Source organism: Haliotis rufescens, unplaced genomic scaffold, assembly GCF_023055435.1.
Source record: "Haliotis rufescens isolate VD_foot unplaced genomic scaffold, xgHalRufe1.0.p SCAF_11, whole genome shotgun sequence".
NCBI lineage: Eukaryota > Metazoa > Mollusca > Gastropoda > Lepetellida > Haliotidae > Haliotis > Haliotis rufescens.
This window is the reverse complement of record NW_025963791.1, coordinates 6,332,442-6,460,855: the sequence shown is the minus strand read 5'-3', so window position 1 is coordinate 6,460,855 and position 128,414 is coordinate 6,332,442. Positions and strand designations below refer to the sequence as shown.

General features: G+C 40.6%; 5 protein-coding genes across 12 annotated transcripts; 3 read left to right on the top strand and 2 right to left on the bottom strand.

Moving 5' to 3' along the window:
• Positions 1 to 14,199: 14,199 nt before the first annotated feature.
• Positions 14,200 to 18,991, top strand: LOC124134285 (temperature-induced lipocalin-1-like). The gene is made up of 4 exons (XM_046499019.2): positions 14,200 to 14,376; positions 14,702 to 14,765; positions 16,340 to 16,495; positions 17,781 to 18,991. Exons 1-4 carry the CDS (start codon positions 14,245 to 14,247, stop codon positions 18,023 to 18,025), a joined length of 597 nt encoding a protein of 198 aa, XP_046354975.1. The 5' UTR covers positions 14,200 to 14,244; the 3' UTR covers positions 18,026 to 18,991.
• Positions 18,992 to 27,514: 8,523 nt separating this feature from the next.
• Positions 27,515 to 38,179, bottom strand: LOC124134286 (dynactin subunit 5-like). The gene is made up of 6 exons (XM_046499020.2): positions 38,026 to 38,179; positions 36,605 to 36,673; positions 33,142 to 33,260; positions 32,170 to 32,281; positions 30,259 to 30,361; positions 27,515 to 28,993 (listed from the first exon to the last, which is right to left on the bottom strand). The coding sequence occupies exons 1-6, from the start codon at positions 38,071 to 38,073 to the stop codon at positions 28,890 to 28,892; spliced, it is 555 nt and encodes a 184-aa protein (XP_046354976.1). The 5' UTR covers positions 38,074 to 38,179; the 3' UTR covers positions 27,515 to 28,889.
• A 2,973-nt stretch (positions 38,180 to 41,152) lies between these two features.
• Positions 41,153 to 84,048, top strand: LOC124134346 (protein transport protein Sec24A-like). Of its 6 annotated transcripts, none has more exons than XM_048392148.1 (24): positions 41,153 to 41,474; positions 44,571 to 45,506; positions 48,937 to 49,053; positions 50,304 to 50,396; positions 51,776 to 51,876; positions 56,162 to 56,219; positions 56,268 to 56,689; positions 57,151 to 57,266; positions 58,001 to 58,103; positions 60,382 to 60,399; positions 71,427 to 71,553; positions 71,932 to 72,041; positions 72,557 to 72,623; positions 73,246 to 73,410; positions 73,637 to 73,794; positions 74,217 to 74,318; positions 74,946 to 75,069; positions 75,414 to 75,746; positions 76,380 to 76,490; positions 77,163 to 77,341; positions 78,104 to 78,241; positions 78,799 to 78,996; positions 80,837 to 80,940; positions 81,490 to 84,048. In XM_048392148.1, the coding sequence occupies exons 1-24, from the start codon at positions 41,369 to 41,371 to the stop codon at positions 81,602 to 81,604; spliced, it is 4,101 nt and encodes a 1,366-aa protein (XP_048248105.1). In that variant the 5' UTR covers positions 41,153 to 41,368; the 3' UTR covers positions 81,605 to 84,048. The 6 variants fall into 6 exon arrangements, with proteins under 6 accessions (XP_048248105.1, XP_048248106.1, XP_048248103.1 ...); XM_048392149.1 differs by having other exon boundaries at positions 56,162 to 56,234; positions 56,283 to 56,689; XM_048392146.1 differs by having other exon boundaries at positions 48,937 to 49,038; positions 56,162 to 56,689.
• Positions 84,049 to 86,044: 1,996 nt separating this feature from the next.
• On the bottom strand, positions 86,045 to 89,840 carry LOC124134289 (28S ribosomal protein S24, mitochondrial-like). 2 transcript variants are annotated; one of them, XM_048392144.1, is made up of 4 exons: positions 89,765 to 89,840; positions 88,124 to 88,322; positions 86,229 to 86,526; positions 86,045 to 86,145 (listed from the first exon to the last, which is right to left on the bottom strand). In XM_048392144.1, the coding sequence occupies exons 1-3, from the start codon at positions 89,783 to 89,785 to the stop codon at positions 86,237 to 86,239; spliced, it is 510 nt and encodes a 169-aa protein (XP_048248101.1). In that variant the 5' UTR covers positions 89,786 to 89,840; the 3' UTR covers positions 86,045 to 86,145; positions 86,229 to 86,236. The 2 variants fall into 2 exon arrangements, with proteins under 2 accessions (XP_048248101.1, XP_046354980.2); XM_046499024.2 differs by having other exon boundaries at positions 86,045 to 86,526.
• Positions 89,841 to 89,882: 42 nt separating this feature from the next.
• LOC124134288 (GTP-binding protein SAR1-like) lies at positions 89,883 to 104,096 on the top strand. Of its 2 annotated transcripts, none has more exons than XM_046499022.2 (7): positions 89,883 to 90,038; positions 92,113 to 92,172; positions 97,069 to 97,188; positions 100,199 to 100,264; positions 101,514 to 101,617; positions 102,183 to 102,314; positions 103,169 to 104,096. In XM_046499022.2, the coding sequence occupies exons 2-7, from the start codon at positions 92,124 to 92,126 to the stop codon at positions 103,283 to 103,285; spliced, it is 588 nt and encodes a 195-aa protein (XP_046354978.1). In that variant the 5' UTR covers positions 89,883 to 90,038; positions 92,113 to 92,123; the 3' UTR covers positions 103,286 to 104,096. The 2 variants fall into 2 exon arrangements, with proteins under 2 accessions (XP_046354978.1, XP_046354979.1); XM_046499023.2 differs by lacking the exon at positions 97,069 to 97,188 and adding an exon at positions 93,889 to 94,008.
• Positions 104,097 to 128,414: the final 24,318 nt, after the last annotated feature.

The following is a 128,414-nucleotide window of genomic DNA, read 5'->3' as shown; positions in this document are numbered from 1 at the left end:
TTGGGTCCAAACGCCGAGTTGTGTTACAAAATGGAGGGAAATCAATCACCCAAACACATCCAAACACTTTGCTGAGTAATGAACGTGCTACCCACATCAATGGAACTTGAGTTTGAAGTGAATCTTTGGCTGCACTTACAGCATGCCAACCTACAAATATATAGGTATAAAATGAACGTTTAATTTTTATTCACACCCAAACCGTTGGACAGTATCATGCTAAGATTTAGGCTACAACAGGAAGAAATTGTTGTTGGAAGGATACATCAAGGAGCAACGCATGCTGACGGTGCAAGGAGTTTGGGCTGTGGACGAATGAGAGTCACCAGGCGCACGACCTGATTCTGGCAGACTGGGGGGAAGAAAGACAGGCCTAGGTGAGGTGAGGTGAGATGAAATGGGGTTTAACGTGTGTCTAAGATTATTGCACTTATATAGCGACGTGCATGTACGTGTATGTGTGTGTGTGTGGCTGCTTGTACTAGTCCGGACTGACTCCGAGCCGACCAGTCCTTGTTTTAGCCCCTTAATGCCGAGCGCCAGACAGGGTAACAACAAGTACCATCTTTTAACGTCTTTTGGTATGACGCGGCTGGGGATCGAACCCCGGACCTTGCGCTCTCCGAGGCGGATGCTCCACCATTAGACCACGGAGGCGGTGACAGGCCTAGGAATGGCAGACCTCCTGTCACTGACACACAGAAAACTTGACATGCGTATCCTCCAGCTGAGACAGTAATTGTCCAGAAGAATGTGTCGTGCAATATAAGAGCTTGCCGACCACTACGAGACACAACGCTGACACTGTAACGCTACTAGAACAGAAATTGGCAAAGAGTCATCTTCACAGGGGAGAGCAGATTCAAGCTTTTCCAAACTGATGGAAGAATTTGTGTCAACCTGCGACAGGGAGAACACTATTGCATTCAGGATATGTCGAACCGTTTGGAGGCGGCAGCATATGTAGCCCTGTCAAGGCAGCATATGTAACCAAGTTTGCACAGCATCATTAGCCCTGCAATACGGCATCATTAGTCCTGCAATGCGTGATCATTAGCCCTGCAATGCGGCATCATTAGTCCAGCAATAAGGCCTCGTTAGTTCTATCAATGCCGCATCTGGAGTCAAGTCAAGGAAACATCACTGGACAGCACAACATTGAACAATTTCTTACCCTGTTGTACTACAGTCCTTGCAACAGAACAGGCCCTGTTTCAACAAGATGACACAAGACCCCATACAACATGTTGCCTTAGCCAGTACAATCATAAGACTTATCGGAAGTCTTGTGGGATCACCTTGACCATCAAATTAGAGCACAATCAGGTCGCCCTTATAACAAGGATCAGTTAGCACAGGCCCTCGAGCAGAATGGTGTTGAATACCATTTCTTGTGATCAGACATACGTATCACATCATTTTCTCATTGTTGAGTTCGGGTGTTCATTGGTTCCCTTGTTTGGCATACACAATACTATTGTGACATTCTGAAGGATTAAAGGGCATTTCATGTGGTTATTTCAGTCTTGATAACAACTGACTCCATGCTCCAAACTGTGGACACAATACCTTCTTTTAATAAAGTGTTTGGGAGTAATATAATAATACCTCACAGTTTAATTAGTGAGAATAAATGTACACGTTAGTCACTACAAGATCAAACATATGTCACTCATTTTGGTCAGTTAAAACCCATTATATTTATTACATCAACTTTCTATTAACCGTTTTTTGTTTGCTGTATTCCGAACGTGTGCTGTCAGCATCTTTTTATACCAGTTTTGCATGTGCATTTCGTTCAACGACTGCAGACGTCGTTTTCGCAAAGTGCATGCATTTAATTAAACTGTACAGTTTATCATGCTTTGGTTCATCAAATACATTTGGTTGTATTTGTGCGACATATTTCACCACCATTTCATTTCTATGTTTCGCTGTATAAATACTTTATTAGACGTCTTCTTCTTGGTGTATGTTCTTTTGGATATCAGTTAAAAAATACCAAATATAGTTTTGTATTTGTAAAGTATGTCTCACTTGGCAAATAAACAAGAAGACGCCAAAAAGACCTCTGTGGAAATGGCAGCTTTGGAAAAAAGAAAGATTATTTCTGAATTTCAAGGAATCAGATCAGCACAGCTCATTACAGAGAGAACAGACATTCCACAATAAGCTTCGTACCATGTTTTGAAAAATCTTGAGAATAGAGATGGAATTTAGCACAAAAAGGAAGCAGGTAGGCCAAAGAAATTGACCGTTGATGACAGAAGGCGACTTTGTATATTAGGCATGGAATTATTAATAGAGGAATAGTTCATGTTTCTAATGAGACATTAAGAACGCATTTGTATGCAATCGATTTTTGTCAGAAATCATAAAGACTTCCATCACCCACTCCAAAATCCTGAACAGCGAGAACGACGTTTGGAGCACAGAAATTTCAACTGGGACAATGCTGTGTTCTCAGATGAAAGTTCAGTGTGGCTTTATCCAAACTCCATAAAAATGTGTGACCAAAGGTACAGACAAACCAATTTACCAGAGTCCAAAGTACAGTCTTAAATTCAATGTGTGTGATGGGGCGTATGTGTTGGGTGCCACACTATTATGTGCATTTGAAGGTCAAATGTAGTGCAGTGTACACTGATATTCTAAAGGGATATTTCCTCCCAACAGTACAAGTTTTGCATGGTGACGGGTGGATATTCCAGCAAGAAAATGGTCCAAAGCATTCTCAGGAATGGTTAAATGAGCAAGATGTTACACCCCTACAGTCCCGACCTGAACCCCAATTTAAAATATTTGGGGAATCATGAAGGTCAATATCCACAACAAAAATCTAAAAAATCTATGTAATGTGAAAGCAGAGGTGGTGAGATGTTGGGGTGGTATGACTCACGATTTTCTAACCTCATTCCGCTTTGAAGAATATTGAACAGCTTTCTGTTTTGCAGCTTTAGGTAAGCAGCGTTTGTTAAACAAACTTATCTCTTGGTAAATCTAATAATTTACAATGTTCTCAATGTCAGTAAATGTCTTCTGGTAAAACTATACTGAACTGCAAAAGAAATGTCACCATGGATAGATATATGAGAAACCTTATTTGTCTAAACACTGTAAACATACTTTAAGACATATTAAAAAGATGAAACGTGGCAAAACTGATCATCAAGGTTGAAATTAAAGTGTAAAATGTTCTTAAAGTGAAACACAACACTTGTTTCTGAGAAAATGGCATCACAAGTCAGTATCTCGTGTGTCCACCATGTGCATTGATGACTGCCGTGCAACGTTGATACATGGAATGGATGAAGCGGTTGATGAAGGCCATAGGCACTTGAGCCCACACTCTGAGGAACGCCTGTTCAGCCAGTTCAGCTGCAGTTGTCAGCCTTGGCTGGACGTCATTCAGCCATCTTTGAATCTCGTCCCACAGGTGCTCAGTGGGATTTAAATCAGGACTGAGGGCAGGCCACTGCATGGTTCTGATGCCATTCTGCTGGAGGAAGTCTCTTGTTGCTCTCGCAGTGTGGGCATGGGCGTTATCATACTGAAACTTGGGGTTGCAGTGACGTGCCAAATGAGGTATGGTGTGTGGTCTCAAGACTTGATCAATATACCGAGCTGCTGTGACACCATTGCCTCTGGAAGACCACAGGGCCGACCCTCTGTGCAAGATCAATTCCACCCCACACCATGATGCTCGGACCAGCCCAACAACACAACCATCCGAATAACGTTCCCCACGACATCGCCAGACTCTCTGTCTGCTATCTTCTGTTGAGATACAGTAACGGCTCTCGTCTGAGGGGACGCTTCTCCACTGCTGGTGGCGCCAATGCTGCTGCTGTGTTGCCCACTTAAGACGGTCCTGACGATGACGTGGTGTCAAAATGGGTCCTCAAGTGGCCGGTGACAGTGGAGGTGTCTACTCGTCAATTGTCGACGCACGGTGTCCGCACTAATGTGTTGCTGGTGTTTCCCCATGGTCTGTCTGACTTCCACTACGTGGTCGGTCAGCTGTAGTGTTGGTGGTCTGGTACCGTTGCTTGAGCCTGTATATGGTCCTTATGTGGACTTAAAACACATTGGCTACTTGCCGGGCAGTTTGTCCAGGTTGCAATCGTCCAAGGGCTTGGTGTCGCTGATTTCTTGTCAATCTTGGCATGTGGTAGCAATTCAATAATGAATGAATGTTATCCGATCTGGGTGGTTTTTTATAGGGCAAGAAATTTGGAGAACATATGTGCATTTCAAATCGCACAGAATTCATGTGCATCGGGTTACCATGGCCGTTGCCGTGATGCGTTTGGGCGATCAGTTTATTGTCATCTGCTTTGTTTTTTTATCATCAAATTCCATTTTTCTGGACAAGGTAATGTTAAATTTTAGTAACTTTGACAAAAATTACCCAATTATTTAAATGACAACTTTTCATGTAATGTTACTTGGGGTGACGTTTCTTTTGCGGTTCAGTATATAAATCTGTTATAGATATATACCAGGGTCGGGATGACAAAGAGTAACAACACCCACCAAAGATTGCTACATCCGACTGCGCCACCTACGTGAAAGGACGATCACAGCCACCTCAACCGCATCCCAAATACTGCATTGGTGTTGTCAACACAGGGTAAGGCCTCAACTGCGATGGAGAGATGTCTGGTTCAGCGACGAATCAAAATTTCTCCTCCATCGAGGGGGTGGAAGAGCACGTGTCTACAGATGTCGGGGAGAACGTTACGCCGGAAACTGCGTACAGGAAGTGGACAGGTTTGGTGGGGGTAGTGTCATGATGTGGGCGGCTATCTCTCATCATGGCAGGACAGGTTTGGTCAATGATACATCAACGAAATTCTCCTATCACACCTCCTTCCAACTGCAACTAACGACAAGGGGGTATACCAGCAGGACAACGCTCGACTCCATACAGCACGGATCACAAGAGCCTGTCAACACAACAACAACGTTGATGTTCTCCCCTGGCCCTCCAGATCCACGGATTTGAACCCGATAGAGCACATGTGGGATGAATTGGATAGACGGCTACGCCGACGTCAACCACAACCCCAGACGTTGCACCTGTTGGCTTTTGCGTTGCAGGCCAAGTGGGTTACCATTCCCCAGGATGACTGTGATTCGCATACTCGTCTCTTCCATAGGCAGGAGATGCCAGGCCGCTATCGATTCCAATGGGGGACATATGCATTATTGATGGTAGCTGACCTTCACCTTGGACTTTTCTATGTACCAATAACTGAGATGACTACAATCACCGAGTGTTCTCTCCACAATATTGTGGCTAAATACCTTGTACGGTTCCTCGTATAAATGTATTTTCCTACTTCACTCAAATCTGGCTTTGCGTTTCTTTTTTTGAAGAGTATACATTTTACCATTTTTCCTTAAACAAATGCATATAGCCATAATTGATTTAAATAATCGGCGCGCATTCTGATTGTCTTGCGTCTTCCTCCTGTAGGTTACCGACTGAAGCGAGTTGTGACGAATGCCCTCATATCACGTTACCGGAAAAAGGACTAGCTTAGTTAACAGGGTTGTCATGTGTTAATTACTCGTAGAATTCCGTATGACGTCATAAGCAGGTGGCAACATCATCAGGACGTGGTACGTGAAAGTTTGTTGTTTAACACCGCATTCACCAATATTCCAGCTATATCACGGGGTCTGTGAATAATCAAGTCTGAACAAGACAATCCAGTGAGCATCGATCCACGCAAATGGGATACGATGACATACATCAGCGAGCCTGAACACACGATCCCGTTAGTTGACTTTCAGGGCAAGTGTGGGTTACTGAAGACCTATTCTACCCCGGAGCTTCGCGGTTTGCAGGTGAAAGACACACACGTTTTTAGTCACCAGGAAACAATGGAAAATGAGTCAACAGGGTTGTAATGTGTTCCTTTTGGAAATGTTTGATTTGTCCAAACCACAAAACAATCTAGAATAAATCAGGCTAATGTCATATGATCTTACCCGACGTACACCACATCGAGGTGCCTCAAGTTCTGTAAGGCCACCTATGGCTTACATGTTATCAATCCATCACATTATGCAGAATGAACCGAAATTGTAGGAATAGCCATTTTGCTACAACCATGGTAACAATTTTCAGTTTTAGAATTTGACTTTTGTTTGAATTCGTTTGGATATGAACCTACTTTTATCCCGATACAATAGTGAACCGGGTAGTGTCGGCGTCCACATCTGACAAGGTACAACATTGTTTTCATTCACATATTGTCTAGGTGCTCGATTCCTGTCTTTCCGAAAACAAGTCATCAAAGTCAATATCGCTCAATAAATCAATTTCGTTAACCTCAGTAATTTTACAGAATTACTTTTCATCACTTGAATTATTGATAGATAGCCATTCCATATTCAAATCACCGTAAGGACAGTCCATTTTGTTTCATCTAGCAGCTAGACGACATTAAACACCAAAACCAACCATTTATTTATTAATTAGTCAGATGAAATGTTACAAGACCATTTATATTGCTGATAAATGCAGGGATTAAAAAGAAAAAAAGAAGAACGAGTTGATTGTAAACACCGATCGAGAATTCGATCTCCAAATATCAGATCACGTGACTACCCATTCAGCCAATCAGCATGAGAGAAACAGTGTAAACTTGAAGGTATTTGGGTATGAACCTGCTTAGAAAGGATCAAACGTAAAGGACGACTTGAATCGCGGAAATGAGTAAACTCCATGCAAAACAGGCTGGAACATGATGCGCCTGCAGAAACGGCATATACATTGGACGTTACAGTTCTTTCACACAGCAGTTTCTAAACACACACAAGATAAAGAAGACACAATACAAACACTGTAAATAATCGAGTCTGGACCAGAAGAATCCAGTGATTGATATAGTGAGCATGAACCCACGCAATTCGGATGGATGGGCGATGCAGGTGTATTTCTCAAGAACCTTTGGCTGCTCCGGAGGAAAGATATCCGCACTTGTTCAACGTTATAGACAATCATGGCGAACACAGGTCATGCACTGACATCGACGCCCCAGCGTGCAATGGACAAGAATTGTACAACTTTGGCAGAACTGGCAGAGGGTACTCTTCATGGACGAGTCCCTGTAGACGTAGTGGCGAACGCCTGGCGCCTTGATACATCCAAGGGATCCACCCACATGGAGTAGTTGGTGTAATGGTATAAGGAGGCATTTGCGATGACCAGTAACGGAGCCTTATGATCATAAATGGTAACCTGAACGCTCAAAGATACAGAGATCAAGTTACAATGCCATGATCACGTGCAAGGCCCCAGGGAACAATTCTGCAACACTCCACACAATTCTGCAACACTCCACACAATTCTGCAACACTCCACACAATTCTGCAACACTCCACACAATTCTGCAACACTCCACACAATTCTGCAACACTCCACACAATTCTGCAACACAACCATGCAAGGCTCCACACAGCACGAGTCATCCAGGACGACCCAAAGAACAACAATGTGCAGGTCCAGCCACGGCCTGCATGTTCAGCGGATATGAACCCAATTGAACATGCACCCAGTTGACATACACTCTTGAACAAAGTTTGGGATACTCAGAAAAACTTAAAATTTCCAAAATTGTAAGAAACATTAGTTTCTAGTAATAGTTAGAACACATTACAACCGGCAGGAAAGTATGACAGAAGATGTTATGACCGCCAACGATCTTGAAGGACAATAGTAGTAAGGTAGAAAATTTTAAAGTTGACGTTTTTGGAGTGATTCCGCCACGATTTGTCAAACATGCATTCACTCTACGAGGCATATTGCGCCTGAGTCTCCCAATGGCGATTTGAGGGAGTCTGACCCGCTACTCTTACATTGCCTGGCCAAGTTCAGCCAACGTGGTCAGCGGCCTATGACGTTGACGCAGCGTCTCCCTCTTATGTCCCACACGTGTTCAATGGGGGAAAGGTCTGGGCTCTTTGCTGGCCAATCTATGGATGTTGTGCTGATAAAAGTGAGCATTGACAATTCGTGCACAGTGAGCACGGGCGTTGTCGTCCTGAAGGACAACACGTCGACCCACAAGCCTTGCAAACGGGAGTACAAAGGGTGTCAGAATGTTGTCCCGATAGTACTGTCCAGTGACCCTTCCTTACACAATATGGAGTGGGGTTCGCTCAGTCATACTGATCTCTCAGCATAAAAAAAACACCGCCAAATCTGCCATCAGGTCTCAGGTTGACATTGGCTTGATTTTGATTTCGACGTCGCCACACACGACCCCGTCTATAAGGGAAGTGCAAAGTGAATCGGGACTCATAATGACACGGACCAGCGACGATTATCCCGGTGGCCACGTCTGTTGGCGATATGGCGATTTGTAAGGGGCGGCACAACATGAAGCCGTCGAACATGGATATGACCTGCATAAAGACGGTTTCTTATCGTTTGATATGTAACTCGTACTTTAGTAGCCTGATGAAGGTTTGCAGAAATTTGATTCGCCGTCTGAGCGTGCGTTAATGCCAGTTTTGTTTTGTTTCTTTGAGGAAACAAAGACGAGAGCCATTTGAATGTTTCGGTGAGAGCCATTTGAATGTTTCATGTTTTATCAACCCAGCCAGCGAGCCTGACCACCCGATCCCGTTAGTCGCCTCTTATGACAAGCATAGTCGCCTTTTAATACGTCTTGTTATTAACAATCCTATACTTTTTCACATGTTGTTTTCACTTTACTGTGGTCCTGCAGACGTTGAAAGATTAAGTCATAAGGCGAGGAGACCAGTCCGCAGGCTCGGCGACTTCATTTGTTTGTTTGTTGTTTAACGCCGCACTCAGCAATATTCGAGCTATATTACGGCGGTCTGTAAATAATCTAGCCAGGACCAGACAATCCAATGACTGGCATCATGAGCATCGATCTACGCCCGGGGATCAGTACTCGTAGAATCCCGAATGACGTCATCAGACAGCTGGCAACATCATCAGGGCGACGACGACCTGTTGTAGCGTGCAATAATGCAGCTGTCGGACACATAATTTATTTTATTAGTCACCTAGCAACGACATTAACAGGAACAATTTAAGTTTTGCAATTAGAGTCTATTTCCAAGTTAGAAAGTGAATGGTCTTTTGGGACCTCAGGTGTGCTCAGCACACATTTCGACCGTATGTTTCTTAATCTGATTCTATCAGATGATGACCAAATTGATTGCATTCATGTCGACAAGGATAATTGTCTTTGTTTTGCTTTTACTCCCATTCAAACTTAGTGAATGTTTGCTGTGTCATCAGTGTGTATTTAAAGTATGTAATTCGTACAAATCTACACAATTTATGACACAGAACAAATTTCTTTCCAAATTTCAAAATTAAAACCCCAGTGCCCCGGGTACGTATATCTGTTACATTTTGTTGTTTACAAAACCCTTTTGGTTTCTTGTTTGATGTTGACCAAAGCTGTTAAATTGCTTTTGGCCTAAGGAGTGAAAATTGAGCTTATGTCTGAGATTCTGAAACTGTTTTGGAACCAAAGACAGTGGTCACTTGCAACTTTGCAAATATCTTTGGACCGGTCAGTAAAAACATATTTGTGAGAATAGTACTTTGCTCCTAATTGGTAAAATCTATGTTGGCATTCCAAAGGATAAACATTTGTTTAAGTGAGGGAGAGTCTACTCTGGCTTCAGCAACTGCCAAGGAGAAGACAGATGTTGGTAAGGGTTATATGATAATGAGATCAATTTAGCTGCAAGTATTTATGGTTTCACTTTGATACCAAATTGCGGAAGCAGCTTTGGTTTATTACATACCCATGTCGTGAGTTTACTATGACTTCATGATATACCCATGTTGTAAGTTTACTATGAGTTCGTTATATACACATGTCGTGAGTTTACTATGACTTCATGATATACCCATGTCGTGAGTTTACTATGAGTTCATGATATACCCATGTCGTGAGTTTACTATGAGTTCATGATATACCCATGTCGTGAGTTTACTATGAGTTCATGATATACCCATGTCGTGAGTTTACTATGAGTTCATGATATACCCATATTGTGAGTTTACTATGAGTTCATGATATACCCATGTTGTAAGTTTACTATGAGTTCGTTATATACACATGTCGTGAGTTTACTATGAGTTCATGATATACCCATGTCGTGAGTTTACTATGAGTTCATGATATACCCATGTTTTGAGTTTACTATGAGTTCATGATATACCCGTGTTGTGAGTTTACTATGAGTTCATGATATACCCATGTTGTGAGTTTACTATGAGTTCATGATATACCCATGTCGTGAGTTTACTATGAGTTCATTATATACCCATGTTGTGGGTTTAACGGAGTAAACGTCTACAAGCTATGTTACGTTGGGGTTTTCTTTCACATTAATCCGTCACGCGGTGACATAAATGAAGTAGTGATACAAAATAACGTCAGAAAAGTTTATTAAATCTATGTTAGATTTGATTATGAAACGTTGTCGTCACATTAGTATGGTTGTTTGTTTGTTGTTTTACGTCGCACTCGGCAATATTCCAGATATATGACGGCGGTCTGTAAATAATCAAGTCTGGACCAGACAATCCAGTGATTGGCACCATTTATAGTTACCATGCCGCAGTTTAACATGAATACCCCACCCAGACACAGTAACCCAACCAGTCCTTGTTTTAACCCCTTAATGGATGATAGAGTCGGTAACTTACTGTGTACATATGGAACGACCCATGAAGATCCGGGGTAGAATAGGTCTTCAGCAACCCATTCTTGCCGTAAATGGCGACTATGCTTGTCGTAAGAGGCGACTAACGGGATCGGATGGTCAGGCTCGCTGACTTGATTGATGCATGTCATCGTATTCGAATTGCGTGGATCGATGCTCACGATGTCAATCACTGGACTGTCTGGTTAAGATTCGATTATTTACTGGAATATTGCAGAGTGCGGCGTTAAACAACAAACAAAACATATGGAAGGTTTGATCAACTAAACACCCCCATCCCTTTACTCGAAGCCCTAGATGCTTTTAAACATATAAAGCAGACGAAATCACCAGGATAAGACGGTATTACATAAGAACCACTTCAACACCCTAGAGGTATAATCTCATATATATTTTTTCGACTTTTCAATACAATTCTCTCCAGTGCAGAATTGTGGAAATTACTCGGATTAATAGTGTAAAGCGATTATAGGTCCGCTTCATAAGATAGGACCGGCGATAACATGCACAACCACAAAGGAATATCATTACTGACAGTTATATAAAAAAAAATCACTAAAATACTTAATGAGAAATTACAGAAAAGGTCAAATGACAATGATATAAATGAAAATCAAGCATGATTTAGAAAAAGGATATGCCTCGTTCGACAATATCTTCACATTATTTGATTAGCAAACACCTATGCAAAATCAGATAGAACATTTTATTGACTGTTTGTTGACTTCGCAAAGGCAGTTAACTGTGTAAATCACTCTTATCTATGGTATCGACTTTTTTTCAAAAACTAAAATGAATATTCAGAAAACTATTTACTCCGCGGTCGAAATAGTTTTCTGTATTTTCATTTTAGTTTTTGACATTTTCGCTTTTGTTTTTGACATTTTAATGTTAGTTTTTGACACTTTCGCTTCACATTTCAGCGATTCAGTAGCTACTTGAAAGTACATTATCCATGTTTTCGGTTGTTTTTATACATGATTTATCACATATTGGTATGACAAATTGTGTTAATTTGCAAAAGGTTACGACAAAAGTAAGCGAAATATCAAAATATTGAAAAACAGACTCCATGTCCATGGCCACCGTAGAAATGTGCTGCTCCTTCAGTTGAAACCTTTGTAAACTTGACGAATGTTCAGGTTTACATACTGTTCCGAATCTATACGAGATATGGTGTGAGGAGTTGCGTCCCTTTGCCTTGTCATCGTCATGTTTGTATAACCGATATGCCCTTGTTATAGTCCTCAGTTTGTCAGCACGATACCGGTGCCTGTGGGTTTTACCAAAATGGTAATGGTCTAAGACCTGTGTCACCTACGGCTCTTCTAATCAAGCTGACGCCCCTCATGGTTTATTCCCCCTGCAGTGTTTTATTGCACGATAAACGACGACCTAGACAACGAACAACTCATTAGACACTCCCCTCTCAAAAATAACGTCGTCATCATCTGTGACGACATCAAGTTACGAGCGCACGTTCAATTTATTATATACTTTTTGTGTAGTTGTATACTAGAAAATTAATTATTTCATTACAAACGTAATACATTGAAACGCAAATTCTCCCCACCTAACACACAGGGACGGGTCACCACCCCTTGTATTTGCGATTAAAAAAGTAGTTTAGTGTTTGTAAAATCATTAAAAAAAAATATAAACAAAAGTAACAACAACAAAAATTATGGTCGCGAAAATTCTGTATCACACAATAGTTATGATTATATATAAAGTCAACTTTAACAAAAATTATTCTTGAAAACTTCGAGACTGCTGTTTGAAGCGAAAGAAGACACGCTGGTCAAGTAACAAAAATGGCGCTTTGCGAAACGAACGGTCTCGATTGGCGAGTTAAGTGAAAAAAATACAGTTTATAACGGAACATTTTCAAGAGAAAAACAAACGCCATGATGTGACATTAACTCCCTAAATGGCCATCTGTTCATATTTTGCCCTGTCAGTGTGGAGAACTAACGTAAAAAGGAAGTCAACATTTTAAGAACGGGTCAGACACTTACGATAAAGGGAGACAATTTAAGATGAGGTCATTCTTATATGACAATAGTTCCGTTAAAGTGTTATGTTCACAGCAGTAAAATATCAATTGTTATGTTCACTGGAATGAAAATATCCCTTTTCTCAACTTCAGAAAACTCCGTCTTCCACACTGAAGTATATAATAAACCACACTTCGTTCTTCATTGTCTGGGGCGGTCGGGTAGCCGAGTGGTTAAAGCGTTCGCTCGTCACGCCGAAGACCCGGGTTCGATTACCCACGTGGGAACAATGTGTGAAGCCCATTTCTGGTGTCCTCCGTCGTGATATTGTTGGAATATTATAAAAAAAGCGGTGTAAAACCATACTCACTCACTCTTCATTGTTCTTTGCGATTTATCGCGTAGCTATCTTATGTAACTGGATATAAAACGTCAATATATAGAGTCTCAGGTTTCTGCCGAAACAGATTCCATTTGGTGTAAAAGGCAAAATAGCGGTGAAAATTATATGAACGAATCACTGAAAATCAGTGATGACACCAGGTGTTCGCGAAAAGGACAAGCCTGTCCTTCCCTTCTGGCACTCACACAATTTGCATACAATTGAAAGTGTTTGATACACCATGCTAAAAATAACATTTGTTATGTTATGTTTGTAAGGAAATACTGTTCAAAGAGGCGTGGAACCAAACGCACTCACTCATTTTATCGTAAACTGTTATGGTTGGTTCTCAGTTTTAACGATGTTGTACTTTCAATTGGGGTGGGGTCCATTTGACAATCACACAACGATGTATACATGTATTGCAGTGATGTGTATCCTGTCACTGGGTCACGTTACGTCCACCCCGACCCTGGATCTCAAACCTTACATCTAACTGTACACTCACTAAAACATCAAATCTGAATCTTGACTTAGTAAGCCTTAAAGTAAGATTGACCAAACAAACTTACTACTAACCCCACATGAGCTCGAATACCGTCAGTAAGCCAAGATGGTTGTTACTGATCTAATATGAGACCGTATACCGTCAGTAACAGCCATTATGGATTTTGCTACACCAACTTCATATATTTCACATGAAAATTCTGGAACAGAAATTCGTTATTCGACACTGTATTGTGTTTTAGTATAATTAATTGTGACTGTGCTAAGACATTTGTTAAAGAAACCACGTTCCTGACTTTATTAATAAATATTTTTGAGAAATAAGCTCACAGTGGACGCCTCGCCCAGTATCATTCTGCTAACCTAATATGACACCGTATACGGCAACCAAAGACACTATAACTAATGATAATTATGCCAGTTGCCCCAATTACGTTGTATAACCTATTGACGGATTTCTACACGCGATATATAACGTTAAGATAAGCGACTTAGGGATAGTCCCCTATCACGAGAATAGAAAACGTGTCTGTTTTATAACCATCAACTCAGCTAAGGTATAAAGAGAATACAGGCCAACTGTTCCATCACAGAAGTCACAGGATCTCAACACACACCGACATGACAGCCTTATTCGTAGTCTCCGCTTTACTCGCCACAGCGTCAGGATTTGTCCTTGATACATTCATACACAAAACTCCTCACACCGTCACACAGCTCGACGATGCCAAGTATCTCGGTCGGTGGTATCAGGTGAGACAATAATATTGTTCTAATAAAATTAATCAAGCCTCGTGATACTGAAAAAAAATATTACAGGATTGCATTGTAGGAAAGAATCCCGTTTCTTGCAGACTATAATAAGTGACATTATGTTTGTTATTTTAAAAAAATGAGCACCTGTTTCTGATGAAATAATTTGTAAGTTCCTGTACATTAAAAAAATAATGGCGATCTCAAACAAAAATGACGATTTGTTGGAGTCAACCGTGATATACCTGGGACATTGCCGACTTCGGCGTTAAACTTGCACTCACTCACTCCTCACTCACTCATGGTGTGCATGTTTTTGTCACAGATGTGGTCAAGCGAGTCAGTGGGGAAATGGTTTGAACAAGGAGCGAAATGTGTGACGGCGGATTGTAAGTACAACTTTTTTGGTTTGTTTGTTGTTTAACAGCACACTCAGCAATATTCCAGCTATATAACGGCGGTCTGTAAATAATCTCGTCTTGACCATACAATCCAGTGATTGACATCATGGATATCGATCCACGCAATTGGGATACGATGACATGCATCAACCAAGTCAGCGAGCCTGACCACCCGATCCCGTTCGACCAGCATAGTCGCCTCTTACGGCAAGCATGGGTTTGCTGATGACCTATCTAAACCAGATCTTCGCGGGTCGTAAGTTCAACTAGAAATGTTACTTTAAAGATATGCTGATGTTGTGCATGTGTGTCTGTGTGTGTATACGAAACATAACACTATAACTATTTACCCCAATTGTAAAGAAATACATTGAAAGTGTTCCCATTTTTGTCAGAGATTTCTGTTGGAAAACAATGTCCAAGGGAAAACTGGGAAAATACAAACAATTGCCTCAGGTTTGGAAAACAAATAAGAATGTGATAATTTCGCTGAACATGCGTGATGTCCTGAAATAAAAGTGTTTTGCAAATTGTTGGGTTCCTCTTACCAGACAAGAATTGTATGTCGTGAAGAAGTGTCCGAAAAGAATTGTATGTCGTGAAGAAGTGTCCGAAAAGAATTGTATGTCGTGAAGAAGTGTTCGAAAAGAATTGTATATCGTGAAGAAGTGTCCGAAAAGAATTGTATATCGTGAAGAAGTGTCCGAAAAGAATTGTATGTCGTGAAGAAGTGTCCGAAAAGAATTGTATGTCGTGAAGAAGTGTTCGAAAAGAATTGTATGTCGTGAAGAAGTGTCCGAAAAGAATTGTATGTCGTGAAGAAGTGTCCGAAAAGAATATTGGCCGGTTCTAAATGTGCCTTTTAGTTTAACTGTCAGCGTTGTAAGCAGAGTATCAATGACAACATTGTTTTAAGCGAATCATATTTCTTTATAACAAATTCCGCAAGGAGTCGGGGAATAAGCCCACTATACCACTCAGAGTCCCCACGTCACACGTTTTCGAGCCTCACCTCTTAACAATACGCGCTAAATGACGTAATCAAGATAGAAACGTCAACGCTCACTAAAGACATCAACGTGTTCGCCACTTGCCGCTGAGGTTATGTTGCGAATAAAGCTACACGAGGAATGCTATTCAATGCGCTATGAAAACATTCCTCAAAAGACTTAATTTCAGTGTATTGGGATTGTTATAATACTTCTTCGGCTCTCGGTAACCTATAACACGAGGAAATATCACAGGAACTCGTTATTGGTCAGTGAATAAAATATGTACACCCTATATGCACTTCTCTGCTTACATATAGGGGGTATATATTTATTTACTGACCAATAACGAGTTCCTGTTGGATATATAGACTACTGAGGGTCGGGATGTCACAATGAATGACCTGGCCAGTTGCGTGTCATTGTGCCCAGACGACGTGGGTCGTTACACACTGTCAACCACTAGTTTGCCTGGCCCAAGATACGTCTAGTTACCGTTGCTGGAATATTGCTGAATAAAACAACATTCGCTCACTCATTATGGTCAGCTCCATGTCACGTTCTGTATTTAAGATGGCCTCAGCCCTGACGGTCGCATCACTGTCCTCAACTCTGAACGTGTTAGCAGCCCTACTGGTCACCTCAAGGTCATCCACGGCTTCGTCAACAAGACCGCCGTCGTCGGACAGCTGAAAGTTTCCCTTGAAACTGTCCCTTTCGCAGCCCCATGTAAGTATACTTCGCTTCCTAAGAACGGCAAAAAAACAGTTCGGTGGTCTGGTCGATAGAGCGTCCGCCCCGAGAACAGAAGGTCAATGGTTCGATCCCCTCGCCGCGTCATACCAAAAGACGTTAAGATAGTACTTGCTGTTGCCCACCATGTCGCTTTGCACTTAGGGGCTACAAGAAGGTCCGGTCGGATTCATTATACTGTGTGTCAGTCGGGTTTCCATTTTAAACTGCAGCATTGTATTTTAGTGGGCTAGTACATTAAAACTTGCGTAAGTCCGAACTAGTACAATCAGCCACACAACCATACATGCAAGTCACAACAATCTTGACCTCATTTCACCCTACCTTCAAAAGTCTCACGTGATAGATACATGACATTGATTACATTATTGGGAGATAAAGGTTATCCTGGAAACAATAAAAGGCGAAGTCGAGCATCTGTTTGTTTGATAGTGCGTCTATATGTAGCGTTAGGCACGACTCTCTGGCTCTCTTCTAGTGTTTACACTCAAACAGATTTAGAAAATATGCTGTCAAATCACAAGGTTGAGTAGCTCGCATCCTTATCTCAGTGAGGTAGCACTATGAAACCGGCATTAGTTCGGGCAAGTACTTTTATATCATAGTTTGTTGAGTGATATTTTGCCTCAAAACCATTTGTTGTTGGTCGGAATTTATTAAATTAAAGTCTTCCGTTATATATTCTTTGAAGAATGTGAGGGCCGGTATGATAAGGAAAAAATAAATTCTCTATGTTTCCATTACCATTGTTTCGAAATTCGACTGGACTTTTATAGCGTTGAATGGGAACAAAGTCACACATTGTTTGGAGTAGGGGGCCGACCATTTGATAGTCTTTAAGGGTTGGAGGGGCCTGGGAGCTTGTATCGAGATTAGATATTTATATATTTATAAATTTATATTTATATTTTCAGTTATATCTATTTTTTAGATTTGAAACTATGATCCTGGATATTTTAGAAAGAAAAACACATTGCAACAATGTAATTTTGGGGCAAACATTTCTTTTCAACATTCTGAAGCACAATTATTTTTTTCAAGAATTTTCGGGGACAATAATTTATATATTTTTTTATTTTTTCATAAAAACCCAGCCACCAAGTTCCGTCAGCAAACTGTAGAACGTAGTCCCTCTTTCCGTCAATGTATCACATACTGATCCCATTCAATTTTCTTATTATGTAATCATCAACCAATTACCTTGTCAATTTATCATAACATGGACAGATGACAATGACTTGCATGAATGTATTTCCTTCAGACTGGGTGCTGAAACTGGGCCCGGCTACATTCGGCGCAAACAAGCAATACCAGTACAGCATTGTCAGTGACAACATCGAGGGGACGCTGTTCGTTCTGGCACGTGACCGACAGGTGTTCAAAGCCCAATACGAGGCTGAAGTACTGAAGTTCCTCAGTGAACAGGGATTCACAACATTCTACAACAAACCAATCCGCACGTACCAGGAATCGGATTGTGTTTACAACCCAGACAAGGGACACTAAAATATATGGTGGCTAGGACACGTGCTACCATCACTATTTGATAGTGATAAATAAACACAGCTTATGATGATAACGCAGAACGGAGATTTTTTTATGATTATAGAAAGTGTTTTGTCGCTATTGTCTTCATATTCCTGTCTGGAGGAAGTCTAACTTGAAATTTAATTAGTCTTATGTAGGTCAGATATCTGTTATTTCAATTTGGATCCGAACGCTTAACGATAAATTGATGTTTACATACTAAAGGCATCTTAGGTTTGAAGTAGGGAATGGAATTGGATACCTGATTTTGACCAATCAGAATCAAGCATTCTTCAGTGTCATGGTAGAGTCCAAGTATGCCGAAATGAATACTTGTATTCTACCAGTGTGTTGGATGGCCAGGAATCAATCGCTATCATGGGTTCAATAGATTCTTGATTATGATTGTTGCTAAATAGGGAAGGTCTCCAAAAAGACAGAAATATGAAAAATATGAAATTAGGCACGTCTTCTTCAGAATGCTTTTACGTATCAGAACGGACGCTCAAAGCAATTCTGTATGCGACCTCTATGTCTATTTCACATGGGTGGTCTTTTAGGTTGAAAATTCGACAAATAACATGCACATTTCTATGTGTTTTTCATTTTAAATTTTTCAAACATTTTTCCCTTCTTGTTCTGGTCTGCCATTTGGGTGTAGGCGTTCATCATACATTTAGACGAGAGATTTATTATATATGTAAGTTATAAGGAAGTAGAACATGTGTTTAACTCTCAAGTCTTATCAAATTGAGTTTTTAATTGAATGCGATGAATTGTGCTGAATCAACGTTGCAGCAGCATTGTTTGGGCTATTCGCGGCTGAATGACTTATACTGTGCTTTACACACAATAATTGCGGTCAGCGTATGATGGTGTTGTATATATATTGTTGAAATGGTGATGTGTGGTAATCGTTCATTAAACAGAACATTTTTGTTAAAACTTGTGTTTGTGTTTGTGTTAAAAGGGTGTATCGAATACATTATGTCCAAAATGCTGTTTTGCGCTCATTGGTTTTGAAGTACCATTTTGGACTAAAAGCAAAACAGAGCCACAAGTTTCTGTAGCTCACCTAAACGTTTTATTGTTATATTAGATTAGTGTGGTCATAGCAAAGTGTTAGGAGTAATAAGTCTAAGAAATAACAGATGTTTCTACACAGCAGACAACTGCTCTGTATGTTCAGTAACCCACACATTTATACATGCATAACTGGCTTTATAGAGAGACATAATTAAACTCCATGGTGATTGTTGTGGCACTAAATGCAGTAATGGAAAACCTAAGGCAAGAAGCTGGAATTCACCAGATTGTGTGTATTACATACAAGTATGAAAGATTTCATATGACGAAAACACTATAATGATGTTTAAAATATATTATTTGTTCGTTTCTGTGTTGTTAAACGCCTTAATATTCCAGGTATATGAATGTGGTGTGTAAATGAACGAGTCTCAAAGAGACAATCAAGAGGTTAACATTCTGAGCATCGATCTACGCATTGGGATACGATGATATGAATCAACCAAGTCAGCGAGCTTTCTTGTGATGTTCTGTACAACTTCTAACTTGGTTGATTGTGTTTCGTTAATACATAAACATGTTATATTAATTAAACAAGGTATGGAATAATTGTTGTTAGTGCATGGTGGAGGCATGTCCATTGTGCTCACTGTACAGTCAATGTTCAAAGTGGTTAGTTTACATTTCATGTCTTGATTGTACGAATGTAAGAAATTAGACACCTGATACGCAACCATCTTGAAAAACAACCACATCTGCACTGTCGTATTACAATTACATCTTTACATGAATATTGAAAATGTACGTTTATATATATACAGCATGTGCAACGCCAACTCGTTTGCAACAGATATTTTCAAGTTTTTAATCAATGTGCTCACGTGATTTGATTCACTTCGCGATCTAAGACCCGTTTTCTCACAATATAGATCTTGATTATCGATCAGACCGTCTTGACTGGGCGCCGCAATTTTGTCTTAAGCAAATGCAAGTGATATGAGAGGTGGAATCTGATTGGTCCATAGGAGAGGCATAGAAGGGACTTAATTTGTAACAGCCACTGGTTGCGCTGCGATCGAGCCCAGGAATTCCAGCCTTATTCGGCAACATTCGTCACCACTTTCCCCTTTCCGTCACCTGCAAGAAATAACTCGAGTTGGTCACGAATGATTCGGCAAGGATGGAAACTGGACTTTTAAAGTAATTCAACTCCCTTGCCTCGGGAAGATAAACGATGAAATACATATTAAATATAAAGTCACCAAGTCATCGACATAATCGCAGAATCTCTTGATCTTTGAATTAACGTTGAAATATTTGTGATATATTTTGATCGATCTTCTGAAGTTTTGAGCTCTTATATGGCATAAATACCAAGATCAGTTCCTTCACAAGATTGCTTTCCTTCAGACTGTTTAATATTATCTATCATTGAAGACTCTGAAGCAGATTGTATTGGGTTATCTCAAAAGGCTCGCCACAGCATTTATGATTTAATGTTGATGCATCCGTGTGTGAAAAAAATTAAGTGAACAGGTCTCTGTAAAATAACTCGGTGGATGGATCCTTATATAATAACTTTGTCCTTTGACTTCAGTGAATCAGATTTTAAAACCCCTTCACGTCACTGTCCATTGCACGCATTGTGCAAACGGCCTGCCCAATGCACGCAATGGGCACTTGCACAGATTGAGTGTAACAGATATACCCGAATGTGTGAAAATACTTGTGGCCTCTTTTCACGTCCTTGACATATAAACGGGCCTATTTCAATAGTTTACTGAAAATAGACCCGCGTCACGACTACACTGTGTAGTCATTGGAGATAGTAGTGTACACAAACCAGTGAGTTATTGACGACGACATTCAGGATGGATCTTACCAAATGCTTTACAGTGACAACCTTGTGTGCCCTGATGTTGATGTTTGACGGTTTACTCCATGATGTTGATTGTGACGTCATTTATCTGGTCGACTTGAGGCTGATGGTGCTACTGTTCGTCATCAACTTTAGAAATTGTGTATGTTCCCTTGGTATCAACATGCATGCTTACATATACATTAAATTTACTATCAGTTGTGTGAAACATCTCTTCCTTCAGAAAACAATGATACTTTGGGGAGCGTTATTATGTGTGTTGATTTCATGGCTGATTTATGTGACACGGGGAGTGATATTGTTGTTAGATGATCATATCGTGCAGCCAATCTATCAACCGCGGTTATTTTTTGAAAACGAAACAACTTTCGTTACTGATCCTGACGTCCTGCCCCCGAGGTTCACAGTAACATCGAGTGTATTTGATGGCGAAGACACGGAAATGGTTTGCTATCACGTGAACGGCATAACAGCTTGGCTATTCAATGGAGAACCACTGAGTGAGTCCTCGCGTCTTCATAGCTTTTTGCGAAAAGACACACGAAGGAGTTTTCAGAGCTTAAGATTACATTCCGTTACACATGGGGACTTTGGTACTTATTCTTTTGTCGTCAGATATCCGAATAGGACAGCATTTGAGCTTGTGCGTAAGGGGGTGTTGCAGCTTCGAAATGAATTCGTTCTGTATTCCATTCTGTGTGAATATATACTTCTAGAAGATGTCCTGCGATCGGACAAAGTTATGGTACCTTATGGTGGAATGTTTTGTGCGACATTTACGTTTGCCTCTTTCCTCGAAGACGACTACATGTACGTTGACAGGACAGTGAATGGGCAACCCATGGATCTTGTTTGTGATCCCAGTGAGAGTTGTTCATTGCTGCTGTGTTTATACAAGAGCTATTACCTCAGAGAAACAGTCTGGACAGGTGTTATATATTATGAACATGTAGATAATGATGCATATCATAAGTTTGTATATACCTTTTATCAGATGTGCATGTGCCCTAAAGCATTCGGAAAACATTCAGTGTCATATTTTCGGAGAGTTTTCAATCGTGAAAAGGGTATTTTTGAGCTAATTGAAATACAGCATGCCCAGTCTTACATCGTAGAGCCTTCACGATCAACGTTTCTGAACTGGATGATTGATGTATTAGGCTGGGCTCAACCTGCGGCTGGCAATACTACAATGAATGAACAGGCAATACAAGAGGTTTCGCTTTACAGTAAAGCTATTGAATATTGCGTGTGTATTTTCTTGGCAGTTTTATACATAATAACGGGTTCTCTAACGACCTCGTATTTCTTGATTTTTATATTCTTTATACGTCTTGTTTTATACATAAAAGCAAGGAAAACACGTACATTTAATCATACACGTACATTTATCCAAACACGCATATATATCTTGTGCTGTGAAGAGGACACCCGGTGGTCAGAGGTCAACATTCGTCCAGTCATCAAAACGGTAGGTCATGCCACCTACATACATCACATAGACACACATCCTGGTCAGACAGAACTGGAGGGCATCAGGACAGGGATGAGGATGTGTCAGACGTTTGCCATCGTGGTGTCAGTGTGTGCTGTTGAGGACCCGATATGGCGGTACCAGGTGGACATCATTCTGGACGGGCTTGCAAGGAGGGATGTGCCGGCCTTCAATGTCCTGGTTGTGAGACTTGATGGTGCTTGTTACCCAGCAATGAAGGATGTGATCCGTGTGAGGAATGTGACAACCATTGACTGGGAGGAAGGGAACAGACAGGAACCGTATGTTCAGGCCAGAAACGAGGAATTACTGCGTTGGTTGTTTGCATGTGATCCTCACGTGTACTTGGCCAATTGTTGACCAGACATCTGACTGCTGACACAGACTTATTTTACATCTAAAACAGTTAGATTCGCTTATTTAAGAACTGACTTTCACTTTGTATGAGTTCATTGGAGTATGAACCTTCATAGAAAGAGGGCTACAGTGTATGAACGTTGGGACTTGCGACGACGCACATACAATGTTTGGACCTCACTCTATGGATGTTCATGCTCCAATGAACTTACGCAAAGTGAAACTCAGTTCTTATAATTTTATATATCTCTATTTTGGAGGTCACCCCAGAAATGGGCTTCACACATTGTACCCATCTGGGGAAGCGAACCCGGATTTTCGGCGTTACAAGCGAACGCTTTGACCACTGGGCTACCCTACCACCCCTAATGAGTTCAAAACTAAAGGGTCCAAATGATCAGAAACAACGCTTCTGGTGTATTCGTGCTTGGGAATTCCCAGGGGTTTCCCCAGGAATGTGGAAGTAGTCTGTCAGTGTGTACGTCATTTCAAGAATTTCGTCAAATTGTGTCGTTCATACACTTTTGAACGTCAATTTCGCGGTCATGTGACCGACATCTCGTCAAATGGAAAAGCCGTATATCGTGTAAATGTCACATTAAAACATTATCAGACTGGCGGGTCTGTTTCTTCGGTAGATGCCACATGTCTGTTTCACAAACTCATGTAACTGTGACGGATCTATTTTAAATATGTGTAATAGTTGTCACTGATATGAGACACAATAGAATAATTAAAAGTTGGCTTCCTTTGTTAGCTTCTACCCTTTGTTATTTTCCACCTTTCCACCTTTTGTTTTCTTATTAATTTTGTTGTCCTTACATGTACATATATATGCTCTCTGCCTCATGGCATTCATTCACCTGATGAAGGAATAAGCATATACTCCGAAACGTTGTGTGTTCCTCATAATAAAGAAGTTGACATCAATATATTCTCTTCCTTATGTGTATCACTTCTAAATGCCTTTCAAAGAACTGTTGAAATATTCTTCAAAGTTGATCACAGCCTAAGTAGTGTGTTTCCAATATGTATCTGTCTGTATTCACCAGTGTACATGAGCATGCTATGGCTGATTCAGTAGTGAAATGGTGAGACAACATACCAAATCCCTTTGATTATTTTTCGACTGTGTTGGTACGTTTTACCAGAGTGTTATAGTTGGACTGGATATTAGTCTAACTGATCCGGGTCATCATAAACTTGACCCCAGCTGAGCTGTCAAAGCTGTCAAAGATCCACTGGTCATCCCTGACACTTCTCCTGAAGGAATGTAGCTTTTTGAAGTAGCAATCTCATTAAAATCACTCGCAAATAAAGTCGCCGCTAAAAGAGTGTACAATGTGGGGTATATTTGTGATCTGTAACGTTTTACGTTTCGTGAAGATCGAAATTTAAAATCGTGTGAGTAAGTATAAAATGTCAACGCAAAGGAACAACTGAGGGTCCAACTATTTAACGTCCGAGGACGCCCGGGAACGTCTGGGAGGTTTCATCATACGTCCGGAAACGTCCGGGAGGTTTCATCAGACGTCCGGAAACGTCCGGGAGGTTTCATCCGACGTCCGGAAACGTCCGGGAGGTTTCATCCGACGTCCGGAAACGTCCGGGAGGTTTCATCATACGTCCGGAAACGTCCGGGAGGTTTCATCAGACGTCCGGAAACGTCCGGGAGGTTTCATCAGACTTCCGGGAGTTTAAAATACAGTGCAGTCAATAAAACATGTCTTTCTCAGTTTGGTAAGATCGTGAGAATATCAACTGGCGTACGTGTTTGCCACGTGCAGCGGCCAGAAAATGGAAGTACCAGTAACCGGAAGTTTCTGGCCGCGTGGCAAACACGTGCGCCAGTTGATATTCTCACGATCTTACCAAACTGAGAAAGACATATATATGCTTTTATTCCTCCATAGGAGAGTACAAAACATGTTATAAGTTAACAGGGAAAAGGAGAGATTTTACATGATGGATTAAGAGTCACTTTAGAAGTTGCACGTATCATATAGTCTGGTTATCACAGATATTTGGAACAGTTCTTGACCCTCATCGGACAGGGAAACAGGAGGCTGGCAGGACAGGAGACTGCAGACAAGATCAGTGTCGGATCTATCTTGGAGATGGACACTGAGTTCCACAGGACCAATGTTGATGATGTCACACCACAGCATGTCTCGATACATGCTCAAAGTCTCACAATGACACAGGGCGTGTGTTAGAAAGTCGTCGTAGTGTAGACCACAGAGAAAGCAGCATCCTTGAACCACGCCAGGTCTCCAGAGGGCACATAAATGAACAATGAACGCACACTGTTTCTTAATGTTGGGTGGGCTTTTGCTATGAACCAGGCTGGGTGGGGCTTTCTGGTGGAATGGACTTTCCTGAAATGTTTAAGGTCGTGATCTAGAGATATTCGGGTATTGCATTCCTTCTCTTCATGGTCATGAATGAATTTCTTTACAATTACGCTATAGTACCGGACGTTTTACACTCAGTGAACCATCTGGGGCCACGCATGAACTTTTGAAACGTCTGTGTTTCAGTATTAGTTATTGAATAGTATACAGAATATGACACTATAAAAGAACATTATTTTTGTTCCATAAGCAAATTTACATTGTATCCTTCAAAGCCTACGTTACGAATACCTCGTTAATTCGAATAAAATTAAATCGTATTTGCTTCGCAGATTCACCATTTGAAAAGAATAGGGGCGTATGTAATTTTTTTCCAGCTATATGTTATTTTGTATAATTAATACAAGAACACAATTATATAGAATACACTTTATTATTTAGTATCATTCTCCTGGACGCTCCCTGGAATTGCCCGGACGCTCCCAGACGTTTCCGGACGCCCCCGGGCGTTATTTAGTAGGACCGTACAACTGATGTCAATTATCTGACGAAACAGATTCTATTTGGCGTCAATGGAAATGATGACATAAAGCCGAAGCGTTTTAGAAAGCTGACATCTGATTGGGTCAAGCACCCACGAATCCTTCAAAGTTTGCTCAGGGTTTACGCCTCCGATCTTTCTTTGATAGTTTTATCGTATCATAGTAAAAGATCTAATTTTAACGAGATTGCCAGCGTAGCCCTTACCAGTTTGTTTGGATTTGTTTTGTTTTTAATTCTTATATCATAAGATGTTTCCAGTCTTCTAATCTCAACTGTTATTGTTGCTATACTTCTTGTGCGCAATCCCATCTCCATCCTCGGTGTATACTACTCCAGTTTAGATTTATCATTGTTTCTTTGTAATCCCCAATAGCCCACAGCCTGTGCTGTGTATGTCTATGCTCACCTACACACTTTGCTTGTACTGCCTTCCTCTACCTCTAGCTGTGAGAGCGTTAAACAAAACAGTCTTTTTATAAAACCAGGTACATTGCCACTAGAGATTGAACTAGGTCGTTTCAGACTTCCACCCACTCCCCTCGAGGAAAGACAGTGTAGATATTGCAACTCTAAAGTAAGTAAGGATAAGAATTTATGGATAACTTCTTTGATAGGCATTTAGAAGTTGGAGTACTAAGCAAGGATAGTACGACAATAGTATCAAAGAAGTAACTCTAAAGTAATAGAAGACGAAGTTCACTTTCTGACAAAATGTCCATTTTACTCAGATATTCGATATCACCTTTGGAAGGAAGCTACTCTACTGGATCCACTCTTCCCACAGTTCTCAAACGTCGATCAGTTAATTTTACTGATGCAGTGCATACCTCTACAGAAACCCCTAGCCGCGATGGTGTTAGTGATGTTTCAACGCAGAGAGAAAACACTTATCAGTTTTCAGTTATATAAATATATATATATATATATATAGAGAGAGAGAGAGAGAGAGAGAGAGAGAGAGAGAGAGAGAGTGAGAGTGAGAAAGAGAGAGAATCTATTACAATGCGCAAACAGTATAGATTCCAGGTTGTCAGTGCGTCATATGCGTCATATGCGTCATAATATGAATGGGGTGTATTGTACATTTGTCACAGTGAGCTGTATTATATTGTATACTGTATATCATAACATAACCATGGGCGAGCATTATATGCTCAGTATTATATATTTTAATTCCTTGATATTTTAATGAACTTAGTGTCTCATAGGCCTGTATGGCCGGATATTGCTTGCATATTTTATGCTTGGAGGCGTTGTGTGGCAGTTGTCAACGCACATGGTGGCCATACACGCTACTGAACTTGTGTGCCATCAGATTCTCGTGCTTGGGACTTATGATTTAAACTTTTGATGTTATTACCGAATACCGTAGGTGCTTGGAACAAATTATGGTTACCACCGTAAATTAAAATCCTTCTTTCGACATTAATGATTAAAAATTACCTTCTCTGATACATTTGTCCGTTGTATATCATATATGGGATTACTTTTAAAAATGTGAAGTTTTTAATTTGACTCAGTATATATAATACCCTTGTAAGGGAAACAAAGCAGGTTCTTCAGCATGATAAGCCAATGGTCTGGACTGGATATCCAGTGATTGATATTGTGAGCAAAGATCCACACCATTGGGGTATGATGACACGCTGTCAGCCAAGTCACTGAGTCCGACCACCCGATCAATTTGGTCACCTCTTAAAACCAGCATATGTTGCAGGGGACCAAATCCAACCAAGTAGCCCATGTAAAGAGAAGCAGGTATGCATCTTAATATGCATTCCTAGTTCATTCTTAATAAAATAAGGAAAGCAGTCTTGAAGTAACATATATGTTTTATTCAGAGAAATTTTTTAAAGTAGCATCTGTCTATTTACAACTAAACATCGTGTTACTTCACATCACTTTAATCTTAGATATTATCAATAAACAACTTTCATTACAACAAACAAAGAGGCTTCAAATCTCGCTTAAGTTTCCGAAATCTCTGCTCAAATGTTAAAGTTATCAAGGTGCACTTAATAATGATCCAAAATAAAAAATTGTTATAACCATATCGTTTTACATAAGTAAATAATGAGAATATATTGCACAGGTATTTAACACAAGACCACAGAGCCCGGGAAATAAGTACTTCTACATACAATAAAAATATAACATTACAGGGAGAGTGATTTGGGCTTAACATCACTGCTGACAGTACTTCAGTTGTATCACGGATGTCAGGATGGCAGGAAATCACAAAGTGGCGTAGGTTAGCAACGCTTACCACTCTGGTGAAACCCACAAACACTGGTAGGTGCTGACAAACAAAGGATCATAATCGAATCGGGGAGTGTATTAATGATCATCAGATCCTTGAACTACTAAGGGCCGCAACTCTGGACCATCCATGCACCGAAACAAAAGCAAAAATGACATGTTATTTAAAGGCATGAAGTCATATTTGGAAACTCATAATCAATATACTACTCCACTTTTGATAGGCATATTTTAATCTCTCCATGATACACTGATTCTGATAATATGTCTAGTGTATATTAAAATAGAACGACATATCTGATTATTAGTGATGTGATTCACTGTTACACCAGTGCATCATCAGCAAACCTTACACGATACAGTACCAGATATATTTAATTTGGCATTGATTCACATTTAACCCGATATCGATTGTCCATGTTGATCTCCCACTGATATCAATAAGCAAGTACAAACTATTTTAATAATTTCTCATAACTTTCTCGGTCGTTTTTCGGATACGAAACTGGCCGATAACAAAACTGACCAGCTCTTCTTTGCTGCCTGTCAAAATACCTGACTCAGTGTCATTAGTCGGTTGTCCTTCTTTACCTTTATGAGAGAGTCTATGGACTCTATTTTCAGTCAAATGACTGGGCTTTCCGCACAAAATGTTGAATATGCAGTATTGAGATACGTATCGTATCTTGGCTCCTGTATGGAGATATCGCGTGACATCTGTATTGTGACATCCTTACTGATTACCCCATCAAAAGTTGAGTAGTAATATATCATATTAACATCTGCCCAAACACCATTCTGTAGCAACAAAAAACATGGTAAATGTCAACATGGGGATCATTTCTCCAATGTTACCAAAGAAATCTTGATGCAAGCAATGTATAAATAAATAGATGAATGTTGAGTCCCTGTGTGAAGGAGTGTCAGGAACTAGGCTTTTCCCTTCCCCATCGCTCGGAAGTGCTGGTAGTAGTTGACTGTGACGTCCACCATGAGGTCCTGGGTACACTCTGGCAGCTCCGCACTGCATTTACCTGCCACACAACATTTCAAGGGGGTGAGTCTTGTTTGAGGCTGGAGGCGTCAATAACTAAGGTAAAGACTTAGGCAAAGGCCTAGACTTGTACAACTCTCAAAGAAAATGATTATTAGATTCAATCATAAATCTTTGATGATATAAATTATAAAAACAAGTCGTTAGATCTAGACTTGCCTAATATAAGGATAGAATTGTTATAAATAGGTGGATTCATCATTGAGTACAGTCTTGGAGCAAGGCCAGCCAAGGCCTAAAAAGTGTGGAAACAGCTTTTTGGAAACGAAGAGGTGCATTTAAATTTTCAGTTTTCAATAGGGCTAACAAAACAGATGGGGGTGAAGTGGTCACCCTTGGATCCTTATTATCAAGCTTGGGACCCCCAAATGATTACAGCGACTCACAAGCAGATACAGATAGATCAATGTCAATCCCTGCCGCATATTAGGGCTGGGACGAGTCCAAATTTACTACCCGGGTACCCACCCCTCTATTACCCGACCCTACCTGGGTACCCACTGTAGGTCTCAAGAGATGTCTCAAAATGTCCGATTGGGAACATTTTTATCATAGCCCTGGCAAAACGTATTTAGAGACACGTATTAAACAATCTGGTCATTCATACTCTGAAGTTGAATTAAGTTATTTCTTTATTCAACCATATGAAAAATCAGAAGGGATGGGTGCATAGTCAGAAAGAAATGTGAACATTAGTGACTTGTAGTGTAACCATAGAGTTCTAGATAATTTTTGTCATTAAACAATATATTACGTGACTAACCACCGGTCCGGGTAGTCCTGTGGGTACCCGGGTCCTACTCAGTACCCACCCGACCCAGGTACCCGAGTTACCCGTCCCAGCCCTATACCCTACACTAAATTAGTTGTGCAGCCTGTCGCTTTTGTAGAGAAGATAGAGCGTGCAGGGAACAATTAATCAACTATGATTGGATGATACTGTGCAAGATTTACATGTTTCCTAAGTCTACATCCATTTTCAATATTTTTCACAAGTAAATGCCATTTGGTGCAGAACTGCATTTTTTGTGTTCAGCTTCCTGTGTTGGAAATGGACCAGGGGAAGCTATATATATATATTTTATGATTTATTTAGCTTAAAGGCAACTGTGTGCTCATGGAATGGCAGCTGAAAGCATAACTATTATTCATTAAAAAGAAAATGTGTCCATAGAAGTTCATTCATCAAACACTGGTTGCATGAAGCCTTCAGGCAGTTGTACAGGTAAAGGGAGGTAACTGTACCTGGTGATCCTGCAAAGACTGTGAAAGGGGGGACAACTGTCTCTGGCGGCAACACTGTGTTGTCAGCTATGGCACAGCAGTCTTTGAGAACAGATCGACGACCCTGCAGAATGAAAACACAGGAAGTGACTACTCTGTCTAAACACTGTATTGGTACAAACAAACCATTATGTCATTGGGTCAGGTGTTTTATTTCTTCATTGCCTGATGTTTTTCTGAAAATATGTACAAAATCTTATGTGAATAATGTGAAAACCAAACTATAGTATCGTCGGATCATAGGTTTTTGGACATCATACATTTTCGGACAGTCATGTTTATCACAATTACTCGCGCTATAACAAGGGGTGTAACATCACACAGACATTGTAAATACTCAGATAATGGCTTGTTTTTAAGAGACAGTTGTCTTTTATAAGTGAATGAGATGTTTTACAGTTGTTCATGTGATTAGAGAGATATCTACGAATGTTTTTTAAGCATCTGTTTTTCTAAGCAACTTTGCATCTACAGAAATTAATGCTGTCCTGCTAAACCCAGGCAAGTGAGAGTTTCAAAGGGCTAGTTGGAGGTCTTTGGAAAATATCCATTATGATGAGTTCAATCATGCAGAAGTACTTTCTGAATGATAAGACCAAACCACTAACATCTATCTTAAATTTAACTTCTGTTCAGCTTCTGTCACCTTGCCCATGTCCCTAATGAAGTTCTAACTGACACGTCTCTGTCTGGTCACATGGGCGAGTACGCTGTCGTTAAACTCAGATCTCAGGACACCTCAATTGGAGTGAGTGAGAGACTTGGGTTTAATGACACTTTTAACAATATTCCAGTTATATCACGGCGTGTCAGCTTAATGTGGGAGGAAAGCCCGAAGTGATTCAGGTCACAGACGTTTACCACTTCGGTGAAACCCACGAGTACCGGTATGGTGCTGAAAAACCTAGAAACATAATAGGGGGGAACTGGGATTCGAACCCACAATCATAGGTTTCTGGCGTGCCCAAAGGGACACAACTCTGCACAGGGAATGGCGTCGCCTTAGATGACGGGGACACCCTCAATTGGAGGTCATGTCAGGTGGAATTCCAATCATCCAATGAGTGTTGATGTGTCTAAATTCTCTTTATGCGTGAGAGAAGCATTCAGACAAGCATATCTGACATCTGTATCCTGAATTCTGTATTCAAACACAAAAAACAATACTGTTGTTGCTATGTTGTACATCCTGTTGTTTTTAAATGCCATGTATAACACTGGTTGCAAGTATTTCAGTGGTCAGTGGCAGCTTTCTTTTGCTATGATGAACATTTTGAATCAAGGTGGTAAAGAATTGAAGCTAAACTGTTTCAGAAGGCTAACCTGTGATTGTCTCAAGAACACATGCATGTTGTTGTTTAAAGCTGCACTCAGCAATATTCCAGCTATATGACTGTGGTCTCTCAATGAGTCTGCACCAGACAATCCAGAAATTGATATCATGAGCATTGATCCACGCAATTGGGATACGACGACATGTATTAACCTAGTTAGCAAGTCTGACCACCCGATGCTGTTAGTCACATCTTATGACAAGCATGGGTTGCTGAAGACCAATTCTAACCAGGATCTTCACAGTTTGATCAGGGTTCACCTGACAAGACCTTCTATGGAGGTGTCCTCAGATCTTCACACAGAAAAGAATCATATTGGAACAGATTGGAGTAAAACAGATATTGTGTACTCAACCCAGAGTGCCAAATTACAGATACATTCAACCTGCCAATAACAACAACAACAACAACAACAAATAACAGCAACAATAATAATTGATATTTACAGTCACATCAAAATATGGATTCTGATTTACACAAATCAAAGCTTTAATGTTCAATACTTTCAAACCGATATGTTATGGAATATTATACTTACAATGATGCAGTTCTTGCCTATATGAACATAGGACCCGACCTGTGCCGCATTGATGATGGAGTCTTCTTCAATCAACACATGATCACCTATATGCAAGGGGAAGAACGCCACACTGAAACAAACATCACAGAAAAGTTGAATATTCAGCTTGTTTATCCAGTACATGTATGTCCAGTGCATTAAATCTCCATTCTACTGTGTCAATGCCCTGGACACATTCATTTCAGAATTATGTCACTAGTTCCATCTCTTTTTCGTCTTATCACAAAATTATCACAGAATCGTTCACTTATGGGCTTGAATGAACAACCAATCAAAATGCCTCCTCTGACTTGTCTGAAGGGCAAGTTCAGCACAGATCACATTTAAAATTGCAACCAATATGAGCGAGCCCTCAGTATGTAAAACAAAGAAAGATCCTCGGGTTGCAGACTTTTTGCCCTTCATTCAAGTCAGAAGGTAAAAAACATATATGATAAATTTCAATTCCAAATATTCTTTGTGACAGATAAAAGATAAGAGCGACAGTATATGAAGTGGGTATTTAAAAACATTTGACTAATTTCTGTTTCTAAATTCAGGGGAATAATAAAACTTGCTTTTAATCCAATTTTCAAATAAACCTGGCTTATCCACGGATTACTTTCTTTCCATCATGTCCATGCCATTACTTGTGGAGAGTAATTAAGAGAAAAATAAAATAAAATTTGAAATGAAGCAAATTGGTATATCAACATGGTCAAGCCACTCAAACAAGCAATCTTATATCAAAAATAGCAAATACTACCACAGTGATCGAAATTAAGGTGGGGTTCTTGGGTCCTTGAGGTTTGCTGGCATAGTACTGGGATCAAGAGACCCCTAAGCCTTTACTTTTAACATTAGGGTTAAGACAAGGATGCATCAACTTTCATGCTTAATTTCGTACACTGGTGACATGAGGGAGTAGAAACCTACCAAATGAGTACTCACCCTTTGCTGAACTTCTTAAATGCTGGCCTGATAACAGCACCTTTGTTGATGACACAATGGCGACCTATCCTGACATTGGCCAGGTCCCCTCGTATCACACAGTCCGTCATTATGATTGTCTACAACAGATATTGCAATGTGCAATGAGTTTTGAAATATCTGGTACTATGGCTGGCTATTGATATAGATCATAGAGACCGATAATCGCTAACTAAATATCGATCAATTATTGATAAATATCTGAGAAGTAATCTCAAGCAAATATGCATGTAAATTCCGAAAGAAATCAACTGGTGAGCTGTGACACATTTCTGTATGGACTACTTTGTGGACATTTGAGATATATAAAAAGAAGTTGCTTTCCATCTTCGACAATTGATATGATTGACAATAACTAGTCTGTTTTGGTAAATCTAAACTTATTTCACCACAAAAAGTTAACAATAAGTTATTATCGATGACAACAATTTCATGTCGATAATCGTTACTATTTCTTCCCATTGATGATAATGTTGATGATCAATCCTTTCAGCCAGCCCTACCTGGTATACCGTCCACATTACAATAAAGACTCTTCTATGTCTGAATGGTAATAATATGCACACGTGTTTGGTGTTTAATGTCGCACTCAGCAATATTCCAGTTATATGACAGCAGCTTGTAAATAATCTAACTACACAATCAAGTGATTGAAATAACGGGCAGTAATCAGGGCACATTGACACACCACTGACCAAGCCAAGCCTGATAATAAGAACAATTAATTCACCTTTTACAAAACAGATTGCTGGGGACCAATTCTACCCCAGAAACCCATTTAGTTGCCTCTTATAACTAGCAATGGAGTGCTGGGAGACACATTCTATCCACGGTCCCCATTGGGGAATGTTCACAACAGATATTACTATTTCTGTACAAGTATATAAACAGTGATACAATCTGATTAAAATCAGATCTTAGTTCTCGCTGCCGCAAAACAAAGATCTAAGGACATCATTACTGGTCACGTCAGAGCAACCTCTCATGAACTTTGACCAACCAATGAATTAGGTTTCAAATGGGCAACTACGCTGTCAAAAATATTGAAAACTGAACAAAAGAACATTCATGTCTAATAGATGGCTTAGATTGTACAGCAGTACTTCCCACAGGCTAGGCAAAGTTTCTTCCATTCAAATGTTCATCCCACTGAAGGGAGAGATAGATGACGATTTGAACAGATTCAGTCGTAAAGCCTTTAATGGTAGTTTGGAATTCCCCGTGTTAACCTTTTCGATGGTTGCATGATTAGAAAACACATTCCAATTGTCACCTTCCTAATATGGTAAGCAATGCTTTGATTGGTCAGAAGAAAGGTCTCCCTGATGTGACCTGTAATGGGACATCCTCAGATCTTTGCTTTGTTGCAGCAAGAACTGAGATCTGATTTTAATGAGATTAGTAGTAATCAAGGTAATACGAAATAGAATGGAAACAACTGATATACAAACAACCTCAGAATTATACATGTTATTATCTTTCCGAGGCAAGAGAGTTAACTGACTTTAAAAGTCCAGTTTCCACCCTTGCCAACCTAGGCTGGAATTCCTGGGCTCAATCATAGCGCCACCAGTGGCTATTACGAGTTATGTCCCTTCTAAGCCTCTCCTATGGACCAATCAGATTCCACCTCTTGTATCACTTGCAGTTGCTTCAAACAAAATGGCGGCACCCAGTCAGGACAATCTGATCAATGATCAAGATCTATATTGTGATAAAACGGGTCTTACATCGCAAAATGCATCAACTCACGTGAGCACCTTGATTATAAACATGAAATGATTTGGAAAATTTCTGTTGACAACGAGTTGGCGGTGCACATGCTTTGCAAATCCTGCAGTCGACCAAAATCTTTACGACAGTTTATGAAATGGATTTCGATTTGGTTGCGCGATTCTGATTGGACTATGCATAGACTCGTTAGTCCAGCCAAAATGTAACTCCATAATACCAGCCTAGTTCGGCAAGGGTGGAAACTGGACTCTTATAGTCAGTTAACTCTTTTGCCTCGGGAGGATGACATGTTATATGCTTCATCTTCATCTTGATTTATGAGAATAACATGTCTGGGGGAGCAAAGGCTCAGACTGCCAAGCGACCGAAGTCTTTGACCTTTAAGCATTAAAGAAATTGGTAACAATGCAGTTTACAAGGCATAGCTTATATAGTACTTCTGGTGCTTCTCTCGCATCACATGCCTCTTCGATCCTTAGGGATAGTTTTCTCAGGGTTAGGATAGGTTACCTCCAACTCTATCTTTAGCCCATGGATCTATCTTTAGCCCATGGTCCGATCGACCCGTGAAGATCCGGGGTAAAATAGGTCTTCAGCAACCAATGATTGCCGTAAAAGGCGACTATGCTTGTCATAAGAGGCGACAAACGGGATCGGGTGGTCAGGCTCGCTGACTTGGTTGATGCATGGCATCGTGTCCCAATTGCGTGGATCGATGCTCATGATGTCAATCACTGGATTGTCTGACACGATTATTTACAGACCGTCATATAGCTGGAATATTGCTGAGTGTGGCGTTAAACAACAAACCAAAACCTTTCCGATCATTAGGTTTAGGTAACCCTTTCCGATCAAATAGCACGACTTGCCAATCAAACACCCTTTACGATCCTCAGGTTTATGAGTTAGGTTATGGGTTAGCTATCTCTTTTAACAATGTTTTATCGAATTAATGCAAAGTAATGCGAGGAAACTCCGAAAAGATTTATGAAGTTTTGAGTTTCTCTGAGCAAATGGTTACTGTGCAAGCACATCATGGTAAACAATTGGGTGCTGATGTCTTTATAAACGAGCACAAATAACTTGTGATAGCACCAGTGGTCCCATGGTAAAGTGTTGGCTCATTTAATAGATTACCGATAACTCATAAGCTTAGCTTAACTTCAAGCTGGCAACATGGCTTCGACCCTCCACATTGAAATCCAAAAAGGTTTGCTCAGTCAAGAGCACTACAACCATGAAAAATAATCACTGTATTTGATGTAATAAGTGCCCGGGTTGCTCTCAAAATTAGACATGGGGGGGGGGGGGGGGGCCTTATTAGAATATTATTTTGGAGGAGAAAAAAAACAGAGTGGAAAGATTGTAAATTTCGTAGTTTATGCTGATACTGAAATGATACAAAAGAAAAGTATGTGCATATCATATACGACTGATATATTTTCCAGAATTTAACTGCCCATAATTAAGGGTGAATATAATACACAAGTGCGTATTATACATGAACAAATAAGTCTTGTGTACATTGATCAATTGGAAGGGGTGCTAATTGGGATTGTTCACAAGCCAATATATTAGCAAATATCGCTGTGGGCGCTTATTAGAGTGGGGCGCTTATTACGTTGAATACGGTACCCTGAATTGTCTAGTAATAGTTGTTTGGTTCAGAAGACATCCTACCCATGCCTACCTTTCCATTTATGACAATGTTCTGACTGCCACAGAGCACCGACTGCCGACTGACTTTGTTTCCGGAAGCCTGCAAATAGCATGTGAAGAAAGATAACAGATATTGTATGTGGGGTGAGGTGAAATGGGGTTTGACATCACATTCAAGATTATTGCACTTATATAGGTACTAGTAGTAGTACTACTACTAGTGCCAACTACTGCCAGTTTTATAGTGCTAGCCAACCGAGATACCATGCCTGCAGCATGGATACCCCACTCAGACACAGTATTGACCAGTCCTTGTTTTACACCCTTAATGATGAGTGCAAGGCAAGGTACCAACAACACGGAACAAGGAACCATCTTTACCATCTCCGTTTCTGTAGTGGATAGAGTGTCTGCCCAGAGAGTGTCTGCCCGGCGAGTGGCAGGTCGGTGGTTTGATCACCAGACATGTCATACGCCACAAATAATGTAAACAACTTCTGGCTGATGTCACCATTACAATCATTTACAATCATTTACGATCATTTAAAATTGACGTGGTTGAATTTTCCAAATTATTAAAATCTGTTTTGTCCCTATCAAGGGGACTCAAGCCTATGATATACAAATGTCCTGGGTTCTACGTAGCTTACAAGGGCTTTAGTAAAATCACTTGCTTCTGTCATGTATATAAAATGTCATTACATCATTGAACACAATACCAATGGAAATATAAGCAGTTGCCACTATTACTATTAGCAATATTCCAGAAATATTATGGCAAGGGAGACAAGAAATATTAGTGAGTGAGTGAGTTGGGTTTAACGCCGAGTATTACAGTTATATCGCGGCGTGTCAGCTTAATGTGGAAGGAAAGCCCAAAGTGATGCAGGTCTCAGACGTTTACCACTTCGGTGAAACCCACGAGAACGGGTATGGTGCTGACAAACCTAGAAAAATAATCAGGGCGAACCGGAATTCGAACCCACAATCATAGGTTTCTGGCGCGTCCAAGGGACACAACCCTGTTCAGCGAATCGCAGCGCCTGAGACGACTGGGTCACCCGTGCCCCTCAAGAAATATTAACCCACAACATTTACATCAAAATAAATGATTCGAAATACTGTATAAATCATGCTGAGCATTTCTAGGATACAACTGAGGTTAAAGTATCCTTGTGACACGTCCTTTAGGAACAGATAACAAAATCAATGTGATACTAAAATGCCAAATTGTTTTGAGATTTAAAAATGAAAAATAGTGAGGCCAAAATAGAACTTGACAATTCTTAGACTTACAGGTAGATCTGTTGAAGAGGACATATTCTTTATTTGGTCATTAATAAATAATGATGGAAAAACAAGAACATGTTTATGATTTCACTGATCGTATTTGAAATTAACCCCGAAGCCTGCATCTGCAACTCACATGTGAACGTTTTTGTAACAACCCACCGTTTCAATATATTCGGCATTCGAATAAAACACATCTTGCAGTTCCATAGTGAACTTCTTTATCTCATTTCGTTAGCAGTTCCTGAAACCTGAAAAATACTGTCAAAAACTCTGTGATGGCGGACGATGGTTGAGAGTTACCTCCCTTTCGGTCAGTGGCAGACCACAAGCAAAAATTCCATTTACTGATGAATATATCTGAACTTGCTATCGCTCTGATGGACTTTGAAACCACGCGTTTTCTGAATGGAAGAATTGGGATTACCTACTTCCACTATGTCACGTGATAATACTAATATTCTAATATTCTAATATATATATATGCAACTGAAAGAGAGTTTTCTTTGATTGCTAAATATATTGTCCCAGATATATATTGACATGTACCAAATTCTTATTAAGAACATAGAAGCGAAATATGGGTAAGTGTCCATGATAAAAAGAAACAAGGAGCATGATTGTTTTTTAGATCCATGGACGAAATACATTAAAACACTTGACAATATATTCGAGTAGTTCAACAACAAGAAAAGGTGGGATGGCCTTGTGGTTAAAGCGTTTGCTGGTCACGTCAAAGGACCCGGTTCGATTCCCCACATGTGTACAATGTGTGAAACCCATTTCTGGTTGGAATATTGCTAAAGGCGGCGTAGAATCATTCTCAATCACTCACTAAATTGAAATTCGGTGTATTCCTAATATTTTCTTAACAGGTGCTTCATATACAATGACACCAAGGGTTGTCTGATATATATCCACAAAAACGGCATCAATCATCAAACAAAGACTACATACTTTTCTTGCTGAAGTATTTTCTCGTACTTTCATACAGAGATTCAAAGAACAGGCAGTGTCACCCGTATATGTAAAAATGCATAAAGATAACTACATGCATCAATGATTTGAAGGGTTGTGAAGGGTCGCCAGAAACCTATGATTGTGTGTTCGAATCCCGATTCGCCCCGATTATGTTTCTAGATTTCTCAGCACCATACCCGTGCTCGTGGGTTTCACCAAAGTGGTAAACGTCTGAGACCTGCATCACTGGGCTTTCCTCCCCCATAAGACTTACACGCCGTGATATAACTAGAATACCGTTAAAAGCGGTGTTAAACCCAACTCACTCACTCAAATACCTACCGGCGTAACTAAAGAACATTTCACCGCTTGGCTATACCCAACAAAATCTGTATAGTGAGTGGGTATGATTTTACGCCGCTTTTAGCAATATCCCAGCTATGTCACGGTGTGTGTGGGGATGGGTGTGTGTGTGTGTGTGGGGTGTGTGTGTGTGTGTGTGTGTGTGTGTGTGTGTGTGTGTGTGTGTGTGTGTTTCTATATATGTGCTTCTCACAATTTACCCGTATTGGGTTTCGAACAGTGGAGTGATGAGCGAACACGTTCACCACTGGGCTACCCCACCGCCCCTACTCTGTATAGAATCGGACGTTCCTCGGAGACACCTGTTCTAAGAACTGTTTAGATTATCCAATAATATTATTTACCTGTAATATTTTATCATCACACCTGCTTCTTTTCACACAGGTGAAAGACATATCGTTATATTCCATGTTCATATATATTTACCTGTATTCAATATATTACTGTCGTTCTATTTGTGTAGGTATATAATGACTACGTACCTAAACACATAGTTCTGGTGTACCGGCCGTGATATTGCTGGAATAGTGCTAAGGCGGCGTAAAACCATACTCACTCGCTATTCACACGCTAGGCTTATTTGCATGCACGAGCATACGCAAAGAAGAATTATCAGTATTCAAAAAATTAGATATTGAATAAAGAATCTTGAATATAGCATCTAAGATTTATTTAAAACAACATGGCCTCAATTCATCTTACGATTCACTGAGAATCGCTGCAGCAAGTCACAAGCAGTGCAGCCACGAGGGTCAGGCAACATCTTTGTAATTATATCTACATACATTGTATCATATATTTACATAGATAATCGAAACTCGTCTATCATTTACTTTCCAAATATTATGTGTACCGCACTACCGTAGGGCTATGGTTATGACACGATGGAGCAATCGATCACAGGCTACAACGTCGATGTACATACACGCAGAGCGAGACACCACATATACACACTCTGTACATACGCCAGTGAGTTGGCCATTGACACGTAGGCTGACGTACCGACAGCTGACGTGGAAATGACATAGACTATGTATATCATGTACTGGGAATGCTGTCTGAATATAACTTATAGTAGGACGTTGGAATTATTAAGTATTGATGTGTGGGCGTCATACCAGGGTATCATCGTATTGACTTGTGACACGGACGTAAACCCTTCTGTTATATCATTCATGGAATTCATTTCTAAATAATGTATCATTTTTTAAATTATGCACTTCTTGTAATGCCCGTGCAAGTTAGTATTCAATAAAAGCAAAATAGAACGATGGTAGATATTTTCATTTAACAATAACATTTATTTCATATCAATGATTTGACGTGAAAATATTTTAGATTGATCGTAAGAGAATCATAAGGGACGGTGTCACCAGTTACCATGGTATTTTCTCTTTACCAAACATAAATGGAACCGATGTTGTAAATTGTTTGTGTAATACTTCTTTTACCGCACGAGGGCAAACACAAACATTATTTAGACCTGTTGACTTTGCTCCAGAATTTGTACTTTGAATTCATGATAAATGTGGTAAGAGGATTATGCTACACTGCTCAATGTGAGACGCCAAATGTTTTATTATTCATAAATATATTTATCTATGTATTTTAATTTTATTGAGACTATCTAACTTGTTTGTGGTTGGCTTTTAAAATTGAAATGGTGTGAGGGCTTTATTTGCTAGAAAATCTATAAAACTATATATGCGGAAGATTTATGTGAAGACCATTGGGTTTGTTTGGCTACTTATGTGGGCCTATACATATAGTAGTATTGAATTGTAGAAGAACTAGCCATATTTGTTGTATTGTGATAACAACACTAGTCGTTAAGCTTTGGGGAATTCCACGTGTTATCTGCTGACTATAAATGTTTTATAACACTAAAACAACGCAAAAGAGTAAGATGTGGAACTTATGATTATGTCCCCTTCAATGTTCTGCCACGTAGAATTGATCTGCGCATGCGGCGATTGTACGACTTCCGGAAAACAGCCTGTTCGGCGAGATAGTAACAAAGCCAACGAAATGTTTCCTGTGTAGCATATACATAATTCTAAAGACCAGCGTGGCTGTTTTATACAGTATATGAACTCGATGAATTGAAATTCAACCGGTTTATAACTAGATGAGTGTCTGATCAATGTGAGTGTAGTCTAATACTTGTGGTGAATCACGTAACATGGCGGATCCTCGACTCGCTTTTGGAACCAATTTCCAGCCAAATAGACCTCCTGGACCCCAACCTGTCCCAAATCCAGGATTTCCTACGAACCAGCAGCATGCAGGTACCGGATATATTTATGAAAGTGTGTGGTTCATTTGGTAAAGACTCGGAAGAGTCCTTCCGTTTGCCGTGTTGACATGACAGGAGCAGTCCAATTGTAATTTACTACAAGACACCTGTCAAACATATTATTATTGTCAATCCGTATCTTAAGACGTAAGGTATGTGTTAAGAAGTCTCAGTAGATACTGTAACACAAGTTAATAACAATGATACTATTATCCATATGCTGTATTTGGTCATTGAACGGCATGATGATATCTGATCTCGTTTCATCTAACATTTTGTCAGTCACGACACGTTTCACGTTTGATGAAAATCATATCAATATGGTCATGCTGTAGAGGCCTAGAAGAAGAAGTGGTCAAGGATAAAATAGACATAGACCATACATGTTTGTTGGTCACACCCCATGCACATCTCACACAAATGCAGAATAGTAAAAAAAATCCAGTAGACATGGTAAACACATATCTTTTGTGAAACTAAGATGACCTGCTGGGAGTAAGACTAAGAGACTAAAAAGCTTTGGTAATTAGTGTTGATGATGAGATGAAAAAAACATTTTCTGTTTTCTCTGGTATTGCACTCAATTTTTATATTAATTACAATTAATAACAAATGCTTTTATCGATTTGTCGTCTGCAAATTGATGTACACCAATATTCCCCAAATTAAATTTACACATGCTTATCCTCAACACTATGTACTATGGATTTCACGATAAATACATGGTTATGCATTTTTGAAAATAAAATAGCTCAAAAGGGCTTTAGAATAGTAATTTGGCGAAGAAATGACAGACAGATAGTAAGCTGTGACAGAACTGAATCATGCTGAGTATGCATCATGTGCATCATCCTGTTGTTGGATTATCTTTATGCATGAATTAGTCATGTGACACCGCCTGCGTGTTTCTTCTAAAGTTATGTTTGAGCAAGGTGATTATATGGGTTGTTTTAAAATATTTCTTCACAAGAGTCAGTTTTGTTTGTCATTTTTGGATAAATATTTCTCTCTTCTATTGAAACCGAGCAAAAGTAAGACAAGATGTCATCACATGCTCGCTATAACCGGGAGTTGGCGTTGATTGATCCTCTGCAATAACTGGTCGCTAGCCAGTATACATTGCTGCTCAATCCTTTTAATTATATATATTTATGAAGTGGGGAGGGATGGGGGTGGTGAAATGGGCTGAAGTCTTACCTGCACATGTGTGTGTAGCAGCTTGTAGCTTGTACTAGTCTGGCCTTATCCCAGTTTTATAGTGCTAGTCCACTGAGATGCCATGATCCTATTTAACATGGCCACCACACACAGACACATTGTACTAACTCTCGGATGGTCTGTCCTTGTTTTATCTAATGCTGAGTGCTAAACAGGTTGCAAGTAATACCATCTGTCATCATGTTTAACAGTTTTTGGTATGATGCGTACACTCCTCTCTCTGGGTAGATGGTCTATTCCCTAGACTGTGGATACAGTATCATTGTCCTTGTCTTGTTAGAAGAGTGAGTGAGTATGGTTTTACGCCGCTTTTAGCAATATTCTAGCAATATCACGGCGGGGGACACCAGAAATGGGCTTCACACATTGTACCCATGTCGGGAATTGAACCAGGGTTTTCGGCGAAAGCTTTAACCACTAGGCTACCCGATCGCCCCGTCTTGTTAGAAGAAACAAAGAAATATTACAAAAATCAATGTTTATATATGCATGATAAGTTCTCACTGTTTTTATGTCTTTCAGCAAAAAGAAACATTTAAACTTTAACATTAAACTTTTGATTTTCTTGGGATACCTGTCCTTAATGAAGTAAATGGTTAGAGTCTCCAGATTGGTGAATACATAAGTGCATTTTACATACACAGGTTGTATCTGCTGTATATTTTGTATTAATTTCCAGTTGCATCTGTAATACAAATAAAAGTAACCTAACACTGGAGGAATGGTTACATTATAATATTGCTAATTATGCATGTAAAACAACATTTCCTCATGTACTCATGCCTGTGAATTTAAGATGTTCTCCCAAATTGACCCTCATCCATCATTCCATCACGTCATCATTGGCATAATGAACACAGTACCAGCAAATATCATCACCAATTTTTTGTCTCTGTCCAATCATATCAAGTCAACCAAACGGCTGCATCTCTTAGATTTTATATGTAGTACTTCTGTGAAACCTGTGATGACGCAAGATTAGAATTGGTCCCTAGCGGCACATGGTGGTCGTAAGAGGTGACTTTGTGAACTGGATGGTCAGACTTGGTTGATGGGGTGTCAGTGTTCCCCAACCGTGTGGATCATTTCTAACAATATCGATCCCTGGATTGTCTGATCCAGAATCAATTATTTACAGACCGTAATATAGCTGGAATATGGCTGAGTGCGACATTAAACAAACTAAACAAACTTCCAGGGAATCCTACTGTAATGATGGCCAATCAGTGGTGCCAGACTTCCTATATGTAACATTACGTTTGAATGTTTTAGCATTTTATTTTGCTGGGAGTTTACTGCTTGAAAGATGGAATAAGAGATTTGAAAGATTGCTACTTTATTGTACTTTACGACTACATGGACTAGGCCTGGGATGAGTCCAAATTTACCACCCCGGTATTCGACCCCCTATTACCCTACCCTGATACCCACTGTGGGTCTGGAGGTGGGTACAGAATTTCTGACTGGAAATTAATTTTCCGGATCCCTGGCAAAAACGATTTAGATACACATATAAAACGATCTAATTATGCATACACTGAAGTTGACTGAAGGTTTATCTTTCCCCATTAATGTCAAAAAGAATGCATGCATAATCAGAAAGAAATGCCAAAATAAGTGACTTTTATTGTCATTGTAATTCTTGCTTTTGACATATTTGATTTAAAAGCTATTATCATATTCCAGTACAAAATTTACATATATTTTCAGCTCCAGGTTATGAGGTAAGCCATTCAGAATGGGCATTCCCCAAGGTCTACCTTGGCAGTTCATATCTTGGGATTGAAATTTTTGCAAATCTCATATTGAATTGTTGCATTTGAAATGTTTTATTTAAAAGGTATTATCAGTAAGAAATTTTTGTTTTCAGCTCCAGGCATGCCACCAAAAATGGGCATGCCCCAAGGTCCACCTGGGCAGTTTAGTGGTGGACCACAGCCTCCTTTACCTCCGATGACAGGGGCTCCTTCAGGACCACCATTTTCAGGCATGCCTCCTCCCTTACATGGCAACATGCCTCCACAAGGTGGACCAAGACCTCCGGTTAATGGCTTTTCAAGCCCACCATCTATGCAACCCCCAGGAAGTGGTGTAACAAGGACTCCAGGCCCGCCCTCGGGAATGATGGGTTCTGCAGCATCATCTGCTGGTCCAGGAAATGTTAATGTGTCATCCCCACAAATACGCGGACCTTTCAATCCTCAAGTTTCACAAACAGGGCAAATGTTAAATGGACCAACAAGCCAGACTACAGTCAATGGGTATCAGTCTGTTCAGGGCGGTCTTCCCCCATCTTCACAGGGTCAGCAGTACACAGGACCTCCTATACAGCCTGGAGGACCACCTATGGGAGGACCTGCACCTAATTTTAGACCCCCAGGGCCTCCAACCCATGGTGGTCCTCCTCTACAGGGTCCTCCTTCTGTGAGGCCCCCAGGACCTAGTCTGCCACCTGTGTCTGCTGGTCAAGGCCACCCATCCATGAGGCCCTCGGGACCAGGTCAACCTCCCCCTATTGTGTCTGCAGGGCAAGGACCTCCAACTATACGGCCTCCAGGACCAGGTCAACCTCCCCCTGTTGTGTCTGCAGGGCAAGGACCTCCAACCATGCGCCCCCCAGGACCAGGTCAACCTCCCCCAAATGTGTCTGCAGGGCAAGGACCTCCAACCATGCGACCCCCAGGTCTAGGTCAACCCCCACCGACCGTATTGGGTTCTCAGGGGATGGGTGCACCACCAGGGTCAGGCCCACCTCTGAGGCCACCTGGCCCACCCGGGCCACCCCTTCCTCAGGGGCAGCACACAAGTAAGTATTGTAAATCCATCTCTATATCCTTTTTGTCTGCTTCCATATCCCAAGCTGATTTCCTTGCTGCTGTGGTGCAAGTCATATGTGTCACTGTATGAATATGTCCCATTCAACTCATCATATATTGTTACGGTATACTTAACATCTGATCAAACTAAGTATTTATCATTACTGCTGCACTAATTTCTCTTTCAATTGGATACTTTATGCATGTATGTGTGTCCTGCATAAATTGGAGTAGAATAGAAAATGGCCAGTTCTAAAAATCCCGCTGAGCTAATGTTAAGCATCTGCATATATATAGATTATATTGACATTTGAGAACGTCATCAATTTTTTGCTAGTGAAGCTCCTCATGCATGCTAGTTATCAGTCAGCTGTATCTGAAGACCATCTTCCTATGGTGACTATATGTAGATCATACCAGTGTTTCCAGTTTGAATGTTGTTAATTAACCTTGTACCAGAATGGTTTGTGTTACATGCATGGCTGGGCTGTGCTAACATGGTTAAAGGTAATATTTGAGTGAAAAGGTTAGCAACAGCTGTAGGTCATAAGGTGGAATCATTTTAATTGTTTAGAAATTGGCATTATTTCAATTTCATGGTTTTTTCAACCATGTTGATATTCACAACATCAGTTTGTTTTTTCGGGACAATTCATGCAAAAATCACCTTAGAAATATTGAGACCAGCCTGTGTAAAAATAACTTCCACTAAGGCTGATTTAGCTGATTTAAAAACATTGTTTTCTCAACATTTAAAAAAAAAATTGGTATATATATATATGTCTATTTTTTATTTATTTCGATTTCCCAGCCCCACAAGATTAACTCACAATTGTATCGAATGTATTAAGAATTATGCAAAGAAGTATACCGGTAATTATTTAGATGGCCATTGTCAGAAGATAATTACATGGTATCAGCATAGGTTGCAACTTTGGAAACAGATTTATGATGTGAATAACCCCCCCACCACCACCACACCCCACACACACCCCCAACACACTTTTTATGACTACATGTAGTTGGTGATGATAAAAACACATATTTTTTATGCTGCAAAGTCAAATATTTCACTCAGCATGCTCAGTCCAGTAATATGTCTTTCAGCTGTAGCAAGCACACCTAAAATTGTATATTTCTTTACTCAATTCTATAGAAATATCACTCTATTGTGCCAAAATACAAATATGATTAAAATAGGGATCTACTTGAATTTAACACAGGACATTTGCATTGCAAGGATGTGGGTAAAAATGCATGTTGAGTAAAACACCTGTTTTTGTTGATATAGCTGATTGCTTAAAATGAAATACTGCTTTTTGTGGGGCTCCCTAATCATGCTCTTTTAAGACGACTCCAATTGCTTATTTTTGTTTTGGATCTTTTTTGATATTTTGTAATTTATGACATCAGTTATACATGGAATAGGGTAGGAAACAATTTTCATCGCTTTCGTTTCGTGATTGTATTGGTTTTATTGAAGATGTGCAAACTATGTATTGAAAATTTATATTTTGGCAGCAGAAATAACATGGCTGTTTTAGCAGTGTTAAACATGTTGTGCCACAAATTGCTGTGCAGAGTTGTGTCCCTTAGGCATGGTAGAAACCTAAGGTCGTTTGAGTCTCCTTTTTGGACTGTAAAAAATAACATATCTGTTTTGGCAATGTTAAACATGGTTGAGGTGCCACAATTCATTGTGCAGACGCCCATATTATGTTTCTAGGTTTGTCAGCATAATACCCGTGCTTGTGGGTTTCACCAAAGTGATAAAAATCCAAGACCAATCTCATGAAAATCAGATTGAAGTTCTCGCTGCTGCTTAACAAGGATCTGAGGACATCCAATTATAGGTCATGTCAGAACGACCTTTCGTGAACCTTGACCGCCCACTGAGACGACTAACAAGATGTCAACATCAGCCAATTAGAAAGCAGCTTTCTCGAGCTTTACTGCAATCGTTTCAACCTGGTGACTTCCATTTCAGACTACGCTTGAAAAATATGTTAAAACAGTCCTCCATTAAAGTTTTGAAAACTGAACAAACGAACATTCGGGAATGCCTAATATATGGTTGCAATTGTACGGCAGTGCTTCCCACATACTGTGCAACGCTTCCTCCGTTCAAATGTTTATCCCGCGGAAGCGAGAGATAGACGTTAATTTTGACGGAATCAGTCGTATGGGCCGTAACTGTCTCTCGGAATACCCCGTTTTAACGTTTTTGAGGTTGCATGATTAGGAAACGCATTCTGTCACTTTCATGATCTGGTAAGGGACGCTTTGATTGGTCGGATGAAAGGTCGTGCTGATGTGACCCGTAATGGGATGTCCGCAGATCTGTGTTTAGCGATAGCGAGAACTAAGATCTGATTTTAATGAGATTTAGCCAAGACCTGCATCACTTTCCTCCCACATCAAATTAACACGCCATGATATAACTGGAATACTGTTCAATGTGGCATTAAACTCAACTCACTCACTGTGCAAAGTTGTCCCTTAGGCAGAGCAGAAACCTGTTGTCGTGGGTGTGGATCCCAGATTCGCCCTGATTATGTTATTGGTTTGTCATGCTCACAGGTTTCATCATTTCTTTCCACTTTTAGCCAACACAACATGATACGACTGAAATATTGTTCCAAGTGGTGTTCAACCTATCTCCCACACTTGTGATGTTGAGCTATCAACATGATTAATATGTGTAAAGAATGTCACCAGATCTTTAGACAATCCAGTGATTAACATCACTTCCAAATTAAGTGCCCTTAACGGGCAATTTGGTTAAAAAACATTATTTTGCTCAAATTGGGCAGTGAAATAAGTCACCTAAACAAAGCCATAAAATTGGTTATTACTATAAAACAAAAGTTTGGAAATTTGTAATTCCAATTTGGCAATATTTACAGCCATTTTGTTTGAGACCTGGGACTGTATATTGACCTTTGAGCTGACCTATATAAATCCCTGCACCATGAGTATCAATCTATGCAATTGGGATACAACATGTACAATGACATACAACATGCACAATCAACCAAGCCGGAGGACCTATCCCATTTCTTCACCACAAGCATAGGTTGCTGGGGACCTATATTTTGCCCTGTAGCCCCCACAGCTTCAGCTGATGTTGATATCCACCATACTCACTCACTCAATGATAAGGAGTGGCCAGTGGCTGTTCATGGTTACAGTAACAGTAACCATGATAACTTGTATTTTAAATTATTTTTTTATATCTTTATGATTTCTTATACAGAGATAGATTAGTTAGATGAATAGCTTGACACTATATATTTTTTCTGATTTGGAAGCAGTTGAGCAAATAAGTAAAAAGTAAACTATGTCATATTTTCTGATTGTGGCTTTTGAAAATACAGATAGGTTTTGCTGCGTGATATAAACTAACATTGCATGTCGTAGGTCGACCTAATGAATTGCCTGTCCCCTACCATGGCCACGGCCAGTACTCACACCAGGTGGGCCCCACCATGAACTTGACTCCTGGACTCACTCCCGGCTCAGGTAACCACGGCATCGGTAATACCACATCCCTGGCTCCACTATCCCTCCTTGCTTGCCTTGAATTGTTTATCGTCACATTGGTTGCACTTGTTTCAGTATATTATGCATCTATCATTGTTTATCCTTTCTGAATCTTTCTTCACATTTTTGTCTTTATGCCATTTTTGTCTTTATGCCATTTTTGTCTTTATGCCATTTTTCTATTCTGCTTTATGTGTGTAACTAATTTTATTGTATTAGAATTTTGTGAAATTACCTTTGATGTCTTAAACATGTTGGATGTTCTCGAAATATTTATCTTGCATCTCTACTACATTGAATATTTTTGACAATTTAATTTGTTTTTGTGCTACCTTTGATATTAGGCTTGGTTCTCAGGCACTGCCCACATCATCATAAAGTTCACTGCACATTTTGTTTTTGTTTTCATTTTCAATTTTTTTTGTGCATAGTGTTTGGTACATGTATGAGGATTTTTATGGTTTTTTTTGAAAATGGAAATAAAAACAAAACGTATGGCAGACTATGATGATGTGGTAGGTGCCTGAGAATCAAGACTATTATTTTTCTTAGCTTAATGCTATGTTTTAGCTTGGTTAAATTATTTGTTATATGTTGAGTTGGTTCAATGTTATTTCATCTTATATCTTGTATATATTCATTGTTGTATGTAACATTACATTGTTATGGATGAAAATACAGAGGTTGTTTTCAAACCGTTATGAGAATGTTACAGATTTAGGTGGGCTCTAATTAATGCATCCATCGAATGGCAATGTGTAGATCTGTCCATTCCATTATAATCAGTACACTGAAGACAGGGGTTCACTGCCATGGGATTGTCTCTGAAAATAGTAACAGTGCTGAGGCAGAAGCTTGACTATTACAGTTACATGATGTTATAAAATATATGTTCAAATCAAATGTTTGGATGTTTGCCAGAGTAAATTGTTTGGGAACAAGGGGTGTAAGCAAATACATTCTGTTATTTGCCTTCTGTTGGAGCTTGTGAAGAGTGATGCAAAATCATCATCGACCTAGTAGAATGGTATTAAACATGTCATGTTGTGTTAGTAAGCAGGGGATGTCGGATAGTAAAAGCATTAGTATTGGGTCACATTTTTGTCTTGGAGTCAGCAGTCATATTGATTTGGAGACGCATTAATTTCAAGTTTTACAGTATTGATCTTGATTTATTGAAATTGTCATAGTGACAGATTATATCATTGAGCTTCAGTAACTCATTTTACCACTTTTGTTGCCAGAACCAGCCTCACAGAAATCTTCTCGGGCACCGTCACCGATCGCAAACCAGATTTATGATGATATGGAGGGGCAGTTTGCACCATCTCCTCAAGGTCAGGGTCATTCTCATAAAACTTCCTCTGGCTCATGTTTTAGCAGTGTTATAGAAGAGCTGATCTTTTGTATTAATCACCTTTTAGCAAGAAAAAAGTTTGAATCGTGTAATGATATATCCAACTTTTGAACTATCACAATTGCAGGGATTATCCTGGAAATTTTTACCTATGAGAGAAAATCTCCCCTGGTCAATAAGCAAGGAGATTTTTCGGCGTGTGATGAGATTTTGCTTATTTTCAGAGATATTTCATCTTCACACAGTGGGAAACTGTATTTGATTTTTGGTACTTGTGACTCAAATAATGTTGCAAGTAATATTACCAGATTATATAGATATATCCTGGGATATCCTATTTTTGAACATTAATTATTCCACTGCGAATACATGTATTTAAAAATATTAGCATTACTATTAACAAAAAATTACGTTCATGAAAACTCTTCCACCGGTGCCGTCACCGGATAGGCGAATCTCATCTAAAATACGATTGTTTCTCATCTGAAACTTGTGGATTATTATGGAGAAAGAGTTGTATGTATATTCATTTAGTTTTTGTTTTGCTGTCATTCCAAAATCGAAATTTACTCGTGTTTTGAAACTTTACCAATGATTGCCTTTTATCCCTTGATTTCTGCACTGACACACATACATGTAGATCAGTGTCTTTGATTTCTGCTAGGATTTATGTCTTAAATAAAAATATGTTTAATGACTTGGAGTTGTAGATCATGGAATAATATTTCATGCGCTACCAAAATGTTTTGTTTGTTTAAAAAAATGTTGCGCACTCAACCATTGTCAGCAGAGCTCAATGCAGTTATATAGGAATCAGTTATGCACAGTAAGAGATAGCATGCAATGTTGCGAGTATGCAAGTCACTGTTTCAATTGACAACTTTTCACAATTGAATAAACTGAGTTTTTTGTTGACATTTTTAGGTACTGTAGATTAATTTATTCAAGCAATAGGACATTTTTATTTTTGTAAGTGCAATGAGAGTGTTAATGCAGATAAAACTATTGAAAGATCTACGCTATTTTCAATTGCGCTGATTGAATGTTAATGCGATATCTACAACAACTATATTGAATATAAATCAATCCCTAAATTTATTTGTGCTACGATAGTACTATATCGATAGGAATTTGAAAAATGCCAATACTGTTGTTGATAGTACATGTAGTATGCATAACAATCAGTAGTTGCACTAGTTATAAGTAATACATATAGTATGTGACTTTCAAACCTGCCTGTATGGATGTCTTTGAGATTGTCAGTTACACTTTATGGTTGATGTCCAACTTTGATATCCAAGAATCACCCTGTTGGGATTTCATGAATGTTAAACATACTGTTCTGCTTGCTGCTGACAGGCATGACCCCAGTGTCCTCACCCCCAGGCTCAGCTGCCCCACCGTCACAAGACATGAGTCGAACCACAGGGATCACGGGGAGGAGGCAGTACCCTCAAATGGTGAGTAGGGTAACAGGGAAATGTCATGATGTCAGTGGTTGACGTCAGATGTCGTGAATGGTCTGATGGAACTTGTCAGTGGAGTATGGCAGTAGTAGTGTGCTGTCGTGCAGAAGACTGGTTGGTGTGACCGTGTGCTGATTCTGGCTTACAATTGATCCCAAGAAAATTATTCTTGTCATTTTTTAACTTCTCCTGCATTACTCCTTGATGCAATTACTGCTGTGTTTTGACATAGGGACCAAGCTGTGTGAGGTTCAGCTGAAGAAGAAGTTGTTCCAACTTGTTGTGCAGCCCATCCCATCACATCTTGCCCACGTGACCACGGAAGTGATGTCAGGGATCGACCATTACTGCTGTCACTCAGACTGAACAGTCCTGTTTTGAGTTTGTCAAGCCTAATCCATTGACATCCTTTGTGTAGTTCTCAACACTTTGTGTATTTGTGATTTATATCCTTCCTATGGTTTGTGACTTCATATCTTACATACTATTTTTGCGATTGCGTTAACATTTTTTGCCTCATAGTTGCTTCTTTCATAGTAAATATCAGGCGTATTGTTGTTCTAATTGGCCATTTTAAATTCACCCCGTGGTCATGTTTTTTCATGTCTTGTGTTTTGTATTCTTTGTGTTGCTTGGTACTTTGTTATCCCCCGCCCCAACGGGATATAGAAATGGGTTCTGTCCGTGTGTGCGTGTGTGCGTGTGTGCGTGTGTGCGTGTGTGCGTGTGTGCGTCCCGAAATCGTTTCCGGAGCATAACTCGGAAAACGTTAAATATTTCTCTACGAAACTTTGCATGTCTATCAGACTCATGCTGAACTGGTGCCTTTTGCTATTTAGGAATTTTATAAATTTTTATTTTTTACGTTTCCATGACAACAAGTTGTACTTAGGTTCTATAAGGGTGCTGTTCGTTTCCGAAGCGTAACTCAAAAACCGTTAAATAATTTCTTACAAAACTTTGCATGTTTACCAGACACATACTGAACTGGTGCCTTTTGCTACTTAGGAGTTTTTTTTAAATGTTTATTTTAGAATTTCCATTGCAGCTATTTTGACATGGCCTAAGAGAAATGTTCGGTCAGTTACCTGGTTTGGGACCATAACGTGTTAAAATGGCGGGGGATATAGATGACTTCGTCGACTATATGCTTGTTTATGATGTTGTACCTATGCTTCCCCATGGGTTTTAAAGCATTTTTTCTTCCTTGCATAATGTTATCCTTTAACCTCTGTGTTCTTGGATTTTCAATATTGCATGCACACCTAATCAAAGAGAGACCGCATTGTGATTCTACCTCTGCTTCTTTGCGGATTTCTGCCCCATTACACTAAGTGCCACGGTAACAAGTCTGGAACTCCCACCCCTTGTGTCTGGACTGCACTGATATGTGTTCTACAGCTGCAAAGTGTAGCTTTTGCTTACCACTCTCACCCACAGCTTTCTCCAAGTACCTGAGGGTCTCACAGAAACAATATTCTCAGAAAGCTTGCAAACTAGCGAAAGAAGATGTCGGACTCCTCTGAGGCTGTACTTCCCCACCAGCCACGCCTGCTCCCTCTACTTAGGGCAGGAAGCCTCTAGTTTCTACACCTCTATGACTGACTTCACCTCCATCGACCATGAGATGATGCCATTGACCATGATATACCTTCCCGCTGACATACTACTTGTCATCAGCGCCAGCACCTCTGAACAGTGCCATCAGTGCCCCAGGGTTTCAGACCACCGGCCTTGCAGCAGACACCTCAACAGCTTCTCCAGGCCCCATATATGGACCCCTCATGGCTACAGATCAGCGTTAGAAATTGGCACAAGTCCTATAGTCCTTGCCAAACTGCCCAAAAGTTTATGTATCATAAGGACCAGTAGAAATTTGCCATTATGAAGGGTTTTGCTATATGTTATCATCATAAGGACGAGTGGAATAAAACAGTTATTTACACACATCACCAAGGCACCTTCCTCCACCTGAGGCATATCCAGTTTGAGGCATATGTTGATGATTTCCCCCTGAACCACCAGAACACAACCACGCTCATCCTACTCCTCAGAGCTGTGGTCTGACAAGCATCGCCAGTGGAACATCATCATCTTGGAACTGGAGGCTCTCATTCTGGCAGTCTCTCACTGGCAGCATACCCTCCAGCACACCCAAGTTGCCATCTTGACTGACAACATCACGGTGGTGTGGTATCGACACAACCAAGGGACAACACACTCTCCTTCTCTGCTACAACAGACGGTCTGTTTTTTCCAACACATCCCGGGGATGCAGGAACATTCTGGCGGACACTCTCTCCAGGCCAGACAACCCGAAAGCCTTCACCCTGGTTTTTCAAAATCTCGGCCACCCATGCCACCAGTCTTCATCAACCACTACTTGCGAGACACAGCCTTGGAGGATGTGGAGGCTGTGCACAGCTTTGGCCCTTTTTGTGGGTCCCAGCAGGTCACCATCCCTAAGCGCCATAGACTCTTGTAGATATCCGGAGTTGACCTTTGACCTCTCTGGTGCGTTACTAGAAGGTTTACATGCTACTTGCATTGGCTTGGTGCGTCAGTCTTAGACCTCTTGCAATCTCATTAAAATCACACCATAGTTCTCGCTACCGCTAAACAAAGATCTGAGGACATCCTATGAGGGGTCATGTCAGAACGACCTTTCATCCAACCAATCAGAGCGTCGCTTACCAGATCATGAAAGTGACAGTCGGAATGTGATTTCTAATTATGCAACCTCAAAAACTTTAACACGGGTTTAGCGACTGAATCTATACAATCTAGACAATATATTTGCCATTTCAGAATGCTCTTTTGTTCAGGTTTGTAATTTTTAATCGAGAATTTGTCAAAATATGTTTAGAAGCGTAGTCGCCAATTTGAAATTAGTGCCGTAAAGAACGAGAAAGCTGCGTTCTGATTGGCTGATGTCAACTTCTTGTCAGTCCTTCCATTGGTCGGTCGGCCTGACATGACCCGTAATGGGATGTCCTCAGATCTTTGTTCAGCGATAGCGAGAACTAAGATCTGATTTTAATGAGATTGCACCTCTCGCATCTTATTGCTAAGGATGCTTTGCTGAGTGTCTGGACATTGTCATGGCTTTCTTCGGGATCACATCTGAAGGTATGCTCTCCGCTGTACCATCAGGTAAAAATGCATTAAGGAGTAGTGCAGGATAAGTTAACCATGTTAACACATCTAGTAAAATCTAGATATTTTTTATATTTGTATACTTATCCTGCAATACTTTGTCTAAACTGGCCCACCCGTCACACAGCTGCCCCTCCATGATGTCTTCAGATCTAGCAGTAATGTGTTGATCTGTGACATCGTCACTTCCATGGTCACCTGGGCGCTATGTGATATACGCCTGATATTTACTATGAAAAAAGCCACCATCAAGCATAAAATGTTAACGCAATCACAAAAATAGTATGTAAGATATGAAGTCACAAACCATAGGAAGGATATAAATCACAAATACACAAAGTGTTGAGAACTACGCAAAGGATGTCAATGGATAAGGCTTGACAAACTCAAAACAGGACTGTTCAGTCTGAGTGACAGCAGTAATGGTCGATCCCTGACATCATCACTTCCAGGGGCGGTCGGGTAGCCTAGTGGTAAAGCGTTCGCTCGTCACGCCGAAGACCCGGGTTCGATTCCCGACATGGGTACAATGTGTGAAGCCCATTTCTGGTGTCCCCCGCCGTGATATTGCTGGAATATTGCTAAAATCGGCGTAAAACCATACTCACTCACTCACTCATCACTTCCATGGTCACGTGGGCGCGATGTGATGGGATGGGTTGCACAACTAGTTGGAACAACTTCTTCTTCAGCTGAACTTCGCACAGCTTGGTCTTACACAGCAGTAAATGCATGTAGGAATAATGCAGGATAAGTATACAAATGTAAAAAATATCTAGATTTTACTAGGTATGAGATGATTTTATGGATGGGTTGGTCAGGCTCACTGACTTGGTTGATTGAGTGTCATTGTACCCCAACAGTGTGGATTGTTGCACATAATATCAATCAGTGGATGTTCTGGTCCAGAACTGAATATTTATAGACCACTGTTGTATATCTTGAATGTTGATGTATGCAACAAACAAATAAACAATGATGAAATTTGATTAAATACTGAATCAATATGAGATGTAAAGGATCGAGACATAACAAAACTCCTGTTTCGAAGTGTTGTAAAACTCACTCAATCATTCACTCACTCATTCAATCGCTCTTTCACTTACTCATTCCTCTCTTGTAGCCCTCCAACTCCATGCCAGCTCCACAAGGGCAGCAAGGCTACCAGGGACCACCCCAAGGATACCAGCCAACAGGTGCACCAGCGTATCAACCTAGCAGTACACAAGGATACCAGCCAACAGGTGCACCAGCGTATCAACCTAGCAGTACACAAGGATACCAGCCAACAGGTGCACCAGCGTATCAACCTAGCAGTACACAAGGATACCAGCCAACAGGTGCACCAGCATACCAGCCTGGCACTGCACCAGGATACCAGCCAACCAGCACGCAAGGATACCAACCTAGCAGTACCACAGGGTACCAACCTAGCAGTACCCAAGGGTACCAGCCTGGAGGTGCACCACAGTACCAGGCCCCGTCTTTGTCACAAGGGTACCAAGGACCACCACAACCAGGCTACAGTCAGATGCCTGGGGGACAGCCTGCCCCTGGTCCAATGTCGGGTCCGGCAGGGGGATACCAGCCGGGGGGTGGAAGCAGCAACCCAAATGATATACTGTCAAACTTCTCAAATATGGGCGTAGATGTGAGTTGTGTATTTTGTCTTTAGAAGTTTTAATTTTTTAAGCAATTTATTTACTTACAGTATGCACATACCTATAAAACATACTTTGATGTCGTTAGAGACATGGTTAGCCTAGTTATTTAAGGGCCCATAATTCGCTGTGCAGATGCACAAATCACAGCAAAATGCCCCTGACTTTCGTCAGCATCACTGTCGAAGCAAATATTCATGGGATAGTACTTAAATCTCAATCATGGTTAGTAGGTAGTTCAAATAATCTTAATTAATGTTAACAATGTTGGTTTCAAAATACCAAATTGCAGTCCTAAAATATCCAAAGTGTATGCAGTGATGCATTTAGGCCAGAAAGCAAGATGAAATTCACCAGGTAAGACAGCTCTGCATGGGAAACCAATGACCCCCAATGAAACAATGTGGTATTGGGAGGATGTCTTGACCAGCAGCTTTTCTTGTGTTCCCAGGATTCCCAGCGCTTTCTGAACCTGATGCAGGAACGTCGTCTCATCCCTACAGACGGACTTGAGACGGTGAAGCCAGGCTTTCAACACGACTTCAAGAAAGTCAACTGTAACCCAGAGTAAGTAATACAAGTGGAAGCATCTGCACTGTGCATGTGGGAAGATGCTATGCTCATTTTCATACTATGCACCTCAAATCTTGTTTGAAAATGAACTTATGCTCTTCACAGTTCTCGTAGACATTCAGAGACAGAATAAGTTCACTTCAAGAACCAGTTTTTAGTAGCAGAACAGACAAAGCCCTGGTAAGGTCAGGACATGTAATCATGTAAGGACTAATTATGAAATTGTAGCTTGTGTTATGTGATAATAACCCCTGTGAAAAAGTGTGAATGACAGGATGGTATTGGCTTATACCTTGACCATGTTGACCAGGAATAGTGAAGTCAGTCCCCAAGAACACTGGTTTTCCTTTAGTTCCATTGCCTGCTGGTTCTATTAATGATTCTTATCCAGACCATGGTCAATCAGTATCATGGCTATGCCTGTGGGTTTCACCAAAGTGATGAGTGTCCATGACCTGTGTTACTTTGGCAGTTCCTTCCACATGAAGCTGACATTCTGTTATATTGCTGAAACCTGTTCAAAATGGCTTAAGGTCCAACCCACTTGCTCACACTACACTGAAGGTCTGCACAATACTAATAATGTAAGCCAAGTAATTAAACAACATTGCCAACCCCTTTTCTTCAAACAACTGGGTTTGTACTTCAGATAAGAAACAAGCTTCAGTTATTTATTATTTGGACCTTGTATCATGTTAACAGCCATGTTATTTTTTTTCTTTTTCCAGTATATTCCGATGTACTCTGAACGCCATACCGCAGACATCATCATTACTGAATAAAGCACGATTACCCCTAGGCATCATAATTCATCCTTTTAAAGATTTGTCGGTAAGTAATATTCTGTCATCTGACTTGTTGCTTTCCAGCCCCTTGCGTATAAGTAAACACTGAGAGCAGAGAGTTGACCTAGAAGTGATTGTTTACCTCCTTCCACGGCTTTGATGGAAGGACGTGGTATGATAAGGACCCTTTTGGGCCACATTAAATGTCAAATTTCAAACTTACGGAATAATTCAACACGTTTAAATGGGTGACATCTTTATATGTTAAAATGAGTGAAAAATGCTGGGTTTTTTCAAGTGAAAATGTAACTGAGCAAGTCTGAATGTGACCAAGATGAATAAGTTGACCATATGTTGACTTCATGTACATCTGAGACTTGCTCCTGAAAGCTTCTAAAGTCTGATTTGATACGTTTTTGGCGTACTCACTCATTTGCGTTGTTGTGAGTCCAGTTCACATTCATATGAACATGTGATAACATTCATAAAGTTTTCTAAATGTTTTGCTCTGAAACTATACGATTCTTGTTGGTGAAAAAGTCCCTTTATCGTTCCTAGTTCTTCTCTTGCATGGTGTTGTGAGTTTTTGCTTTCTGTGGATTGTGATATCCCACACAGTGCCCCACTGTAATCTTCTGTTTATAGGATGACCTCTAAAGATAGCATGAATATTAATTATTAACCTTGTTTCATATTTTCTAAAACAACTCACCAAAATCATGAAAATAATCATAGAATAAGTATTATGAAAGTAGACTGCGAGTAACCATGGTAATGAGATACTTCCTTAGTCCTGGTTATTCTTTTCTGTAGTAAATCAATTTATTGATAGAAACAGTCTCAAAGTCTTCCTGAGTTGTTCTCCCTCCTTTCAAAACTGCATTAATCATTTTACAAAAAGCAGCTTGGGTACCCTGAATTGTAAACAGTTCTTGTTAATTGCATTATAAATGAAGATGAGAGTTACCATGGCTGAGGGGGATATGGTCAGAAAGTTTTGTTGAAGAATAAGGATTTAGGGGTCATTATACTATAGACACAAATTGGAAAGATAGTATATTATGGATGAAATGTATTGTGCTCCACTGAAATGTTTTGAAATCATAGCGTACCGTACTCCGTACTATTCTTTTTCTCTAACTGGGTTGTGATTTATATTTGTTAATTATAGTTGTAAATAGGGCTGGCAATCAATATAGATCATAGAGATTGACAATCGTTAACAATATATCGATCAATTATTGATAAATATCGGATAAGCAACTTTAAGCAAATGTGCCAAAAGCTAAGAGAGAAGACAACATTTATCACATCACTGGTGAGTGGTCACACATTTATGTATGGATTACTTTGTGGACACTTAAGATTTCAGTTGCTTTCATCTTTGGCAATGGACAAAACAAGTTTGCTTCAGTGAATTAAAACTCACAATAGTTTATGTAAGATAGTATCCATGACACAATTTTCATATTGATAATCATTACCATTTCTTTCCCTGTAATAATTCTGATAATGTTTTCAGCTAGCCCTGGTTGTAAATGAGTATTTATATGTATGATATGGTTTGGACAAAATATATGCTAGGTCTAGGGCTCATTTGCCTCACCTGAATAAAAATAAATGCGTCCCTACTACATGACACCCGTATGTGTTCCTGGTTGATGAAGGAATATCCTGTATTCAAGCCTGTAGTATTGGTGATGTATAGCTTAGTTAAGTTCTCACAAAGTTTCAGAATATTTGAGCAACAAGTAGAGCAAGGTTTCTGGTACTGTAGCTTGGTTCCAAGTCCTGAAAATATTAATCACTAACAGTTTCAAAGTTTGTGCTGTAAGAAGGTGTAGTACAATTGAACTACTAGCAAGGTGTTGCAGATGTGGCTAAGTCTGTAGATAATCCCTGGTGTTATATCCATAGGTAAGCATGGCGTTGTGTCCGTAGGTAAGCCTGGCATTGTATCCGTAGGTAAGCCTGGCATTGTGTCCGTAGGTAAGCCTGGCGTTGTATCCATAGGTAAGCCTGTTGTTGTATCCGTAGGTAAGCCTGGCGTTGTGTCCTTAGGTAAGCGTGGCGTTGTATCTATAAGTAAGCCTGGCGTTGTCCGGAGGTAAGCCTGGCATTGTGTCCGTAGGTAAGCCTGGCGTTGTGTCCATAGGTAAGCCTGTTGTTGTATCCGTAGGTAAGCCTAGCATTGTATCCATAGGTAAGCCTGGCGTTGTGTCCGTAGGTAAGCCTGGCATTGTGTCCGTAGGTAAGCCTGGCGTTGTTTCCATAGGTAAGCCAGATGTTGTATGCTTGTGTGACAGTTCCTCCTTGTATTCCAGGAGGACGAGGAGGATGGTGTAAGTAGTTTGTCTCCTTCTCCTGCCCTAATACATCATTCCTCCATTGTCTCACATAGGCAGGGTTCAGGACAGGCACACATCACCCTGTACACTGAAACCTTGTTAGTCTGGACTCTGTTAATCTGGAAATGGAACTTTCTTGACAATTCTATCATGGTTTGGAACTTCTACCTGTCCACTATTAACAGTTATTCATGTGTCCATATGTTGTGTTAATGTGGACTATATCTCTGTGGAAGTATTGTCTGGATTAACAGGGTTTCCTTGTATTGGTTTCCCAGTACCATGCATGCCTAAACCATTGTTTAGGGTCAGCATGGTAAGTAGATTGTCTTCTCATTGAACACCTCCTTTTGGTACTTTTCAATTTTCTACTTTTCTAAACATGTTAAATGCATATTCAGATTGACAAAAAAAAATTAAAATGACAGGTTAAGGATATAAAACTTATTTCAGTCAGATGAATTTGGGATTGTTAGTAGGGACAAACGAACCACTGTTTTGCTTTTGTCATACTGGGTTGAGGGTTACCATGGTTACAAGCCTAACTAGCCTAACTATTATACTGGTACTTGCTGTGTTGCTGTGTGTATGTGGTGCTGGGGTTCAACTATACATGCTGTAATTTGTAATATGCTGAGAATTGACCATTCACCTGTTTGTATCTGTCCAATTCTATTAGTTATTTTGGAGCAATGATAGTTCCTTGTTTTTAAGGGTCTGCTATATTTTACATGATAAAATGTTGTGATAATTTATTGATTTCATCACAGCATACTATGACACTTATTGGCAGTGTCATGCATGTATTATAGTGGACACTTGTCAGGATCAGAAACATGCATATTCTATGTCGAAACTGAATAGCATGGTAGGCTATATTATCACGGTAGTTAAGTTATTATGGGTCGTAATGGCACAGGCTTACTAATCTAGTAAATATGTCATATGCAAAATGTTTCTTGTTCTTTGTTCAACATTAATGACACATCATGTGGGGAAACATTTAAAAAAGTAAACATGTTTACTTTTGAGTAGCATGGACATATTGCAATGAGTTCTGTGTTCGATCAAACTATGAAATACTGTGCTTAGATTAGCACAAGTAAACAGTCGACAGGGGATGTGGATTTCTAGATTTACTGTTACCGTGATAATATACGAGTCATAGTCATACTATACCATGCTGCTTGTAGTGCATAGTCTCTGAAGACATTGACACATCTTTTTAACAATGTTTATAAATAGACTAGTGGTGTAAAGCGTATTCAGCGATAGAAATTGGCACAAGCCCACTCACCCAAATCAGATAGCCTCATTATGTTAATATTAAAGATGTCCCAAGAGCAAGTCAAATTTCAGGCATTTTGGGAAAGTCCTGAATATGTTATCGATCGTTCAAAATTAAGCACCCAATTGGGATTCCGGGTTAGAATAGGTGCCTGGCAACATGTGCTGCTAGTTAGAGGGGACCAGTTGGAACACGTGTTCAGACTTGGTGGCTTGGTTGATTGTGTGTCATTGTTGTAGTGGATCGTTGCTCACGGTATTAATCACTGGTTTGTATGGTCAGCAGGTTTACAGGCTGCCGTCATGGTGATGGCATACTGCTGATTGCAGCATTAAACAACAAACAAGATTTATAAATTCACAATTTCAAGTGGTGAAATGTTACAAATATTATATTTAGGATAGCACAGATTCTTGTACTTTTTTTGGTTGAGTCGCATCCGGGATTTGAACCCACACTGCCAGAGTGAGGCACCTAATCGCCGCCAGCACACAAAGTCAGCGATCTAACCCACTCAGCCACTGTACTTTACTAAGTGTTATCCCAAATATAACATTTGTGAAACTAGATTTAGCATGGACGTCAAGAGTACTTGTCATGACCCGAATGTGAAAGGTTTATGAGGGTCCCTAAATTTGAAAAAAACCCAACTACAGCAGCAAACTTATGACCCAAGAAACGCTGTTGAATTTTAACCATGGTATCACTATTCAGCATAGCAAATGGAAATGGTTTTGGTTGATTTCTACTGCTGTTTCCCCTGTAGATACCATAGTGTTGTATGGCATTGAAGATGCATGTATGTTCACTAGGTATCACATTATATATAACAAAAAGAACTTGATTACTTCTGTCTGTCACCGATATCTACCAGTTTTCCTGTACTTCATTACATGTACCGTATTTTCTTGAGTATAGTGCGCACCCGTGTATAATGTGCACCCCCCTCTAGCGGGTTCAATATTTTGAAAAAAAAGAAATTTGAATATTATGCGCAGAAAAAAATTACACCGTACCCTTTCAGCGAAGTCCGGCAAACGAACGGGTGATGAGAAACTTCGTCAGTACAAATTCGAAATTTGAGATAAAAAATCACCAGACATGTTTATTTACCGATTAAATAGTATTTATTGTTCTGCTAGGCATTGTTTTATATCCAGGGATTAAGATTACCTTGTGTATTGTCTCGTAAACTAAGCCGGAAACAGCAATCAGCTGTACACACGTTTTCTTGGAATCGACCGGTGCTTCGGTCAAGACACACCCAATGATATAACTTTATAGGATTTTTAATGCAAGGATCGGCAAAAATTGTATCTGAAACTATTTTTTTTATCAGGAATAATATATTCCATTATTTTCTTAATTATATGCAGCCTTTACTAAACATATTTAAAATAATAATAACCCTAAGCGAAGCAGCTGATTGCTATTCCCCGGGTATTATTTTTTACATGGAACCAATCTGACCAGTCACCGTCAAGGCTCACGCGCACATGATCGCGTGATCGCGAGAATTTCATGTTGACATAGAATTGTCAAACAAAAACAAATATGACTTTTAACGAGTCAAAGTATGTCATTTATGATATAGGTATCCATTCTCTGTCAACTAAAGTTCGTTTCAAGGCGTCAATAGCGGTATTCTGACCGTAGTTGCTGTTAATAACGGTGAGTTGTGCGATCTTCCGATCGCTTCACACACGATTTCGCCGAAATTAATAAAAACAATATTAAAAGGAATTTTGAATAAAATTAATGAAATAAGTTACAAACATAAGTCCAGATATACAAATAACACTTTTTATAGCCAGACAGTGTAATCACATGATTATTTTGCGTACTTCAGTATGGATTTGTTGACATGGTATTTCCGGTGTTTCGTGCTCACGGTAATGTCTTTCCATGGGGGAAAAAAACATCCAAACTCATAATTCGTGTATAATGCGCACCCCCTTCCACACAGCTGTGTTTTTTGGAAAAAAAGTGCGCACTATACTCAAGAAAATACGGCAGTTGTATCAATTATGTTTGTGATTACATGTCAAATTGGACAAGGACATTCTAGGCTGATCATTGTTTGAAATTAGGGATGAAATTTAGGAGGTTCTTGTCATAAACATGATAAACCTAATGTCAAACAGTGTTAGAAATGAAACATGAAAGTCCAGGCCTCCTTCTCCATAACCCTAATGTTAATACCTGGTAGATAAAGTTTTAGGGGGTGTCTGGATGTAAATACCTGAGAAGCTAAGGGCCCCACTTAAGTTTGAAGACTGCTAAAAAGTAAATATCAAGGGAGTCCTTAGATCAAGACATTCCCAGGTAAATCAAGGACCCTTGGCCCATCTTAACTTCTTACAGCTAATGTGGAGTGAAGCATTTCATGTCTTGATTTTCAACCGTTTAGAAGCCAACACTGATTTAGTCACTTAACTATGCCTACCATGACTTGTAAACATTTGAATAGGTTTCAACAAATAATCCTAATCACCAGATGTTTCTAACTGTCTGAACTATGCTTGTGGGCTTCAGGATGTATGTGTGTCTCAAGCATGGAATGTTTGATCAGTACTTCTTAATGCTTCAATATGCAAATGCCAAATGTATCTTCTCTCATGACCTTTTGATCGTGGTATATAACATCTCTAATTATCCTTTTTTCTGCTTGTCAATTGGAGTACTAGCAACATAGCACGGAAGAATGAGAACAATTATGTATGCAGTTCTTCTGTGATTGATATGGCACATCATTGATTATCCAGTGTATTTTGTTTCTCTTCTATGAAGATGAGCACTTAGGTGCCATGGCTTTATTTAGCATCAGAGCATCCATAAGGCACTCACAAGGCATGTGGAGCCTGGGTATTTATCATTGATTTGCCCTGGCCACCCAAATGTAGGGGTCATCATGACATCTTGTTTGTTCTGAAGGGGTCATCAATGTGATGTTGGGGGTCATTGGTTTGTTGCAGGGGGACAGTATGGTCCAGGAGATAAAATCATGTCTTGACTGCCCCAAAAAGCACCAAAACACACACACACACACACACATACACTTAGTAAATTCTACAAACCCAAGGTGCTTAATATGGTAATACCCTGGATAACTGAGGATGAGACTGGCATAGCAGTATGTGTTTCCCAGCTTGTGTTGGTCTCCTGTACTGGCCGTCTCCGCCTTCTTCATCATCTTGTAACACAAGGCTGATGTAATGTAAAGAGAAGTAAATATAAAACCTTGGTTACTTCTCCCCATGCTCTACCACTCCAATGGCTACTAATAATGTTGAACATGTTGAAGGCTCATATTTCTGTTATCACCACACATTAGTTGTCATGGTTATGTGTTTAATTCATGTTGAAACAGCTTGGGTTTGTAATGAGTTTGGTTTTCTTAAACTGCGTTGCAGATATGAGAGGCGGTATGTTGAAACAGCTTGGGTTTGTAATGAGTTTGGTTTTCTTAAACTGCGTTGCAGATATGAGAGGCGGTATGTGACAAGCAGATGTCTAGTATCACTGGAAGAATGTAAAGCTATTTCAGTGGTCTTTAATTCAGGTTAGGTATATTGATATGGGAATTTAGAATTGGAGATTTTCATCATTCAAGCATTCAAAATGGAGTTTTATGATGGGGGTACCAGTTTGTTTGAAGTGTCAGATTGCAATATTTTGTTTTATTTGCTCCCATTGTCATAGTCAACGTGAGCTTGTATTATACGTGTTCATCCATTCTCCATCATCTGCATCCCTGTATATACTTTCTTCTAAATACTTTTTTCTTTCTTGCCAATTTCTTGGCATATCAGTACTATTATATTTTTACACATTTAGTCCTATTTGTCAATGACTAATATGCCCTAGCAGTGAAATTTTGTTTGAAAAACAGATTTAACACTAACATTCTTAAATCTTGCTTTGAAATCAAAGTTTTTCTGATTCTAAACGCAATATACCATGGATGCAATATTGATATCTTTATCACGAAATGTATTCATGTATAAGGGGTACAAATTTGCCGCAATTATCATCCTTGGTTCCTCAGCAACATTTACCAGTGTGAGCCCAGCGGTTTCACTCTCTTGGTAAATATGTAACACATGCTTTCATCCTGTGCTATGCATGTTAAGTTGACATACCATAATGCACCTGAAATACTGTCTGTTTAATCACAAGTCAGGACTAACTTTAATTTAAACACATAATTTTGTATCTTGGCAATATAGATCTACAAATTATTATTCTACAAAATATGTAATATTTGTGATACCAGAAATGTTGTAATTTTTGTCTTGACATATGTGACCTCAAGTTACAATAATGAATATAGCCAATTGCCAGGATCACTCAATATTTCATATATATCATGTATACATAACCTGGCAGATGTTTGAATAATTAGCTTTGAGTTCAGATGAGGATTGTTTCACTATGATAAAAAGGTACTGGTACAATTGAATAAATTAAGGTTGTACAAATATTAGCATGATTAACTTGAGGTGATTGTTTCCTTAGAGTCAGTTTAAGTATCCCAATGTCATTTTTTTCCATTAAACAGGACTTGTTGGTTTCTTTGCATGCCTATTAGAGTCTGTTAATCGTAAGCACAACAGGTTTCATTTTCATACGAATAAGCCCTTTATATTGGCCTTAATGCACTGTGTTTGTAGCTAATGGCTGCAACTACGTGATGAACCGGATGACTTTTCATCATGATTTTCATCGTGAAACTCTTGATCTTATGTTCAACCTCTGGATATATTTGACTGACAGGAGTGTTTAAAAATGTGATAGTCTGGCAAACTAGTACATTTTGTGTTTTATTAGCCTGTGTTAGATGTGTTTGCCAGACTAACGTGTGAGTGTTAGATTAAAGCCTGATTAACACATAGATATGTCAGTATGCTGCAAGATGTTACCAGTTGTATTGAGATGGAACCTATCAATTCTAGCCCTATACTGGTGATATTACAGCATGTCTCAATCATGAAAGATATAATTTCAGTTGGTGGCTATATTTAGTGTTCTCTCATGCAAAAAGGACTTGAAACAAGCTATAGTGGCAAATAGCTCCAGGGTATTGATCATAAAAAAACAGATATGATACACAGGATAATCAAGGATGGCCATAAGTGATTCGGTATTTATTGGGATTGATCGGATTACTGATATTATTATTTGTGCCTGTCATTAGCTGTCAACAGCTGTCACATCTATCGCTTATTTCAGAGTTCAAAGTCACTGTCAATGTCATTCAAACATTGTGAAATGGATAGGAGTATGTGTGTCATTTTGATTGGTTGAAAATTGGATAAGATTTGATCCTAGAAATTTTTGGTCTTATCACTGTGCATGAGTACTTTTCTTGATAATTCTTTTCTTCTATATCTTAAATTTGAAGAAAAAAAACACCTTTCGTTCAGCTTGGTGAAATGCATACCACATTAATTTAATATTAAGTTTGAGCAATAGTTATCAGCATATCAGGACATATTGATTTAGTTTGGTTTTTGTCCTCATTGAGGTGGGTTTGCTTATCACGGAAACACATGATGTCATCATTTGTATAATGTCGTGTCTGTTTGACAGCTGTAGGGGTTGATCAACTTGATGTAGAGAGAGAGAAACTGTGCTACGGACAATGATTGTTGTTGAGTATTCAGTAACAAGAAATTTTAACATTTGACCATCCACTGAGACCTGTGTGGAATTAACATCAAACTGAAGTGGCCTCCTTAGTTATAGATGATAGAGCATCTACCTGGTGGTTTCGATCCATTGCTGTGTCAGAACAAAAGATGTTAACTGATGGTAACCTGCCTGGTTCTTGGTATGAAAGGGATAAAACAAGGACTGGTTGGCTTGGAGTCAGTATTACCAGTATACTGTGTTGGAGTGGGGTATCCATGTTAATCTGAGGCATTGTATCTCAGTGGGCTAGCACTATAAAACTGGCATAAGTATGGACTATAGTACAGGCACACACCACACATCTGCATGCTAAGACGTTAAACCCCCATTTCACTTGACTTTATTTGAAGTTGCCTGTGTTCAGTAAGGGAATGTTTTAAGCATCAACTGCCTTCAGCATTTTGAAAAAATAAGTTACTGAAAACTCGGGAATATTTATTCAGCTTTTGAGATAACTATGATCGTAATGAACTACTAAATTTTCCTTGGATGACAAATGATTGTTACTCATTAATATTCCATAAAGCGTGTCTGTGTGTGATGATTACTGCTGCTTACTAGCTGACATCGCGGAAATCTTGGCCCTTGAAGTTTCTGCTATAGAGGTCAGTAACTTGGTTTATAGCCTGTCAGCGTAGCCCGATGGCATGGATTGTTGATGTCATACACAAGGTTGTCTAGTCCAGACTCAGTATATACACAATACAGCCTGCCATATGTAGCTGGAATATTGCTGAGTGCTTTGATAAACAACAAACTAAAGTTAACATGCTTTGATGTAACTGTTTGTTGAACACCAACACGGTATTACAGTACATGTATTTCATCTGCAAAATAGTGATTGGTGGATTATGTTCCATACTTTGATTCAGTCCTATTAGAAACTGAATTAATTTGCTTTCAATAGATCATATTCAGAAAATTGGTAAACTTAGCTCATTTTCTCTGTACATTTGAAATACATTTGAATAATTTCCGTTTATAGTTTGGTTGGATGCTTTCAGCTATGCTTGGCCGATCTTTAAGCTGCTATGTGGCTGGAACACATGGACATGCTTGAGTGACAATTGTAATGTATTAGCCGAAAGTTGTGCAGAACGTAAATTATGAACATGTACAAAATTGTGACCTTGTATTAAGATAAGCAGGAAAAAGGAGATAGTAACTGGTTTTACCAGAAAATCAGCATAGAACTCTCCTCACTCACTTTTCCTTATACCATGTATACATGTTATACAAATTAATGTTTTGTAAAGTGAGCAACTGTTATTGTTAACACTTCAAGGTGACTGAAGGAGACAGTCCTATGTACATCATTACTGTTCAGAATATTCGAAGCACCTATCGGCCCTCCCACCATACAGCAGGCAGTCTCTGTGTACAGTGTAACTTCTTGGAACATCATAGCCTGTTTATATGCATCTATATTCCCGATCATGAACACCTGGTGTCATGAACAGCTGGTTAAACATGTTAAACCTAAGAATTTTTAATTTTATTTTAAGACTGGTTCAGACGACTAGTGAAAATTATTTCCCCAGTCCTCCAAGTTTGTAGCTAATCCTGCTTGAACAAGACAAAAGTGTATATTATGTTTACATTTTCTGTCAGTTTTATTCTAAAGGTTGAGTACTGGTCTGGAATTATGGCTATCAAATGCTTCTAGTCTATTAGGACCACCAGCATTGGATTTTTACTTGTCCTCACCTCCTGCTGTAGTCTAGTGGTAGAGCGGAAGCCCGAAGAGCAGAAGGACCAGGGTTCAATCCATTTTTGTTACCCTGCCTGGCACTCGGCAGTTAGGGGCTAAAACAAAGACAGGTCTGCTCGAAGCCAGTATGCTGTGTCTGAGTGGGGTATTTATGTTAAACTCGGTCATGGTGTCTCAGTGAGCCAGCACTATAAAATTGGCATTAGTCTGGACTAGTACAAACAGACACTCACACACGTACACATGCAGGCATGTTGCACTATAACTTTAATAATGCTGAACTCAAAGCCCATTTTGGCCCGCTTGTCCTTGGCACATTTAAGTAGTCTCGGGCTAGCAGACCAACGTGAATTTCGAAGGCTGCTGGTCTTTTTAGTATCTTCCAACCTTACTACTTAAACCTTCTTGTAAGAGGCGACTGACGGGATTAGGTGGTCAGGCTCGCTGAATTGGTTGATGCATGTCATCATATCCCAATTGCATGGATCGATGCTCCTGATGTCAATCACTGGATTGTCTGGTCCAGACTGCTTTATTTACAGACTTACTGTATGTTGGATGAAGCTAGGCTCGGATACGAGTCAGCTGACATTGTAACATTCAATTCTTGGTGTTTGTCAGAGATGGAAAGTTCAGTGTAATTGGAGCAGCTGACAATACATTGTTGGAGAAATATTACTGAAGTGTAGTGGATGCATCTGTTGGTGATACATCTATTCTTTGTACTCATCAGGATTTATCTTTTTAACTAATTAACATTCGTTCAAATAAACACTCTTTTCCAGAATATTCTTAAGCAAGAAAATGTTTTCCAGGTGAATAAATATTTGCGACATGATCAATGGGCATTGTAGTAAAGGGAACAGTGTTATTGTACATGATTGCTGATAGTACACCTATTTATTCAGTTTATATTACACTATAGCAGTCTGTTCAATGTAAAAAATTATCTTAACTCTATTGATTCCAATGGTCGTGAATTTGTTTACTAATGCGATAAAGATGCACCAGTGCATGGCAATATAACAATTTGCTTCTTTCTGTTTGATATGCATCCTCTCACAAACTGTTTAATCATCTGGTTAGATGGCTTATTGGTAGTGATCACCATTTTAGTATTGTCATATCATTCAAGTCTTTCCTTTAATCTGATTATTTATTGGGGGATCAAAACTATGTTCTCATTTGGAGACAAAAATGTTATCATTTGTGTAATTATAATTCACGTGAACTATGGGTTGTTGATGTGTGTTGTATCATGAACAAAACATGGGGATACGTATCAACAGTTCCATAGAAATCAAGATTCGATTAGTCATACTTGTTTGTGCTATATAGGTTTAAAACCTTGTGATTATTGTCAGATATTTCAATAGAAATGAAATTTGGAGAAGTATCTCGGTCCCATTCTCCACATCAATATTACTGCTGTGAGTAGTCAGTATACTGCATCTGTGTGGGTATCCGTGTTAAACTGTGGCTTGGTATCTCAGTGGACTAGCACTGTAAAACCAACATTAGTCCGGACTAGTACAAGCATCAACATATACACATGCATGCAAGTCGCTATTAACTTGACATCCATAATGTGGCACCTACATCAATCTCCCTGGTTACGAGTGCAGGGTATTAATTATTGCTGTAAGGAGCCTGGTTACTTAGCCTTGAAGTGTATGTACCGAAGGCAGTACTTGACGGTTGTTACATGTGTAGGCTGATGCTTACTTGGTTAAAATTGGCTATGGCATATCCAATAATTGATAATTAATAAAGATGGAGGCACAGATTTTAAGACCCCTTTAAGTTTCCAATGACTGAAAAAGTGTGTCAATTCAAGCATAACTTTATCAGGTGCCTGAGTAAAGTCAGGGTTATGAAAGTCATTTATCTGAACAGTCAAAGGTCTCTGCCTTCACTACAGGCTAGGGGCGGTCGGGTAGCCTAGTGGTTAAAGCGTTCGCTCGTCACGCCGAAGACCCGGGTTCGATTCCCGACATGGGTACAATGTGTGAAGCCCATTTGTGGTGTCCCCCGCCGTGATATTGCTGGAATATTGCTAAAAGCGGCGTAAAACGTCACTCACTCACTCACTCACTACAGGCTAGCATCACATTGGGTTGACCATTTTCTCCTCTGTTTCCATGTCTTGTTATAAGTGGCTGCCAATTCTATTTCATGACACCCCTTTTTGTCAAAGACAGGCCTGAAGAGTCCCCATCAGGGTGAACTCTGACAAAGGGATGGATGAGCCAGGTGAGCTAGGTGAGCTCGCCTTGTGTTACCTCAGGTTGGCAGTACAGGTATCCTGATGGTGTGTTTGTGTTTCAGCAACTTCCTGTTATCCAATCCAGTGTGATAGTGCGCTGTCGCTCCTGTCGGACATACATCAACCCATTTGTACACTTTGTTGACCAGAGGAGGTGGAAATGCAACCTATGTTATCGTGTCAATGATTGTAAGTATACAACTTTCAAATTGGTGACTTTTATCAGCAGCCTGATCAGAACATTAAAAATATGAATGAATTACCCTATTGTTGGAAAATCACATAAAATTATTATGAACAATGCATGATGTCATCTTCAGTTATTTGCGCAAATATGTTCATATGATGTCATGTGCCTCTTCGCAAACAATAAAAACGATGGAAAACTTGTTATAATGCTCTGTAAGAATTAATGAAACATTTCATCTAATAGCTGTGTCCTTATGGGAAATATTTTGCGTCATTTTTGTAGTTCATGGTGTCAAATTGTAGAAAGGCTGGAAATTGACTTTTTGTTATGTTCTTGGTGAATTTTGGTAGTTTAGTTTGTTTAATATCTTATTTCAGTACCAGATGAATTTTCATTTGACCCAGTTAGTAAAACATACGGAGATCCGCAGCGTCGACCAGAGGTGAAATCCGCTACAATAGAGTTCATAGCACCATCCGAGTATATGGTGAGTGTGAACTGTCTCCTGTCAATGTTGCTGTATGTTGTTTGTAGAATTGCCAGATGCGATTAAACAGGAAAAACATGACATGTTAATATTCAGTGAATATTTATTCTATAATAGCTTTACATAGACATTTAGTACATGCATGGCTGCAGAGGTTCAATTTACTTATTCACTTGAGCAGTACAAGGACTCACAGCCTAGAGATTACTGTCATTTCTTAGATCAAAGGTTTTTTTATCAGGACTCCTTCCTTCAGTCCTCCTGTCTTTGAAGCTCCCTAAGATGATGCGATTTTTACAAATATTTCCGACAGAGATGATTTAGAACTTGGTCCCTTACAAAAACTTTGTGCATTTTATGTAAATGTTATTGCTTGAAGTAAATAATAGTTATATGAAAAACGTGTGGTGGCGTGGTCCTGGGTGTAGTGCACAGGTCACAAATCAAGTGAAGTTAGTAATGTTGGTCGCGGTTAGAAGTTGGATGGATGATTGTTTATGACTCTCTTGTTTCAGTTGAGGCCCCCTCAGCCAGCAGTGTATGTGTTCCTACTAGATGTGTCTTTCAATGCCATCGAAACTGGTATGTATTAATGATGTCTACAGGGGGTATTAGCTGATTTTGAGAGAGACCTGGAGGGAATTGTGGGTTAAAATTGCTCCCCACCTACCTATGTAAGAGGTTGTTAAATGGATAGGGTGGTCAGTTTTGGTGACTTCGTTGAAGTGTTTGTCCTCGTAACCCCACAACTTGAATCATTGTACACAGTATCTGTTACTGGTTTTTATAGTCAAGACTTGATTTACAGACTGCTATCACTTTGCTGGAATATTGCTGAGTGTGGCATTAAACAATAGACTGTGTGTAGTGGAAAACATCCTGGTTATGAAGAATAACTGATTTCCATGGTGAAAGTGATTTCTGGGTTAAGAAGTTACACACATACCGTATATAGGCATTCTTTTGTAATAGTTAGAAGAATGTGTCTTTTTTACTCACATAAAGACATGTTGTCTAAGCCAACCTATTGTTTTAAAATCTTCTGTGATGTCATAAAGAGAATATTTGCATGTCCAATTTTGTGTCTACCAAATACGGAAATGCAGACTGTTTTATTTTTCAAACACTGTTTTGGAGCAAGCTATTGTATGTACACAACTCTTCCTGTGTTTGTTGCTGACCATGTGCACGTGTGTTCTGGCAGGCTACCTACAGTTGTTCTGCCAGGTTCTGCTGGACGAACTGGACAAGGTTCCGGGAGACACCCGGACGCAGATCGCCTTCCTGGCATACGACCGCTTCCTCTACTTCTTCGGTCTGGCAGAGGGGCAGTCTCAGCCACAGATGATGGTGGTTCCAGATCTTGAAGGTAGATCATGGAAAATTACTTCCAGTCAGATTATAGAAAATATGAAAATTCTCATCAGAAGGATGCATTGAGCAATAGATGCAAACCTTGTTTTCCTGTAAGTTTTAATGTACTCTTGTTCATCTTCCTTGATGAATTCTTGGACTAAGCAACCATGCCAACTCACTCACCCTACAGATAAATATTGTGAGCGTTGTCTGTATGTTTTCTTTGTCTATTCCTCCAGACATATTCCTGCCCTGCCCAGACAACCTGCTTGTGAACCTGAGTGAGAGCAAGGACCTTGTGATTGACCTCCTCAACCAGCTGCCCACCCTCTTCCAGGACAACAGGGAGACGGGCAGTGCACTCGGGGCGGCCTTACAGGCATCCTTCAAACTAGCGGTCAGTCCTGTGATTATATTCTACTTTGGAACAGACACTGAAATATTGTATTGTAGGAACAAGAAATCCTTTAAATTAGCAGAGTCCTGTGATTATATATATATGAATGGACCTTACAATATTCTATAGGAACAAGATTTCCTTCAAACTAGAGGCCAGTTAGAGTATGCTTTCATTTTGAAAAAGAAAATGAATAACATACAAACTATTATTAGAAATATGTTCATGCGAAAATCATTGACTTTTTCTGATGATTCTGGATTGTTATAAAGACTGACATCTGTATTTTTTTATGTCAGACTTTACCGTCAAGTCAAGGTTAAGGAGTATGGTATTCATTTGTGTCATATCTAGATTTAAGAACATGCTATGTTGAATTGTATGACGAAGTGCTCCTGAGTGATAGTGCTATGTGTGTATAGAGTGGTTCTGGAGGCCGAGTGACGGTGATGCAGACGGTTCTACCAACAGTCGGACCTGGGGCTCTGCAGGCCAGGGAGATGCCGAGCAATGTTTCAGCTAAGGTAAGGAGCAGTTTACACAAACAGTAACTATCAATGTAAAGCTTCATGATTCATGTTTGTAACCTTAGTACCTGCCACTGATATTGACCTTGTTCAAAGACACAATCTTTTACTTTTCTCAACAACAGTTTTCTGTCATTTGAAAATCAAGGCAAAGGAAAGGATAAAAGTATCCTTGGGTGAAAATCAGGAGTTAAGAGTTAGTCTTTGATCACACTGTTTCCTGGTCTGAAGGCACCATATCCCTGCTTGTGGATTCCACCAAAGTGTTAAACGCCTAAGACCTGTGTCACTTAGGGCTGTCCTCCCACATGAAGCTGACATGCTGTGATATAACTGAAAAAGTGTTTACAGTGGTGTTGAAGCTAACTACTTATCACTTTTTTCACTAAGCATTTACTTTAACTCTTAACATGTTCATTCTCAACTTACCTCTGCAGAATGTTTGACTTTTCACTCCTCATACCCTGCTAAAATGGCATTCATGCATTTATGTTCAAAATACTTCCTAAGAACTGGTTGCATATGTCTTTGTTTGCTAAATTATTTGGTAGCTGCTCCTGAAGTCTGGAGCTAGTGATTTAGGAATGTATCAGGCAGTTAGTATTGTAATTCTTGTATTTTCAGAATGTGCCTCATTTGGGTCCAGCAACCGATTTCTACAAGAAGCTTGCATTGGACTGCTCAGCGCAGCAGATATCAGTTGACTTGTTCTTGCTCAATGGCCAGTATGCAGATTTAGCAACACTTAGTAAGTGCAATGCAGTTGTGATATATTTGTCAGTGATGATGATGATGATGATGATGATGATGATGATGATGATGATGATACAATATATACAATTTTGTTGACCACAAGTCACTACAGAAGAAATCAATTCAAGAGTTCCTTTCTTTCTTTTCTCTATGAAAAACACCATACACCAGGCATCCATGCTTCATGTGAATCACAACCTGTGGACAGTTTTATGTACACAGATTTAAACAAAATAAAGTGCCTTGCACCAGTTTGATGATGGAACAAACATATTCCCTGTGAGTTCCCTGTGACACTCTTGAATTTGTTTTACATGTTTATCGTGATCTCTATTTCAGCATGTGTGTCGAAGTATTCGGCTGGTTGTGTGTACTACTATCCATCCTTCCACACTCTCAAGACGCCAGGGTTAGTGGACAGGTTCGATGCAGACTTCAGGAGATATCTCACCAGGAAAATTGGCTTCGAGGCTGTGATGAGGATACGATGCACAAGAGGACTTAGCATTCACACGTTCCATGGCAACTTCTTTGTGCGGTCGACAGATTTGCTGTCATTGCCAAACATCAACCCTGATGCTGGGTTCGGCATGCAGATGTCTATCGAGGACAACTTGACAGATACGTCCAGTGTGTGTTTCCAGGCAGCTCTGCTGTACACCTCAAGCAAAGGTTTGTGTACCTGGATAAAAGCGTTCTGATATCGGCTGACCACCTCTATGGTGTAGTGGATAGAGCTTCTGTGGAAAGTCCGTCGTTCGATCCCTGGCTGCATTGTAGCAATAGACGTTAAAATATGGTACTTGTTGTTACCCTGCCTAGCTCGCCTTTAAGGATATAAAACAAGGACTGGAGTTGGTAATCTGTGTCTAGGGTATCAATGTTAAAACTGGCTTGGTATCTCAGTGTGCAAGCGTTATAAATTAGTTGGCAATAGTTGCTATATAAGTGCAGTAATTTGGAACGCAATGTTAAACCCCATTTTACCTCTCCTCTGATATTAGCTTGGTGGTTAAGGTGTCCTTGTCTGAAAGAAGACCCTGATTTGAAGCCAATTGATGGTGTACCCCACATTTGCTATCATGATGATGGGTAGTGAGAGGCTTCTTGAAGGAGACCGTCACAGTTTATAAGCCATGATTCAGTGTGGGGAGAACCAAAACTCTAGATACTCGCAGGAGTCCAGCCTTCTGCGGGCAGTCACCTGTCTACTCTTCATTGCCAGTGTTGCTAAGCTTCACTTAATTTGACCAGGACCACGTGCCATCACTTGTCTTGTTCTTACATTTGTGTTGTCTTCTATAGGAGAGCGACGTATCCGAGTACACACACTGTGTCTGCCGGTGACCAATCAGCTGAGTGACGTGTATGCAGGCGCAGATCAACAGGGCATCATCTGTCTGCTGGCAAAGATGGGTAGGTGCAGCTAGTGTGACACTTGTATCATGTAGTGGGATGCAACACTCATGGGCAAGATGAGTAGATGCAGCTGGTCATATATCTTTCTTGTCCCCCGATAGTGTCTCCTTGTCGCCTGATATTATGTCCTTGTTCCATCATATTATGTCCTTGTCCTGTGATACTATGCTCACTGCCCTGTTTCACAAATACTAAGCGCTATGATTTTGGAGGTTTATGGCAGTATGGGCATTACATTTTTTTAGCCTTATGATTGTGAAAATCCAGGTTAGAATTGCTCTTTACAAACTCAGGCTTGTCGTAAGGCGCATAGGCTTGTCGTAAGATGCGACTAACGGGATCGGGTGGTCAGGCTCGTTGACTTGGTTGATACATGTCATCATATCCCAGTTGATCGATGCTCATGCTCACTGGATTGTCTAGCCCCGATTCAATATCAACATGTAGCTGGATAATTGATGAGTGTGGTGTTAAACAAAAAACAAACAAACATTGTGATTACAGAATAAATATCAATAAGGATGATCTCTGACATGTCTGAAGCAAGTGTGTTTGTGTTTACTCATGTACGGATTGTAAGTGATATTATCCATTAGTTTGGACGATTCCTGTTATGCATAGCATAATAACCAGCACATGACTTCAACAGTTACTGCCTCTCTGTTGCAGCGGTCGACCGTTCAGTGTCGTCCAGTATGGGAGATGCCAGGGATGCTCTCATCAATGCGGCATTGGATTGTCTGTTGTCGTATCGCCAACAGGTCCCTGCATCACAGAGGATGGGAGCTCTGCCGTTGCCCTTCACGCTCCGAATCCTTCCTCTCTATATTCTTGCTATGCTCAAAAGTGTAAGTTTACTAGTAATGTGTGTACAGATGTATGGCTTGAAGTCTTGTGATGTTGAATGCAGAAGAATTCGGATCAAGAATATGTCCTTTATGTACCACATACTTGTAGTATGATAACCATGAAGACACGGGTCAGAATTGATCTTCATCAACGGTGGGGTAGCCTAGTGGTTAAAGCGTTTGCTCCTCACGCCAGACCTGGGTTTGATGCCCCACATGGGTACAATGTGTGAAGGCCATTTCTGGTGTCCACCGCCTTGATATTGCTGGAATATTGCTTAAAGCGGCATAAAACCAAACCAATTTGTTTGCCTTGATGATGCATTATTGCTGACTGAGGTTAAAAACATTTACTCCCTGAGCAATACTTCTGGCACTCAGTTTTGATCTGAACCTCTGTTAACATTGTGTAACATGCTCGAAATCAAAACCAAAATCTACATTATTTCTTCTATGGCTATCACCAGCTGGTGCCAGATTATGACAACCAAAATACTGCATGTGTGTTTCTATTGATATTTCACAATGAAAACAGAATCTACATACAGTCTGGATGTTACATGAATTCAGCTAATAGCTTTCTTACAGCACATTAACCAACCTATTTATATAGATATTTCAGCGGTCCTTTGAGTCAGCTGCTAATGTCATTATAACACCATATTTGACCAACCTATTTATATAGATATTTCAGCGGTCCTTTGAGTCAGCTGCTAATGTCATTATAACACCATATTTGACCAACCTATGCTGATATTTCAGAGTGCCTTCCGGTCAGCTACCAATGTGAAGCTTGACGACCGCGTGTTCAGTCTGCTGCAGTGCAAGACTCTGCCGTTGATGTACTTGATGCAGAGCTTCTACCCTCATCTCTACCCTGTTCACTCCATAGAGGAGCGGGTGAGTAGCTACACACACCATGCTTCTGTTGTAATAAGTGATCATTCATATTGCTGAAAAGTCTCTATCATTAAAATCATATCTTAGTGCTTGCTTTCATTGGTTGGTCAAAGTTTGCTGAAGGACATTCTGATGGAACCTGTTATGGAATGTCATCAGGTCTTTGTGTAGCGATAGTAAGCACAGATCTGATTTTAATGAGGTTAAGGAATTCAAGGACAGATTTGAAATACTGTTCTAAGCAGCGTCAAACCATACCCTCATTCATTTAAATAAGAACACATTAAAATTCCATATTGGAGCTTAATGTATGACAAAACAAAGTTAGAAATTATGCATGAAAGTCATTGAGTCATTGTCACAGCACTTACATTTGTAGGTACAGCTATATAAGGGGATCCCTTGATTGAAATAATAATTTTGAACACTATTTTACACTTGGAAGTTTGCTATTTTATGACAAGTCATAAATGTATAAGCCATCTCATGATTTTAACAATCTCAAGGTTATAAAAGTCTGTGAATCTATTTTAAAACCAGTAACTTTTTGTTTCCAGACCACGATGACCCGAGGTGGTTTGGTAATCCCCAAGCCCCCGTTGCTGCAGTTATCGTCAGCCAACATTGACCGCCATGGGGCATACCTCATGGACGTCGGCAACGACCTGTACCTGATGGTTGGCGGAGCTATCAGTGACCAGTTTTGTCAGGATATACTCGACAAGCCAAACTTCATGTCAATACCGGAGGGAATGGTGAGCGTTTGATTATCCTTACTGGTTACATCGTGAATACTTCACAGGTTTGTATATGTTACAGGAAACAAGTATTATCAGTGATTAAGTCTAATAACTGGAAATTTCAGTGATTATGTCTAATAACTGATTCACTCGGTGGTTATGTCTAATTACTGAAATCTTCAGTAATTAGACATAATCACTGAAATGAACCAAGGGATTTTATACTTGTTTACTGAAAGCATGTCCCTGCCTTTTTTATAATAACTTGAGAGAAGGCTGTCCTGTCCTAAGCCAATCTCCTGTAAACAAACGGAAAGCCTCGACATCCCCAAAGCCAAGGTTCTGTAGAGAGGGCGAACTGTGACATTAAAAACAATCTAGTTAGGGTATAGTTAGGGTATCTGGTTACAGGAGGTTGTATTTACTTTGATAGCTAATCTAATTTCAAAACTAGCACACATTATAAAAACAAGGCAGGGATATGCTTTCAGTAAACAAGTATAAAATCCCTTGGTTCATTTCAGTGATTATGTCTAATTACTGAAGATTTCAGTAATTAGACATAACCACCGAGTGAATCAGTTATTCATATACACAACATTCCTCCATCCCTGTCAATACATATGGCTGAACTGCAGTGTATTTGCCAACAAATCAGCTTCGGCATGGTTCCATCCAGAGGGTGCTCACTTCTCAGACCAATGACACAGATTACATCAGATTATGGACCCGTGAAGATCCGGGTTAGAATAGGTCTTCAGCAACCCATGCTTGCTGTAAGAGGCGACTAAGGGGTGTGGGTGGCAAGGCTTGCGGACTTGATTGATGCATGTTATCGTAATCCAATTGTGTTGATCGATGCGCATGATATCTTATCACTGGATTGTCTGGTCCAGAATTGAGTATTTACAGACTGACGTCATAGAGCTGGAATATTGCAGTGCTGTGTTAAACAAACAAACAAACAAACAAACAAGCAACATATTTCTTGTGCAGCATGTGCCTTAGTCTTTGTGTCCATCTGCTGTATGCATTGCCTCGGTATGAAGCATGAGGGAATGGTTGGGGTCACACAAAGTTCATGCACGTAGGAGGGCTCATTTGACTTCCGTGAGTTATAAATAGCCTGTTTTCATTAGCTGACTGAGAATAGACAGATGTCATCACTACACTGTAAAACAGCAGAATGTATTCATGGGTGATGGAAGAACATAGCGGTGAAGTATTGACGATGTACTGGCTGTAGAATTGACCTATCTGAATGAGAAGTTGCAGTCTTCATAACATGCAACTTCTGGTGTACAGAACCTTAACGAGCTTACTGGACATTGCTACTATCATCAAACCTTGGTGGGGGCACGGGTGGCCCAGCCGTCTAAGGTGCCGTGATTCGCTGTGCAGAGTTGCGTCCCTTGGGCACGCCAGAAACCTATGGTTGTGGGTTTGAATCCCGGTTTGCCCCAATTATGTTTCTAGGTTTGTCAACACCATACCCATGCTTGTGGGTTTCACCGAAGTGGTAAACATTTCAGACCTGCATCACTTCAGGCTTTCCTCCCACATTAAGCCGACACGCCACGATATAACTGCAATAATGTTAAAGGTGGCGTTAAACCAAACTCACTCACTCACTCACTCAAACCTGCTTTGTCTGGGCAGACTCCAGTGGTTGTCATATAGCTGTTAAACAAAAAAACCAACATGTCTGTATATCTCAGCATAGGATAGAAGTTGATCTGAGATCAGATTATTTTGGGGATCAAAATGCACCAAAAATTCTTGGGATCAAAATGTCTTCTACAACTCTCATCAGTGAATATGTGAACTCCTTCAGTGTAAACTATTTCCTCTCCAGAATGACCTACCAGAGACTGAAAATCCGTCCTCAGAAAGGTTACGCAACTTCATCAACTATCTGATGGACAGCAGACCGTATGGAGCAAGCTTCCTGGTGCTTCGGTGAGTCTCTCAACATCTGTAGTGCATATGTTCATGGATATAGTTGGAAAGTGGGTGGATTGGGTTCAAGGTCAGAATACATTAATTGCATCATTTTCATTACTGACCTCACTATGAAACTTCATATACCATTGTCCCCAAGTACACACAGGTAAAGGAAATTGCTGTGTTTGTTCCCTACAAACCTGAGGTCGCGTGGCCCCCTAGCAGGGCTCTGGAAATTTTAGAACTGCGCACTCTTAAAACGTTTTTATCTGCACCCTGAGATTAAACTTTGCTTCCATTTGCCTCATTTCATGGCAATTAATGAGCAAATAAAGAAGTTACAAAATTGCAGCCTGTTGTCATTCTACCAAGGAGATCCAATTTAAAAAACAGGGTGAAAGGGTGAAATTTTTACTAACCAGACAGGCTATCTACTTTACGTTTTAGCAAGCTCTTTGTTATTTTAACTGGCCATGGGCCAGCAGATAAATCGACCTGTGTTATCTGAGATGCATCGAACGCTCTGGTAAAATAGATCCTAATGATTTTACCCTTTTGTTTCAGGGAAGACAGCAAAAACCGACAATTGTTCTTTCAACACATGGTAGAAGATAAAACAGAGTCAAGCATGTCATATTACGAGTTTTTACAATATTTACAACAACGGACAAAGAGTTAGGAACTAATGGCGGTTGAGTGAATTGACATTTAAAAGAGCGATGACCTGTGCAGTACAGCCGGACATGGCCTGTCGTCAGCACTTGGATGTGGAGAGAATGGACAAAGATGCTACCCTCTTCACACATCTACAGACAAAGGCCGTGCAGGCCCCCTAGGCTGCATCACTTTATCAGCACTATGTCGTGTTTCTTTTTCTGCACAACAGATTTCATTGCTCCAAAGAATGCCCAATTAGTGCCAAAGTCAGCCTACATGTGTATTGTTCAATGTCTAGAATCATCAAAAGCTTAATATATTATTTTTTCGTTCTCAAATATTTGCCTTGAAGATGGCCCCAGATTAATTGATTTGTGTTGGATTCGTACTGTTGTTTATGTAGAGGGTGTACTTTCTTCTGTTGAAGGCAAATTTGTGTTAATACTATTTATTGTAATTTTTCCTATGGACAGAATGGGTTATTAGTATCAATTTGTTCTACGATATGCAAGAGGAACTACTATCACTACTACCATAACCAGACTGCCCTGTCATACAGTATTGTACCTTGACTCAAGTAACATCTCAACGATGGCTGTTACTTTTGTTGTTATCTAATATACGGATGTCAGTTGTTTTTTTGAAAATATTTCCTTAACTGCCTGAATGTGTTGAATGATGAAACATGGAGAGGATTGTAATGACTTTCAAAATCTGTGTGCCACATTTCCCTCGGCAGTGTTCCACATACAGTCGTTATGTTTATGAGTTACGATAGTTGATAGTCGTAACGCTAAGGAACAGGCCCTGTCTCTGAACATATATAGTGTCTCAAGAGACATGCATGTAAAGCCGGATGCTATAAAGCTGTCTGGATCTACTGTCTGCATGTATTAAAAGTGGTGCGATTATTGAAATGTGATATTTTTTACCATGTGCACCCAAGCAATGAAATGTGAAACATTACAGAATATACATGAGTGCTTGGAGAACTTTATATGTGCTTGTGTTGTTTTGAAATATACATGCCAGCTGATGGATCAGCTGTGTCTTCCCTGCTCTGATGGATTGTCAACAGTAAGTGATATCCGCAACATTAAGTGATATCGGCATAACACCTACGTCAACATTTGTTGCAGTGATTATGACATAGTCTAATGAAACCATTCCTTGTTCCTTAGTGGTGTGTTTTACATGTGTTGATTTTATGGTAACAACTCCCTGTGTAAATATCTCCCCGGTCCCTTATTGTACATAATACACACAACTGCAATGAAGGGGAATGTTTTTTAAGCTAGCGAATGAAAGTGTTTTGGTTGAATACAAATCTTTCTTTCTAAAAGGATATTTTGTATTGGCTTTGAGTGTTTTAATTGCATGGGTGTCATATATGAGAACCTGATGCGGAAGCGATCACTTGCATTGTCATCAGTAAACACAGGGTTGGCTTTCATCATTGAAGTATATGGGTTCGATATTTGACAGCTCACACATTTCTGAATTGTAACCATAGTATGGAGCTGTTTCAATTGGTAACATACACCCTCATTCTACAGGTTATTTTGTGAACATGTATCTACACATTTATCAAAATCATGTTAAACAGTTGCTGCTTTTGGATGTGTAGACTTGCCAAAGAACTGCAGCATGGTTCGCTAAGTTGTCTTACTGCTACGATCGTTGTTACTTTTATACTGTGTTGTAGCACTGTGATTCCTTTGTGAGCTGTGGCCCAGAAATAATATTAGATTATTATTTGACATTAGTATCATCCTGGGGTAACATTCTGAGGTTATAAGGGCCCTGTTCTACTGATGATCTTGGCGCTAAGATGAATGTAACTGCCAAACATTTTTAGAGTTACGATAGTTGTACGTAAATGATCGTTACCTTAATATAGACTTATGATTGTCTTTGTGACAGCCATTGTAACTCCCACACTTTAATATTGACTTATGACCGTCATGGCACTAAGATGGTTGTAACACCAATTATATAACAGACTAACAACAATCGTAGCCTAAGATTGCTTTCAGGAACAGGGTCTTTATGTCCCTTATAGGGCTGTATGTTATGCATTGCTAAGCATTTGAAACGGCTTGGGAGGGTGCTGAAAATGTATACATCCGAGTTGCTGCGGGACTCTGTTGTTAATATTTGTATGAATATAGGTGCAATATATTCAGACTTCGCTGGTGATTTCACTATTCATTCATGACAGAGCGGCAGGTCATTTGTAATCAGTTCCAGTTCTCTTCACGTTTGCAAGGTGTTCTTATTGTAAATATGCATATAGGTTATAGCATGGGTGGGGTCACTGTGTACATAGGCAGCCCCGGGCTGTCAACATTGAGGCTGACGGACACTCATGCTAACTGGACAGTTCAACTTGTACAATATCAAATCACTGTATTAATTTGCCATTTGATGATAGTCTTGTCAAAATAAATGCTGTACACACCATCATTCTTTGTTTTTGTTGCTTGGTATTTTTGTAGTAGTAATTTGTGAACATCAGGAGAGTTCCTTTATGTTCTATATGCTGGTGCTATAATTATGGAAATTGCCTGTTCATAACTACCTTAAAAATGACCATTCCAGAGACCTTGACCTTCAATAAAGGTCACTCAAGAGCTTACCAAGTCAATGCCCCACCCCAAAGATGATATACATGTACTAAATTTCATCCTGTTAGTGAGAACACTTTTAGTTAACTTGGGAATAATTCATTTTTTGAGTGTATGACCTTCTGTGAATTTGACCTTCACTATCACTGACAATCAGTTTTCAAATTATATAAAAAGATTTCATGCATATACTAAAACCATATCTGCAGAAAAAAACTCAAAAATAGAACGGTCTTCACTGTGACCTTGACCTTAGGACACACAACACCATTGCCAATCTGGGCCAAACCTAAGGATGACATTACGAAGTTTCATTGACCTAAAATAAATCCTTCTTGGGTCGGTAAATAGTTTTTTTCAGGCCAAGACATGCATATTCTACTCTGTTGATTGATTGATTTGGGATTAATGCCATTTTGAACATTATTCCAGTCATATTCCGGCATGTCAGCTTGATGTGTGAGGAAAGCCTGAAGTCAGTGATGCAGGGCTTAGACCTTTACCACTTTGGTGAAACCCTTGAGCACTTATACAAAGAATTCAAACCACTACATGTATAAGACTTTTAAAAATCTGCAGAAAAAGGCATTTCAGTGACAATGGCAAACATGCTGTAGAATGTCTTACCTGTGACCTTGACCATATATATAGGTCAATCAGAATTTCTTTTCAGATCGCTGCCCCACCCAAAGGATGACAAGTACCAAATTTCACTGACATACAGTAAAAGCTATAGAGGAGATATGTATACAAGATAGCACTTGGCCATCCCAGGGATGTGATATGCGGTTTCAAAAAACGAAGTGCAGTGGCTGCAGCATTCAAATTCAAACAAAACTGTAAAGCATCCCCACTTACATGAGGTTGCTTTACGTTCAAGATTATTGCGCTCATATAGGCGAGGTGAGGTAAGGGGAAATGGAATTTAACGTTGCATCCAAGATCATTGCACTTACATAGCGACGTGCATGCACGTGTGTGTGGCTGCTTGTACTAGTCGGGACTGATGCTGATTTATAGTGCTAGCTCAGAGATACCCCACTCAGACACAGTATACCGACCCGTCCTTGTTTTAGCCCCTTAATGCCGAGTGCCAGACAGGGTAACAAGTACCATCATTTAACGTCTTTTGGTATGACGTCGCTGGGGATCGAACTCCGGGCCTTTCGCTCGCCCACTAGACCACAGAGGCGGCCTGCACTCATGTAGTGATGTGCATGCACTTGTGAGTCTATGTGTGTGTTAATGCTGTTTTCATAATGCTCACACTATGAGATACCATGCCATAGTTCTAACATGGATACCTCATTCAGACTGACTCTGAGCCCACTTTTATCCCCTTAATGCTGAGTGCCAAGCAGGGTAACAACAAGTACCATCTTCCACAACCATTGGTATGACACATCTTGCAGTCGAACAATTGACCTTCTGCTCTCCGGGCTGAAGAACTATTCACCGCACAACGGAGGTGGTCTGTTCGTGATACAGTTCCACCAAATGTTTGTTTGTTTGTTTGTTTGTTGTTTAACACAGCGCTCAGCAATATTCCAGCTACATGATGGCAGTCTGTAAATAATCAAGTCTGGACCAGACAATCCAGTGATTGATAGCATGAGCATGAGCAATACACTCATTTAATCGCTCATCTGGTTTTCTGTACACAAACCGCCAACCTGTAATGTGAACTTCCTCTATTCAGATTTTTTTCATGCATCAATTTTTAATATACCGGTAATGAACATGCAGTGATATGTTGTTGCCAAACCTGTTATTTTTTTTGCATATTCTATTTAACCCAGTACTCCAGAAAGATAAACAACAGCTTTAGAGCCCTGTTGCTTTTCTTAAATTTTATTTGTCTGTTATTATCACGCTGAATCTCCGACCTATACAATAAAATGCAGGTAGCGTCTCTATACTTCTTGGCACACACACAAACACATCATATATGTTAATAGATCAAGTCACTCTTGTTTGTGATAGTCTGCACTTGTTAGCGTCTCTGTACTTCTTGGCACACAAACACATCATATATGTTTATAGATCATGTCACTCTTGTTTGTGATGGTCTGTATCTCCAACTTGACTGGACACTTGAGGAAGTAGGAGAGTATCTCTTCCGTGTATCCCCACAGGAAGTACACCTTCTGTGCGTTGATGCTTTGGTACATCATGGTAGTGATGGTGATGATGTTGTGTCGCCTCTTTATGATCACTTCCGAAGCAACCAGAGTGGGAAATGTGCCTTTGATGAATCGACGAATGAAGATATCGTCCACAGTTGTCTCTGCCTTACGACCTTCACCCTTCAAATTACCTGAAACAATGCATACACCATATACACAAAGGGTGTCACCTGGTCTGTATTCAGAGTTGAACTTTTTATATACTTTTTATAAGTAGTGAGTGAGTGAGTTGGGTATAACGCCGCTTTGAACAGTATTCCTGTTATATCACTGTGTGTCAGCTAAATGTTGGAGGAAAGCACGAAGTGATGCAGGTCTTAGACATTTACTACTTTGGTGAAACCCACAAGCATGGGTATGGTGCTGACAAACCTAGAAACATAATCGGGGCGAACCTGGATTTGAACCCACTATTATAGGTTTCTGGTGTACCCAATGAACGCAGCTCTGCAGTGTGAATTGTGGCGCCTTGATGACTGGGTTACCCGCGTTCCGTCATCATAAGCAGAAACAAACACATGCCAAAGTCAAGTGTGCTGAAACGTGAGCAATTATCCTCAATTGTGCAGCACAGTCTTCGACTGTAGCCACTAGTCCAGTCAAATCCTGTTCATAATGTAAGATCAGCAAAAACTAGTCCATATAATAACAGTAAATACTACAGAAATTGATGCCAAGTTCCAAATTCAAGTTCAGGCAGTAGAAGTTTTTGCAAACATTGCCGTATCTTAATTCCTTATAAGGATACAAATACCCTTGATCCATTCACTACCATAGCTTCGTTGAGTGTGGTTCGAATTATTCTTCCAATCAAACTGATTACAACCAGCAGCGAACTCCACCAGTACTCCACTTGACTTTTGCATTGCAGTCTCAAACACACCTAGAATGTCTTAATATTCAGAAAAAACATCTTTTCCAGCTAAATGTTACATTTATAAGAGTCTTCTATTTCGATTAAATAAATCAAGAGCTTGTTTGGACATGTCTGTGACCTTGAAAGTAGATCCTTGCCAAATGCATAGGGAATGGAGACTTAAAGCAATGGCTAGCCGAGAAGGCAGATAACTGTCGGACAGTAAAACATATACTGACTGGTCCTGGGGCAGTATCACTAACCATAAGGCCACATGACAATAGGGATGCATCTTCCCGAGGCAAGGGAGTTAACTGACTATGAAAGCCCAGTTTCCACCCTTGCCAAACTAGGCTGGGATTCCTGAGTTATATTTTGGCCGGACCAACGAGTCTATACATAGTCCAATCAAAATTGCCATTCGGTTCATAAGCAACATGTGTTGATTGCAGGATTTGCAGAGCATGTGTACCGTCAAATGGGTGTCGACAGATGTTTTTCAAATCTTTTCATGTTCTTAATCAAGGTCCTCAAGTGATTTGAAGCACTTCAAGAGGTAAGACAACCTGAATATTGATCAGATCGTTTTGACTGGGTGCCGCCATTTTGTTTGTATCAAATGCAAGTGATATAAAGAGGGGGAATCCGATTGGTCAGAAGGAGGGACATAGATGGGACATAACCCGTAATCGCCACTGGTGGCGCTACGATGGAACCGAAACATCACATGACTAACCACGGGTTCGGATAGTCCTGTGGGTACCCGGGTCCTACTCAGTACCCACCTGACCTGAGTACCCGAGTTACCCGTCCTATCCCTACTACCTGACCCTACTAATCTTCCCGACCTCACTAATCTCCACAACACCTACTTGTGTTCCAGGTGTTCCATGACTTCCGGACACCTATCATGTGAGGAGGATTAGCTTCCTCATATGTCAAAGCTTTGTCTCCCTTGACGGATATTTTCGGAACACCAGATCGAATGTTTTTACAAACGCAGGCTGTCGTGGTTACACCTCTCAACTGTAGCTCAGCAAGCTTGATGAGACAGGGAACTCGATTTCGTACCTGTAATCGAGTAAAAAAGACATTAGCACCATCCTTTCATAAACAATGATGTCTAATGTCATGTGTAATATGTCACTGTCAATAATTGTTGACATCACTCACTGGATACAAAAACTAGGCCAGCCCTTACTGCAACTGCTGTAAGTGAATGGCAAGCCATATTTTAACAATAACTATATGTAAGCAGCCTAGGACATCAATCATATTCAAATCAGATCTACACTCTTCACTCTGATAAACACCCGTCCATAGGAAGTTACTTTCTAATCAGCTTTATTAGTATGAGGCTTCTATAAGTTCTTGGTATGAGTGAAAGAAGCAATCAGACAATCAAATCTGATTTCTTTCTTGAAAATGAATATAACCAGGTAGTTATAAATGCATAAAAAAAGATGTTCTATTATATTGTTGTTGATATCTTATACATCCTTTTGTTTCTGAGTGCCATGGCACCTACATCCAAAAGGGTTTACTATCAAGAGTATATTTGTGGATTTTCTTTGGCTAAGATTAAAATTTCTGAATCAAAGCGGGAAAGAAATGAAGCTGAATCATTTAAGCTGCCATCAGATTCGCAAGAACCAACATATCCTTCATTCAGATTGGGGGGTCAAAGTTTGCTCAGGGTTTACCTGATACAAATTCCCATGTGTCCTTAACATCTTCAGGCAGAGATATCGTAATGGAGTACCCGGTTATAGATGGATTCTGATTTAGCCAGCAACATGTCCTTTCACTATTGAATAATGCAGAAGAGTTAGAGTTTCTGTACTGAATGAGTTGTAATATAACACAATTTCATTTTTTTTTCGAGCAATACTCAAGTGTTATTGGTAACATTTCCGCCTGCCCCTCAAAAATACATATAATTAAAACGATTGCGCAGCAATGCATTCTTATATAACTTTTAGAGGGGGATACAAGCAGGGGTCTTTCCGTGTTATTTTCCTGAATTTATCTTCGCTAGTGTACTAATGGGAGTAAGTGCTATGTTAGATTTATTTTTGTTCAACTCAGCTGACAGGCAGAACCAGGGACCATATCGGTATACATCTCTGACAGAACCTATGTTGTATACTGATTTTCTCTGTTTTCTAATTTTACAGTTATATAAGTAATTGTTGTTTCAGATTAAAAAAGTCGAAATGAATTTGGAAGCAATGAATCGGCGGAACATATTATTCAGTTCTATTGAATATGTGGGCCCGAATATGTTCAAACCAAACTGACAAAATCATTGCCAATAAAGTTTTAATGGTCGAAAACCGGACAATCTGCTCGAAAGGTCAACTCAGACGAGATATCGTATCGGTATTGTACACAATTCCAGATTCGCAATAACATTAACACCAAATCCCGCCACCGTAATCCTTTATAATATGGATTACCGTGATGGTTTTTTTGTCGCAACTAAATCTATCATGTAAATTTAGTGCACACACCTGACACAACACCGAGGCCATGCTGTCAGTTCTGCGATCATTCTGCACTCACAACGTTTCCATATGTAAACTGACATTTCATTGGATAGTGAAAACATGTCAACCAATTGCAGTGTTCGACTCACTGGCTCAGGAAGTACGTCACGGGCACGTCGATGCAGCCATTTTGTGTCACGTATTTGCTATCCAAAAGATAGAGAACTTATAAATCCACATCCTCTGATACACTTACACCCGGGTCCTCATATTCGATAATATTAGGTCAGAGAGACAAGTAAGTATAGGATCTTATTTTGTATAATATCTACTCTTCATATTTCATCTTTCAACCACCTTGTGTCCAATGTTTGACGTGGTTTTTGAAATGAAAGTAATTTTTAACAGCTTTTTGCCAGTCATCATATAGATATAGGGTTACCTTCACCTATTCTATCAACGTGTTATATAATTTAAGTAGTAAGTCTTAAACTCAAACAGTTACAGTTTCTTTCATTGAGGCCGTACCATTTTCTGTACCCAAGACGTTGCAAATGCCACATGATCTACAGCTGTATACTGCGTGTTTATTGCGTGTTTATTTTGTCACGTTGAGCTCGCACAAGTATGTTTTCTGGCGATTTAATGTTCCCTGTTACATGATTAAATAACATATAGTGACGTTATTAGACTTTATTGGGAAGGAACATGAACTATTTGGGGGATTTGTTTTTATAAACTTGATAGGTGAAGGGGGTATGCATGCTATCACTGACAGCAACATATGTTAGTTTTTAACTTTAATTATTCTTGTTTTACTCATATAGCTAGGAAACAAATCCAGGTACAGAAGAATGATAAACCTGTACAACATTGTGAAAATTATGACTGGTACATGTGTTTTGGCAAGTCAGTTTTGATGTTATTGTTGACAATGACACTTGTATCAAAGGATATACATAATGATAATAGTATCACAGTGATCATTGAATTTGGATTGATGTTATAAATTTTTACTTGTCAATCACTAAACACATGGCTTTTTAGATAATGATTCAGTATTTTAGTTGTGGCAAAAACATTATGTCTTTAAAGTTAAAACATGGCAAGAGGTTGTCCAAAATTTTACTTTTTTAATTTTATCTACAGATTTTTGATATATCAATAACACAATAACCCCCCCATAATAGTATAAATACTAATAATGATCAATACTTTACATTCATTACATGAATACCAGGTATAAGCATTGATCTGACTGAGAAGAGTGCATATAGGAGACATGCCAACATGTTTGTATTTGATGACTGAACTTGTGACCTAGTTAAGGTTCTTTCATCATACACATTCAATCATTCTTAGAGAATGTGGGTTGGCTTGTTCAATGGGATATTTTTGTATATTGTCCCCTTTATATCTCCATGGTTGATCATGAGTAGTGTTTGAAATTAATAGGGACCTTTATATTTGCTGCTAGTTCCTTGAATTTTTATGCTAAACCTCGAACACTGGTTGGCATAGTTCGAATGGTTAACCCCTTGGCTTTCATCCATAGTTGAAAGCATTGTTTATCGTGGTAGGCAGCTATAGCATCATGCTGGCCTTGGAGTTGCCCAGTTGTTAAAGCGTTTGCTCTAATCACACCAAAGACCCAGGTTTGATTCTCAACACGGTTAAAATGTGTGAAGCCCATATTATGGTTTATGCTTGCAAAGAACCAGATATCAATATTTTTTTTGTATGTTGATTCACTTTTCTCTGGTAGATTGTTATGTTGCAATAAGTGGTGTAAGAATCAATCTCATTAAAATCTAAATGATGATCTGAGGACATCCCATTACGGGTCACGTCAGAACTACCTTTTGTGAATTTTGACCGACCAATGGAATGACTGACAAGAAATCGATATTAGCCAATCAGAAGGCAGCTTTCTTGAGCTTTACGGCGACTACGCTCCGAAACATATTTTGACGTATTCTCGATTAAAAAAATTAAGACTGATAAGAAGAACATTCTGGAATGGCTTATAGATGGCCTAGATAGTATGGATATAATCATAAAACCCGTAACTGTCGTTTGGAATACCCTGTTATAAATATTTCGTGGTTGCATGATTAGAAAACATATTCCGACAGTCACTTTCATGATCTGGTAAGCGACGCTCTGATAGGTGGGATGAAAGGTCATTCTGATGTGACCCTTAATTGGATGTCCTCAGATCGACTAAGGTCTGATTTTAATGAGATTGTGTAAGAATGGGAATGGGATCAAATTACTGAAAAACATTATGCAGGCATGACAATAATCACAGCAAATAACCATGTTTATCATTGTTTATAGTCATGATAATAGGTTCTGATTTCCATTTTCAGGCACTTCCAAGATGTTCACCTATTTATGGGATATGGTGTCTGGTGTATTAAATTATTTAGGTAAGTATTATAAAAAATATGGAACCTTTTCAATAAGCACCAACATCCAATGGAAATTAGCATTTAGATTTTCTGTGAATTTAAAAAAATAATAATAGTGGTTTAAGCATGTTAAGACAATACACTTGGAGCACATTGTCACTCATCTTCCCGAGGCAAGAGAGTTAACTGACTATAAATGTCCAGTTTCCACCCTAGCCGAACTAGGCTGGAATTACTGGGCTCAATCGTAGTGCCACCAGTGGCTATTACGAGTTATGTGCCTTCTATGTCTCTCCTATGGACCAATCAGATTCCACGTCTTGTTTCACTTGCATTTGCATCAAACAAAATGGTGGCGCCCAGGCAAGACGATCTGCTCGATAATCAAGATCTATACTGTGATAAAACGGGTCTTACACCACAAAGTGCATCAAATCGAGCGAGCACCATGATAAAAAAAAATTAAAGATTTGGAAAATATCTGTTGACAACGAGTTGTCCGTGCACATGCTTTGTAAATCCTGCAGTCGAACGAAATCTTCACGACTTTTTACAAACTGGATTTCAATTATGTTGCACAATTTTGATTGGATTGTGCATAGACTCGTTAGTCCAGCCAAAATGTAACTCCATTAAACCAGCCTAGTTCGGCAAGGGTGGAAACTGGAATTTTATAGCCAGTTGACACTCTTGTTTCGAGAAGATGATTGCCACTGAAATGATGTCATCCGATGGAGTTGAGTTTCTGTATCTCTTACTTATGTGGTACCCTGGTTACTATGACAATCAATTCCACAAGAATATAAGTATCTAAACTAGACTCCTGGACAGGGAAAGTTGGTGGTTCAATTTTTTGGCTGCGTCATTACCAGAAGTCATTGTAAGATGGTACTTGTTGTTACCCTGCCTGGCGTGTGGCATTAAGGGAATAAAGCAAGTACTGGCTGGCTCAGTGTAGTGTGTCTGTGTAGGGTATCCATGTTGAACTGCGGAATGGTGTTTCAGTGGTCTACCCACCTATAAAACTGGCATTTGTCAGCCACATACACATGCATGTATGTTGAATAGAAGTGAAATAATCTTCAACGCAATCTTAACATGCTTAAACCCCATTTCACCTCTCCCCCAAAAGAAATGCTCCTGCTACACATTAAGCTTTTGTCAGTGTTTAAATTTATTCTTTATCCTTCATTCAATGTGTTGCTGATCCTCTTTAGGGTCGGGGATTTCGGTTTGAGAAAAGCCATTTTTTTTGTTCACATCTATCCCTGAATACAACATTGCTTTTAAGGGGAGGCTTGGTTCCACTGCCACATTGTGAGCCTATTTCCAGTCTTTTCTACACATTATAATTGATACTCTCTGTGATATTGAGACATTTTCATTTATTGCTTTATTCAGCAACATCACAAGGTTTGATTGTGCAGACATGTAATGTGGTGTTGGAATGACTGAATAAAACTTTGCTAAGTATCCTGAGCATATTTCCTCAGACCAGCGACAGAACTTTTATATTGCATCTGTAATACATTAACAGTGTTAGAAATTAAGGGATTTTCTTTAGATCTGCTGTACAGCTTTAATCTTGGGTCCCCTAAAACTTTTAACATTTAGAGTTATGTCACTGGTTCTTTAGTTTGAATTTCAAACACTCCATTAAGAATCCCTGTTTGCTGCCATGTGGCAGTTTATTTCATTCAATCTTTCAAGTGAATGTCATTGCTACCTATCCAGGCTTCGGCAAGAAATCAGGCAAACTAATATTTCTTGGTTTGGACAATGCTGGTAAGACTACCTTGCTTAGCGTGTTGAAGGAGGGGCACCTGACCCAGCCCGTCCCCACACTCCACCCCAGTAAGTACAAGGTCTTGGAGGAGAGTTGGCCGTGATGCATGATAATAGCTAAACCCATGACTGAAATGTGCTAATATGGCTTCCCTACTAAGTAAGCATGTGAGAAACTGTTATGCTTGAGTTTGTAGCACTTTTAATTGATTGGTGTGTAAAGTGGATCCTATGTCCTGTTGTGAGGCAAGTGCAGGTACTGATGCAGAGTCCGCTGTGGATCTGTATGTGGAGTCACTGTTGGGTTATAATACAATTTTAAATAGGTGCTAAGTTTGGATACATGGTAAGTCTGCATACAATGACTTGGGCATTCTTGAGTTAAAGATGGCAATGGGATATAATGATTTGCACGTACAACCATGACAACTATTCCATGTTTACTCAACATGCTCAAAGGCATTCCATATCTACAGGCTATCTCTATATAGGTGTATTTCTGCTGATTCACCGTGACACTTTAGTTGTTTTACTTAGCTGATATTTTGGGACCCCTGTTCCTCAATCATAAGGCTTGAACTCGGCCATTTATCTAACCACTGACATGTATAGTTCAGGTATAATTTAAAAAATGCATTTCAAATTATATTCTTAAAATAGCATTTGATAGATATTGCTACAGATATAAGACAAAATAATCCTGAATTCTGAAATGCTTTCAAATGAACGATAAGTCTATTTGGTTTTGGTCAAATGGCATACAGTACAGTTGAAACTTCAATGTTTTGATGAAATGAATGGTTGTACATGTATCAACCATTGAGGTTGATCCATTTTAGACACTTCTATGGAAGAATGTCATGTTTGCAATAATTTCCATTTGTGCATATTTAAGCCAAGCTGTTAGTGTTAGTATAGCAATTCCCTTGACAGTGAAGGCTGTGTCTGACACACCTGTATCAAATCACAGCTGTTGTCACCTGCCTTGTGTACGTGTGAACAGGCTCTTCACGTTCACAGTATCTGTCTTAGGCTGGGATGACCACACATGGTTATAGTGAAGGGAATAAAATATCTTAACTTGTCATTTTAAATAAATTGATGTCCATGCTTCCTACCATTTTCATAAAGAAAGTTCAGTTCGGTAGAAACGGGCTCAGAGATTGATTTGGTTCAAAAGTAACATCACCAGGCCTGAGTATAAATTAGCATGTTGGAATACTTTGCAATTCTGTCCAACCCATGTTGCACCTGCTTGGGATGTGTCCATCACATACTTGATGTGTTATGTTTTGTATAGCACAGTATGTGCAGTATGTGTGATTGAGGGGACCAAACATGCTATAGATACTACGGTTGTCATGATTCACCAATGCATTGGAAATTTACACCAGACAATGCAGTAGATGATATGTCTACCATTTATCTATTCATGTTTTAATTCTGTATCAGTTTTGTAATTTTGGTAATGATATACTTGTAGTAGAATAGCATATCAATAGTTACTTACATGATGGATATGTCTTGATGACATTTGTCTCTGGAGACATCACTACATGTGAGCGTATCGTGCACTCCGGAAAATACACCAGTAGTACAAACACACCAGTAGTATAAGAGCGACCAGGAAAATCATGACGATGAAAAGGATGGTAGTGTTCTTATGTGACTTAAGTCTTGTATTGGTCTAAATTGATAACCAGGTAATGTGTGAAGCCCATTTCTGGTGTCCCCCGCCGTGATATTGCTGGAATATTGCTAAAAGTGGCGTAAAACCAAACTCACTCACTGATAACCAGGTTCCCTTTAAACCCCCGTTTCATCAAATTACAGCCCACACCAGTGAAAGTTATAAATTTCCAAATAGGGCATTACATGTAGCATGTTTACATTGATTGGGTTTCCAGGGAAACCCCATTTTTAGCCATTTAAGCTTACTGACCTGGCTGAGTACTTTTTGAATTATTCATCCTTTTGATGTGACATGATGCACTCAGAACAGCTGGTCTCATTAAGTGTGGATTTAATTTCATCTGTTGTAAATGATAGCGTGGGTTTAATTTTCAGCTATTGCAAATTATAGTATGGTTTTATTTCAGTTATTGTTTTTGAGGGCCACTTTGTGATATTACCATGTCTCGGTTGTGATACAGTACTCTGTGGAATATATGAAAACCTGACCCCAGGATGGTCTATTCATGTTATACATGTTCCATCATCAAAGTGAATAATAAAAGGCACCCCATGGGGACCTGTATTGGAATAGATGCCCCATGCTGATAGCGGCTAAATTGGATCTCATGGTCAGACCCATAGACTGTTGATTCAGCTTGCGACATTAGCCACTAGTCAAATGCCAAAGTCTAGCAAACATTTTCTGGTCTAGTGAAATCTGCATTTTCTAGTCTATATACAGAGACTAAAGTATTCTGAAATTTCTGTAAAAATACAAGTTTGGTCTTTTAGGTTTTGATGGTTGCATGTTATTCTACATGGAAGCACTTTGTTTAAAATATACCAATATTCAATACCTTTGAGTCAATTGTAATACCATTTACCATTTACTTGAGAACAGTTGTACTTACTTTCAGAAACAATCAATTTAACTGGGTGTAAATAACTGTTAGGTTTGAAAAATAATTAATAATTGCCATGCCAATATACACAGTACCCTTGTATATACTTGTATCATTTTGGTTTGATACATGGCCTTGTGTTATCAGACTTGTATCATGACAATGCAAGTTTTTGTGATACATGTACATCAAATCGTTGCCGTCTTTTTACAACCCTAATGGTCCTTGAAGACATGTAATACATTCCTACACTAATCTTAGTAATAACAGAATGAAGCTTGGCCTTGTTAGAATGCAGTGTTTGAAATTAAACATGAGATTCAAGGGGTCCTGGTCGGGATCTAAGGGGTCTACAGATCCCAATACAACAGCTGAAAACCTCAAGAACCCCCTGACTCTCCATTTTGAACACTGGACTGTATCCCTGTCTCCCAGCAAGAAGGTTGTGTGTGTGTTTGTTTGCATCGTCTTCATCCCATGGTAAGTATGGTGGAGACCAGTGCAGCATGGGTGCATTTTGCCAGTGTTGAGCATGCTGTTTCTTTTGTTGTAGGTTTATATAAAAAGTCTGGTAAACTGGTATTCCTGGGTCTAGACAATGCTGGCAAGACTACCCTGCTTCACATGCTCAAAGACGACAGAATGGCACAGCATGTTCCCACCCTGCATCCAAGTAAGACCCTAACATCACAAACAGCATCCTTGATAAGCCAGTGTAACACATCTCCAGAAGATAAGACGTATACTGAGTTCCTTTCGCCACCATGTTTTGTTTTGAGTGTGGTTTCAAATATCAGAATGCTAAAAATAACCGTCCAGTGAAATTATCCTGTTTCATCATGTTCATAATTGAAAGAGGTTGCAGGACTTTTGTATCCCCTCCATACAGCAGAAACGTCTTGTTGGATAGGAATGATGAGGACTTCCCTTTGTCTTTGTTCTCAAAACATTTTTTCCATCTAAAAGTTAAACTTATATCAGTTTGACTTGTTTCAATATGTCCATGGCTTGCTCTGCCAGGGCAGTAGCTTTGACTGTACATTTATGTTTGACTCACATTTAAATCAGCATTTTGATCGGTTGTTGGTTTCAAGTTCATGAAATTCTGTGCTAAGTTAGTGATAAGAGAGTTGCAGCTGGTGACGTCAGTTCTGAAACAAAGCTATTATGGCGAATGGGTCCAGGGTGTTTATCCTGATAGATAAGAGAGTTACTTCACTGGGTAATCGAGGATGCACAAACAGTAGGCTGTAGTGACAAGGGATGCTGGCTGTATCCTGATACCACGGATCAGGGTTACAGTCCACAGTTTAAGTGTATGATTGGTATATAACATACCTGTAGTAAGGGACATCTAGTGAATTTTTTAATCTTGTCAGCTCAGCTGTCTTCTTGTCACTAGATAATGACTTTGTCGACTGGGTATGAGAACTTGTATCATGTGTAGGTGCTCTGCATCAATACCTGTGGTATCGATTAAGGTGGTAGAACTACTTGACGATTGATTTATGAAGTCAGCTGTTGACTAGAAGAAATGCTAACTTGTCTAGTCAACAAATTTTGAATCAAAAACTGATTATATACATTATGCAGTGGTACGTCAACATGTGTAAAACTGCATTTGTGTGTTGTCTAGAAATCAAGGTATAAGATAATTAATGTAGTCAGTATCTGAATATTTGGTATTTGTACATGTTGTATCCAGTCGTCAAATTAAAAAAATATGTAAATGATGCATTTTCAACGACTAGTAAAGAAAATTACATTTTAGAACAACTTCATGTTTTATAGATAAGATCTGTGGGGTATTCCCAGACTCTTCTTGAAGGCGAAACTTATCTCAGTCCAGGTGTCATAACCATTTAATCAGCTGTTACTAGGCAACAATATCTTTCTATCAATTCTCTTGTGCCTACAATAATCAGAAGTAAATGCATATTGTAAAGTTGATATTTGCACTTTGTGACATGGCTATTTAAGTATTTCAAAACCTGATCATTGTGAGGTTACTGTTGTCATGAATATGACAGATGTTATTATCTATGCATGCTTTGTGCATATGACAACCTAACCAAATAAGTCTTGCTGATTATTAACCTGCCACCTTAGTAACCATTATCTGTATATAACATACATGTCAGTTACTATAAACATAGGATAGCCAAGTGGTTTTAGAGTTGTGTCCCTTAGATGTGCCAGGATTGGTAAGTCCTGGGTTCAAATTCCAGACTCCCCAGCCCCACATGCAGATCATTATCATAGGCCTGGCATTAATATAACCATGCTTGTGTGTTTACCCACAGTGGAAAAAGTTTACAATTTGGGCCATGTTGGGCTTTAAACATGTATATGTACCGGTAACTGAACATAGCTTGTAAGGGAATAAACACAACTCATTCACTATTAAAATGAACAGCCATGCTGCTGCCGGAGAAGATGTTTCATTGAGTCTGACACCATTTTTTATGTTAAAAAAATTAATATTAATTAATATAAGTCCTAGAGAATTGTAAAATGCTGTAAGTGCAGAAATTATGCTGTATGTCCAATCAGACATTGATGGTGAGGAATCTGACACAGGAATCTAATTCCTTCCTGACCTAGTGCTTGCACATTAGAAACGAATGTGTGTTTAGTATGTTTGACTAACTGATGCAGCCATGCATGTACAACTAATATAACTGGTTGTGTATTCAGTTCGGAAACAAAATACTTATTTGGCCACTAGATGTAAAAATGCCAGCATGTGTTTGTAATTCATTTATGTGGTAAACATCATTAACAAGGCTGGCGTGTGTTACAGTAATGAATTGTGGCTCCAGATGTTCATTTCATTAAATATCAGTCACCTTGGTAACAGTCTCTGTGATAGGTTTATCTCTTTTACAGAACGAGAATATATGCAGAATATAGATATCTAAATTGGTGTAAAATATGTCAGTTGCCCATTTTTGCTTTTACTGTAATTTACTATTTCTTCCAATTATGATTTTCATGATTATTTATTAACATACCAGTATGTATTTTCTTTAACTTGTCTCTTGTTTGAAGTGTGTATCTATTGTATATATGTGATGGTGATCGCTGGCCGTGTTTTCTATAGGATGTGTATGATCTGTATATTTTGAAGTGACAGTTTGGGTATATTTTCAATCTCATTAAAATCAGATCTTAGTTCTCGCTACCACTAAACAAAGATCTGAGGACATCCCATTAGGGGTCATGTCAGAGCGACCTTTCACCGATCAATCAGAGCGTGCTTACCAGATCATGAAAGTGACTGTCGGAATGTGATTTCTAATCATGCAACCTCGAAAACTTTAACACAGGGTATTCCGAACGATAGTTACTGGCTTAACGACTTAATCTAGACCATCTATTAGCCATTCCGGTATGTTCTTTTGTTAAGGTTTCACAATCTTAATTGAGAATTTGTCCAAATATGTTTCTAAGCGTAGTCGCCAATTTGAAATTAGTGCCGTAAAGCTTGAGAAAATTGCCTTCTGATTGGCTGATGTCGACTTCTTGTCAGTCACTCCATTGGTTGGTCAAAGTTTGCGCAAGATCGGTCTGACGTGACCTTAATGGGGTGTTCTCAGATCTTTGTTTAGCGGTAGCGAGAACTAAGATCTGATTTGAATGAGATCGGGTATATTTTACAATTGTGATTGGTTTGTTCACAGCTTCAGAAGAACTCTCCATGGGGGGTATGAAATTCACGACCTTTGATCTTGGAGGACATAAACAAGGTGGGTTTGTGTCAAGTTTGTCATATAAACATCCATACCAACTGATTAATAACATTATTGATTACTATATGTGTTAGAGATTCTATACAGGTTTATACATATACTAAACATCATTCAGTAATCCTTTTTTGGTTTCTGTGTTTCAGTATGTGTATGTCACTTTGCAAACTGAAACAAATGTTTCGTTAGAAAATATATAATATATAACCGTACATCCACAGGACTTGTCCAATTATTGATTGATTGCTGTTCAATGGCTTCGATTGATCAATTTATCCGCCAACACTTTGACAGTTCCTTGTAGACATTCATTCTTAATTGCTATATGTGAAAAATGTTTGAATTGCCACTAAATGAGGGTGACAGTATGTGTGTACTATGTGTGTAAGTATATTAATGTGTATGTGTGACTGACATTGTGATATTACCCAATACATAATAGCTGCAAGTTAATTATTAACTCGGCCCTAATGCTTAAAATTAAAATAAAGCCTGTGAAGACATTTTGAAGCTTTGAAGCACATGTTGAAAAAACCTGCAAAGAAACTCTTAGTCAGTATCAAGTGTTGGGATGCATTGATGATGCATTATGACCCTTGTTCGGTCAGCTTCATATCCATGGTCATGGGTTTGACCTTGACCCTCTTGGGCTTCCACATTCAGTTGACATGTGATGTGATCAAAATAGCATTCAAAGTGGCATGCAATACAACCCTCACTCACTCATGTACTGTGAAAGGTGACTCTGCTTGTCGTGAGAGGCAACTAACAGGATCGGGTGGTCAGGCTTGCTGACTTGGTTGATGCATGTCATCGTTTCCCATTTGCGTGGATTGATGCTCATGATGTCAATCCCTGGATTGCCTGGTCCAGGCTTGATTGTTTACAGACCGCCGTCATATAGCTGGAATATTGCTGAGTGCGGCGTTAAACAACAACCAACCAACCAACCAACCAACCAACCAACCATGTTCTAATACCATTTGCCCATATGCATGAATTAGTACAGAGATGCTTCCTTTAGGTGTGCCAGAAACCTATGATCCACGGGTTGAATCCTAGATTCTGAGTATGGTTCTTGGTTTGTGTGCTCTATGCTCATGCTCAATGGTTTCCAAACAGGTCAACATCTAAGGCCAGCATCACTTTGAACTTTCTGCCCACATTAGCTGACTCAGGATGATATGACTGAAATATGCTTCAAGATGGCATTGAACTCTCACTCATTAATGATATATCCTGTTTACAGCCAGAAGAGTTTGGAAGGACTACTTTCCTGCTGTGGATGGAATTGTTTTCCTTATTGATGCCTACGATAGAGACCGATTTGCAGAGGCCAAGTCAGAACTTCACGTATGTATTACACTGTCATAAAACCATACCACAAATCAGCCTGCATTCAGTTGAACTGGACGATAGACTGTCAACTCAACATTGTTCATGTCGTTACGGCTATGGTCTATTGTGTCAAATTAAGAGAAGCAGTCCTCTATATATCAGGAAAGTTTGTTTTTTCTTTTTTTTCATATTTGTGAATCATAGTGGAATAGTTTGTGGAATAAGATTCTTTGGGTTTCAAATCCTCAATTTGGGACCCAGGTAACAATCAGTTCCGACTTATTGTAAGGAGCCACTAGATCAGGTCTTCAATACTTCATTTGGTTGAAAGCATGTCAACCAGACAAAAACTGATAATGTACAAACATATAAGAACCAAATGATCAATGATAAAATCCAAACTGTTTCCCAAAACTGCTGCTGCTGTAACAAGTATCTGAAATCCAGTTGATTGTCAAGACCTGCTACTGCAGCCCTGTCATAGCCTACTAGGAGAGACAAACACTTACAGTTGTACAGTGTCTGTATTCAAGTGGATGTAGTCTGTTGAGTCTGTACAGCTGATGTGTTCTGTTTGCAGAGTTTGCTGTCTGACGAGCAGGTGGCCCACGCCCCAGTGTTGATACTGGGCAACAAGATAGACAAACCTGGAGCTGCCAGTGAGGATGAGATCAGGGCAGTGTTTGAGCTGCATGGACACACCACAGGAAGGGTACGCATGGGTTACCTAGATATGATCCAGTGATTCAGATTGCCTGGGGACACCGCTAAAACATGACTCTCCGTAATGACTTACTGTTTGCTCACGTTTCTGTCACTGGTTGTCCGTACTTGATTATTCACAGGCCCCAGTGATAACTGATATGACGGAAATATTAGTGCCTTTGTCCATTACATGTGATACTCCTTGAGCTGTTGCTTGTTCTATACTACTCAAAAGAAGTTAAGTAGTAGAATAGAACAAGCAACAGCTCAATGAGAATGACATGTAATCGACAAAGGCACCAATATTTCCGTTATATCACTTATACTACTCAAAAGAAGTCATCCGCCATCATATAGTTGACCTGTGAAGATCCGGGGTAGAATAGTTCTTCAGCAACCCATGCTTGCCTTCAAAGACAACTATGCTTGGCGTAAGAGGTGACTAACCAGATCGGGTGGTCAGGCTCGCTGACTTGGTTGATGCATGTCATTGTATCCCAATTGCATGGGTCGATGCTCATGATTTCAGTCACTAGATTGTCTTGTCCAGACTTGATTATTTCCAGACTGCCGTCATATAGCTGGAATATTGCTGAGTGCAGCATTTAACAACAAATAAACAAACAAAAGAAGTTAAAGAACACCTGACGTTTTGCATTTTTCTGTCATGACAGATGGACTATAGACATATTAACAAATTAAGTGTTTGTTAACGTTTTTAAGTAGTCTGTATATAAATGGTTTAGCCTGGTGTATTTAGACATTTTCAGAGTATCAATAAACAACAACCAAAAAAAAAAATTATTATGTGGCAGCAGGAAATGACTTTATGTGACATCCAATTTTGAATGTTTGTTTCAGGGACAGGTATCCAGAGGAGAACTTCCCTCGCGGCCAATGGAATTGTTTATGTGTAGTGTGTTGAAACGACAAGGGTATGGTGAAGGCTTCCGGTGGATGGCCCAGTACATCAACTGAAACTTGTGATTTCTAGGCAATATTCAATATGTGGCACGTAGGGATGGGTTCCATCGCGCCCTGGACAATGTCAGACTAATGATTCCTGATTTTTATAAGCCTATTTTGAAATTTGCATCTGTACATATACATTTTGAATGGTGGATTATATGAGTGTATGCCAACAGCAGTGGTGTGCCTGGAACGTTGCTTGCTATCGTAACATTCACATACAGCCTCCTGCTGCGTCCAAGATTCAGATTTGTCGTCATGTGCGACTACCTCGATGCAGTGAAGTGTTGTATGTCAGCATGTGGAATTAGGATGGACTTGATGTAGTGCTATTTGGGAGGAGCCAGTCCACAGCAAGGCTCTGGTGTAAACCACTGTTTAACTTGACCGTATTGAAGGCTTAAGAGATAAAGAAGAACGAATCAAATCTTGAAATGGTTGTGTTAGCCATCCGATTCATGACATGGAATAACACAAGTTAGTTTTCTACCCTCTACCATCTGAGACAAATTAACATGATACATCAAAGATTTTAACAACTGTTTTATTTGTGTACATTAATGTATGTATGGTAAATTCTTATTTGCTTGCTAAGACTATTTATTGTAGATTCTTGTAAATCCTCTCCGTTTCCTGACAACACCTCTGTACTATAGTGTTTCCATCATCAGGATATGCTCCTCTCTCAATAAAGATATATTTCCATGTACTGTGTGACTGTCATGTTGGGCTCCGGCATCATTGGCTTCACAAGCTGATGACATCCTTGAGACTGTATGATACGAAATTGTTTACAAGATTAAAAGTTGTTAAAACAGTAGTCTTTGTCGCATTTTTGGCTGAATTTCTTGTTTTTTGAAGAAATTAACATTTTGCAATGAACAAAACTAACACTTCTGATTAATATTTTGTTCTTTGGCTTTTGATGTCATGTGTATGGTGTCAGTGAGAGGATTTTGATGAAAGATGGAGCGGGATGACACTATCCCCAACAGAAGGTGAAAGATGGTACTTGTTATAACTTGCCTAGCGCTCGGTGTTAAGGGGAGAAAACAATGACTGGTCGGAGTATAATGTGTAATGGGATTATCTCCTCCCCATATATTTACACTTGTGACAGCCCAACCCTTATTTGATATACTGTCTGCTCAACTTGTCATATTTTGTCAAGTTGTGGCCCTCACCAAATGTTGAGTAGAATATCTAATGGACAGTTAGTCACATTCGGGGTTGAAAACAATTATCAATATGGGGGCATGGGTGGCCCAGTTGTCTGAGGCGTTGCAATTCACTGTGCAGAGTTGCATCCCTTGGACATGCCAGAAACCTATGATTGTGGGTTCGAATCCCCGTTCGCCCCAATTATTTTTCCAGGTTTGTCAGTACCATACCCGTGCTCGTGGGTTTCACCAAAGTGGTAAACGTCTGAGACCTGCATCACTTGGGGCTTTCCTCCCACATTAAGCTAACACACCGTGATATAACTGGAATACTGTTAAAAACGGTGTTAAACCCAACTCACTCACTCAATTGGCAATATTGCCAAAATAACATCAAAATTTTCATGAGAAAAAATGTCTATTTGAAGGTAGACTTAGGGAGTATAGGACAGCCAATATGTACCTTTCATCATGTATTCATCAATAAACAATATTCTCAGATTCTTAATCTTATTACCACAAATTCTCATGTATTTCTCACATTCTCACTGTCTTACTCCCACACTGACAATATTCTCAAACTTTTACCAAATAAACATGTTTCATAACTCAATACATTCTCACATGTATGCCAACAACACACCTCTGTTTCTGCTCTATGTTATAGATATATGTCTCAATTTTCTTTGAAAATATTTTGATGCGAAAAAAACGTACACTAGAATACGAGCGCTGGTCAGAAACTTCTAAGCCTGATTTACTTTATTTATGGGCCATAAAGTGAACTAGTCAATGTAGTACATTGTTGGAGTAGTTCATTACAAGTGTATTTGGTCTGTTGAGGCCGTTTGTATGTTAGTGACAGCCAGTTGAACGTGATAGGGGTCCAAGGGGACACAGAAATGGAAAAGAACGAGTACCAAGCAGTCGTCAAGTTTTTGACTGAAGATAAAAGTACTCCCCAAGAAATTCATGACCTCATGTCACAAGTGTATGGGGATAAGTGCCCTAGCTATTCCACTGTTAAACGTTGGGCAGCTATGTTCAAGGCTGGGTGAACAAGCCTTGATGATGACCCTAGGTCTGGACGTCCCACAACTTCCATCAATGAAGATTATTCAATCAAGGAGATAGAAACACGTATTCTGTCAGATAGACGTAGTACAATTGCTTAACTTGGGGAAGACACATGTCTAAGCCATGGATCCATTGAAACTATTATTCATGAACATTTACAGATGAATAAGATATCTGCTCTTTTGGGCAAATGTTTCTAAATTCCTATCTTAATGAAAACAGAACTGACATTGTCGGAGAAAAATAGAGCTATTTGAAGAGGATTTCGTCTAATTCAAAAAAAGATTAGTAACGGGTGGTGACGGATGGGTCTACCACAGTGATCCCCAGTCGAAATGTCAATCCATGGAATGGCAACATTCCACTTCTCCGGCACTAAAGTAATTTAAGATCAGTGAAAATAGTTATGGCCACTATATTCTTGGATGCAAAGGCTTCCCCACCCTCCATTACTCGCCAGACCTGGCACTAAGTGATCTCCACCTGTTTCCTAAACCGAATGAACACCTTCGTGGAAAGCGCAATGTCGACAACGATGACCTCAAAGCTGCCGTGAAAAGCTTTTTCAGGGTGGCTTCAGAAAACTACTTCCTGACTGGAATTGAAAAGCTTCACTATCGATGTTAGAAGTGTATGGAAAAGCAGGGAGATTATGTTGATTTTTTTTTTAACAATTGTTGGTTTTGTTTGTTAGGTTCAGAATGTTTAATGCGCTATTTGTTATTAATTTAAAATGGAATGAACACAGTATGAAGATGCGGTGCCATTTTCGCCAATTTGGTGACATTTGGACATTGTATGCGTTGGTGTTTTAGCTAACTTTTATTAATATTTAGCGGAATAGTTATAAGCTTATGGCAATAGGTCGAGACAACTGAGTGAAGCACTTGTAAAATATCGTTGCCATACCCCATATCTTCAAAGGATGGTTGGTTTGTTGTCCATCTGTCATAACAGAAAATTGTAAGGTGTTCTTTAACTTCTTTTGTTTGTTTGTTTGTTTGTTGCTGCACTTGGCAATATTCCAGCTATATACGGCGGTCTGTAATAATCGAGTCTGGACCAGTCAATCCAGTGATTGACATGAGCATCGAATTGGAATACGATGACATGCATCAACCATGATTAAAATTGCGGACAAATATTGAGATGTTTATACGACTGGCCGAAACTGACATCAAACTGACATTGACATGGTCATTTTTCCAATCTTAAAGGTAGCCGAATTATACCCTATATCCACGTCGCTCGTACAGGAGTGAATGAGTTGAGTTGAGCTGATGCGGAAGGAAAGCCTGAAGTGATGCAGCTATCAGATGTTTCCCGCTTTGTGAAACCCACGAGGGGTGTGGTTCTGACAAACCTAGGAACATATACAAGGCGAACCGGGCTTCGAATAATAGGTTTCTGGCATGCATAAGGGAAGCAACTCTGCACGACTCGGGATTCGACTAGATCCACGCTGTACTCAATAGAGCGACAATGATGAAATGGCATCAGACGACATTCCCTAACTCACCGGTAGTATTGAACAGTTAGAATAGGTCTTCAGCAACAAATGCTTGCCAGAAGAGGCGACTATGCTTGTCGTAAGAGGCGACTAACGGGATCGGGTGGTCAGGCTCTCTGACTTGGTAAATGCATGTCATTGTATCCCAATTGCGTGGATCAGTGCTCATGATATCAATCACTGGATTGTCTTGTCCATACTCGATTATTTACAGACCGTCGCCATATAGCTGGGATATTGCTGAGTGTGGCGTTAAACAACAAACAAACAAACAAATTGAACAGTTACGTTTTATTTACGGAGTTGCGTCCCTTAGGCCCGTCAGGATCCCGTGATCCTCCTATTTCCCTGATCATCAATCTTGGTTTTACAGCACCATACCCATACTCGTGGGTTTATGAAAGCGGTTAAAGTCCAAGACTTGATTCAGTTCAGCCTTTCCCCCACTCAAGATGACACCTCGTCATAAACTTACTACTGTTCAAAGCGGCGTTAAACCCACCTCACTCACATAACCTAACCACTGTGTTTCAGAAGCATCCATAGAAACCCAAAGAGTTGCAACCAGTAAGGTTTTATATTGCTTTTTTGTTTCCCATCAATATTATCTCTGGGACAGCCGATAAAAACTTTCCATATTGTACCAGTGTGGAGGCTCGAACCTAGACCTTGACGTGACAAGCGAACGCTTTAACCGCTAGTCTACATCAAAGCTCCAGATGCTGTAGAACTTTGGGTTCTCCAACACTATACCTGAGTATCATGTTACGATCACGATTCAATCACGTCAAACGCATCAATAACGGTTATTAAGGAACACAGTTATATCGCATTCCAAGTTTCAACAACACCAACACATAATCTATAGAGTTTCAAGGCGATTTAACTATTATTGCCGTAAGTTTTGTAATTTACCTTTCGTTAATAACCTTAACGTGACCTCATTAATATCGGTTGCCATGGATATGTTTTCTTCAGCTGTACAATATCTCTAAACAGTTACACCATTGCCACCATTGACATTTACAAACCGGGGGAGTTAATAAAGCCGACTGGTTGCCAGCATTGTAATTACAACTGTAAACTTGAAGGTGTCTCGTCTTTATTCTATTTAATCAACAACTTGAGGAGAATAGAACTCGACCTGAGACGTGGACCACCCACACGTTTTCAGTTACAGCTAACGATCCCATCGGGGATCTATTCTGGCCGGGATTCTCACCCTTTTGGGAGCGGTGGCGTCATGGAGTGGGTGGGATTTGTGATGGAAGCAAGACACGTCTGGTCAGCATCGGTGGAAATGTGAATTCCCAACGTTACAGAGAACCTATTCTCCAGCCACGTCTGATGAGACAGCCATAAGCGATACTGTTCCAACAGGATAATGCCAGCTCTAACATTCGAATAATCCAAGACTTGATAACGTAACATCAATACGGTCCCCGTGTTGCCGCCACGCTCACCCATAACGTACCATCACCAACGTCCCCATGTTGCCGCCACGCTCGCCCATAACGTACCATCACCAACGTCCCCGTGTTGCCGCAACGCTCACCCATAACGTACCATCACCAACGTCCCCATGTTGCCGCCACGCTCGCCCATAACGTACCATCACCAACGTCCCCATGTTGCCGCCACGCTCACCCATGACGTAACATCAATACGGTCCCCGTGTTGCCGCCACGCTCACCCATAACGTAACATCAATACGGCCCCCGTGTTGCCGCCACGTTCACCCATGACGTAACATCAACAACGTCCCCGTGTTGCCGCAGTGCTCACCAATAACGTAACATCAATACGGTCCCCGTGTTGCCGCCACGCTCACCCATAACGTAACATCAACAACGTCCCAGTGTTGCCGCAGTGCTCACCCATAACGTAACATCAATACGGTCCCCGTGTTGCCGCCACGCTCACCCATAACGTAACATCAATACGGTCCCCGTGTTGCCGCCACGCTCTCACCCATAACGTAACATCAATACGGCCCCCTTTTGCCGCCACGCTCACCCATAACGTAACATCAATACGGTCCCCGTGTTGCCGCCACGCTCACACATAACCTAACATCAATACGATCCCCATGTTGCCGCCACGCTCACCCATAACGTAACATCAATACGGTCCCCGTGTTGCCGCCACGCTCACCCATAACGTAACATCAATACGGTCCCCGTGTTGCCGCCACGCTCACCCATAACGTAACATCAACAACGTCCCCGTGTTGCTGCCACGCTCACCCATAACGTAACATCAACAACGTCCCCGTGTTGCCGCCACGCTCATCCATGACGTAAGATCAATACGGTCCCCGTGTTGCCGCCACGCTCACCCATAACGTAACATCAATACGGTCCCCGTTTTGCCGCCACGCTCATCCATGACGTAAGATCAATACGGTCCCCGTGTTGCCGCCACGCTCATCCATGACGTAACATCAATACAGTCCCCGTGTTGCCGCAATGCTCACCCATAACGTAACATCAATACGGTCCCCGTGTTGCCGCCACGCTCACCCATAACGCAACATCAACAACGTCCCCGTGTTGCTGCCACGCTCACCCATAACGTAACATCAATACGGTCCCCGTGTTGCCGCCACGCTCATCCATGACGTAAGTTCAATACGGTCCCCGTGTTGCCGCCACGCTCACCCATAACGTAACATCAACAACGTCCCCGTGTTGCTGCCACGCTCACCCATAACGTAACATCAATACGCCCCCGTGTTGCCGCCACGCTCACCCATGACGTAACATCAACAACGTCCCCGTGTTGCCGCAGTGCTCACCAATAACGTAACATCAATACGGTCCCCGTGTTGCCGCCACGCTCACCCATAACGTAACATCAATACGGTCCCCGTGTTGCCGCCACGCTCTCACCCATAACGTAACATCAATACGGCCCCCTTTTGCCGCCACGCTCACCCATAACGTAACATCAATACGGTCCCCGTGTTGCCGCCACGCTCACCCATAACCTAACATCAATACGATCCCCATGTTGCCGCCACGCTCACCCATAACGTAACATCAATACGGTCCCCGTGTTGCCGCCACGCTCACCCATGACGTAACATCAATACGATCCCCATGTTGCCGCAACGTACCATCAACAACGTCCCCGTGTTGCCGCAATGCTCACCCAACCTCTCCCCCATAGGACCTCTCTGGGACCTCCTTGACGACAGATAAGATAACGTCCAGACCTGAGCTGGAAAGAGATAACCTCCACAAAAGCAGCAAGAACGTCGGGGAGGTGTTATTTCGAAAAAAATCTTTATTTCTGTATAAATTACCACCAAAGACAATAAATAGATCTTAATTTTGCACCCCCCCCCCCCCCCCCCCCCCCCCCTTTCAAAAAAGCTGTATCCGCCCATGGTGGCCATTGTGTTACGGGTGTGTTTCCCTGGTATTTTAATATAGGACAACTCTTCATTTTCGTCTTATTCTCTCGAGGTGAGTGAGCTGGTTTTAACGTCAATTTAAATCAGTATTTCCGCGATGGCTTGTCAGCTTAATCGATTCTGGACCAGTGATTGATATTATGAGCACACATCCACGCCGTCTGGTAAGATAAGAAACGATCAGCCGAGCCTGACCACCCAATCAATTTGTTTGTTTGTTGTTTAATGCCGCCTCCAGCAATATTCCAGCTATATGACAGTGGCACGTAAATAATCGAGTCTGGAGCAGACAATCCAGAGGCTGATATTGTGAGCAACGACCAACATGGTCGGGGTACGAGGACTTAATGACCATTATTTCTTTTACAAATTATATCTGTATATTCATTGGTTGAGAAAGCGTCATGTGACCTACCTTTAACCAGGTATTGTGCAACCTGCCGTACACCTATCAAAAGTGGTATTGCCCTGCGTGATGAAGCCAATAGAAATATTTTCAGCCAATCAGAGGGAGCGTAACGTAAGGCTTGTTGTCAACATCTCTTGTGACAACCGTAACGTCTGATTCAATTATTGTTGAATTTGAAATATTCGTGTGTTTTTTAAAATAGTGTAATTAAACGATTATTAAACACAATTCGGGCAACATCGTGGTTTATGGACCCCAGTAACTGATAATGACCTCTGCCGCAGGCCTTAGTCAATATCAGTTTCTTGAATTGTGTCAGTGTCCTAAATTGACCGAAGTTTCTATGAGTGAGTGAGTATGGTTTTACGTCGCTTTTAGCAATATTCCAGCACTATCACGAGGGTGGATACCAGAAATGGGCTTCACACATTGTACCCATGTCGGGAATCGTACCCGTGTCTTCAGCGTGACGAGCGGACGCTTTAACCACTAGGCTACCCGACCGCCCCGAAGTTTCTATGAACCTCCAATATCGAGACAGACATTTGTTGTTTAAACTTACGAAATGTCAATCATGCCACAATAGGCGACCAATAGGTGCAAAGATTAGAATGAATTTACAAAAAACCCATTAACATCAGTACGGTCTGTTCTTCTTAATCTTGGACAATGTAGCAGGTCAAAACCTATTCTTAGTAATAATCTCCAAAACAATGTTTCACACAGGACTCAGCACAATAAACACCATTTTATAACACTGATTTATCACAATGTTTGCAAAATAATAAAGTCTTGGAATTTCACGTAAAGGTAATCATCGAGCGTTCATTCCAAACGCTGCTTAATCTCCACTCGAGACTGTCGTGTGCAGGAAGAGGATCCCATTGTTACGTTTTGAAGTCACATGTTAGGTCTTCCAGCCTGTTGCTATTTCTCAATGTCTTCCTTTTATTAAATATTTGAGTGAGTGAGTTAGGTTTAACGCCGCTTTCAACAGTATTCCAGTTATATCACAGCTTGTCAGCTTAATGTGGGAGGAAAGCCCGAAGTGATGCAGGTCTCAGACGTTTGCCACTTCGGTGAAACCCACGAGCACGGGTATGGTGCTGACAAACCTAGAAACATAATCAGGGCGAACCGGGATTCGAACCCAATCATAGGTTTCTGGCGTGCAACTCTGCACAGCGAATCGCGGCGCCTTAGACGACTGGGCCACCCGTGCCCCCTAAATACTTGATGAATTAGGTATCAGACCGATGTCTGAAATAACACGCCTCTTACCTGAACGTCAGTTATTAACACCTAATGACATAAGAATGTAAGCAATAGCTTGTGTGTCCTCATCCTCGATTATCAAGGGTATATATCGCCATGTTATGACGTTAAATTCCCTCGACAACATTTGCTGCCGTAGCCTCGTTTTCAGCCCGATTTGAATGTCAAGACGCTAAAAATAGCCGTCCAATCAAATAACTGACATTAGCGACAGAAATTAAGCGTTAAGTTAATGAAAGAATAGAAGCAATGACGACACTACCGAAACGACGCTATAATAGCGAACGGGTCCAGAAAATCGAATTGAGATATAATACACTGGGCAGTCGAGGATGGTGTATCCTTCCCCCCACTCCTACACATGCAATTTGTGGACAATTACTGGAACAGTTTGCGAAATTAATAATGAGTTCCAGACTCCAAAAAAAGACTCTTTGAGATTTCAGTTTCAGGACTCTATCTAGATTATTCTCATAAGTGTTTGTTTGAGGGCAGTGGCTGATCTGATTCAGATTGTTAAATCTGGTCTTTGAACATCCACGGAGCAAATGATGGCATGCAGTCAAACATGGTTCGATGAATATTCCATATCAGCCCTTAGTTTACGGCTGCTGCTCCCTTTGAGTGAACTCCACAAACGCGTTGTTTGAAATATAGAAGTGATTTAACAGTCTGTATGACGTCGCTAGGTCTTTATTGCTTACGAAATTGTTCTCTTCCATGTGCTTGATTAATATTCATATTTCATTTCGGCGAATATATGGATATTGGTTTCTGCTTTACGATTTGGCTAACATTTAGTCTCTCTACCATCCGGAGTGAAATGTTTTACTTTAGAGTGAGTTAACGCCGCAGTGTTCACGTCATCTTGTAAATAATCAAATCTGGAACAGAAAAAAACAGTTATCGAAATTAACAAGTCGCCCAGTCAAATGTTAATCGGCTCTTACCTACCACAAGCATAGAACACCTTTCTTGCTGGTATTCCTCGCGGAGTGCGTTTAGAGATATGCATTTAGGACTTCAGAGAGTGAGCGAATGAGTTGGGTTTAACGCAACTTTGAACAGTATTCCAGTTATATCACGGGGTGTCAGCTTATTGTGGGAGGAAGGCCGATGTGATGCAGGTCTCAGACGTTTACCACTTCGGTGAAACCCATGAGCACGGGTATGGTGCGGACAAACCTAGAAACGGGGCGAATCTGGATTGAACCCAGAATCATAAATTTTTGGCGTGCCCAAGGGACGCAACTCTGCTCTGCGAATTGCGGCGCCTTAGACGACACGTGCCCACTGAGCCTGTTTAAAGCTGTGTGGTTTCAGCACTGTTTCATATCTGCTTCCATGCGGGGGTTGTGGCTTTTTGGTAGCCCACTGGTAAAGTGTTTGCTTCTCAGGCACGCGACCCAGGTTCGAATTAAAAAATGGTACCAAGTATACGGCAAGTTATATGTGTACTCATTCCTCATGTTTTTTGTGGGGGCGGTCGGGTAGCCCAGTGGTTAAAGCGTTCGATCGTCACGCCGAAGACCCGGGTTCGATTCCCGACATGGGTACATTGGGTGAAGCCCATTTCTGGTGTCCCCCGCCGTGATATTGCTGCGATATTGCTAAAAGCGGCGTAAAACCATACTCACTCACTCACTTATGTTTTTGCGTGTGAAAAACTGAGGATGGATTCTATTCTGGAGGATTCTATTGCAAAAAGAAATGAACCTGCGGTAGAGACGCAATTGGTTGATGTCATATGAACAACACCCCGCATCTTCGGAGTAGGATGACATGCAATCAGCCAGGTCCGCCATTGTAACTACTTGTTCCTTAATTAGTAGTGTCAGGATCCGGTGTTGAATATGGTTCGAATCCATGATACCCCGATTATGACAATTGGTCTGCCAGCACCATACCCGTTCTCATGGGTTTCATGAAGTTTTCTAACATCTTGAAACATCTTCCTGCTTCACTTTGGGTGATTCTCTGGGTAAAATTGTTTCCCTTAGTTGTGCCAGGATCCGTTGATCATGACTCCAAATTCAAGAGTTTGATCTTCCTCTACCACCTGACTGAAGGGTTTCGACGAAGCGGCAAGTGCTTACAGCTTGCGTCACATTTACTTTTCTTTACTTTTACTTTACTGAAAAACAGAGCGGCTTTAACCCCCAACCTCTCCCTCATTCCTCTTCCTCGGTACATTCCATTATTTTAATGTACAGTAAAGTACGGTTATAACGAACTCAAAGGGACCACTAATTTTAGTTCGTTATAACCGTAGTTCGTTATAAGCATATATACAGCATAACTACATCATATAGTCGGGACCTAAAAGTAAGTTCGTTATATCCGTCAGTTCGTTATAAGCGTGTTCGTTATAACCGTAGTTTACTGTATTTGTAAGACATCATGTGATCTTGCCTACCCAATGGGACATTCTATCACGTGCAGAGAGTTATCTAATATCGCTGAATAGGAAGAGGTTCGATGACGAAAAATTAATTCAGTTTGGAGTCCTTCCACCCCCAAGTCTTTTATGTAATATCATTAGTGAGTATAGAATAGTATAGTATAGAGTATAGAATAGAAACATTGCAAAAGTGCTATCAACGCATAGCACAAGTTGAAACGAGAACATCAAAGGAAATGTTCTCAAATAAAGGTTTTCTTGTATTTAATCTATTTTTTCTTCACTAGCGTTGCTGTTATTTTCAGAGTAAAATTATGACGAGTTTAGCATTTGTTTATTGACTTATACAGTTAAAATGCCACACTCACTCACTCACTGGTATGTTATATGTACTGGTGTTTACAGGGTTGAAAATGGTCTTAATAAACTTTCTTCCCATTTTTTTGCCCTAATACATTTTAAACACATTTCACAATCTAATTCATTCTCGCAAATTTTATGTTCTTCACAAAAGTTTTGAAAGTTCTGCATTTTCATTATTGATGGAGTATAGGTTTTCAGGAGTCAAGGTGAAATTGAGCTTAAGGTCGCGTTCAAGATTAAGGCACTTATATAGCTAGCTACCTGTGTGTGTGTGTGTGTGTGTGTGTGTGTGTGTGTGTGTGTGTGTGTGTGTGTGTGTGTGTGTGTGTGTGTGTGTGTGTGTGTGTGTGTGTGTGTGTGTGTGTGTGAGTGTGCGTGCGCGTGCGTGCGTGCGTGGTCGTGTTTGTGACTGTTATTACTAGTCTGGACTTACCACTTTTATAGTGCTGGCCGAATGAGATACCATGCCCCAGTTTGATATTGATTCCCCACTCAGGCACAGCTCACAGATTCCGTGTCGACCAGTCTCCGGGCAGACTCTCTCTCCACTTGACCACGAAGGCGGTCTCCGGACAGACGCTCTGTCCACTTGACCACGAAGGCGGTCTCCGGACAGACGCTCTGTCCACTTGACCACGAAGGCGGTCTCCGGGCAGACGCTCTGTCCACTTGACCACGAAGGCGGTCTCCAGGCAGACGCTCTGTCCACTTGACCACGAAGGCAGTCTCCGGACAGACGCTCTGTCCACTTGACCACGAAGGCGGTCTCCGGGCAGACGCTCTGTCCACTTGACCACGAAGGCGGTCTCCAGGCAGACGCTCTGTCCACTTGACCACGAAGGCAGTCTCCGGACAGACGCTCTGTCCACTTGACCACGAAGGCGGTCTCCGGGCAGACGCTCTGTCCACTTGACCACGAAGGCGGTCTCCGGGCAGACGCTCTGTCCACTTGACCACGAAGGCGGTCTCCGGGCAGACGCTCTATCCACTTGACCACGAAGGCGGTCTCCGGGCAGACGCTCTATTCACTTGACCACGAAGGCGGTCTCCGGGCAGACGCTCTGTCCACTTGACCACGAAAGCGGTCTCCGGGAAGACGCTCTATCCACTTGACCACGAAGGCGGTCTCCGGGCAGACGCTCTGTCCACTTGACCACGAAAGGCGGTCTTCGGGCAGACTCTCTCTTCACCTGACCACGAAGGCGGTCTCCGGGCAGACTCTCTATCCACTTGACCATGAAGGCGGTCTCCGGGCAGACGCTCTGTCCACTTGACCACGAAGGCGGTCTCCGGGCAGACTCTCTATCCACTTGACCACGAAGGCGGTCTCCGGGCAGACGCTCTGCCCACTTGACCACGAAGTCGGTCTCCGGAAAGACGCTCTGTCCACTTGACCACGAAGGCGGTCTCCGGGCAGACGCTCTATCCACTTGACCACAAAGTCGGTCTCCGGACAGACTCTCTATCCACCTAACCACGAAAGTGGTAAGTTTGAAAAGGAAAGTGAATTCTTACGTTTTTTAACCCTAACACATCAAGTTACTCTAGTATTTTGGGGTACATAGTTTAAACTTAATACTCCATATACTCCATGTCATCATAACCAATGCTAACATTGCAGTTGGGAGTGTGTGACGTAGCTAATTATATCGATCACAAGTTGGTCTTCCTTAAACACGATTATTAACAGGCCGCCATGATAGAAAGTGAATGTTTAATACCGAGAAGAACATGAAACAAACTCGTCCAAACTTCGAGCCACCCAAAGAGTGCTTGCAGAGCCCTTCTAATATCATTTCAATATGGCTATTATGACCTATAAAATCTATGAAGCCTACAGCAAAACAAATATGTGTCCGGCATAAGCAAGAAGCTCTCGCGAAGGTCCAGTTTCTCCGTGACGAGAGTTTACAGACTAGCTCCTAAGGAAGCCCTAAGAACTGAACTAAGAACACTTCAAGACGCTCCCCCGGGACGTGCTTTGTTGTAATCCTGGGGAGGTTAATTGTGTCTCCGCAACATAAAGGTCAAGTCTTTTTTTATTCTGCAGCGGAATATGTTGGTATTTCATCGCAAAACATTTTGAAATTAACTCAGTAGGCCGATCAACGAAAATACGTTGGTGTGTAAGGTTGCGAAGAAAACTTAAAAACGAAGGTGTCCAGTGTTGGACGTTAGTTAATTTGTGAGAGTTTAATTACTCTCCGCTCTGACTGTATTTCAGTGGTATTACCATAACATGGGAGGAAAGTCCTCATCACGGGTATGGTGCTGACAAGTTTAAGAAAAAATCTTAATCTGGGATTCTAACTTAGTTCAACAAGTGATTCTGGTAAGTGACCGTTACTCTCTGTGCAGTGAATATCGGCTTGGGCATCAACGTCCCTTTTATTTCCCCCACAAACCGCACATTCCTGCAAGTAGCATTGAACGGTGTTGAGTATGTGAACACGTATCTGCCATTGTTTATATACTCAACACCTCTTGTTAGATAAAACACGATACCCTTTCTTGTGTCATCCATTCTGACCAAACATCGAGAGTATATCTACCCTATGACTACAGTTGTAGCTTTTATGAGGCAGCCTGAACAATAAAATGTGTCGTTCAGTGGACATACAGGAGTTTCTGAAAAGAGGAAAAAGTGTGTATGTCTTGTAGAGTCTCCAACAACAGCCCCCCCCCCCCCCCCCCACACACACACACACACACCTCCACACACACACACACCTCCACACACACCTCCACACACACACACATCTTCATCACGTTACTGGATAATCAATAGTTGCCCAAAGACCTGCAATAGTTTCTTAACCATTCTATAGTTTGCAACTACTGACCGACTACTTTTGATGAAGGACATGTGGGGGCCCTTGTGAATCTACTCGCTTTATGCAAAATGATCCACGTTCAAGTATCTGTATTATTTTGGACATAAGTTTATTTGCAGAAGGTCGTCGTTATACGATAAGACTAATTGATTGTTGAAATTTGAAATTGGTGAGGCGGAGAGCTCTCGAACATGAAAAACACAACGATTATATTTCAGTTTTTAATTAATTCCTTCACAGCAACCAGATGTTCACATTTGGAATGTGTCTTCAGCTCCGCTCCTTTCCACGGTAAAGCTAAAGGGAGCGTTTGAGACGCCGCTAACGCTTTGTGCTGCTCTAGCACCTGACATCGGTGCCGATGGTAAGCGTTGGGAGACGTTTGGCCATCACGGCCGTCGATAATGACGAGGACGCCACAAAGAATTTCGGTGCGTGAGGATAAGTGTCTACATTAGTAGTCACCTTACCCTGCACCACATCGTCGACAACTTGCAGCATTTCCTCGCTTGTGCGTTTGTTTCTGAAACATTCATTTGGTAAACATTTAATACATGGGCAAGTGAAGAATGTTTTCCCTCGATAAACATCAACATGGCTATTGGGGCGGTCGGGTAGCCTAGTGGTTTAAGCGTTCGCTCGTAACGCCGAAGCCCCGGGTTCGATTCCCGACATGGGTACTATGTGTGAAACCCATTTCTGGTGTACCCCGCCGTGATATTGCTGGGATATTGCAAACAGCGGCCTAAAGCCATACTGAAAACACTGAACATTGTTTTTACTCAACGCTAATAAGCGGTGCTATTTGCTGTGTGATTGGATTAAGGTTAGATATGTATCATTCCACTGGGGATGGGATTGGGGGAGTCGCCTTGATATTGAGTCGAATTTTTGGCTCGGGGTAAGCAGTCGTATTAATTTGGAGACGCATTAATTTGAAGATTTACAGTAATTGGTCGTAGCCGACTTAATTTGCTGTCTGCGCATATGGTCGGTATCTTGTCAAAGTGTTGCCTTAGCTACTTCTTTTATTGCTGTAATACAGTTGCTAATCTAAACCGGTTGTATATTTGCGCTGATGTAATTAATCAGTCATCAGTTATCAGCACAGATTGGGTTTATCTGATCTTTTATTGTCATCTATTAGTACAATTAGCTGTTATTAATACACCTGTGAACCTATTACCATGTATTCATTATTACTTTATTCTTATCTAATGGCACCCCTGATCACTGGAGCACAGCTCCGTGACATATTGTTATGGACACACTTGCTATAGGCTGTTTTAGTGTTTTCTGTAATGTTCAGTTATGATTTCAAGTTAAGCGTTCGTACAGATAAATAGCTAGAGAGTGTAGTGCAACTGTCTCTATCTTGTTTGGGATTGTACTTAATAAGTTAACATTCAAAACATCCACTTACCCTCGGATAGCAGATAACCTGTGACTTGCCCGCTCGGCAATTAGCTCCTCATCAAGCCGGTTCTCTTCCAATCGAGCTGCTGTGGTTGCGCGCAGTGAATGATTTGTATAGTAGCCCTCAAATCCCGCGGCTCCACGGAGTCTTCGCATGGTCCCTCCCAGCATCTGCCTGCCAGTGGGCGAGCCGCAATACCACATATCCGGTTTCTGGTTGGTTTAACGCCGCACTCAGCAATATTCCAGCTATATGGCGGCGGTCTGTAAATAATCGAGTCTGGACCAGACAATCCAGTGATTAATATCATGAGCACTGATCCACGCAATTGGGATCGATGACATGCATCAACCAAGTCAGCGAGCCTGACCACCCGATCCCGTTAGTCGCCTTTTACGACAAGCATAGTCGCCTTTTACGGCAATCATGGGTTGCTGAAGACCTGTTATATCCCGGATCTTCACCTATAGTACGGACAAATCGTCTGGAATAAATTACCGATCCATAATTTGTAAATATGTTTTTACGTGTTACCACATACAACAAAATGTTTGACTTCGGATAATGTAATAGCTACCTCAGTGACTGGTTAACTGGACAGCTGGCAGTATTTTATGCATTGGGTCCAACTATGATAGACCTCATTGGAGTATTCTTATGCTCCACTGTTGTTGTTCTTAGTTACAAAATACCGACCCGTGAAGATCCGGGGTAGAATAGGTCTTCAGCAACCCATGCTTGTATAGCAGTGCTTCCCACATACTGTTCAACGCCTCCTCTGTTCAAATGTTTATCCCACTGAAGCGAGAGAGAGACAATAATTTTGACGGAACCAGTCGTTCGGGTCGTAACTGTCGTTCGGAATACACCATGTTAAATTTTCTAGGTTGCATGATCAGAAAACACATTCCGACTGTCACTTTCATGATCTGGTAAGCGACGCTCTGATTGGTCGGATGAAAGGTCGTTCTGACGTGACCCGTAATGGGATGTCCTCAGATCTTTGTTTAGCGATAGCGAGAACTAAGATCTGATTTTAATGAGAGTGATCATAAGTTTTCTTACGTCACAAGTCAAAAGCATGTGTCAGTATAGATGACCGCAAAGGTAAGGTCGGTGGTCATCTGTGTCTAAGGCAGAGAATGTTCTTTCCTGTGTTAAATGTTAAACGTTAGTTCATAAATATAACGAGATCTCGCGAGAGCGAGACTGTATTCAAGATGGTGGCACCCAGCGAGTGGCCGCATTCGATGTCGCCAGGGTGACATATGACTGGTAAGTAATGTTCTATGTGATAGTATATGTGACGTAAGGTTGAGAGTGCCTGCTGTGTCCGCACGTAAACGTATTGTTGTCAAATATAATACCGAATAAACAACGTTATCATCGTTGTGTCGTCTGGGCCACATTCCGTTCTACCACCTGTAAGGGTGCCATTAGCCGAGGACGCGTCTGTTTGCAGAGAAACGTGTCAAGACGCTCTCGCCTCCATGCTTCACTTCTACGAGGAAGTGCCCGTCCCCTCACAAGTGTGCTAGATGTTGGCAATGGTGCAATTAAACTGTAGAAAAACATGACACTCTCCTTGTGGGCTACACATACGTGTAAACTTCAGATGCGCATATATGCCTGTGAGATATGTACCAAACTCGCCAACTTGTGTGTATTCACCATCATGCCTGAAGCAATGGTATGCGAGACGTAGAGACGTTGATGGTGGGCATACTGTGCACTGTGTCATCCAATACGAGCATGCAACTTAATACAGTCAGAGCGACCGATTCATGACAACCTTTATCAGACTGAACATCTAATTCCAAAGGTTAATTAAATTAGAAGTCTAGAATCAATTACCGCCTCCGTGGTCTAGAGGTAGAGCGTCCGGCCGGAGAGCGGGAGCTCCGGGGTTCGATTCCCGTGCGCGTCATTAAAGAGGTTATTAATGGGCAAAAACAAGGACTGGTCGGCTCGGAATACTGTGTCTGAGTGGGGTATTCATGTTAAACTGAGGCTTGGTATCTCAGTGAACTAGCACTTTAAAACGGCATCAGTCATCACCGAGAACAGTACTTCTATCCCTTGTAAACAGGACAATGAACGCATTCACAACCCCTGTCATAGGCGTACCTCAACCCATGGGCCACAGCGCGGTAATACCGATAACGTCAAGTTTCTGGCACTCAGATACAAATAATTACGGATAGAATACATTTGACTTGACATTAAACGACAAATATTCAACCATTATTTGACTAAATGAACGATACTCGAATGAATAATGGCACTACAAGATTCCCAGGAATCTATGAATGTTAAATGGAGACTCCATGCTATGATTCCAGTCTTGGTCTGGACGTTGTAATTCGAGCCATGCGTTCAACTGACACATTTTCTCTGTAAAACTAGGGTAATAATGAACTGTTGGATTGATCTACATGATAACAGAAGACAACAGATGAATCAAGCTGTGTTTGAACGACTTGCTAGGTGTGCCAATTCGCCTGAGCTTCGTCGCGTTTTATGAAACAGATAATATTATTTAACGAACCAAATTCCTCTTAAACCATGGTTCCTTTGTTAGTTAAACACGACGACGGACGGAACTTCCTTTTTATGATTGACATAATGATAGAACAATGTGACGAAGAACGGGTGTCGCCAGCTCGATATCGAACTAATCGAGTCTTCTGATCTGCCGTGTTCAACATGGAAGGAATTGTGTGGAATTAACATTTAAAATATATCAAGTTAATCCGTTTATGAATGGGGATATTTGAGTTTCATTCCATATATTCTATACATTGAACGTACGTGTTATTTTGCTGGCTTTTTGTTAAAAGAAATGAACAGATTAAAATGTACTCTTTACTAAAAAAGGACTCAATAGGCCCAACATGGGTAAGTATTATTCAGGTGATTGATTACTGTGCAGAGGTTGGTCTTATACGAAGTAAATACTTGCTCCGGAACATGGATTTCATAACTGTTCAGCGAACAGGGAATGTACCAAATGCCCAGGGATTTCACATGCATGACGTGGGGTTGACGTACGCACTGACCTTTCCAGCTCAGCGCAGAGTTCTTGAATATCGTTTTAAAAACCGTTGTCAAAGAAACATGTTACATAATTATATGTTATAAATGTTGGCCACGGATTAAAAGGCTTCGACCCGTGGTGCCTAATTGTTTGAACGGTTTGTTTTAAATCCGCAACGCGGACTTCACCTAATCATTTAAAAAGACTCGATGCCTGGTCCGCGATCTCTAACCTTCACTTAATCACCGACATCCAAAGTTGGTTAAGCTGCAGTTCACGGCGAGTGGTATGAGTCTCATGGTTGACCCAGAGAGTCTCTGGTTTACCCTACATTCGTCACTGCATGATTCCAAATAGTCTCAAGGACGTGACGCCCATCTGTATTGATGCTTTTCCAGTGTCGTGTACATGGTTTTTGTGGTCACCTCAAGTTTCCCTGCTAATTGACCACCTCTGCTGACCCCAGACTCTATATGGAGACCAATAATGGCGGGTCTCCCCACATCGTGTTCTCATCCTTCACCACTAGGAGTTAATCTTCAACGCCCATTACGTCAATGCTTCTCTCCTCCAATATCAGGCATCAGCTGACTAGTCGTCTATAGGAATTAATCGTCATGGCGTTGCCAGCAACGGCTGTCGTGAACGATGGCTCACTAATTAGAGTTTATTGTTCGACCTAATCTGTAGTGACAGTAATAGCGATGTATCAGTGTAGGATCATATTCCTGTCTTCTTAAACTAGTCAAGAAACTCACCTCAATGAAATTAATAGCAGTTTATTGGAAGCCGGTGTGTTGTTTGCCATAGTTACTGTGATTTATCATAATGGACTTGGTACTAGAGTGGAACATTAGTCTGTTCTACAGGCGCTCTGCTGGTCTTGGAGATGAAAAGGCTTAGAGGGGTCCATCACAAGAAAAGACCATTCCTTCAGCGGTCTGTACATCCTAACGACTATCGTCAATACTTTATGGTTTTGTATACACCACGTTCCTCCATCATCCGTACCCCATGGGTCGATATGTGGTGTAGAAGTAACGTTTTTCATCTGATGGTCAGATCATGAAATGAGGCTGTGCATGAATCCTACCCGCTGGACAGAAACAATGCATCACTTCAAGGCTTTCCTACCACATTTAGCATACTTATGAGGACATGTGTTGGTATACCCATACGATTATTTTGTTTGTTATTATGTGCTATGTGACTGCGGTATGTGAGTGAGTGAGTGAGTGAGTATGGGTTTACGCCGCTTTTAGCAATATTCCAGCAATATCACGGAGGGGGACACCAGAAATGGGCTTCACGCATTGTACCCATGTCGGGAATCGAACCCGGGTCTTTGGCGTGACGAGCGAACGCTTTGACCACTAGGCTACCCGACCGCCCCTACTGCGGTATGTAAATAATCCAGTCTGGACCAGACAATTCAGACCCACCGATCCCGTTAGTCGCCTCTTTCGACAATCATGGGTCGCTGAAGACCAGTTCTAGCCAGGATCTTCACGGGTCACCTGGATCAATGTGTAGAGCCAATACCACATTGGTATGTCACATGCCTCAAAACATTGCCATTTGTAAACCGAGCGCTCATTGGTCTGAATACTCGCCGGTCTTCCTCTCGCTGAAACTAGGCCTTAGGTTGATTCGTTGGTTTAAAATAGCCGAGGACGCGTCTGTTTGCAGAGAAACGTGTCAAGACGCTCTCGCCTCCATGCTTCACCTCTACGAGGAAGTGCCCGTCCCCTCACAAGTGTGCTAGATGTGGGCAATGGTGCAATTAAACTGTAGAAAAACATGACACTCTCCTTGTGGGCTACACATACGTGTAAACTTCAGATGCGCATATATGCCTGTGAGATATGTACCAAACTCGCCAACTTGTGTGTATTCCCCATCATGCCTGAAGCAATGGTACGAGAGACGTATGGTCGTTGATGATAGGCATTCTGTGCACTGTGTAATCCAATACGAGCATGCAACTTAGTACAGTCAGAGCGACCGATTCATGACAACCTTTATCAGACTGAACATCTGATTCCAAAGGTTTATTGAATTAGAAGTCTAGAATCAATTACCGCCTCCGTGGTCTAGAGGTTGAGCGTCCGGCCGGAGAGCGGAAGGTCCGGGGTTCGATTCCCGGCCGCGTCATACCAAAAGACGTTAAGATATGGTACTTGTTGTTACCTCTGGCGCTCGGCATTAATGGGCAAAAACAAGGACTGGTCGGCTCGGAATACTGTGTCTGAGTGGGGTATTCATGTTAAAGTGAGGCTTGGTATCTCAGTGAACTAGCACTATAAATCGGCATCAGTCCACACAAACACACATGCATGCACGTCGCTATATAAGTGCAATCATCTTGGGCGACGTTAAACCCCATTTCACCTCACCTCACCTCCCACCGAGAACAGTACTCCTATCCCTTGTAAACAGGACAATGAACGTATTCACAACCCCTGTCATAGGCGTACCCCAACCCATGGGCCACAGCGCGGTAATACCGATAACGTCAAATATCTGGCACTCAGATACAAATAATTACGGATAGAATACATTTGACTTGACATTAAACGACAAATATTCAACTATTATTTGACTAAATGAACGATACTCGAATGAATAATGGCACTACAAGATTCCCAGGAATCTATGAATGTTAAATGGAGACTCCATGCTATGATTCCAGTCTTGGTCTGGACGTTGTAATTCGAGCCATGCGTTCAACTGACACATTTTCTCTGTAAAACTAGGGTAATAATGAGCTGTTGGATTGATCTACATGATAACATAGAAGACAACGGATGAATCAAGCTGTGTTTGAACGACTTGCTAGGTGTGCCAATTCGCCTGAGCTTCGTCGCGTTTTATGAAACAGATAATATCATTTAACGAACCAAATTCCTCTTAAACCATGGTTCCTTTGTTAGTTAAACACGACGACGGACGGAACTTCCTTTTTATGATTGACATAATGATAGAACAATGTGACGAAGAACGGGTGTCGCCAGCTCGATATCGAACTAATCGAGTCTTCTGATCTGCCGTGTTCAACATGGAAGGAATTTGTGTGGGTACATGGGTAAGTATTATTCAGGTGATTGATTACTGTGCAGAGGTTGGTCTTATACGAAGTAAATACTTGCCCCGGAACATGGATTTCATAACTGTTCAGCGAACAGGGAATGTACCAAATGCCCAGGGATTTCACGTGCATGACGTGGGGTCGACGTACGCACTGACCTTTCCAGCTCAGCGCAGAGTTCTTGAATATCGTTTTAAATACCGTTGTCAAAGAAACATGTTATATAATTATATGTTATAAATGTTGGCCACGGATTAAAAGGCTTCGACCCGTGGTGCCTAATTGTTTGAACGGTTTGTTTTAAATCCGCAACGCGGACTTCACCTAATCATTTAAAAAGACTCGATGCCTGGTCCGCGATCTCTAACCTTCACTTAATCACCGACATCCAAAGTTGGTTAAGCTGCAGTTCACGGCGAGTGGTATGAATCTCATGGTTGACCCAGAGAGTCTCTGGTTTACCCTACATCCGTCACTGCATGATTCCAAATAGTCTCAAGGACGTGACGCCCATCTGTATTGATGCTTTCCCAGTGTCGTGGACATGGTTTTTGTGGTCACCTCCAGTTTCCCTGCTAATTGACCACCTCTGCTGACCCCAGACTCTATATGGAGACCAATAATGGCGGGTCTCCCCACATCGTGTTCTCATCCTTCACCACTAGGAGTTAATCTTCAACGCCCATTACGTCAATGCTTCTCTCCTCCAATATCAGGCATCAGCTGACTAGTCGTCTATAGGAATTAATCGTCATGGCGTTGCCAGCAACGGCTGTCGTGAACGATGGCTCACTAATTAGAGTTTATTGTTCGACCTAATCTGTAGTGACAGTAATAGCGATGTATCAGTGTAGGATCATATTCCTGTCTTCTTAAACTAGTCAAGAAACTCACCTCAATGAAATTAATAGCAGTTTATTGGAAGCCGGTGTGTTGTTTGCCATAGTTACTGTGATTTATCATAATGGACTTGGTACTAGAGTGGAACATTAGTCTGTTCTACAGGCGCTCCGCTGGTCTTGGAGATGAAAAGGCTTAGAGGGGTCCATCACAAGAAAAGACCATTCCTTCAGCGGTCTGTACATCCTAACGACTATCGTCAATACTTTATGGTTTTGTATACACCACGTTCCTCCATCATCCGTACACCATGGGTCGATATGTGGTGTAGAAGTAACGTTTTTCTTCTGATGGTCAGATCATGAAATGAGGCCGTGCATGAATCCTACCCGCTGGACATGAAACAATGCATCACTTCACGGCTTTCCTACCACATTTAGCATACTTATGAGGACATGTGTTGGTATACCCATACGATTATTTTGTTCGTTATTATGTGCTATGTGACTGCGGTATGTGAGTGAGTGAGTGAGTATAGGTTTACGCCGCTTTTAGCAATATTCCAGCAATATCACGGAGGGGGACACCAGAAATGGGCTTCACACATTGTACCCATGTCGGGAATCGAACCCGGGTCTTCGGCGTGACGAGCGAACGCTTTAACCACCGGGCTACCCGACCGCCCCTACTGCGGTATGTAAATAATCCAGTCTGGACCAGACAATTCAGACCACCCGATCCCGTTAGTCGCCTCTTTCGACAAGCATGGGTCGCTGAAGACCAGTTCTAGCCAGGATCTTCACGGGTCACCTGGATCAATGTGTAGAGCCAATACCACATTGTATGTCACATGCCTCAAAACATTGCAATTTGTAAACCGAGCGCTCATTGGTCTGAATACTCGCCGATCTTCCTCTCGCTGAAACTAGGCCTTAGGTTGATTCGTTGGTTTAAAATAGCCGAGGACGCGTCTGTTTGCAGAGAAACGTGTCAAGACGCTCTCGCCTCCATGCTTCACCTCTACGAGGAAGTGCCCGTCCCCTCACAAGTGTGCTAGATGTGGGCAATGGTGCAATTAAACTGTAGAAAAACATGACACTCTCCTTGTGGGCTACACATACGTGTAAACTTCAGATGCGCATATATGCCTGTGAGATATGTACCAAACTCGCCAACTTGTGTGTATTCCCCATCATGCCTGAAGCAATGGTACGAGAGACGTATGGTCGTTGATGATAGGCATTCTGTGCACTGTGTCATCCAATACGAGCATGCAACTTTATACAGTCAGAGCGACCGATTCATGACAACCTTTATCAGACTGAACATCTGATTCCAAAGGTTTATTGAATTAGAAGTCTAGAATCAATTACCGCCTCCGTGGTCTAGAGGTTGAGCGTCCGGCCGGAGAGCGGAAGGTCCGGGGTTCGATTCCCGGCCGCGTCATACCAAAAGACGTTAAGATATGGTACTTGTTGTTACCTCTGGCGCTCGGCATTAATGGGCAAAAACAAGGACTGGTCGGCTCGGAATACTGTGTCTGAGTGGGGTATTCATGTTAAAGTGAGGCTTGGTATCTCAGTGAACTAGCACTATAAATCGGCATCAGTCCACACAAACACACATGCATGCACGTCGCTATATAAGTGCAATCATCTTGGGCGACGTTAAACCCCATTTCACCTCACCTCACCTCCCACCGAGAACAGTACTCCTATCCCTTGTAAACAGGACAATGAACGTATTCACAACCCCTGTCAAAGGCGTACCTCAACCCATGGGCCACAGCGCGGTAATACCGATAACGTCAAGTTTCTGGCACTCAGATACAAATAATTACGGATAGAATACATTTGACTTGACATTAAACGACAAACATTCAACCATTATTTGACTAAATGAACGATACTCGAATGAATAATGGCACTACAAGATTCCCAGGAATCTATGAATGTTAAATGGAGACTCCATGCTATGATTCCAGTCTTGGTCTGGACGTTGTAATTCGAGCCATGCGTTCAACTGACACATTTTCTCTGTAAAACTAGGGTAATAATGAGCTGTTGGATTGATGTACATGATAACGGATGAATCAAGCTGTGTTAGAACGACTTGCTAGGTGTGCCAATTCGCCTGAGCTTCGTCGCGTTTTATGAAACAGATAATATTATTTAACGAACCAAATTCCTCTTAAACCATGGTTCCTTTGTTAGTTAAACACGACGACGGACGAAACTTCCTTTTCGTGATTGACATAATGATAAAACAATGTGACGAAGAACGGGTGTCGCCGGTCGATTTCGAACTAA

Coding starts and splice junctions, on each gene's coding strand:
- LOC124134285 (XM_046499019.2), top strand. CDS start 14,245: ATGACAGCCTTATTCGTAGTCTCCGCTTTACTCGCCACAGCGTCAGGA. Junction 14,377..14,701: donor ATCTCGGTCGGTGGTATCAG/GTGAGACAATAA, acceptor TTTTTGTCACAG/ATGTGGTCAAGCGAGTCAGT. Junction 14,766..16,339: donor GAAATGTGTGACGGCGGATT/GTAAGTACAACT, acceptor TCTGTATTTAAG/ATGGCCTCAGCCCTGACGGT.
- LOC124134286 (XM_046499020.2), bottom strand. CDS start 38,073: ATGGAACTGCAAGATGTGTTTTATTCGAATGCCGAATATATTGAAACG. Junction 32,282..33,141: donor TTTAAGAAGTTCAGCAAAGG/GTGAGTACTCAT, acceptor TGTTTGTTTCAG/TGTGGCGTTCTTCCCCTTGC. Junction 30,362..32,169: donor TAGGCAAGAACTGCATCATT/GTAAGTATAATA, acceptor TTCATTCTGCAG/GGTCGTCGATCTGTTCTCAA.
- LOC124134346 (XM_048392145.1), top strand. CDS start 41,369: ATGGCGGATCCTCGACTCGCTTTTGGAACCAATTTCCAGCCAAATAGA. Junction 57,267..58,000: donor AAAGTCAACTGTAACCCAGA/GTAAGTAATACA, acceptor TTCTTTTTCCAG/TATATTCCGATGTACTCTGA. Junction 72,042..72,556: donor TAGCACCATCCGAGTATATG/GTGAGTGTGAAC, acceptor CTCTTGTTTCAG/TTGAGGCCCCCTCAGCCAGC.
- LOC124134289 (XM_046499024.2), bottom strand. CDS start 89,785: ATGGCCTCGGTGTTGTGTCAG. Junction 88,323..89,764: donor TGGCCTCGGTGTTGTGTCAG/GTGTGTGCACTA, acceptor ACTCGATTACAG/GTACGAAATCGAGTTCCCTG. Junction 86,527..88,123: donor ATGGAACACCTGGAACACAA/GTAGGTGTTGTG, acceptor GCATTGTTTCAG/GTAATTTGAAGGGTGAAGGT.
- LOC124134288 (XM_046499022.2), top strand. CDS start 92,124: ATGTTCACCTATTTATGGGATATGGTGTCTGGTGTATTAAATTATTTA. Junction 100,265..101,513: donor TCTTGGAGGACATAAACAAG/GTGGGTTTGTGT, acceptor TCCTGTTTACAG/CCAGAAGAGTTTGGAAGGAC. Junction 102,315..103,168: donor ATGGACACACCACAGGAAGG/GTACGCATGGGT, acceptor TGTTTGTTTCAG/GGACAGGTATCCAGAGGAGA.